This window comes from Marmota flaviventris, chromosome 3 (genome assembly GCF_047511675.1).
Source record: "Marmota flaviventris isolate mMarFla1 chromosome 3, mMarFla1.hap1, whole genome shotgun sequence".
Classification (NCBI taxonomy): Eukaryota; Metazoa; Chordata; class Mammalia; order Rodentia; family Sciuridae; genus Marmota; species Marmota flaviventris.
In genome coordinates this window covers 22081753-22210460 of record NC_092500.1, presented here as the reverse complement: position 1 = coordinate 22210460, position 128708 = coordinate 22081753, and the positions used below count along the sequence as shown (strand labels likewise).

Below are 128708 nucleotides of genomic sequence, written 5' to 3'. Positions count from 1 at the left end.
CTTGCTCCTCTGCTTTCAGACATTTGTCAATGTGGCCTGAGGCCCTCACCAGATGCAGTCACCTGATTGTGGACTTCACAGCCACAGTGTGGACCAAAGTAAACTACTTTCTTTTAGAAATTACTCAGTCTCAAGTATTCAGTTATAGAAACAGGAAATGGACTAATATGGTCAGTGTGGCCACTAGAAGTAATGGATTGTCACTTCTGAGATTAGGATATAAAGGGGACTTGGCAGCTCTCTGTCTTGATATATTCACTCGGAGGAAGCAATATCATGAGATTTTCTACCCAGAGGATCACATGTCCAGCAACTAATTTCCTGCCAATAGCCAAATCTAAGAGCTTGAAAGAAGATTCTCCAGCCCCAGTCAAGTCTTTCATGAATGCAGTCCCAGCCCACAGCCAGACTGCAGTCTCCTAGGAGATCCTGAGCCAGAACCACCCACAGCAGCCATATCCAGGTTCCTGAACCTCAGAAAACGGTGAGGTAATACATGTCTTTTGTGTCAGTAAATTTTGGAGTAATTTGATACGCAGCAGTAGCTAAAGTAGAACAGAAGAAATATAACAGCAAATCAAGCCAAATGTATTGATATGGGTACAGTAAATTAACAGAGTGTTTCAATTTACTATTTTAGCTTAAATGGCTGGGAGTCACTAATAGTTTGGCTGAAATTTAAATTCAACAGTAGCCTATACTGAATGAAATTAAAATCAAACTTCCTAGGTATGCCAAATAAGAAGGTACACTGTATTAATGAAGATTCTCCTATATCAGATTTTAGTCAGGCTTATCTGAACCCTTTATCAACTATGCACCATCTTTGAGGGTGCTCTCCAAAAGCTCACTCAAAAATAAGAAACTTGTCAAATTTATCCAGAATCCCTCACTCTCAGTCTCTGATCAGCCCCCATATTTGATCAGATTCCTCATCTCCCATCCTCTCCCAGTGATATCTGATCTCTCTGGCCTGCCTTCAGCAAAAATCCTGTTTATCCCTCTTATCTGATGCTTTCCTTTCTATGTTTTCAGTTACCAGTGGTCAATGTGGCATCGTAACCATCTCACACTACCACAAGAACAGTACAAGAGATATTTTGAGAAAGAGAGAGGTCACATTCACTTTTTTTTTTAGTATTGGGGATTGAACTCAGGGGCACTCGACCACTGAGCCACATCGCCAGCCCTATTTTGTATTTTACTTAGAGACAGGGTCTCACTGAGTTGTTTATTGCCTCACCATTGCTGAGGCTGGCTTTAAACTCATGATCTTCCTGTCTCAGCCTCCCCAGCTGATGGGATTACAGGTGTTCGCCAAGGTACTGGGCCACATTCACATTTTATTATGGTACATTGTTATTATATGTTGCATAGTACATTAATAGTTATTAATTACTTTATTTTATTATTAATTATTGTTAATCTCTTGCTGAACTTAATTTATAAGTGAAGCTTTATCATAGGTTTGTATGTATAGGAAAAAGTTTTATAAAACCTGGTAGGATCCATTTTTAGCATCCATGGGGGGTTTAGAACAGATCCCCAGTGGATAGGAAGAATGCTGTAAATTACTTTAGCAAGATATACCCTGTCCTATTAGTAACCTATTCATCAACCTCTCAACCCTGTTTCTTTCCCCAGTTTTCTTTGTTGTTTTTGGAGTTGAGCCCAATCTCTCTTTCCTACTGCAAAGACTTTTTTTGCAGTAGTTCCACATTTATTTTTATAACATTAAATAAAGTCAGAATCATTTTTCTTTAATAGCTGATAGAGAATAGAATGCTACAGTAGATTTCCTGTTTTTTCCCAATTTGTTTTTTCAATAGTGTGTTACATTTATACATACTATTGGGGCCCATTTTGACATAACTGTACAAGCATGGAATGTAATTTGCTCCAATTCTGTCCCCAGTACTTCTCCTTTCCCTCCCCTCCTCCTTTCCCCTGTTCCCTTTCTTCTACTCTACTTGTCTTTCTTCTATTTATTTGCATTTTTTTATTAGTGCTTTATAGATATCCATAAAGGTGAAATACACTTGGTATATTCATATACATCCATAGCATAATTTGGTTGATTTCATCCCACAATTCTTCCCTTTTCCTGTACCTTCTCCCTTCCTCTTAATCCTTTTCCTCTACTCCATTGGTCTCTCTTCTATTTTCATGGGGTCCCCCTCCTTGTACTGCCCCCTTTTATTTTAGTTTAGCTTCCACATATGAGAGAGAATAGTTGACCCTTGACTTTCTGGGTCTGGCCTATTTCACTTAGAATGATTTTCTCCAGTTCTATCCATTTACCAGAAAATTCCATAATTTCATTCTTCTTTATGACTAATATTCCATTGTGTATACGACTAATATTCCATTGTGTATATTTACCATATTTTTTTAATCCGATCATCTGTTGATGGGCACCTGAGCTGGTTTCATAAGTTGGTTGTTGTGAATTACACTGCTATAAACACTGATGTGTTGGTATCACTAAAGAATGCTAAACTTTGTTGTTGTTTTTTTTTTGGTGTGTGGGGGGGGTAAATACCAAGAAGTGAGATAGCTGGGTCATATGATAACTCCATTTCTAGATTTTGTTTTGTTTTGATTTTCTGTGAGGAGTCTCCATATTGCTTTCCAGAGTGGTTATATTAATTTGCAGTCCCACCAACAATGTACGAGAGTTCCTTTCCCCCAACATCCTTGCCAGCATTTATTATTATTTGTATTCTTTATAATTGCCATTCTGACTGAAGTGAGATCAAATCTCAATGTAGTTTTTTTTTTTTTTTTTTTGGTACCAGGGATTGAATTCAGGGGCACTCAACCACTGAGCCACATCTCCAGTCCTATTTTGTATTTTATTTAGCAACAGGGTTTCACTGAGTTGTATAGTACCTCATCATTGCTGAGGCTGGCTTTGACTCACAATCCTCCTGGCTCAGCCTCCTGAGCTGCTGGAATTACAGGCCTGTGCCACCATGCCCAGCTTCAAAGCAGTTTTGATTTGCATTTCCCTGATTGCTAGAGATGTTGAAGATTTTTTCATGCGTTTGTCGGTCATTTGTATTTTTTTGAGAAGTGTCTGGTTAGTTCTTTCACCCATTTTTTAATTGGGTTATTTGTTTTTGGGGGGTATTAAGTTTTTTGAGTTCTTTATAGATTCTGAATATTAATTGGAGGAACAGCTAGCAAAGATCATCTCTCATTCTGTAGGCTCTCTCTTCTTGCTCGTTTCCTTTGTGTACAGACCTTTTTAATTTGATATTGTCCCACTTATTGGTTCTTGGTTTTATTTCTGTGCTTTTTGGAGTCATGTTAAGGAAGTTGATTCCTGTGCCAATACATTATAGTGTTGGGCCTACATTTTCCTCTAGCAGTTGCAGAGTTTCTTTCTGATCTTTGATCCACTTTGAGTTGACATTTGTGCAGAGTGAGAGATAGTAATTTAGTTTCATTCTTCTAACATGGATATTCAGGGTTATTTATTTATTTATTTGTTTAGCATAATTTGTTTAAAAAAAGGCTTAAATTTTCCATTTTAAGATGTACTTGCAGGGGCTGGAGATATAGCTCAGATGGTAGAGTGCTTGCCTTGCATGCATAAGGCCCTGGGTTCAATCCCCAGCACCACACACACAAAAAAGTAAAAATTATGGGCTGGAGTTGTGGCTCAGTGGTAGAGTGCTTGCCTAGCATGCATGAAGCACTGAGTTTGATCCTCAGCACCACAAAAGATGTACTTTTGCATACTGCTGCATCCCTATAATCCCAGTGACTTGGGAGGCTGAATTAGGAAGATTCCAAGTTTGAAATCAACCTCAACAACTTAGCAAGACCCTGTCTCAATAAAATAAAAAGGATTGGGGATATGGGTTAATGGTAAAGCAACCGTGGGTTCAATCCCCAGTACAGTACAATGCCCACTCCCAACTATTTTCCTTAAAAGAATCTAGAGGACAATTCTTTATCAGGGATGTTAAAAATAGATTTATAGGAGAAGTCCAGCATTCCTAAAGAGATAGATGTTTAAGCCATTTTCTGTAGGCCAAGAATGATATTCGGAATCCCTGTTGTCGAATTGGAGCCCTCTAAATTCAATGGGATCCTGGGGTGAATGGTTCAAGTAGTATCACATAATCAGAGGAGACCAGGCAGCCATGGTTACTGTAATGGGCAACAGAAATAATAATCATAATGATTTGATCTGCACAGATTTTTGGCATTGGCTCATTGATTATGGTGCCCTGAGAGCTAAAATAGATGAACAGCCTACTAAATTTAGTTTTTCTATATAAGTGAAAAGACTTCAGACCTGGTGAACAGAAGTCTGGAGAACAGAAGTCAGAATCTCCACAACGGAGATTCCAATAAAGTGGGCATTGTACTGTACTGGGGATTGAACCCAGGGTTGCTTTACCACTAAGCCATATCTCCAATCCTTTTCATTTTATTGATCCCTAAAGCAATTTCTATTCCTCTCTCTGGTCAGAGATCTAGAGCCCTTTGAATGTAAAGGAGGCTAACCCCTTGTCTTAGTTTGAACTTATACCATAACAAAATTTCACAGACTGGGTAATTCTAAATAATGGAAATGTGTTTCTCATAGTTCTTGAGGCTGGGAAATCAGCAGATTTGATGTTTGGTAAAAGGCTTGTTCTCTTGCTGGGCACAGTGGTGCACACCTGTAATTCCAGCAGTTCTGGAGGCTGAGACAGGAGGATTTCGAGTTTAAAGCCTGCCTCAGCAACAGGGAGGTACTAAGCAACTCATTGAAACACTGACTCTGAATAAAATAGGGCTGGGGATGTGGCTCAGTGGTTGAGTGCCTCTGAGTTCAATCCCCAGTGCCCGTCACCAAAAGTAGGCTTGCTGTCTGCTTTCAAGGTGGTGGCCTCTGGTTTAATCTTCACATAGCAAAAGAGATGGAAAGGCAGAGGGGACAAACTGGCTCCCCCAAACCCTTTTATAAGTGCACTAATCCCATCCATGAGGACTTAATTGTCTCTTAAAGTACCTGACCCTAATTCCATCATCTTGAGAGTAAATTCTAATGTGAATTTTGGAGGAGTATATATATTCAATCTAGGCATGGTGGTGCACCCCTGTAATCCCAGTAGATTGGGAGGCTCAGGCAGGAAGATTGTGAATTCAAAGCCAGCCTCAGCAATTTAGCAAGGCCCTAAATAACTTGGTGAGACCCTTTCTCTAAATAAAATATAAAATGGCTGGGGATGTGGCTCAGTGGTTAAGTGCCCCTGAGTAAAACAAAACAAACTGTGCTATTCGATCAGAATTTTATATTGTTGAGCTGGGGCTGTAGCTGAGTTGGTGGAGTGCTTGCCTAGCATGTGTGAGATACTGGGTTTGATCCTCAACACCGCATATAAATAAAATAAAATAAAGGTATTGTGTCCATCTACTATAAAAAATATTTAAAAAAATTTTATATTGTAAAGTTTCCTCCTAATCTTCCCCAAAGTGGCCTACATTCATTCACTAGTTTGACTGTAGAATAAATAAGGAGAAAAAGATAAACTTTTTAGATATTTCTGAATGCTGGCTGTGAATTGACCTTAATTCCTGGAGATCCCAAAGGCTGCTATAGGCCATCAATCTAAACAGAGATTTATGGAGGTCAAGTAATCAGTGGAGTGTAGCTCAAATCTGGTCCAGTGGGTTTCTAAACTTACCTTACGGTACTCCCTGAGTTCTGAAATGCACAGTTGGAATATATACATTCAAAAATTTGCAGATGGGGCTGGGGTTGTAGCTCAGTGGTAGAGCATGTATGAGGCACTGAGTTCAATTCTCAGCACCACATATAAATAAATAAAAATAAAGTTCTATCAACAACTTAAAAATATATTTTTAAAAAATTGTGGCAGAGTACCTATATTGGTTTCCTGGTCTGTGGAATGAGGGCTATTATGATACAAAATGCCAAGAGGAAAACAAGTTACCTACCAAAATATTAAACCAAATCAATGCCACATTCCTGCAGAGATTACAGAGATTAATGCCACTATCAACTTACAAGATTCAGGAATGATGATTCCTACCACATCCCCATTCAATTGGCCTGTTTAACCTGTGTAGAAGACAGATAACATACTGGAGAATAACAGGGGATTATCATACCTGTAATCATGTATGATTGCAGCTGCTGTTTCAGGTGTACTCTTGGTGCTAGAGAAAATCAATATATTCCCTGGCACCTAGTAAGTAGCTATTGCGCCGGTGAATGCTTTTTTTTTTTTTGGTACTCATTAGTAAGGAAGAGTATACTGTCACCTAGTAGAGCAGTCATACATCTTCACTGTCTCCCCTCAGAGCTGTATTAACTCTCCAGCACTGTATCATAATCCTCAAGAAATTTGTCCATGGGGCTATGGTGGTAGCTCAATGGTAGAGTGCTTGCCTAGCATATGTGAGGCACTGGGTTCGATCCTCAGCACCATATAAAAAAATAAAGATATTATTTAAAAAACAAAAAAAGAAATTTGTTCATCCCTCTGTGACTATTTCAGTGGTATGGGGCATGTCAATTTACCCCTTTCAAAGGAAAGGTCAAGTCCTTCTATTCCTAAGATAGTGACACAATGCTTATTTGATATGAATACGACTGTGCATCTAGTAACCTTTTTTTCTTTTCTTTACTTCTTGCATTTGAACATAAAATGTGTTACTAGAATTCAATCTGATTACCTTGGCATTTATGTTACAGGTTATAAAAGGAGCAGTGTGATTTGGCTGGACTGAACATCACCTAAAGATGGATTTTGTATTTTTTCAGGGTCAGGGAGAGGGTTAGCCTGCTTACTATTGTACAGGGACAGCTGCATTATGTTAGGTGGAAATCTGACTTTACTATTTAGTCTTTATTTAGAAATTAAATATGACTTAAAGAGGTGTGATGCCAGTTTAACAAGAGATGAACTATTGTGCTTGTCTACTGTGCCAATTTAGCTAAGCTGGAGCTCTATTTCCCAGATTTTTTTTTTTTTAGTACTATGCTTGAATCCAGGAATGTTCTACCACTGAGCTACAACCTAGCCCTTTTCAGTTTTTTATTTTAAGACAGGGTCTCTCTAAGTTGTCTTGAACTAGTAATCCTTTTGCCTCAGCCCAGGGGATTACAGGCCTGTGCCACTGTGCCCTACCCTGTATAGTTTTGAGCTGGAGTTAACTACAAGAGAAGTTTGTGTAGCACTGGGAAAGCAGAGGTGAGAAAGCAGCTTTTACACTCTGAAGGTCACCTTGTTGACACAGGGAAGGAGCTGGGCTGGCAGTTCCTTCAGCTATCATTGGCTCTCCATTAACTTCCCTGACTCCTGGGCCAGGTGTACCTGCAGACCACGGTGAAGGGCACCCACTACTCCAGCAGAAACATTTGCAGAAAACTTTAACAGTATTGTCTGCTGCTAGTGAAGGGGACTAGGAGTAAAAGTAATTACTATAGGGCTGGGGTTGTGGCTCAGTGGTAGAGTGCTTGCTGAACATAGGTGGACACACAATATCTTTATTTCATGTAAAAATGAAATAAAGATATTGTGTGTCCACCTACAACTAAAAAACAAGTATATATTTTTTTAAAAGGTAATTACTAGGCTGCAGTTGTGGTTCAGTAGCAGAGTGCTTGCCTAACATGTGTGAGGCACTGGGTTCGTTCCTCAGCACCACATAAAAAGAAATAAATAAAATAAATGGAAAAAAAAAAGGTAATTACTATATACTGGGAATCACTTAAATGTCAATCTCTAGTAATGTCTTCTGTCTACATAAGATCAAATTCCTCATTCCTGGTGTGTGGGGCCCTGGAGAAGTGGGTGTTTGTGCACTTTTCCACCTTTGTCTGCCACTATTTCCCTTCCTGCACCTTCTACTCCTGAATTCTTCCTGGGCCTTTTGCTATGCAGGAAGGGCAGTGTTGGGGTGGGGCATGGAGGATGGGAAGGGGCGGGACAGGGTTGCTAGAATGGGATGATGCTGGTGATAACTATAAATTAGCATGCCTGTAAATTAGAACCATATTCTTGGCAAACCCACCTTCATCCTACACATACTTCCTAAATGTCCCAATCCTACATGTGTGACAGAACTCAGGTCAGGTTTCTGCCAAGTCTTTGGATGGACTGAGATCACACACTACTTAGTGGTAAAGCCAAGTTGAAAAGCAGTCCACCCTACTTGAGGAAATGGGCTCTTCTGAGAGGCTTTTTGATAAAGAAGTAATTGAAAATTTAATCTGTGCCTCCTTTTGAGGGGGGTTTACTCGGGTTTGAATCCAGGGGTGCTTTCCCCATGAGCTACATTTCTAGTCCTTTTTATTTTGAGGCATGGTCTTGCTAAGTTGCAGAGCCTAGCCTCATACTTGGCATCCTCCTGCCTCCGCCTTCCAAATCACTGGAATTATAGGTGTGTGGCATTGCAGCCAGCTTGTGACTCTTTAAGTATATTGTCTTTCTCATTCTTATAACTTTATAAATTGCATTGGGCCTTACTTAGGATTCTGCCTATTTGTACCCCCAGTTATAATTTTAGGTGGCAGTCTCCCTTCTTGAAGCAGGTGAAATTAGAGAGTTTTAAAATCTTGCCTAATTTTTTTTTTCAGTGCTGGGGATTGAACCCAGGGACTTGCTCAGGTACGGCAAGCACTCTACTATCTGAGCTATACCCCCAGTCCATGCCAGAAATTTTGTATAACTTGAACCTACTGCCTTCTGCATCACTGAGCTATATCCCCAACCCAGCTAAGATTTTATAGAGCATGTTTTGTAGATTGTTAGATATCATCTCACTGATTCTCATAATCTTCAATATGTGTTATTTCCATCCAGAAACAGAAAATTTACAAGGCCTAATACAAAATGAAAAATTCAGAGTTCTTTTTTTGGGGGGGCAGGGGCAGGGGTGGTAACCAGGGATTGAACTCAGGGGTACTTGGCCACTGAATCACATCCCCAGCCCTATTTTGTATTTTTTTTAAAAATATATATATTTTTAAATTGTAGATAGAACAATAACTTCATTTTATTTTTATGTGGTGCTGAGGACTGAACTCAGTGCCTCATGCTAGATGAGGATGCTACCACTGAGCCACAACCCCAGCCCCCGCTATTTTGTATTTTATTTAGGGACAGGTTCTCACCAAGTTGCTTAGTGCCTCACTTTTGCTGAGTCTGGCTTTGAACTCATGATCCTCTTTTCTCAGGCTCCCTAGACACTGGGATTACAGGCATGTGCTACTGCACCCAGTTCAGACTTCTTTGTTCATAAATTTATTAAAACTTATTTATTTATTTGGTACTGGGGATTGAACCCAGGGCCTTGTGCATGCAAGGCAAACATTCTACCAACTGAGCTATATCCCCAGCCCAAAAAGTTTTTAAATGGCATCTTGAACCAAGCATCAGAGCCTGTGTAATTGCACAGGTAATGAGCCAATGAGACCAGCTCTGCCCCTCTCTTACATTTAAGAAACAGGTTTAGTAAAGATGAAGTAAATTCCCAATATAACTGCATCAGAGCTAAGAAAATGTTAAGGGCAAGATTTCTTTTTTTTTTTTTTTTAAACATATTTATTTATTTAGTTAGTTATTGACAGACACAACATCTTTGTTGGTATGTGGTGCTGAGGATGGAACCCGGGCCACACGCATGCCAAAAGAGCGTGCTACCGCTTGAGCCACATCCCCAGCCCCTAAGGGCAAGATTTCTAACAGGTGTTGCTGTAGAATAAAAACTTTGCTTTAAAGGAAATAAGAAAATAGTTTATCTGAGTCAAATATGAGTGACATGGCCTGTGAACACAAATTTATGTTACCCTGAGCAACATATTCAGGGTAACTGAAATTGTAGCAGAAGTGGTTACATGAAGTTTGATAGTCACAGACAACAAGAAAGTCATAAATGAACACGTTTACCAATTATATTGGCTGCATACAACAAAGAGAAAAGTGAGAATCTCTTCTATTAGTTTTAGATGTTATCTTTTAGCATTCTTAGCTAGATGTAATCTTTTATTTTTTTAAGGGCTAGGGACTAAACCCAGGGCCTTGTGCATGTGAGGCAAGCACTCTTACCAACTGAGCTATATCCCCAGCCCTATCTCTTGTTATTCTTAGCTCCAGAGTTGGTGGAACCTAGGAAGCTAAAGACACTTAGGTTTAACAATACTGGAATGTAGTCACTGGGGAGGCTGGCAGACCAGATACAGTGGTTGGTAGTAAATAGGTAGTATAAGAGACTAAAAACAGCCAAAGTCAATTTGGGATCTGAATCTGTAACATTCTTCCTCTCCACACTGAGATGTTATAGTCATTCAAAAACAGTTCGCAGGATTTTTAACACAGATTGGCCTCTTTAGAGAATAGATTTAGCCCCTACTAAACTCTCAACTAAACTAGGTTCCTCCTTACTGAACTGAGTCTAATGAAGATTTTATAAATGTATTTTACACACACACACACAAATCAGCTGTCACTTTCACTCTAGCACAGTTCTGTTCTCCCATGTGTTAAGCATTTATTGGGTATTTTAATATGCTTTGTAGACTCCTGTGATAAAGCAACAAGCTATCTTTGTCTCTTTTTAGAGTTCCTGCTGCACATTTCCTTTCAAACTATTCTCCCTTAGTCTAATGAAATATGAGGCAGGCCTATGTTTAATATCAGTGAATTAAACTTTAAAAAAGGAAATACCAGAATGGCAGAAGTTGTAATGTCCCAACTGCAACACCTAAATAATATACAGTCAAGCATTTATTCTATTTTATTTTATTTTAGGTGATCACCATATAATGGAAACCAAACGTAAAGAACCGAACTCCTGGAGTCAAGGAGAGACACCTGAAGGTGAAGGGACAAAGAGTAGATCACGAGTCCTAGTTAAGCACAACTCAAAAACCCAGCCCGGAATGCGCGCCTGCGCAGTACGAATCCTCCTGCGCACAAGCTGGGCCGGAAGGGCTGAGGCGGGCGGGGGCGGGGATAGAGTTGCTAGGAGAACGCGATGACGCTATGGGCCCCCGTGCTCTTTTCTACCAATAGGCGACGCGTGCCGCAGTGACGCGCTGAGTGCGTCATGCTGACGACGCGCGAAGGGCACGGATCTGAGGACCCGGAGGACATTCGGCCTCTATGAGCCGCAGCCTTTCCGAGGGAGCGGTCTGGTGTTCGCCATCTTAAGGAGTGAGTGTGGTTCGGCCTTCCCCGCGGTGGGTGTTGGGAGCGGAGCCTGGAGCCCCTGTGGGGCAGCTGCTTGGCAGTAGGCCCGGTTGGGCACGGCCTCTTAGGGGAGGCGCCGTGACCTCCTCAAGGGCGCGGAGGCGGGAAGGAAGAAGGCCCCTCTTTGGGTCCCAATGACATTGACGGGCCCCTTGCCTTTCCTTTAACCGCCGCTTCCTCCTCTTTTAGGAAGATGTACTCGTCCGTGGTGCACCTGGCGCGGGCGAACCCCTTCAACGCGCCACACCTGCAGCTGGTGCACGATGGCCTCTCGGGGCCCAGCAGCAGCCCCACCGGGCCCCCAGGTCCTCCCCGACGTTCCCGCAACCTGGCAGCCGCCGCTGTGGAAGGTGAGATCAGACAGCCCCGATGCAGTTGTCAAGGCCACTGTTGCCCCGCTCTGCCTTTGAAGCCTGGGCCTGGCTGGAGGACAGGGAAGGCGCCAGCCCGTTGCACCGCAGTGTATGGCACCACAGTTGCTTGCCCTGGGATGTTACCCTTTTGCCCCGTAGGCTGGTGTCGGATCCTTGGCCCTCCCTCAAGGGCGTGGAAGGGCCTAGGCCCAGCGTCCCTCCGTGACCTCTCTGTCCCCAAGGGAATAGAGGCAGACAAGGCTTCAATAGCATCTTTTCTTCTTTGAGTCTGCCTGGTCAGCAGACTTTGGGTAAAGTCTCCTTCCTAATCGCTGCCCACCTATTGTTCTAACTGTATCACCTGTTCTTTAATTTGCCTTTAATTTTCTTAAAAATATTCTTCCCTAACTCATATTTCCCAAGCTTTAGTTAATGCAAGGTAAATGATCTTTTTTTGTTTTAATGCTACTGGTGGATAAGGTGACTTATGACCCCAGGTAGACAGAGGAGATAATTGGTGGGCATCCCTTTGGGCTTATCTCTTGGGATTCAGGGTGGTTGGGCCCAGCTCTAATTTAATTGTGTGTGTTTTAAATCCCAGTGGAGCGTATATACAGAGAAAACCTGAAAACGGAATTGTAGGAGTCCTGAGAATGTTACCTCCATTGTGCCTGTAAAATGGAAAGTTGTTTTTTACCCCCAGTGATTCATGTGCTTCTGTTGTGTCTTTAGTGTGGATTAAAAGTCCTTACACTCTCATTCTCTTTCAATGTAATAAGTTAAAGCTAACATTTGTATATGACATGTATTTGTAGGAATTGTGTATGCTTATATTGTAGGAGTTCATTAAGGAGGGGTTAGTAATTGATAGTTGCTGGGGTAAACTTTTGAAATTTTCGCAAGCTTGTTACATGTCAGGTGCTCTTTCTGAGTTCCGTTTGTATTCTGAAGCTGCTATTTGATGTTTATTTTAATTGAGGGATCCATTAATGTAGAGGATTTTTAAAAATTAATATGGCAAAATAAGAGACAACTAGTATCTCAGACACAAAATCCTAATAATTTTTAAATGATCTGATTTTGACAGTGGATTTCTTGTAATTTGCAATAGACGGAAAGCCACTTAATTTTAAATGTTGGCCAAAACTGTTTAGTACTATTTCACAGGGAAGCAGTTTTCTTTCATCACCATGGCCTTTATCATCTCTAAAGAAGTTCTTACTTTTTTTTTTTTCCCCCCAATCAGAACAGTATAGCTGTGACTATGGATCTGGCAGATTCTTTATCCTTTGTGGACTTGGAGGAATTATTAGTTGTGGCACAACACATACAGCATTGGTTCCTCTAGATCTGGTTAAATGCAGAATGCAGGTTTGTCTTGCATGCTGGACTAAAATATTGTTGAAGCATGGCTGTTGTAAGATGTAGATATCTACTAACAGGCTGTGTGGAAACCTAACTGTCCAGGAGGTAAGTTGATGACCAGTAACAAAAGAGTTTTTTTATTAAAATGCATGGTGTGTCTTATCTTATTACAGAGTACAGTTGTGAATATGGCTCCATGAAGTTTTATGCACTGTGTGGCTTTGGTGGGGTCTTAAGTTGTGGGCTGACACACACTGCTGTCGTTCCCCTGGATTTAGTGAAATGTCGTATGCAGGTTTGTATTGAGATGATGACATTCAGCATATCTTTTCTATGTGATTTAATTCTAAGTAATCTTCAAGGGTTTCCCAAATGAAAAGAATTTGAAGGTATTACAACTTGCTAGAAGCTTCAGTAGGAAACCAAACCCTATTTTTTTTTTTTAAAAAAAAACTATGTGGTGTTTATATTTTTAGTGTTTTAAATCCATGGAATGCCTCTTTCTAGAAAGCATGGGTAGATTATTCACTCTCCGAGATAAATGACTCTTTGCTACTGGTTTTCAGTTCTGACTAGAGTAGCCTTTCAAGGCCTCCTGGTTCTTTATGCCCCAAATAATCACCCTTCAAGCAGTTATATTAATGCAGGTAATCAGTCTTTGTATGCTAATGTGAAGTGACTTTTAAGTCCCTAAATATTGATAAGACCAAGGCATAGAGTTCATGTGAGTTTTTTTTTTTTTTAACATTTTTTTAGTTGTAGATGAACACAATATCCTTATTTATTTTTATATGGTGCTGAAGTTCAAAGCCAGTGCCTCACATGTGCTAGGTAAGCGCTCTACCACTGAGCCACAACCCCAGCCCCTAATTTTTAAAAAATGATCTTGATTATCTTAGTATGAAAAGTTTGTGGGCTTAGTTATTTGTATATCTATTTGTTTTCTTAAGATTTGAATATATTTTAATTAAGATTATTGAAACAAAAATAATCAAACATCAAAAATGTATTTGTCCCAAACAGGATTAGAAGTCTACTTACCTAAAAGAGAAAGGAGGTGAAATATTAGGAAGGAGAGAGAGGAAGGTGATGTAAACCAGCCCTTGTAGTACTGGCAGAAATAGTGAGATAAGCTTTTTCCCGTTTGTTAACAGAATGGATATGAAATGTGCCTTTGCTAAAACTTATTGAATGTCTCTGGAAGTGAATTTAATTTTTTAAGTCAAAGAGGTTCTTATTGCATTGATGTATCTTCTAAAATCGTTTATTGTCTAATTCATAATACTTTATAATCTGCTTAGAGGACTTAGCATATCAGGAATACAGACTTACCTATTATTAAGACAGTAGCTTCAAAACTAGTTTTTTAAAAATAATGGGAATTATGCCAGGAATGGTGGCATATGCCTGTAATCCCAGTAGCTTGGGAGACTGAAGCAGGAGGATTGAGAGTTCAAAGCCAGCCTCAGCAAAAGTGAGGCGCTAAGAAACTCAGTGAGACCCTGTCTCTAAATAAAATATAAAATAAGGCTGGGGATGTGACTCAGTGGTTGAATGCCCCTGAGTTCAATCCCCAGTACCAAAAGAAAAAGAAAAAAGTAATAATGGGAATTAGATGGTAAGAAACCATCAGTTTTTTTTTGTTGTTGTTGGAATTTTACCCTCTTAACTATCCCTCCAAGATTTATGACTCAGCTTAATGTATAAAAAGTTTCCATTTATAAAAGACATAGATATTAACCTGATAGTGTGTTAGAACTCTTATTTCCCTTGTGTAGTTACTGAAATTTTATTTTAGAACCAAAAGGGAAAAAACTATATGAGAAGTGTTAAATCTTTGTTGCATTTAATTTTTTTTTCCTTCTTTTACATAAAGGTGGACCCCCAGAAGTACAAAGGCATATTTAATGGATTCTCAGTTACACTTAAGGAAGATGGTGTTCGTGGTTTGGCTAAAGGATGGGCTCCAACTTTCATTGGCTACTCTATGCAAGGGCTTTGCAAGTTTGGCTTTTATGAAGTCTTCAAAGTCTTGTATAGCAACATGCTTGGTGAGGTATGTGATTTAACTTTTAAACTGAAAGTCTTAAATAATTTCTTAGCTTTTGGTTGACTCAACTTATTTTACAACTGAAGAAATGGTCCTCCAAAGAGTAAGCAATCTATTTCAAGTCATAGGCTGTTTTAGCAGAGACAGGATGAGAAACAAAAGCATTTCATAAAATTTCAGTGCTCTTTTCCTTTTGTAGTGTTGCTTTCTAAATAATTTGGATTGAGGTTCACTTTTTTTAAAAAGGAGGATTCTGGGATTCCTTTGTGTAGGGCTAACTATACCTTGCAACCAGATATTCAAAAAATGTTCACATTTGGTTCATGAAGTTACAACTTATGAGATACAACATATATTAAGTCTCATATTGTGTGTTATCTAGGGACTGACTGTGTGATAAATACAAAGGTCTGAAATTATCACTTAAATTGAAAATAGCCAATGCTCCAGCAATTTACATGCCTCCTTATGTTTTGTTTTTTAGGAGAATGCCTATCTCTGGCGCACATCACTGTATTTGGCTGCTTCTGCCAGTGCTGAATTCTTTGCTGACATTGCCCTGGCTCCTATGGAAGCTACTAAAGTTCGGATTCAAACCCAACCAGGTTATGCCAACACTTTGAGGGATGCAGCTCCCAAAATGTATAAGGAAGAAGGCTTAAAAGCGTAAGTAAACACTTGGCTAAAATTACTTTCATTGCTTAGCATTAAGCCCAGCAGACTTACTGTCTCTATTATGTTATTTAATGTTATCTTTTTTTAAAATATTTAATTTTTTTTTAGTTGTAGTTGGACCAATACCTATATTTTCACTTATTTATTTTTATGTGGTGCTGAGGATCGAACCCAGCATCCCACACATGTGAGATGAGCGCTCTACTGCTGAGCCACAACACCAGTCCTTAATGTCTTCTTTACCCATGTCTAGAACCTAAATTCTAGGGGCAAAAGTTCTGTTAGTACATGGTTTGAGCCCTGAATTAAGCCCAGACATTTACTGTTTGGCCCAAATATTTACTATTTGCTTTTGAGAGAACTTGTTAGATCTCATGTGATCCATTCATAGTTAAGAATTTGCCTGTAGTCAGGCCACAACATGCTTCCTTAGATCCACCTTTGTGGATGAGTCTTGAGCTGAGTTCTACTTGTAAACTTTTGTTTCTTGTAGTTTCCAGTCAAAGAACATCCGGCAACTTTTTTGGTTGTATAGTCAAAGGTGCTTGAGTCATTGGCATGTGAAATCAATATACCTGCATGCTAGTCTAAGGTTCTGATAGAAATGGCATGCAGTTATGCTGTCATTTTTTACTATCAGGACTCGATTGGTATGCGGACACTTAAGTTAATGATGAAAATATCAGCTAGATTAACATATGCAAATGTATAAATAAGTCTCCTAATTTCCTAGATTCTACAAAGGAGTTGCTCCTCTCTGGATGAGACAGATACCATACACCATGATGAAGTTTGCCTGCTTTGAACGTACTGTTGAAGCATTGTACAAGTTTGTGGTTCCTAAGCCCCGAAGTGAATGTACAAAGGCAGAACAGCTGGTTGTAACGTTTGTGGCAGGTTACATAGGTACGAGTTATTTGGAACACATTTTTCTGTGAAATTAGGGGCTAATAATTGTTTTCATTATTGACCTCTTTTGTGGGGAAAAAGTATTCCAAAGGTTACAAAGCGGCTTTATCTTCCCATAATGTTTGTTTTTTTTTTTTTTTTTTTGATACACGGTTGAAATCAGGGGCACTTAATCACTGAGGCACATCCCCAGCCCTTTTTTAGAGATAGGGTCTCACTGAGTTGCTTAGGACCTCCTCAAGTTCCTGAGGCTGGCTTTGTAATCATGATCCTCTTGCTTCAGCCTCTAGAGCCACTGGGATTACAGGCATGCACCATTGTGCCCATTTTCCCATAACATTTTATATGTCCTTTTGGATTCATAAGTATTTTCTAACTAATCTAAAAGGATTGTTTTATGGTTAGGCTTGGGAATATATGTATTGATCTGCACCATTTTACAAAAAATTTATCAAAAACTGTTTTTTGGGTACCTGGGATTGAACCCAGGTACTCAAAAGGGGCGCTTTACCACTGGGTCACATTCCATCCGTTTTCACTTTTTATTTTGAGATATGGGATCTTGATAAGTTGCCATGATTACAACAGATTTTTTTTTTTTTTTTTAAAGAGAGAGAATTTTATTTATTTATTTATTTTTTATTGGTTGTTCAAAACATTACAAAGCTCATGACATATCATCTTTCATACATTTGACTCAATTGGGTTATGAACTCCCACTTTTACCCCAAATACAAATTGCAGAATCACATCGGTTACACACTCACATTTTTACATAATGGCATATTAGTGACTGTTGTATTCTGCTACCTTTCCTATCCCCTACTATCCCCCCTCCCCTCCCCTCCCATCTTCCCTCTCTACCTCATCTGCTGTTGTTCAATTCTCTCTCTCTCGAGAGAGAATTTTAATATTTATTTTTTAGTTATCGGCGGACACAACATCTTTGTTTGTATGTGGTGCTGAGGATCGAACCCGGGCTGCACGCATGCCAGGCGAGCGCGCTACCGCTTGAGCCACATCCCCAGCGACAACAGATTTTTTTTTTTAAGATATTTATTTTTTAGTTGTAGTTGGACACAATACCTTTATTTCACTTATTTTTATGTGGTGCTGAAGATCGAACCCAGGGTCTCACACATGCGAGGCGAGCGCTCTACCGCTGAGCCACAACTCCAGCCCACAACAAATTTTTAATAAAGAGAAGTATTGACTAAAATCTGAATAATAAAAACTGAAAGAATTGTTCAGTTTTATATAGAATAGACTGCTTTATAATCTACCAGTCTCACCTGAATTCTTTATCTCTTTCTCCTTTTTTTTTTTTTTTAAATAATGAGGTCTTACTATGTTGCCAACGTCTTGAACTCCTAGGCTAAAGAGAACCTCCTTCCTCAACCTCCCGAGTAGTGGGCCTATAGGCCTATGCCACCATGTCCAGCTAAAATCTGGTTTTCTCAATAAAATTATAAGTTTATTCTCAGAGGCATGGAAAAGGGAGGCTGACTATGATTTGAATTTTTTTTAACTGATTCATATTGAATCATTTATCTTAACTTTTTTTTCAGCTGGAGTCTTTTGTGCAATTGTTTCTCACCCTGCTGATTCTGTAGTGTCTGTGCTGAATAAAGAGAAAGGTAGCAGTGCTTCTCAAGTCCTTCAGAGACTTGGATTTAAAGGTAAGGTGAATTTTTTTCCTCCTGATTAGAGAAAGAACAACACTTGGGTATATTGCATTTTTTTTCATTCATATTTCCTGTTTGAACCAGGTGTGTGGAAGGGACTCTTTGCCCGTATCATCATGATTGGTACTCTTACTGCACTACAGTGGTTCATCTATGACTCTGTGAAGGTCTACTTCAGGCTCCCTCGCCCTCCTCCACCTGAGATGCCAGAGTCTCTGAAGAAGAAGCTTGGGTTAACTCAGTAAATAGAATCAAAGTAAATGGACTGAATCTGCTTGTTGATCAGTGTTGAAGAAAGTGCAAAAGGAACTTTTATATATTTGACAGTGTAGGAAATTCCTGATATATAATCACTGTAGGACCCTTGCATAAGGCAAGAGTTTCAAACTTAACTGCTGAAATAAACCCATCTGTTCGTGATTTATCTGTTGAGAGTTTTTTTTGTTGTTGTGTTGTACTAAGGAGTGAATCCAGGAGTGTGCTGCCTCTCAGCTACTACCCCTGGCCCTTTTTAATTTTACTTTGAGACAGGGTCTTGCTAAATTGTCTGGTCTGGCTTTGAACTTGCAATCTTTTGCTTCTGCTTCGGCCTCTGAATTTGCTGGGATTATAGGCATGTGCTACTGTGCCCAACATGTTAATAATTATTTTAAAACTATAGTGTTTTTAAAGATTTAACCCTGAAATAGTTGGAAAGAATTAAGTATGAATTAAGACCGCCTGGGGGAAAAAAGCAAACTAATTATTGGTGGTTGACTAGTCTGTATTTATAAAGTGTCGCGTCTCAGTTTTTAATTTTTTTTTTTTGTAGTTGTAGATGGGGACAGCATGCCTTCATTTTATTTGCTTATTTTTTTTATGTGGTGCTGAGGATTGAACCCAGTGTCTCACACATACTAGGCAAATGCTCTGCCACTGAGTCACAACCTCAGCCCATGTCTCCAGTTTTCTCATTCAAAAAGTTCCATTTTAAGAGACATTCTAAATCTTCAAAAATGTGATTTAGTAGTTAGATATGGCTATTCATTTTTGGTTTTATTTTGACTAACTAATTTCAGCATGAAATCAAATTTTCACAGCCTGTACTATTTAAAAAATTTTTTTTTAGTTGTTATGAATCTTCTTTAATTATTTATTTATATGCAATGCTGAGACTCGAACCCAGGGCCTCACACATGTGAGGCAGACCCCCTACCACTGAGCCACAACCCAGGCCAGCCTGGAGTTTTGAATTTGGGGGCACTCAACCACTGAGCCCAAATTTGTATTTTATTTAGAGACGTGGTCTCACTGAGTTGCTTAGACCCTCGCTAATGCTGAGGCTGGCTTTGAACTCATGATTCTCCTGTCTCAGCCTCCTGAGCTGCTGGGATTACAGGTGTGTGCCACCATACCTAGCAGTCTATACTACTTTTTTTTTAATCTTTTAATTTTTTTTTTTGTAGATGTTGATGGACCTTTATTTTTTTTCTTTCTTTATTTATATGTGGTATTAAGAATTGAACCTAGTACCTCACATGTTAGGCAAGTGCTCTACCACTGAGTCACAGACCCAGCCCCAACCTGTACTATTTTTAATGCTAATATATTTGTTGATCCTTTTTTAGTAAAAGAAGGTAATCCAAATTAGGCTAATTCCCAGAATGATAGTAAAGGACCAAAACAATTGATATTTGATAACCTAATTCTCTTCACACAAATCTGAGTTTATAAATTACAGGAAATTTAATTTTGGTTTTGGTTTTCAAAAAAAGTTGCTGCTTGAAAACCGAACTAGGTGAATGCATTTTACCTTGAGGTTGTTAGGTATAGTATCTGGGTAGTTTTAAACAAGCTCTAATACAGATGGTGACTTCAGATAAGAAATTTCTAAGTTTTCAAGTGAGAAAAAGAAATGTTCTTCCATATCCTAAGGTTAGTGAACTAAATTTAGAAGCCAGATACATCTAGTTGCATGTTAACTTTATATCATGACCTTATCTCATCGATGCAACAGAGAGAAAAGGAAGAATTGCAGGTGCAAAATTGGACCAAAGTATTAAAAGGTAGAGTAAGGGGTCTTATTAGCCCAACCATGTGGTGGCTATGGTACTTTACAGTATTAACAGTGTGTTAGTTATTGTTGTAGAACAGTGCTCACATTTAATGGTATAATATCTCAAACTTCCTTTGGGTTTGAAATTCAGGAGTATCTGCTGGATTCTTCTGGCTGTGGGTCTTATGAAGGTCTTAAGCTTTTCACTTTTCTGGGCTGGAAAGGTGCTCTTAACCTTGTTAGTGCCTCAGCCTTTCCATAGCATCTAAGCTCAGAAGCCTCAGAACACCGTGCCTTGGTGGGCCTTTCAGGGCTCTGGTGGAATGAAGTTGAAGCTGACATTTTTAGGACTTGACCTTCAAGGTCACCTTAACACAACTTCCATCATACTCTAGGTTATTAAGAATCCAGATTTAAGGGAAAATAAGGGTAGACTCTGTTGCTGGGAGGAATGTCAGCCACAAGTTGGAATTAAAAATAACATTGAGGGCTGGGGATGTGGCTCAAGCGGTAGGGCGCCTGGCATGCGTGCGGCCCGGGTTCGATCCTCAGCACCACATACAAACAAAGATGTTGTGTCCGCCGATAACTAAAAAAATAAATATTAAAATTCTCTCTCTCACTTTAAAAAAAAAATAATAATAATAACATTGATGTAGCAACCCCAAAATGAATGGTGGACCTAAAAACTATTCCAGTTACAGTTCAGCTACCTTCCCCACCATGAGGAATTTCCACTGCCAGAATTGCAGGATTCAAGTATTGTTTTCAAGAGATAACAGGTTTTATTTGTGGATATTTGCTTGCTCTCTATAATTAGATGTATTTTCAAGTCATGAATGATAAGTATAAGCCATTTCATCCTCAAAATCCAAGTAAAATTTTGCGAGTTCCCATTCATTTCAGATTTAAATTTAATTTATTAATTATAAAAATACACATTCTAATAAGGAACTTTTAATAGCATACATATTGGTGGTTTTTTTTAACATTTAATAAAATTTCTAATATCAATTCCATGAAGTAAAACCCAGGAGAATGGTAGTTTAGTTGAATTGTGTTGTAATTTAGGGAAAAGGTAGCATTTCATTGAATTGTCTTTTTCAGAGCAATTCAAACCAGGTTTTGCTAAATTATTCCCGCTGAATGACAGGTACAACAAAATTGAACAGAAAATGGAGTAGCAGCTTAATTAAATCACTATTGTGTGAAAGCTTTGTGAAGTGTTTTGGCCATATTTTAAAGTGAATTTAATATTTTTGTGATAGGATTTTTGGAATAGAGAGATCCATAATATTACTGAAGTGTTTGATGCCTGACAAATCTTGTTGAACCCTAAGGTGCTTTACCATGAACTGCATCCCTCGCTCTTTTAATTTTTTTATTTGGAGTCGGGTCTTGCTAAATTGTTGAGGCTGGCCTTGAACTTATGATCTTACTGCCTCAGCCTTTCAAGATGCTTGGATTACATGCATTTTTTTTTAAAAAAAAAGTATAATTGTTTACTGTTTCTTAAAACCAGAGCATTAACTAAACCCCCTTTTAGCTGACAATTCTGTGAGATCAGGAACACTTAATAATAACCAATAGTTACCTAGCTGTGTGTCTGAAGCACCAGTCCGGTTGTTCTGGATATATTGTTTCATAAATGTTTTCAAACGAATGAAACAACTAAAGGAAAATGTATCTGTTTCCTATCTAGAGGAAGAGCTATAGTCCTGGATCCATTAGTTGATCTAAGAGCTAAACTTGAATAGAGAAGGAATAGTCAACCTGTTCTGGAGCTATACCTGTGGCCTAAGAGTCTGAATAATAGACAGAGGTGGAACAGACACATGTCAGAGGTAGATAACTGGTTTACTAATAAGCTAAATCTCATAGCCTTCCTTAAAAGGGAGAGTGTGTGTTGAGATGTGATAATTAACTTTGTCTCAACCTGATGGGACCATGGTACCAAGATATTCGCTCCAGTAATTCTGGATATTTTTTAATGTTTTTTGGCTGAGATTAACATTTAAATCAGTACAGCAGATTGCCCTTCATAATGTGGGTGGCGATACACATTCAATCAGTTGAAGGCCTGAATAGAACAAAGACTGACCTCCTTCTTGAGCAAGAAGGAATTCTGCCAGCAGCTGGCCTTCAGACTTCAACATCAGCTCTTGCCAAGGTCTCCAGCTAATGAGTCACCCTGCAAATTTGGGACTTGCTATCATCCATAATCATGTGAGCCATTTGCTTATAAAAAAATCTATGTACATAAACATTCCTATTGTTTCTATTTTTTTGGAGAAACCTCATTAATACAGAAGGTTCTGGTAATGATGACTCAATTTTTCATAAAAGGATACATAAAACATTTTCTGGTTAGTAGTTTGAAGGAAAGTTGGAGTCTATGTTTAACCTCTTCTATGGCAAAATCCAAGGCTTAGAGATGAGCTGCTCTGGTATGGTAATTAATACTCCTTTTTAGGTACCTAACTCTGCATCTAGACATCCTTTATATTTGGCATTTGAAACTGGGGCTAATATTGTGTGGATTTTTTTTAAAAAGATCTTTTTATATTTTTTCTTTTATAATTTTATTGAAGAGTGATTGATTTCCTCTAAACTGCACATTTTTATTTATCTTGGGGGGGGGATACTGGGGGTTTAACTCAGGGACACTCAACCACTGAGCCACATCCCCAGCCCTATTTTTTTATATTTTATTTATCATTGAGTTGCTTAACACCTCACTTTTGCTGAGGCTGGCTTTGAACTCCCAATCCTCCTATCTCAGCCTCCCCAGATGCTGGGATTATAGGTGTGCACAACCATGCCCTGATAAACTGCAATTTTTTAAAAAAAAAATATTTTTTTAGTTGTAGATGGACACAATCTCTTTATTTTTATGTGGTGCTGAGGTTTGAATGCAGTGCCTCACATGTGCAAGGCTGTACCACTGAGCTACAGCCCCAGTCCTAAACTGCACATTTGTTGTTGTTGATAGACCTTTATTTTATTTATTTATATGTGGTGCTGAGAACCAAATCCAGTTCCTCACACATGCCAGGCAAGTGGGCTACCACTGAGCCCCAGCCCTAAACTGCACATTTTTAAATTGTACAATCTGGTGAGTTTTGATGCATGTATCTACCAATAAAACCATCATAATGATGAGGATGATAAACATTCAAAATTTCTTTGTACCTCTTTGTAATCTTAACCTCCCTTCAACTCTATCCCAGGTGCAATGGTTATTTTTTGTGTGTGTCAATTTGACTGAGCTAAGGGGGATGCCCAGGAAACTGGTGAATGTTATTTCTGGATATATCTCTGAGGGTGTTTCCAGAAGAGATTAGCATTTCAATTGGCCTATTGAATAAAGATGACTCTCACTAATGTGGGTGGGCATGATCTCATCTATTAAGGTCCTGAGTGGAATGGAAAGGCAGAGGGTGAATTTTCCTGGGATATCCATTTTCTCCTACTCTTGAGCATAGACACCATCAGCTCTCTCAGTTCTCAGTCCTTTGAACTCAGATCCAATAACACAACTGGCTTTCCTGGTTCTCCAGCTTACAGGTGGCAGGTCAGGTTATGGGACAACTTGATCTCTATTTGTGTGAGCCAATTCCAAAAATGTATCTCTCTACGCATATATCATCTCCTATTGGTTTTGTTTCTCTGGAGAATCCTAGTAAACTAGACAACCACTTTCTGTTACTAGATTTTCATTTTCTAGAATTTATGATTGGAATTGCCTATGATGTATGAAATGTTAGAACTTCCTTCTCTAGAGGCTTTAGCTACTCCTGTTCACATCATTACTACATATCAGCTGTGTTGCCTTGAGGCAGTCTTTGTCCAGGCTTGGCAAGGCCCCTGTGATCCACACCCATCCCTTCCCTGACCCCTCCTAGATGCCATCTTCTACCCTCTCTTTTTTTTAAAGAGAGAATTTTTTAATATTTATTTTTTAGTGTTCAGTGGACACAACATCTTTATTTTATATTTATGTGGTGCTGAGGATCGAACCCAGGGCCTCACACATGCTAGGTGAGCGCTCTACGGCTTAGCCCCTTCTATCCTTTTTAGGTAACCTATTTGCTGTGTTGTGAATGTATCTATCCAAAATCCATGATGTATCTATCCAAAACCTATTTAACCAACAGCAAGGTATTAAGAGGAGAGGCATTTGGGAATTGATTATGATGAAAAAGCCCTCATGAGTGAGGTAAGTGCCCTTATACAATTGGCCTCAAAGAACTGCCATGTAAGTACATAACTAGGAGAACTGTATGAACCAAAAAGCCCTCACCAGATGGAGAATCTGCCAGTGAGGAGTAACTTAACATTGTTTATAGGCTGTCCAATTTTTTTTTTTAAAAGCATTCTTTATTGTTTAGACATGGCTAATTTTCACATCATCATATACTTATTGCTACAATGAATTCAAATATGTAGTTTCTTTTATACTAGACCAAACTAGGAAATCAAAACACAATTGCCATCATTAAATTTTAATCTTCAGAGAACAGCATCACCACAAGGTTGGCCTGAAAACACTCAGATTATAACAGTTTTTGAAGGTTCCACATTTAAGTAGTGTAGGCACTGCAGTTACTTTCAGTTGTTTTCTTAAGTCATTATTTGGATCTTTCCAATAAGATTTTTTCTCCTACTTGGCAGTGGATGAACACATATTCTACACTAATATGCTTCAGCCCCTCTCAAATGACTGGTTCTGCCTGCACACATTTGGGACACCAGCTTTTCCCTTCGGTGTCCTTACAACCTGTAAAGTAGGCAAAATGGTCTTGCCGAGGTGTGCTGTTCCACAGCCTGATTGAACTCCTCAAAGCCCAACATGCTCACCTCCTCGCAGATAGCCATGGGTACTGCGTACTGCGGTGCTGGAGGAGCACTTGTTCTGCTGCTACAGGGAGGGACCCCCTCGGGGCAGAAAGCATCTGTCCAATTTTTGCTGTGTATTATATAGCAGCCCAAATAGACTGACACTACTGTTTCTTTCCATAGTTTCTCAAAGCCATGAAAGACCCAGAAAGATTTACTTATCTGGGGCCAGGACTGTGGCTCAGTGGCAAAGCGCTTGCCTAGCATGTGTGTGGCACTGGGTTTGATCCTCGGCAACACATACAAAAATAAAATAAATAAAATAAAGGTATTAGGTCCATCTACAACTAAAAAAAATTAACAGAAAAAAAAAAAAAAGATTTACTTAGCTGATTCTTTTCCTGTAGCTCCTTGGCTATTCCTTTGAGTTTCTCTAACTGGATAATGAATGCTACAGTCCTGAACCCTGAGTAGTAGTCCCCTCCCCTATCCCATAACCCCCATACTGGGACTCAACCCAGGGCTGCTGTACCACTGAGCTATTTTTTTTTTTTTGAGACAGGGTTACTACATTGCCCAGGCTTTCCTTCAAACTTATGATCCTCCTGCCTCAGCCTCTCCAGTCACTGGGATTATAGGTGTGGGCCACTATACCTTGCTGGGATAGTTATTCAGTTAGGGTCCCAACCACACTATTTTAGTCAGTTTTTTTTTTCTCCTTTTTGTGGTGCTAGGGATTGAACCCATGGCCTTTTGCATGCATTCTACCAACTGAGTTATATCCCCAGCCCTTTAATTCAGCTTTTCTGTTGCTGTGACCAAAACACCCGACAAGAACAATTTTAGAGAGAAAATTTATTTAGGGCTCATGGTTTCCAAGATCATAGTCCAAAGAAGGCGAACTCCATTGGTCTGGGCGAGGTGAGGCAAAATAACCTGGTGGAACAGTATGGCATAGGAAAGCTCAGGATGTGACAATCTAGAAGCAAATAAAGACAGCTTTCCTCACCAGGAATAAAATACACACCTGCCCCTGGTGACCCACCTCCTCTAGCCACACCCTATCTTCCTATAGTTAACATCCAATTACTACCTAGCAGTGAGTTAAAACCGTTTCACCTCTGAATGTTCTAGTAATGTCTCACATGATTGAGGGACACCTCATATTTAAACTAACACACTGTGTTTCCTATCAGTCAATGAGATAAGTAGGGATTCAGATTCTGCCTTGCCCAGATTTCCCAGTGCTAGACCAGCTGATTCTCCTTTTCCCCACTAGTATAAGGGCATGTTTGTTTAAGAGTATGTAGGCCAGGGTGATGGATAAGGTTGTTGCTATATAAAGGTGCAAGTTTATGTTTCAGCATGTTTGGGAAATTCAAATGTTCAGTCTGTTTAAAAAATTAGGCTGGGTGTGGTGGCGCATGCCTATAATCCTGTTGGTTCTGTAGGCTGAGGCAGGAGGATTTCAAAGTTCAAAGTTCAAAGCCAGCCTCAGCAATTTAAAGAAGTGCTAAGCAATTCAGTGAGACACTGTCTCTAATAAAACACAAAATAGGGCTAGAGATAAGGCTCAGTGGAGGAATGCCCCTGAATTCAATCTTGGGAACCCCCCCTCAAAAAAACACTTTTTACTGGGAAAAATAGAATAAAATACAAACTGGTTTTCATCCCAACATAACAGAGGTCCCATTTTTAAAAAATGTATACCTCAGTCTAAGCTAAACAATGTTAAACATCCATATCAGAAATATGTGTTATTTCATCTTTAATATCCTTAATCTCAGCTTGGACCATAGTTAAGTTAGATATTTTTTCATTTAAAAAAGCAATTTCTTTTTCTCTCTGTAATAAGTCAGTAACCAATCTCCCAATGCGTACTGTTAAATCATTTACCAATGGCTCCAACCGGGAAAAGTCCTTCTTTAGGTTATATACCTTTGGTTTTAGATCATTTGCAAAAGTCACTGTCTTCATAACTTTAGCTCTGTCACTTTCTAAGCTTAAAAATCTATCTGTGTGCTTGTTGAAATCACTCTTTAGCTCAGTTAACGTCTTCTTAACTGAGTTAATTCTTTGTGAATTTTCAGATGCTGTCTTTCGAAGTGTTGCTGTTCTATCAATACTACTTGAGAGAAGATCACCTATGTTTTTCACTGTATTTTTGTCTACTTTTTCTAATTTAGCTTCCAGTTCTTGCATAGACTCTGTCAAGGATGTTACATCAGTTACTAAACCTGAAATACGTCGTATATCTGTTTTTACAGTTGTAATCTTGAGACCAACATCTTTTGCCATGGAAGTTGTACTTTGGTCTAGTTTTGTAATTTCTTGAGAAAGAGTTGTCAAATTGTTATTCAGTATATCCTGTTTTTCAGTCATCTTGCTGGACCAAGATTTCACTGCATAAATTTCTTCCTCTAGATGCTTTAGATGTACAATTATTTGAAACGACTTCAGTTTTTCCACAAGAGCTTCACATTTCTGACACTATAAGAAAATATAACACCACAATGATTAAATTCATTAAAGCCTCAAAATTTAAAATTCAACTTAATTTTACGTGCTATATTTATAATTTTTCTGCTCTTTGGGAAAGCATTTGGTAAAAGATGGCTTCAAAAGTAAGAGCTTTTAGAACAATTTATTACTAATGAATAAGAAGGAAAACATTCAGGAAATTTCATAAAATGTTACTGGATGTTACATTTTCTGAGTTACTACTTTCATACCATTGATTCTCTATATAGCAACAAAATACTCTAAATGAGATAGTGAAGTATTTACTATTTCTAGAGAAGGGAAAAAATCTCTTTCAGATGAAATTTGGTATATTTGTGGGGTGAGAAAAGGCAAAAGAGCTTCTCTTTTTATCCAAGTTTTTTTTTGGATGTGTGTCTGTGTGTGTTTTGTTTTTAAAACTTTCTACTTTTTAAATTTTTAACTGACAACATAAAAGGTGTACAATTAATGAGGTACCATGTAATGCTTGATACATATATGTATTACATAATGTTTAAATTGGGTTAAAGGAAATTATTTTACTTTATTTATTTATTGGTACCAGGGATTGAACTCTGGGGCGCTTGACCACTAAGCCACATTTCCAGCCCTATTTAGTATTTTTATTTAGAGACAGGGTCTCATTGAGTTGCTTAAAATGCCTTGCTTTTCCTGAGGCTGGCTTTGAACTCACAATCCTCCTGCCTCAGCCACCCATGCTGCTGGGATTACAGGCATGCACTGTTTTATTTTTGAGATGAGGTTTCATTATGTTGCCAAGGTTGGTCTCAAATTCTTGGGACCAAGGGATCCTACTGCTTTAGATTCCCAAGTAGCTGGGACTATAGGTGCCTGCCACTAGGCTAAGCCCTTTTTTCTGCTTTACTAAGGTTTAATTGATAAAATTAAAATTGTATATATTTATGGAGTACAATGTGATGTCTTGATATATGTAAACACTGAAATGATTAATCATGTTAATGATCATATTCCTCACTTCACTTTTTCCCTCCACTTGTGGTGAGAACATTTGAGATATACTCTACTAGCCATTTTCAAGTAAATAATACATTATTTATTAAGTATAGTCACCATGCTATACCATGTAGTATTTGTTTTTCTGTGCCTAGTTTATTTTTTTCAACATAATGCCTTCCAGGTTTATTTATGCTGTTGCAAATGACAATGATCTTCTTTTTAAAGTCTGAATAGTATTGCATTGTGTATATATACATTTTGTTTATTGTTCATCCATTGACGGACACTTATTTTGATTCCATAAATTGGCTATTGAAAATGCTGCTGCAAAGAACATGGGGATGCATGTATCTCTTCTACTTCTGGCTTCATTTTCTTTGGATACATACCTAGAAGTGAATGTTTCCATCACATGGCAGTTTTATTTTTTAATTTTTTGAGGAACTTCCATAATGTTTTTCCTATAGGTGTACTAATTCAAATTCTCACTGAGAGTCTAAAAGTGTTTCTTTTTCTCCACATTTTGCCAACACCTTTTTTTCTTTTTGATAGTAAACATTTTTATAGGTATGAGATGTTATCTCATTGTAGCTTTAATTTTTCATTTTCCTGGTATTAGTGATGTTGAAAATTTTTTTATTATACCTGTTGATCATTTATGTCTTGATAGATCTTTATTTAGGACCATTGCCCATTTTTAAAAAGAGTTGTTTTCTGCTACTGAGTTGCTTGAGTTCCTTATATATTTTGGATATTAATCCCTTATCAGACATTTGGTTTTCAAATATTCTCTTTCATTCTTCAGGTTGTCTCTTCATTCTGTTGATTGGTGTCTTTGCTGGCTGTAGATTTTTAGTTTGATATAATCTCTTTGTGTCTAAATGTGTCTCTACAGCACTTTTGGGGAAGTTGAATATTTTACTGTACTTTGAATATTTTAAATTTTATTGCACTGTGCTATCAGTTTATAAAATGAAGAGAAAGAAAATTAAATTTTGATCATAAGATAGGTAGTTCTCATAAGTATACAAAGCTGAAATTAAAGCAAGGATGTGAATTGTCAGGTGAGACTATAATGGCATCAATTAGAAGATTAACTAAGCCTGTAGACTATGTACTGAACTATGAAGTAAAGAACAAATGCAATGCTAGAAATAGATCATCAATTTTGATGCCCAAAGACAGATATATACACTGTGATTACTCTGGAAAGGGAACCTCATTTGTCATGTATATCAATTGTTTGACTTTTCATTTAATTGACAGCTTGTTCTATGAAAGCATTATATTTTAAAGTAGGAGACTATTGATAGCAATCTACTAATAGTAAAGTAGTTGGATTCAACAATGTTACCGTTATAGGATGTGGTGGTATAATCAAGGACAAACTCTGTTTTGGGGAGTTTGTAGTTTAGTTTGGGAAGCAGAATGTCAATAAATAGATTATTGAAAACTCAAAAGAAAACAAAGAATAGAAAAGCAAATATTCAGGCTGAAAAACATTTTTACAAAGTAAGATGCAGTTTAAAGATATAAAAATTTTTTTTTTAAATGTGTATTTCTTCAATGTGTTTTTTAATAGGTTATCTTCCTTAAATTGTATTTGGCTTACTCTGCAAACTCTTTTTGAAATTATTTTGGTTAATATAGTTTTATTTAATGGAAATAAAACCACAATATATATGTTCAGACAGTATTTTGATGGCATCTTTAAAAAGAAGCAGTTATATAGCTGTAAAAGAATTGTAATGGGGCTGGGGATGTGGCTCAAGCGGTAGCGCGCTCGCCTGGCATGCGTGCGACCCAGGTTCGAGCCTCAGCACCACATACAAACAAAGATGTTGTGCCTGCCAAAAAACTAAAAAATAAAATGTTAAAAAATTCTCTCTCAAAAAAAAAAAAAAAAAAAAAGAATTGTAATGAACTGATGAAATGGAGCAGAGAATTAATTCAAGGTAGCAACTCTCCCTCCTTGTCCCATCAAGTATGTTTTGGTTCAAAATGTATTTTAGAAATTTTCTCAATAGCTTTATACTACATTAACTATAGGTGGTGAAGGTAGCCTAAAGTGTTAATTTTTAAATTTTTTTAAGTAGAGAAGTTAGTTTGTGAAAATATTATTGTGGGTATATAAGAAGTAGCCACAGGCAGGAAAGAAATCAAGTAGTGGTTGCAAAACTGTTTTTGCTAAACAGTGTATTTGCTAAAACAGTCTCCCAAGGGTAAAAGGAGTAGCTGACTTACTTTCATTTGTTTTATTACTAGGTTATCATTTACTAACATATTTACTCTGGTAGAGTAAATGTAGCTTACTAGCATTACTCAAATTAAGATACCTCCTTCTTATGCCTGAAGTCCAAACAATTGTTAGAGCTTTTGAAGAGCTTATAGTCTAGTTAATGGCAACATAGTAGAGAACAAACATGTTTGTCTGAATTACTGCTTTTTTATAATTCTACTGACAGTAGTTTTCTTGTGATTTTTTTTTTCCTTCCCTAGTTGTATCATATGATAGGAGGTCCTCAGCCTCTGGAGTTGGACAGAACTTGCAGTGATAATCTAATCTTGCTGATCCTCAATTTCCTTATTTGTAAATGGGTGTAATAGTTACAAACCTATAGTGAGGAAAAGTGGTAATACGTGTAAAGTTCTTAGCACAGCACATCATAGCAGGCACTCAATATAATTCTGATGATGATGATGTATATGAATCTCCTAAAAATGTTTGGCACACAAAATGTTAATTTTATCCTTTTCTCTTAGCTGGGAGAGAATTAAATTAATCAATTAAATTAATCAATAGTTGATTTAATTAACTATTAATAGCTCATAGCTGAATTGAAACAAATAGACCCTGGGAAAATTTGCAGAGCTTTTGTCACCTGAATAAGATAAGCTTGTAAAGAAATAAGAGTTGTTTTTAGTGTTTATGGTGAATTTATAGTATCATTACTGTATAATGACATAAGATCAAACTTTGATCAAGATTATAGGTTATTCAGAGGACTCCAATTAGGCTGAGATTAAACCAACATTTTTCATTATAAAATATAAAAGTACACCTAGTCAACAGTTTGTCATTAGGCAAAATTTAAGAAAACATTTATAAAAATGTATTTTTAAACTTTATACTCAAAAGATAACAAAAAAAAATTAGGTATTTTTTTAAAGCTTTGGTTTGTGCTAAAAATTTAAAAAATGGACTCATGAATATAATAAGTTAATTGATAATAAAGTTTATTATCCATTACAAATATACAAAAATGTATCTTCAAATATTGGCAATTTTCCTTTAAGGAAGGATTGAATTTAATGTTTGGTAAATGTGAGTTTAAGAAATTTCAAATATTTGTGTTAACTACATGAACAAAAGAAACAAAGATAAATTAGGTATATCTAAATCCAATAGCAATATTTTAAATAGGAAAATCTTCGGAAAGGAACACACACACTTCAATAGGTTTTTAAATTTAAAAAAAAATTTTTTAGTTGTAGATGGACACAATACCTTTATTTTTTTTTATTTATATGTGGTGCTGAGGATTGAACCTAGGGCCTCACACATGCCAGGCAAGTGCTCTACCACTGAGCCACAACCCCAGCCCCACTTTAGTTTTTTTTTTTTTAATATTTATTTTTTAGTTGAAGTTGGACATGATACCTTTATTTGTTTGTATGTGGTACTGAGGATCGAACCCAGGGTTCACGCTTGCTAGGTGAGCGCGCTACCACTGAGCCACCATGCCAGCCCCCCCACTTTAGTTTTTTTTTTTTTTTAATTTTTTTGTAGTTGTAGATGGACAGCATGCTTTTATTTGTTTATTTTCATGTGGTGCTGAGGTTTGAACCCAGTGCCTCATACATGCAAGGCAAGCACTCTGCCACTGAGCTACACCCCCAGCCCTTCAGTAGTTTTTTATGTAATGCTTGTAGAAGTGGTTTTCATTCCCCTTCTGTTATCATAGAGCATGGTGTCCACCTTAAGTTTCAGTAACTCTTACTATGGTATGTACAAGTACATAGTAAAGTTGAATCAAATCTGGTGATAGGCAAAAATTATTTTAAAATGAAGAGCACAAGAGAAGAGATCATCTGGAAGTGATGGCACACATACAATTATTTAAAAATGAAGAGCACAAGAGAAGAGATCAGCTGGAAGTGTTGGCAACTAGGAGGCTGAGGCAGGAGGACCGTGGATTCAAGGCCAGCCTCAGCAATTGAGTGAAACACTGACTCAAAAGAAGGCTGGGGATGAAGCTCAGTGGTAGACTGCCCCTGGGTTCAATACCAAGTGGCGGGGGGAGGGTGCGGGGGAATCGCATCTATCCCTAAAGTGTAGAGGTCAGAAACAATGATGTTCCAGCTAACTTTATAATCTTGTTTATTGGCATTTAAAAAAAAAAAGCATACAAACACAAATTTGTCAGTGCACACAGATGTTTGTTTATATAACTCAATGTCTGTCTACTACAGGCCTTCTTAACTCCAATGGAGAACTTGTTAGGTATTTTTCCAAAAACTTGCAAAATTACATAATAAAACTATCACAACTACCTTTAGGAACTGCTTTAAGTTTTTGATGAAAAAAGTTTGTGTCTAATTCCACTGAAACTGTACTATAAAACTGAGATAGTTACTGGCAAAAAGAAATAAGAACAGAACTTCCAATGCAAATATATGATATAATTGGCTACATTAAATAATTTTAGATAAAATAAAGTCAATATGTAAAATAAATTTAGTCCCAAAAGTTTGGGGAATCCTTAATGACATACTTTTAGTCATCATAATTATCACTATTTATCATTATGTTGCCACTTAAAATAAGCGACAGGCTTATTGGGTATTTTTATTGTAACTAGACCAATTTATTTGGAGATCAGGTATCTAGCAAACTCAAGAGTCTAACACAGAACCTTAAAAAAATCCAGTATACAAAGATATTCTGTAAGTTCATACTTTGAAGCATACACAAGTAATAAGAAAGGCCTTAAGTAAGAATTTACTCAATTTAAAAATTCTTGCAAGTATTTGTAACACAGTTTAGAACCTTAACAAAAAGTAAAATATTTCCTAGGTTTTATAGTTTTCAGAGAATGCATATTAATTCACAGAAAAGTCCCAGGCTCATCTTCAGGCACATTATCCTTTATTTTAGATAAAATTCCTCCTTTTCTTTTTGTGGTGCTGGGGTTTGAACCCAGGGCCTCATGTGAGGCAACCACTCTAGCAACTGAGCTTTATCCCCAGCCCCTACAAAATTCCTATGGACTTGACTGTCCGGACTCTTAGCCTGCAGTGAATTAACATAGGAAAGTGAAGAACTGACTGAGGCAGACTTGTTACTACCCAACCTGAGCAAGATCAGGTGATAGAAAAGATGTAAGGAAAACACAGGTTTGAAAAATAGCAAATTTGGGTCATTTAGTGAATTGCAAAAATGCTTCAATAGTATCCAGATATAGCAAAATATTTGGATCCAATATAATAGGTGAAATTCATATTGATGTTCATCAACTATTGGGAAAACATTTAAAAAACTGAGTATATCACCTTAAAGACAGATAAATATAAACTTTAGAATTAATTATATTTAAAATGGTTAAAGTGAGGTTTAGACCTTAAAAAGGTAAGCTTTGATTATGTGGATAAATCCATTGTGTGGACTTCTCATTTTTCCAATAAAGTGAGGCATAACACTATAACTCAAAAACCATGGAACTAATTGATTTATGCATAGTTGAATGATTCATCAGAATACATGCAGTGATTTTTTTTAAAAATCATCGATTCCTTTATTTTCTAGCTTATATTCTTCTAAAGTTCCCTTTTCTCTTGTACTGGAATATGTTATAATATCATGAACTTTTCCTTTCAGAACATTCAGTTCATTTTGCATCTTTAAGAGGCTATTATCATACTGAAGTCCTTCAAGGGTTTTCTGCATCTCCATTATTTCAGATACAGCTTTCAACATATCATCTTCCATATTAAACATCTGCATAGTGAGGTCTTCCATTTTCTTTTCTGTTCCTATCAGATCCTGAGAGACTCTGAGAACAGAGAGAACAGCACTTTCAATTGTTGGCAAATGAGTCTTGCATTCTTCAACTTTGGGTTCATAGCTGGAAAGTTTATCAGTCAGATCTTCATCTCTGGCAAGGAGAGCATGCTGTTCCTCTTCTAACTTCTCAACTGTTTTTGTATCAGAGCTAAGCTGCTCTTCTACTCTCAGAAGATCCTCTTCTTCTTGTCTTTTTACTGTTCTAATATTTCGTAGTGTGCTATCTTCCAAATCTTTTAGCCGTTCAGTGAGTAATTTTATTTCTTGCTCAGCTGAGTTAATTTGGACAGTAACTTGAGAATGTATATGTTTTGCTTCTGATTTGAAAATGTCTGTATTATCATTCATTTCTGCTAGGCTTCTCTTCCAGAAATCTGTAATATTTTGGAATTTCTCATTAAGCTTTTGCATCTTTTGAGTGAGCATCTCTTCACTGTTTTGAATGTCATGCATGAATCTTTGGAGGCCGGATACTTCCTGTTCAAACTGGGTCATCAAAGACATGGATGATGTAGCTTCCTGCAGGATACTTTCAGTAGACTCAAGCTGCATTTGTAACACAAAACAATTCCCAAGGCTACTTAATACTTTTTATATTAGAGACATATACTTTTAACAATTAGGAGCATAATAAATGCCAAGTTCAAATTCTGACTAAAATATTCATGACTAAAATACTCAAGTATGTCAGAATCAAACAGACAAACATTTATTACTTTCATGGTTGTTTTAACAAATAAATACAGATTAGCCCTTTGCCACAAAAATATAAACCTAAATTTATAATCCTACGTTTTTTGGTTTTTTGCTACTGGGGATTAAACCCAGGGGCACTTACCCACTGAGCCACATCCCCAGGCCTTTTTTGTGTTTTATTTAGAGACAGGGTCTCACTGAGTTGTTTAGGGCCTTGCTAAATTGCTGAAGTTGGCTTTGAACTTGTGATCTTCCTGCCTCAGCCTCCTGAGCTGCCACCATACTTGGTGCTATAATCCTAGATATTTGTGCTTTGCCATGGAAGCATATTCAAGAGAAACATAATGTAAAAAGAAAGTCTGAAGTGTATCACACTGTCCTCTTTTTCACTCAAATGGAGTTAGTTAAGATGTCATGTTAATGGTTATTTGACTTTAGAAATTGCAATTTAGTGTAAAAATATGTTATTTTCCCTAAAATCTATGATTCTGGAAGAGTTTCTGCTTGAAAAAAAATTTTCTTAAGCCAACCTTTTATGCATAAGGTACTAGAATCAGATCTCACAAAGCAAATATGAATTTAAAAAAAAAGTTTAGTGATAAAGAATCGTAATGCAAAAATAAATAAATAAAGTTTAGTGAGACAAGTCACAAATGATAAAGTGTTGTAAGTATCAGCAACTGATATTAAGCTCCTGCTACACCTCTTCATATATATCTGGACTATGAAGACCAGTCCTGGTCTTAATTAAGTCTATATTCACATAGATAATAACTTCATAGATTATAGAAATGCCTAGAAATGATCATTAATATATCAAATGTTTGTAGAATTGTGTTAAAGACATAACACAGTTATGCCTTTAAGCAGTTTAGTTTAACTGGGGAAAAATGCATTTATCTGCATTATAACAGTGATTTTCCATCTATGGAAGCACCTAGGTGGAGACTCAACCCAGACTTCAAAGATCAAGAAAAGATATATTATAAAAGAAGTATTATCTAAATATCTGCTTCCAGTCATTTCCTCTCTAAATAATCCAACACACTACTATCACTTAAATTTTTTAAAAAACTACTATGCACAGTATGGTAAAATAATACCTTTCTTTGTTGATGTTTCCTAATACTTTCTTTTTCTTTTTTTTTGGGGGGGGGGTAGTACTGAGATTGAACCCAGGGTGCTCTACTACTGAGTATGCCCTTTTATTTTGAGACAGGGCCTTGCTAAGTTTAAGTTGCCCAGGCTGGCCTTGAATTTGCAATACTCCTGCCTCGGCATTCCGAGTTGCTGGGATAAGAGGCTTCAGCCACCACACCTGGAATCCTAAGCTTCTAAAGAAACGTCCATAGCCATAAGCCTGAGAGTGGGAATTATTGTAGCATCTATTAATGTACTTTCCAAAGTATAGTTCAAAATTTTTGAATGTTCACTCTGTGCCAGAGCTAGTGCTAGACATTTTATAAAATATAAACACAGCATAGTTCCTGATTTCAAATTTGATAGGGGGAAGTATTATGGATCTTCTGTATTATATATTCTATAGTCTCAATAAGATCTATCCAGTGTCTTCTATGAGCTAGTTTCATTTCTAGGTGCTAAAAAAATAGCAATAAAAGATGTTTGCTCTACAAGGAGTAAGGAAGACAAAGAAATTAACAACAAATCAGAATGGGCTATGATTAGAGTCACTGTCACCAAATAGGGGTATGAGGAGGTCCTTCCAAGGGTGCAGTGAGACCTCAACTTGGCCCAGGTGGGCTCTTGACTTACTCCACTGAAAAGAATTGACGATGCATTTATAAAAGACAGTAAAGCAAAGATAGATACATCCCAAAGGCAGGGTGTGGATGCCCCTTGTCTTCATAGCTTTTTTCTTCTGGGGCATTATATGCTCATCTTTCTCATGAGGCAAGAAGAAGAGTAATACACCCAGAGTTGAGCTCTCTGACTATATGTAGTACTTTCTTGCAGATTCCCAGGTACGCTTTTGTGAAAATCAAATCCCATGTCAATCATTTGATATTTGGCATTCAGAATGTTTTTTCCAATTTAAGCAGTCTAGCCATAAATCATTTGTGGGTACATTGTATAGGTCCTTGAATCTAGTGATATTTAAAATTTAAATTGATTATGCTTTTGTTCTAATTGATCTGGTGCAATCATACGCTGGAAGTTTTGTTCATCTCACCAGACACAAGTATAGCTGGTCATGCTCCTAGATTTGGGTCTCTAATCTAGTAAAGGTTTCTTTTTTTCTTTGCCTGAGAGCTCACCTATCTCACTGTGACAGAAGTAACCCAAGGAGCAAAAGATTGTAGAGGAGAAATAAGTCAGGAGTACAATAAAGAAAGGTTTAAAAGTGACTCTGAAGTCTGACTCATTAGCAGACTGATAAATTAGATAAAGAAGATCTGAAAGCTTCTAAAGACCTTTCAGGAAGAGATACATGTCTTGTGTTTTTTTGTAGTCCCCATTTCTCAGAGAACAAAAAACACATTTGTTGATGCCTAGGAAGAAGGGCAGACATAAAAGCCTTTTGGGCTCATCCCATTCAAGACCTATAGTAGTTCCAAGTGACAGGTGGGAACAATGTGCAATAATAATACTAACTAATAAGATAAGACCACTCTGAAATGTTTTTTAAAAACTATTTTAATGCACACATGTAGCCATAATACAAATTCCTTTAAAAACCAATTCTGAGATATACTTGTATGTTGGTAATTAGCAGTATTTTGAAGAACTGAGCATCTTAATCTAAGATGATTTCCTGTGTAAGCTGTTCATCAGAACATCACTGTAAACTTGAGGCAATATAGCCCAAGTAAACAATCTATTTTTCAGTATAATAATCTCAAGCTTTAATTGCAAATTATTAAATGACTGATACACTACAATGGTATAGTTTGGCTCATGTGTTAAAGGCTTGCAGCAATGTTCAGAGGTGGGACTTTTGGAAAGTGATTGGATCATGAGGGCTCTGATATTATCAGAGGATTAATCACTGATGAATTCATAACTTAACAGGCTATTGGGAGGTGGTGGAAACTGCAGGAGGTGGAACCAGTTAGAGGGAGTGGGTCTTTGCGGGCAGCAAGTCCTGGGTGACTATATATTGTTCTTAGCCCCTTCCTCACTCTTCCTCTTTCTCCTTCCCAGATGCTCAGATGTGAGCAGCTTTGCTCCTTCCACACCTTCCACCACAATGAACTACAACATTACCACTGGCTTAGAAACAATGGAGTCAGTCCACCATGGACTGAAACCTTCAAAGTCATGAGTCAAAATAAATCTTTCTTCTTGTAAGTTGATTTTCTCAGGTATTTTGTCACAGCAATTGAAAACTAATACATCACAGTAACTAGCATTTATGGCTGCCAATATATTCTAATAGTTTTTCACTTTTTTTGAAAACAGCCAATACCTTACCATTATTAGTAGCTGAAAGTTTTTAAACAGTTTGCATATATATCTCATCCTGTTATTTCTCACTTAATGAATGTTGAATAGAGACCAAGGGAAGTTCAAGTAATTTGTTCCAAGTAACCGAATTGTGATGAGAGCCTACTTCTAATTGTTTTTCCCTCCTACTGCATTACGCTGACTTTTAGGGCCAGCTTTGGGAAAAGGCAGCTATTATTAAACTACTCCTAGAAAAGAACTATAAAAAGACTGAATACTTCTTGGATTCAATGATGATATTTTAAAAATGTTTCAAAAATTTTTTATGTCACCCAAATATTTTATTTAAAAAGGAAATCTGGCTTTGTTCAAAATTTATTTTCAATAGCTTTTAGTTAAATATATGAATTCTAGTACCTGAAATTTTTCTTTCAGTATTCCAGAGTGCTTATAACCAGATTCCAATTTGAGCCCTATGTCAAAATACCAAGTCCTTTTCAGTTTCTTCCCAGAAGCCCATTATGCTCACCTTTTCTATGGAATCCTCTGGCATGCATAAATCACTCAATTTTCATTCATGACTTTTTTCTTCTGAGGCATTATGTGCTCATCTTTCTCATGAGGCAATAGGGAATTAGACCCTCCATCATGTCTGTCTATATTAACATCTTTACCACCCTGGTGCCAACCACACGCTGATAACATGAGTAAAGGTTTAGTGATGGATAGATGAACAAATGTGTTTCCCAGTGATAGCTTGGTCACTGCTAGCCAGATACAGCCCACATGATCACAGTGGATCCTCTTCTGAGAGATGTGGGAGTGACAAGATGGTTTCATATTTCTAATAATCACAGTAAATAATGTATCTGCTGGAAATCATTTGCAATTTGAAGAAACATGTCATATACATGGTGTTATTTTTATTTATTTATTTATTTTTAGTTATAGATGGATACAATCCCCTTATTTTATTTATTTATCTTTTTGTGGTGCTCAGGATTGAACCCAGGGCCCCACACATGCCAGGCAAGCACTCTACCACTGAGCTACAGCCCCAGCCCCTACAAGGTGTTATTTTAATTTTCATTAGAACTCCGGCTATAGAATCAAAACTTATGTTTAGGCTAGTTATTTTTTTTCTGACATACCTGTTATTTTTATATGCATATACATACATTCTTAAAATGTGGAAAGAAAATGATAGATTATCTATAAGTGCTATTCATATTCTAATTTTATATGTAAAGCTCAACCATGTTTTCATTGCTTGGGTAACCTGACACTTAAAAAAAAATTAACATCATATCAATATGAACCTATCAGTCTTTTACTTTTTTTAAGTTTTAAATTTTTTAAATTTATTTTTTTGCAGTGGTGATGATCGAACCCAGGGCTTTGCAAATGCATACTGGTCTTTTTCAACAGTAGACATTGTTATATACAAAAATCCATGTCCTTTTAAGGTGCAATATAAATCCAAATTGGATCAGAGGAAGAATGTCAAGAGGTAGGAAGATCAGTGAGTTGAAATAGTAACAGTTAAACAGGCAGGAAGAAAGAAGTTCTGAGCTGGCATAAAGGAAGGCTAGAGGAGAAGTAAAATGGGAAAGTCTCCCCAAATAAATTAATAATTACCTTTTCTGAAATTAAACTGATTTCACTTTGAAGTCCTTGGAACTCCTTGCTTTCCATTTTCAGTAACTGGTATTTGTTTTCTACCTCTGCAAATTTTTCTGACTGTTGGAATACAAACCTGGGAAAGATTAAAAGAAAAAAAGTCACTATGGCCCTATTCATATTCATTTAAATTTGAATTTCAAAGAAGTATTATACCCACTTCTGGTAAGAACATAAATTCTGGTAGCAAGCTGTATTTTTTGTCAGTGTATTTCATTTATAACATGCAGATAAATACTATGTGATAGGTACTGCTTTAACTCTTGACAAGAGTAAACTCTGTCCTTGTTTACATTTCACAGCACAGTAAGACAGTGTGATATCTGTAATAGATGTATGTACAAACAGGAAACATTTTGGAGAAAGTCATGGTAAACTATTTAGAACAAGCTCTTTGATCTAAACTATTTTTCTCAAAGCCATATTAGGACACTTACCTAGAAAGTGTTTTTACAGGAGAAACAAAAAATGTAGGAAAAACAAAGATTATCTATAAAAAGTACTTAAAAGCTAAAATGTAGAAGAATAGACTCATGAAAAGCAAAAATCATGATTTGGAAGAGAGAGAGGTGATTGTGATTAGAAGGTGCAAAATACAGGCTGGGGATGTGGCTCAAGCAGTAGCGCGCTCGCCTGGCATGCGTGCAGCCCGGGTTGGATCTTCAGCACCACATACAAAGAAAGATGTTGTGTCTGCCGAAAACTAAAAAATAAATATTAAAAAAAAAAAAAACCCTACAATTGATTATACTCTACAATACAACTTATGTAGAGCAGTTCAGATGTCATTTTAAAATAGAACTGAAGTGGGCCTAGTGGCACATACCTGTAATAGTTTTTATTTGAAAAAATAAAAATGACTGGGAATGTAGCTCAGAGGTAAAGCTCCTCTGGGTTTAATCCATGGTAACAACAGAAAAGATGAAAATAATAGGACTTAGAGGTGTAGTTCAGTGGTAGATAGTTTGCCTGGCATGTGAGAGGCCCTGAGTTTGATCATAAGATTAAAACAATAATGAGCCTGGCACAGTGGTGTATGCCTGAAATCACAGTGACTCAGGAGGCTGAGGCAAGAGGATTGTAAGTTCAATGCTAGCCTCAGCAACTTAATGAGGCCCTGACTCAAAAAGTAAGAAGGGCTGGGGAAGTGACTCAGTGGTAAAGCACCCCTGGGTTAAATCCCCAATACCCAAACCAAACCAAAATAAAAACAATAATAAAGTTGGAATATATTCTTCATAAAACAAAGGTAGAAGAATAAAAAAGGTATCCCAATCTTTAGGGGTTAAGCACCCTAAGTTCAATCTCTGGTACCAAGAGAGGGAGAAAAAAAAAAAAAAGCAATGGAGCAGAACCAAGTGAAGCACCTAAGTAACATTACCTAGAAGAGTGGTTCAAAAGCTCCCCTGTATCTTGGAATCACCTGGCAGCTTTAACAAATCTTATACCTGGGCCTCACCCTCAGAGATTCTGATTTAATTGGTCTAGTATATGATGTGAACATTGAAAATTTAAACAGCTTCAGAGGTGATCTGAATGCACAGCATGAGGACTACTAATTGACCATGTTTTGTAAATTCATTTCCATTGAAATGAACTTAACTTAAAAACACTTAAAGATTTCAAAGACTTCAAAGAGAGGTAAAAGACTTTTTTTTTTTTTTTTAAAGTGTAGCTGACTTTTGTGTATTCTTACAAAGGCAATGGTGTTTTGAACTCATAAATGATATCTTTAGACTTCTCAGTTGCTAAAGCTAAAATGGATTCTTCTTTATTTTTTTTGGCTTTTTAAACCAACAGAATGTTGGATGAAATTTTTCTTTTTTTGGGGTACCAGGGATTGAACTCAGGGGCACTCAGCCACTGAGCCATATCCCCAGCCCTATTTTGTATTTTATTTAGAGACAGAGTCTCATTGAGTTGCTTAGTGCCTCACTTTTGCTGAGGCTAGCTTTGAACTCGAAATCCTCCTCCCTCAGTCTTGAGAGCACCTAGGATTACAGCATGCACTACCATGCCCCATTGAAATTTCTTTTGATGGTACAGATTAATGTCTGTCAAGAGATACTTAGTATAATTTCAGGTTATATAATTAGCACAGATTCTCCTGTGTATCAACATGAATTTTAAACAAAACTTCTGGCTATTAGAAAGCCTTCATTTCCTAATTTCTTTTCTTTTTTTTTTGGTACTGGGTATTGAATCCAGGGGTACCCTATGAATAAGCTACATCCTCAAGCCTTTTTGTTTTTTTTTAAACAGTCCACTAAGTTGCCAAGGTTGGGGTTGAATTTGTGATTTTCCTGGCTCAGCTTCCCAAGCAGTTGGGATTATAGGTATGCAACACCAGGCCTGGCTAGGTTCATACTTTTCAAAGATGGATGGGTAGACAAATTTTTTTAAAAAATATATATATAGTGTAGATGGACACAATGCCTTTATTTTATTTATTTATTTTCATGTGGTACTGAGGATTGAACTTCAGTACCACATGAAAATAAACATGTGCCTCACATGTGCTAGGCAAGCACTCCACCACTGAGCTATAACTCCAGCCCCAGACGAAATTTTTTATCCACTTCTCATTCTTGAATCTTAAGATACCCACCCAACCCTCAGTATAGGTTTGGTTGAGGTCAGCCTAAAGAAGTAAAAGCTAATTTTAGGGGCTAGTTTTATCATCCATACTCCATAGTATTACTTCATGGATTGATTGTATAGATCAGTGAGTTTATTCAGAGTAAAATCATTATAAAAAAGACTGAATCAAAGTTGACTCACTATAAAAATGCATTACAGGATTTTCAATTTTATTAAATATTTTAATGTTGTCTGTCTCTGGACTTTTCAAATTCAAGCATTAAGTAAAAACTTGAAGAAAACTGTCACATCAGTAGAGATATCATTTCTGATGTTAACTTGTAAGGTTTTTCTCCTCTTACGTTTAACCTTTCACAAAAGTAAAAAAGTACAAGATTCAACCTTGCTACATATGAATAGTGCATATAAAAACATGCACAAAGTTGACTTATTGATACTAATGAAAAAATGAAAAGTGGTCTGCATGGTGTTGATAAGGCATAATACATTATAATACATTTTATTTCCATTTAAATGTGCCACACTATTCTAAATGCTTGATCAACATTAATTCACTTAAAATTAAGGAAGAGAATGACTGATTTTCTAGTCAAGAAAGTACCCTAAGAGAGGGATGCTTCAGTTTTGAAAAACCAAGTTTTTTCAATCTGGCATCCAGATTTGAGCCCAAGATGCTTCATTTTCTTTTCATGAGTCAGAGGCATATTCTAACAGAACCGTTTCTAATCTTTTAGGTGAGTGTGAAAGACCAACAATTAGGGTCTGCTGAATGGTAGAGCTTCTAGTGAAAGGAAGAAAATGACTAATTCTGGATTTGGGGGATCTCTATTTCTAGAGTCTGGTCTTATTTTGTATTAGTATCAAAGGAAGGGTACATATACTGGTTAAGTATGTAGCTGGACCATCTTGGCTCTACCACTTATTAGCTGTAGTAACCACCTTGGACAAATTAAACAACTTTTGCTCATTTCTTCATCTATAAAGCAAGGGTAATACCTCAAAGGGTTGTTACAGGGATTAAACAGGTTCATATTTATAAAAGTTCATAGAATAATACCTAGAGTTTAACACATCAGCTATTCTATTTAAGTACATTGGCCCTTTCTTTTTGACTATTTTGTACAACTGTTTTTCCATCCTGCCTATGTGCCTATGGTTTATAAAGGAGCAGATTACCTTCTGTTTACCTGTACTTGTCAGCTAGTCCTATCCCTGTCTCCTTTGAACATTAAGCATAATTGGGGTTGGAGTTATGGTAAATGAAGTATAGAACAGATGGATTAGACCACTTACAGGTTACTAAAGGAGCAGCATTCTCTTATCCTACTTTGGGATCTCTTCTTGCTATCACATAGGTAAGGCCCTGAAAATGTTAAATGTAGGACAAAGGTTAATTGGCTAAATTTAGTGTAGGCCTTCCAAAAGGAATCTTCTTCATTCTATCATAAACCATCGCAATATACAGAGACCTCATACAGATTTAGGGCTCTGTAGCCCTAATGGTCTACTGCCTCTGTATGGCTCCTTCAGAATTGTAGAAGGTGGAGACAGTTGATTGAAGACGTAAATACAGGATTTCCTTTGGCTCTTATTTCTACTTAATAATGACACAGGCAAATGACTAAAGGAAGGTATTATAAACCTTCTGCAAAAAATTTCTAGTGTCACTAGCAGGGTTGGTACATACTTAACCCTATATTTCATACCATCTACAGCTTCATTTTTAGTACAGAACCCAATATTTAGAAAAACACTGAAAATATTTCATGTTTAAAGTACAATCCTGTTTTAAAGATAAAACTCTAATAACAATAATAGCAAAAGATCTAGAAAAAGTTAGCCAAGATTATATAGACAAAGTTATACTGGACGATAAAGGAAGAAAACCCTAAATATTGTTTAGAGAGCTTTTGAATTCTTCTACACAATTATAATGTCATGAAAATCTTTTATAAAAGCAACTTATAATTTGTTGAAATTTCCAGAAGAAAATTATAATCTTCACAATGGAATTAAAAAAATTATTTTTTGTACTGGTGATTAAAACTTTACCACTGCACTATGTCCACAGCCCTTTTTCTTTCTTTTTTAAAAATTGGAAGCCAGGAATGATGGAGCACGCCTGTGGCTCAGAAGGCTGAGGAAGGAGGATCATGAGTTCAAAGCCAACCTCAGCAAAGGTGAGGTGCAAAGCAACTCAGTGAGACCTTGTGTCTAAATAAAATACAAAATAGGGCTGGGGATGTGCCTCAGTGGTCAAGTGTCCCTGAGTTTAAACCCGGTACCAAAAAAAAAAAAAAAAAAATTGAGACAGTGTCTTGCTAAGTTGCTGAGGCTGCCCTCAAACTTGTGATCCTCCTGCCTTATCTTTGTAAATTGCTAGGATTATAGCTCTAGTTGACTGAATTTCTAGGTAACTAAATATCCTTGTGTAAAAGGTTTTGTCTTGTTTAGTAACTTCCTTTTTAATTTTCTGAAAGCAGAATCTCTTCAATTATTTTATCTGAAAATTTTCTTTTAGAAATGAGATATGCAAACTGATACTGAATTCATGTCTTGGGCCACTCCAGTATTTATTATCAAGTTGATGTATGATGATGTATCAGGATTTTATTTAGCAGAGAGAAGATAGGAAAACAACACACTTTTAAGTTTGTTATGTGTTATTTCTGTTTATTTTTCAAACAAGGACCCAAAGACTAAGATCTGAAGATACTCATATATTGTGATGCCTTGAAATCCTCCTGGGGCACAAGGGTTCAGACTTTCTCAGTGAGACAAAGTGTGAGAGGATGCATAAGCAGTGTTTATAGGTACACATATTCACTGTTATATTTTAACAACTGAATAGTGTCAGTAAAGTTACCATTTAATAAGGATTTGGTGGATTGAGTTTTTGAAGCTAAAGTATGTGTTCTAATGGTAAAGATTTCAACTACTTTGTTATAATTCTGTGCTTTGAAAGTATTTAAGAAATGGCAAATGTTTGCTCTTTTATTTGGAAAATGTTTGCAAATGTCTTACCAGGATAAAATTTTATCCCCAAATTTACCACGAATATTTTGCTATAAATAGCAAACTAAATGTATATACTCAATTCTTGTGGCAAAAGATTTCTCAGGAGCAACTTAGAGTCAACTATTTTAGTACAGTTGTAGATTCTGTCCATTTAAAAAAAACCTTTTTTTTTTTTTCTTTTAATGGTGCTAGGCATGGAACTCAGGGCCTCAAACATGCTGACAAGTGCTCTATCACTGAGATACACCTCTAATCCTAAAAATAATTGATTCAGTACTAAAAAAAATTATTTTTCAAAGTCATAGCTCAGATGAAATCTTTCAAATGAATGTAACATGTTTTTGTCTTTCTACAATAAAAACAAAAATCCCTCATAGCAAATTCCTTAGTTGAAGCATCAGCTTTTCAAGTTTTAAAGTTTAGTTTTCTATTAAGTTTTCCCCCTGGACATAATCAAATTATTGAATGGCAGCCAGGCATGGTGGCGCAGGCCTGTAATCCCAGTGACTTGGGAGGCTGAGGCAGGAGGACTGCAGGTTTGAAGCTAGCCTCAGCAACTTAGGGAGGCCCTAAGCAATTTACAGAGACCGTGTCTCAAAATAAAACATGATGGATGGCGGGGCTGAGGATATAACTCAGTTGGTAGAGTGCTTGCCTTGCATGCACAAGGCCCTGGGTTCAATCCCCAGCACCCGTTCCCCCTCCACACACACACACACACACACACACACACAAAAAAAAAAAAACATGATGGGGGTGGGGGAGGAATAGAAGTTCCCTGGATTAGACAAACAGGGACAAAGGGAATGGAGAGGATATGGGATATAGAAGCAACTTATAATTTGTTGACAGTAGACTTAATCGGACATAACTTTCCTATGTTCATATATGAATACACAACCAGTGTGTCCACATCATTTACAACTACCAGAATGTAGTTGTAAAACTAAAAAGAATAAAAAAGTAAAACATAAAAAAAGAGTTGGGGATGTAGCTCAGTAGTTAAGCACCCTGGGTTCAAACCCCAGTACCAAAAAAAAAAAAAAGTCTAGATTAAAGATCTGGGGTTTCTTCTAGACTTCTATCACTTTGGAAGGTTGTGAAAAATGGAGGAAAATTCTATTAAAGTGTCAGTATTGTTATAAAATGAAACAGATTATCTCAGGAAAATAAAACAACTAGTTTAAAGGTTATTTCTATTTTCCCCAATGACACCAGTATATCATTATTTGTTTGGCTTAAAAACTACAAATGTTTACACCTAAGTAAACACAAGTTCTACACAGAAATTTTGCAGCTTCACAGTTACGGTCAAATCTGTAACTTAGGTTTTATATTCAAACGTATGTACATTGATGGAAATGAGAAACCCTCCAAATTTTGCCATTAGCATTAATGTCTGTTGAACTTTCTTTAAAGTTGCAAACGTTTCCATCAGGTATTTTAGGGACAGCTGGGGTGGGGTAAATCTGTCGCGGATAACGGTTTATAAAAACGTGAAAGCTTCTGACGTGTAGCAGAAGCTTGGCCGAACCTGCAACGCTTAACAAATGGCTGATTGGTTCCCAAACTTTAGGCTCAATTCCAGTTGAGCGAAGAGGGGCACGTTTCTAGCCCGGAAGAAAAATGAGTTACAAGGAATGAGCGAAAGAAAGAACAAAGTTGGGCCGTATCCTTCCTCTGCGATGGAGGCAGAGAACAGAAGCCGCAGGCCGGGGGATGCAAGGTTAGCGGGATGTGAAGCCAGGCGAGGCAGGACGGGACCGTGACCTGGAAGAGCCGGGCGACGCTGGTTGGGCGCCAGCGGCCCGCGACCACTTACCAGGCCAGGCCTAGGCACGTCCCCAGCGACAGCAGGCTCAGGCCGGTCCTCGGGTCCGCCCAGCCGCCCCCTTGGGCCTCGGGGCTCTTCCTGCCCTCACCCCGTTTCACGGGCTCTGCAGGGGCTCCCTTAGGCCCCGGCTTCTTCCTACTCTTCACCTCGGACATGTCTGGACGCTCTGAGGACCGCAACGGCGGGGCGGCTGTTCACCCACGCGAGCGGGACGTGGCCGGCTTCCACTTCTTGGGAAGCCTCGCCCCCTTACAGACCGGGCAACGCCCAGAAGCCAGCTCCATCCCTCTCCCGGCCATCCTCGCTCCCTCGTCGCGCCTCCCCGCCTCCGGGTTCCTCCAGCTGAGGAGCGCCGCGGCCACACCTCCCGCTTCCTCTGCGTAATTGCCGCAAACGCGAGGAAATCGAAGCTCGCGGGCGCGCGCAGGCTGCCGGGACTCCTGGGCGCGGGGCGGGGCCGCACGCGCCACGTCGAGCCCTCTGCTCCGAAGAACGCGGCGCGCCCTGGTAGCGTAACCACGCCCCCACCGCGGGATGGGAGGGTACGTCCCTCTGCGCGCGCGGAAACGCGCTGCGACGGGGGCGCGCGCGGCGGCCGCCCCGCGGACATTAGGGTGTGTGCATTTGCACGCGCGGGCACACTATTTGGACTGGTCGGGCCGGGCGGGGTTTGACTGCTCAGCGGTCCTGAGGCGGAGAGGAGGCGGTAACTAGTGGACCCTAATGCGTTAGCCCTGGACACAAGGGATAGGGAGCCAGAGCGAGGGGCAGGGCTGCAGGCGACCTGCAAGGATTTGAAGTAGTTGCGGCAAACGGCGCCAGGGTCCCGAAAGGTGCGACTCCAGCTGGAGGGAAGAGCGACAGCTCTAGTGGCCCTCCTCCCTTTGTGTCTCCGGGCAGGGTCCGCCCGCAGGCGGGGCTTGCGGGGGTCGGGCCACGGGGTGACACCCCCGCCGAGGGCCCTCGGATCTTCCTCACTCCGGGTTGCGGAGGCTCTGGTGAGGACCTGCCCGGGCTTAGGTCGCGGGGAAACTGCGCCCCGCGCCCCCATTCCCCGTCGGAAGTCGGGGTTACAGTACTCCGCCACTGACCTGCACTCGTGCAGTCTGACCCGGCAGGGCTGCTCCTCCCGGTAAGACCTCTGCACAAAGGTTTGGCTAAGTTTACCTCCCTGCTTTTCTCCCGGAACTAGGTTCTTTGGAGGTTCACTAGGCGATTTCCAGGGACTGAGGATTTGGGGACATGGAATATTCGATAACAGTTCTGCTTCTGTACCAGGAAGAGAAATTATCTAACGAGGAAGTAGTAAACTATTAGCATTTTCCTGGGTGAATTTAGCATTTACTTTGTATTTTACATCTATGAAGATTTTTGGCTTTTGCATTTTGATGTGTTTACAAAAGGTGGGACACTTTGAGAATTTGTTCATATTTCAATTTGTGCAAAGTTTTAAGAAGTATTTAAAACTCATATCTGTAAGTTTAATAGGGCTGGGTAAAACTGGAAGTTAGTTTGAAATTGCTAAGAGTATTTATGAACCTGAAAGTTCACTTTTGTTCTGTGATATCAATTTTTATTACTATAAATTGGAAAAGTATTTTACGTTTAACAAAATAGAAACGTTAACATTTTGAAAATATGACAGTCTTGATTGTGATCCTAACTTTTTTTTTAATCAGTAAGTTTCATGCCAGTTCTGGGCATTTTGTGAACAAACATGGGCAAATGCTCTGTTTCCCTATTTTTTGCAAGTACTACATTTGGTGACTTTTCAAGAAATATGATCATTTTCAAAGCTTAATAGTTTTTGTTCCTCTTCTGTGCTCTCCAAATTACTTGTGTTTATATCTAGTCTCACATTTAGGACATTCACATTCTAATTATCTCTTTTTCTTCTACTAGATTGTGAATTCCTTCAGGTACATGACTTAATCTTCTCTGTAGTCTCAGTGTTTGGCACATGGGAGAGGCCATAAATGTGTATTGAATGATTAATGTCCCCATTTTGACATTCTCAATGTAATACATTGGATGTTTTAAAAACTTTCACACTTTCTGAACTGGGTTTTATTCTCGTGGAAAAAAAATTGCATTGAATTTAAAATGAAGTTGGTATAATCGATCAAAGTATGTTTCTGTAAAGAACATTCTTTCCTTGTTACCTCTTAATCCAAGCAATGATATCAGAGAGTATTTCCTGATGCTTTGTGAGAAGTGTGTTTACTAATGAAGATCTAGAGCTGACAACAACTTTGAGAACTAATACTCAGTTCCAACAATGCTGTGTTCAGTCTTACGTTGGATAAAGAAAACAAAAAACTTTTAAGCATTAAGGACCTCAGTATAATCACTGTTTTATAAAATCTTAATTATTTGTTTATTTAATTAAAAAAAGTTTTTTGAGACAGGGTCTTGTTAGTTGTTGAGACTGGACTTGAACTTTTTTTTTTTTATTGGTTGTTCATAACATTACAAAGCTCATGACATATCATCTTTCATACATTTGATTCAAGTGGGTTATGAACTCCCATTTTTACCCCAAATACAAGTTGCCGAATCACATCGGTTACACATCCACATTTTTACATAATGCCATATTAGTGACTGTTGTATTCTGCTACCTTTCCTATCCCCTACTATCCCCCCTCCCCTTCCCTCTCATCTTCCCTCTCTACCCCATCTGCTGTTATTCAATTCTCTCCCTTGTTTTTTTTTTCCCCTTTCCCCTCACAAACTCTTATATGTAATTTTGTGTAACAATGAGGGTCTCCTTCCATTTCCATACAGTTTCCCTTCTCTCTCCCTTTCTCTCCCCCCACTCGTCTCTGTTTAATGTTAATCTTTTCCTCATGCTCTTCCTCCCTGTTCTGTTCTTAGTTGCTCTCTTTATATCAAAGAAGACATTTGGCATTTGTTTTTTAAGGATTGGCTAGCTTCATTTAGCATAATCTGCTCTAATGCCATCCATTTCCCTGCAAATTTGGACTTGAACTTTTGATCTTCCTGTCTCAAGTCTTCCAAGTAACTGGTATTACAGGCATGTTCCACCATGCCCAGTGCCAATATCTTAATTAAAAAAAAAAAAAGTATTGTAGAAATGATTTGTATTGAAAAAAAATTTAGACAATATAGAAGAATACAAAAAAGAAAAGGAGGAAAATCCCTAATCTTGCTATTCAATAGCCCAAACATTTGGATGAAAAACTTCTAAACATCTCCCTGTATAATTATATTATCCCAATACATGTTTTGTGTTTTTTGGGATTATATTTCTATTTTTCAATCAGCGGTGTATCAGGAATATCATTCCATGTCAATACACAGTGATAATGTGTTTTATAATTTGAAATGGCTGTATCATATACTTCTTTATATGCACCTTAATTTTCTTAAAAAAAATCTGCATTCAGAATGATGGACATTGAGGTTGTGCTCACTTTTTTCCCCCTCACCTAAACATTCTCCACTAAATTAAAAAAATTTTTTTTGTAGTTGTAGCTGGATACAATACCTTTATTTTATTTATTTATCTTTATGTGGTGCTGAGGATTGAACCCAGGTGCTCACACATGCTAGGCAAGTGTTCTACCAGTGAGCTACAACCCAACCCTATCTCCATTAAATCTTTTTTTTTTTTTTTAAATATTTATTTTTTAGTTTTAGGTGGACACAACATCTTTATTTTATTTTTATGTGGTGCTGAGAGTCGAACCCAGTGCCTCACGCATGCTAGGCAAGCACGCTACCACTTGAGCCACATCCTCAGCTCCTCCATTAAATCTTTTTTTTTAAATGATCAACTGACTTTTTTTTTTTTTTGAGAGAGAGAGAGAGAGAATTTTTATTTATTTTTTTTTAGTTTTCGGCGGACACAACATCTTTGTTTATATGTGGTGCTAAGGATCGAACCCGGGCCGCACGCATGCCAGGCGAGCACACTACTGCTTGAGCCAATCCCCAGCCCATCCATTAAATCTTTTTGTGGATATTTTTTGCATAAATTTGTGTGACCATCTCTTTGAAGTAGAAGTAGGATTTCCAGGTTAAAGAGAATGCCTATTTTAAACATTTTTAGTATACATGCTGATAAAGCGAGCACTCTTTAAAACATTTTTTATTTTATTTTGCTACCTTCCAGAAAAGTTACATCATTTGTACTCTCCTCAAGTAGTAAGAATGCTTATTTTTCTCAAACCTTTCAAAGCATTGGCTTTTGTTCATTTTCAAAAGTCTCAGCCAAAAAAAAAAAAAAGCAAAAGATGAAGAAAAAAGAAAAAGAAAACAATCTTGCTTTCTTTACATTTCTTGGTTATTTCTGGAGTTTATGTATCTTTTCTATATTTATTGTCTTGACAAATATTTTGGTATTTTGCCTGTAGCTCATGGTTGACAGTGCAGAGAGAAAGAACTTTGAGGGACAATGGATGCAAAAGCTCGAAATTGTCTACTTCAACATAGAGAAGCTCTGGAAAAGGACATTAAAACATCCTACATCATGGATCACATGATTAGTGATGGAGTTTTAACAGTGTCAGAAGAGGAAAAAGTAAAAAATCAGGTAAAGCCCTTTGAAGCAATCTGTGCTTTCTTAAAAATTTTTAGAATTTAAGAAATTTTGGAACTTTTCATGGGTCTTTCCATTCATTTATGTTGCAGACATATTCATTGCTATATACTAAACTACTTATTTTTTTTTTTAGCCCACACAACATCAACGAGCAGCTATGCTAATTAAATTGATACTTAAAAAAGACAGTTATTCCTATATATCATTCTACAATGCTCTACTACATGAAGGATATAAAGATCTTGCTGCCCTTCTTCATAGTGGCATTCCTGTGCTTTCATCTTCCAGTGGCAAAGATTCAAATGGTGGAATAACTTCATATGGTTTGTACCTTTGAATACCTTCTGTCATATTTCTATGATGATGGCTACTACATTTCTTCAGGTTTATCTGTAATCTGAAAAATATGATCAGTTCACTGAAAAATGCATATGAAAAAATTGTGATATTTTCAATTTAGATATTTCGATGTTAACACGTTTTCTTCTCAGGGAGCTATTTGTTGCTTAGATCATATGCAGGCCCTAATTTTTAGAGTTAACCAGACTTTCTAGAGGCCCTTTTTTAAGTTCTTTTTTACTTCTCTGTGTTTGTAGAGTTTACAGGAAAGAATAAAAAGATCTATATTCTTGAAAGGAGTTTCATAAACGTTTTCTCCTTTACACTTTTTTTTTTTTTTTGCAATGCTGGAGATCAAGCTTAGGACCTTGCACATGCTAGGCAAACATTCCACCTTTCCCAGTCTCTAGTATGAGACACAGACTGGAGAGTCAGAGAGTCATAGGGTGTATTAAGCAGGTATTGATAGACAATTCCATTGTTTGTAGTCATCTTGAAGGATACATGTTTGCTTTTTTTTCTCCATGTTCTGAGAAATCAGAAAGTTGAAGTTAATATGCTAGTCATTTTCTTTTGAAAATTCTGAGGCTAAGACCTTGGTTTGTTCTTGTTATTTTTTGTGGTATTATGTAAGTAGCCACTTCAAAGTTATATTCATGCATACTTGTTTTGGATTTCAGTAAGGACAGTGCTGTGTGAAGGTGGAGTACCACAAAGGCCAGTTGTTTTTGTTACTAGAAAGAAGCTGGTGAATGCAATTCAACAGAAACTCTTCAAATTGAATGGCGACCCAGGATGGGTCACCATATATGGAATGGCAGGCTGTGGGAAGTCTGTATTAGCTGCAGAAGCTGTTCGAGATCATTCACTCTTAGAAGGTAAGTTTTGACCTCTGTGTTGGTGGCTAAGAAGATAATTCTTTAGGCATTCTATTAGTTTTCTGTTGCTCTGGTAATAAATTACCATAAATTTAGTGGCTTAAAACAAAATTTATTATCTTATAGTTCTGGAGTTTTTTTTACTAGGCTATAATCAAAGTGTCAACAGGGGGGCCTTCCTTCTTTCATTTGAAGGCTCTTGGAGAGAATTTTTTTCCTTGCAATTTTCCCCTTGTAGAGGAGTCTTGCATTCCTTGACTCACAATCTTTTCCTTAAGACCAGAAGTGCATACATAGTATCTTCATACTCCTCCGCATCTTTTTGTCTCACACTTTCTTTTCTGATGTGACACCACATAAAAAATATTAAAATATTAAAAATAAATAAATAAATAAATAAAAATTCTTAGTATCTTTTCTGTCTGTGTGTAAGCCCCAAGAAGAAAACCTGGGACTTGACTGTAGCAGTCAATGGGTGTTCACAGGTGGGCTGAGATTGGCAGTTTTAGGCACAGGTCATCCAAAAAGAAGGTATAGTCTGTATAACTGAGGAATTCACTCATAGTCTAGTAGGATAACCAGACATACAATCAATTATGATTATGTGATAAATTAGAAGAAAATATAAGGTTTAAAGTTAGAACAAAGGAAGGGAACATTAACTCTCTGGGGGAAATAGGTAGATAGCACAGGTTTCCTCAACAAGGTGATATTTTAGCTGGAGTTTGGAGAAAAAAATAGAAGTTTACTAGGTAGATGAGCTAGGGATGGGAGAGTAGGGAAAGGAGGAAGGGTGGTTACTGGATGGGGAGGGCATCCTGGGCGGAGGAGGGTTATAGGCATGCTTGTAGATGTGAGTCTGGTAAGTTCTGAGGATATTCATCAGGAATAGTCCTGGAGCTTCCTCAGTGTTTGGTTGTGAACTCTTCTAGGGAAATTCAAAGATAGTTCCTGATTTATTATAGTTAAACTTTTTCTTTCTTTGCATATGAGACATAATTAGCAGTTAAGGCTGATAAATTGAATGGAATAAGAAGTATTTAAAAATCTGAATCTAAGAGATTTGAAAAGATGGATGTTAGGGCATATCTGTTGTACACATAAGACTTTAGTTTATAACTTCATAGGCTGCTTTGTTAGTAGCATTTATTATACTCTTGTCAGAAGAATGCCTAATTCCCAATCCTTGATTTTTTTCCTTCTGTCATTATAGAGAAATTTTCTGTGACTTAGCCCCTTGCAAATCTCAGATTCAAGTGTCTGTCTGTCTGTCTGTCTGTCTATCTATATGTTTTTGGTACTGGGGATTGAATCCAGGGCATTTAACCACTGAACCACATTTTTGATCCTGATCTTTTTTTTTTTTTTTGTACTAGGGATTGAATCCGGGGACACTTAACCACTGAGCCTTTTCCTCAGCCCCCCATGTCTTTTTCTTTGTATTTTATTTATAGACAGGGTCTCACTGAGTTGCTGAGGTTGGCTTTGAACTCGCAATTCTCCTGTCTCAGCTTCCCGAGCCACTGGGATTACAGGCATGCACCACTGCTCCCTCCCCATTTTATTTTTTATTTTGAGACAGAGTCTCACTAAGTTGCTTAGGGCCTCATTAAGTTGCTGAGGCTGGCCTTGAACTTGCAATCCTCTAGTTTCAGTTTCCTGAAGTGCTGGGATTTATAGATGTGTGCCACCATGCCTGGCTAGGAAATATTTTTTAACCTCTATTGCAAAGTTGATCACTGAGGATATTTCAGCATAAATTTGGCTTAAGTTCCTTTAGTGTGAAGAAATAAGTTTTTATTTCAATATTATGAACTTTTAAAAAATGTGTATTTATAATATACTAATTTATAGGATTAAAAGAATACCCCCATTTAAATTATATTGTGATGAATTTTCAATTTTAGGGATTAAAGTTGAACATAAGTTTATGGAATTAGATGACTTAGTAATCATATTGTATAAATTGTTATCTTAGAATAGAGATTAACCATTTTGTTGAGGAAATCCCAGATATATTAATAGCTGTCCAGTACATGTAAATTTAATTCATTTCCCTCATATTTTTGTGAGATCTCAAGTTCAGAGGACTGAGTTAATCATGTCCTTTAGTTCATGGTTCATTTTTTTTTTTTTTTTTATGTCTTTGCGACCTTAGCCTCTTACTGTATTTGTTTGTTTATTTCCTTTTCAAAATTCCCATTTTCATTTTTTTCCTGTCCCTTTTTGTATTAGAAATAATAGAATCCCAGTATATTTAATATATGTTTTTAATAAATACCTGTGTATTGTACATGCTTTTATAAAATGTCTATGTTGTTTGTATGTGGATATTTTAAATTTGCATAAATGTTATGGTGTTATTTTATTGTGTTTCTTATCTCCTATGACATTGTTGAGATTTATCCTTGTTGCTGAATATACAAGTTATTTATTACACCTGATTGCTATGAACATATTTTACTATCCATTCCCCTAATATAGTAATTTAATATGTACATTGTCTCCAACTCTCTGTTGCTCCAGCAAAGCTGGGTTGAATCTTTAAAAGAGTGTTTTTTTAGTGGATATTTCTAGAAGAGTTGCTAAATTAAATGATGGGATATACCAACATCAAATTTGGTTGTACCACAGTTTGTGTTTCCACCAGCAGGGTATGGGGGCTCCAAGAGCCTTACTTTCCCAGTGACAGTGTAGTCCAACTTTATAATTTTTATAAGGCTGGCTGATGTAAAGTTATATCTTTCAATTTGCATTTCTTTTATAACTCAGGTTTGAATATTTTTTTATAAGCTTGTTAGTGTTTCAGGTTTTCTTTTATAGATTTTATTTATATCAGTTGTGTACTTTTTTATTGGGATTTCCATCTGTTGCTTTTCAGGAGTTTCTTGTGTGTTCTCAATGTTAGACTTCTTGGTTTTTGACTTTGTAAATACCTTATTCTAATGTATTCTCTGTATTGACTTTGTCCTGGATGCTCTTAAAGAAGAGAAGTTTTTAATTCCCAAATAGTCAAATTAATAATTTTTTTTGCATTCTAATTTGTACTTCCCAAGTTTTGCTTATATCATCCTGTATAAGCCTCATGTGTCAGCCTCACCATTTATATTGAACTCTTCAATCTCTTGAGTTTGCTTTTGTATGTTTGCTAGTTCAGGAGTAGATGCTTTCTGGGGCTGTGTAGGTAGCTGAGAGCTTGTCTAGCCCATGCAAGGACATGGATTCAATCCCCAGCACCACAAATGAACAAAAAGAGATGCTTTCTCAAAGATAGATTTTACTCTCTTGAGATTACTTCCATTCTAAACTATAGGAATTTGGCTTTTTGCCATTAATTATAATGTAAAACCTTTTATTTTAAAAGTATAGATAATGGGAAAGGTTACATACTTTTTAAAACTGGTTTCTATAGAAATTTTGTTATCTTAGGTGATTGATATAAAAAATATTAAGTTCTTAGCTATTTATGCCTAGATATTTTTAAGTAACCCATTTTTTTTCACAGTTTAAACCCTGTATTTATTTTATTTGTAGAGAAATTGTTGACATATCTTTAGACCATTTACTCTAAGCTTTTCTTTTCTTTTTTTTTATTATTTATTTGTTTTAATTAGTTACACATGACAGTACAATGATCTAGACATATCATATATTTGTACTCCAAGCTTTTCATATAGGCTGCCTGCTTATTTGTTTCTGTCCTTCCCAGGATTTCCTTGATGCTATTAAATTGCTTACAGGAAAAACCTCATGTGAAAGTAGGATAGGATTTGTTTTCTTAGAATAAAGGCAGTTTTTCTCAGAATAAATTTCTCTGAGTGAATTATAAGTAAACCCTCATTCAAGGCTAAATTGCTCCCTCTTGTGCCCATAGTTAAGATGTTTAGGTTCTTTCTGAAATGTGGAAATAATAACTCAGTATTTATTTATTTATTTTTAATTATTTTTTAAAATTTATATATGACAGCAGAATGCATTACAATTCTTATTACATATATAGAGCACAATTTTTCATGTCTCTGGTTGTATACAAAGTATATTCACACCAGATTGTGTCTTTATACATGTACTTTGGATAATAATGACCATCACATTCCATCATCATTTCTAACCCCATGCCTCCTCCCTTCCCCTCTAACCTCTTTGTCCTATCTAGAGTTTGTCTATTCCTCCCATGCTCCCTCTCTGTACCTCACTATGAATCAGCCTCCTTATATCAGAGAAAACATTTGACATTTGTTTTTTGTGGATTGGCTAACTTCATTTAGCATTATCTTCTCTAACTTCATCCATTTACGTGCAAATGCCATGATTTTATTCTCTTATTGCTGGAGTAATATTCCATTGTGTATATATGCTGCATTTTTTTTATCCATTCATCTATTGAAGGGCATCTAGGTTAGTTCCCTAGCTATTGTGAATTATGCTGCTATAAACATTGATGTGGCTGTGTCCCTGTAATATGCTGATTTTACCTAGGAGAAGGATAGCTAGATCAAATGGTGGTTCCATTCCCAATTTTGCAAGAAATCTCCATACTACTTTCCATATTGGCTGCACCAATTTGCAGTCCCACCAGCAGTATATGAATATATCTTTTCCTCCACATCCTTGCCAACACTTACTGTTGCTTATCTTCATAATGGCTGCCATTCTGACTGGAGTGAGATGAAATCTTAGAGTGATTTTGATTTGCATTTCTTTGGAAATGTTGGTCACTTGATCTGTTTTTCTTTTTCACATAAGAAGTTTGAATTTTATTTTTAGTTCAGTAGCAAACAATTGAAAGGTTTTGAGCAGAGTATGTTTTAAAAGATCTTTCTGGTTTCTTTGAGGAAAGGAGAGAATTTAGGAAATAAGAACAGAGGCAGAAGAACCAGTTGGTTCAACTGAGAGAAGAAAGGGACTTGTACTCAGGTGTATGCAGTTGACTTGGAGCACAGTGATTGGATTGGGGATGCCTTAGATCCAGAAATGTTAGGGGTGATGATGGGGTGCTGAAGGAAGGCTGACAGGAAGTCCACGGCTGCAGGGAACGCAAGATGGCTTCAGGGGAGTGAGATTCTGTCTACCTTTCTTTGTAAAGCTTGTAGTGTTTTTTTGTTTTTGTTTTTATTTTTATTTGTGCATGTATTGATAATACCCTGTTTAGTTTTAAATTTAGGAGAGAAAGGCTTTTAACCTAAGCATTATTAAGTCCTTAAATTAAAATGTGAGTTTACTAGGTAGCTGCATCAACACGCTGAGATTTTAAAGCACAGAAGCTTTCTCCAAAGGTTTTTTGTATGATTACGTTTTTAGAATAGTGATTTATTTTTATACCTAATTGTTTGTGAATACCAATAAATAAATTGCCCTTGGATGTAATTTATGTTTTTGTTTTTTTCTTTTTCTTATATTTTTATGATCATGTAATAGAAATCTTTATGGTTAATGTCACTTATCAGTGATCTAATGCTACTGTTCACCATATTTTGGACATAGAGATTCCTTATATATACATATAATATATTTGTGTATTTTTATTTATTTATTTATTTAAATTTTAATATTTATTTTTTAGTTTTCGGCGGGCACAACATCTTTGTATGTGGTGCTGAGGATCGAACCTGGGCTGCGCGCATGCCAGGCGAGCGTGCTACCGCCTGAGCCGCATCCCCAGCCCATATTTTGTGTATTTTTAAAAAACATTTATTTTTTAGTTGTAGGTGAATACAATACCTTTATTTTATTTTTATGTGGTACTAAGGGTCGAACCCGGTGCCTCACATGCTAGATGAGCGCACTACCTCTGAGCTACAACCCCAGCCCTTATTTGTGTATTTTTTTAACCTGTGAGAAGCCAATTAAGTCTGAAGGCTACACTTTAGAGTCTTCATACATATGTATGAAAATACACATGTAAAGATACATATGTAAATAAAGATGTGGTTTAATTAACAATATTGATGGTAACAGTAATAATAATAATGACTATTCTTGTAAGTGCTTACTAGTTCAGAGCTTAATATTTATAAGGTACTCTCAGATTTATAACACCAGTAATCCTGTTTGTTATAATCTTTTACAATTAACAGCAGTTTCAAAGCTTTATGTTGTTAATTTCTCACAGCAACTCTGAAATAGCTGAACTAGAGTATAAGAAATGAGACTGAGTTAAGTGACTGTGGTTACTAAGGATTGCATAGCTAGTAAGCAGTAGAGCCATACTTGAACTTAACTTACTTTAAAAGTTTGTATAAGAGAACCATAATGAATAACTTATGTGTTCCTGGACTTCAGTGGTTTTTTTTTTTTTAATATTTATTTTTTTTAGTTATAGGTGGATGCAATATTTTTATTTTTAACTGGTGCTGAGGATCGAACCCAGTGCCTCATGCATGGTAGGCAAGAGCTCTACCTCTGAGCCACAACCCTAGCCCACATTAGTGGTTCTTAATCTGAGTGATTTTGTTGTCCAGGGAACATTTGACAGTGAGTGTTTGGAGGCAGTTTTGGCTCTTAGTACTTCTAAGGGGGAATTCTACTGGCACCCAAAGGGATAGAAACCAGGATGGCTGTTGATCTTCCTGTAATGCACATGAATGTCCCTTACAACAAAGAATTATTCAGCCCCAAACATCAAGAGTGTGGAGGCTGAAAAATGGTGTTATACCGTGATTACTGATGATATAGACCAAAGATAGCAAAATTTTGCTTGGTGAGATTTCCTGATAATCAGCACAAGATTTCCTCCAAGCCTCAGTTTATTTAGATCTTAAATTTCTTTTTAGATTCAAACTTTAAAACTCAATAATAGCCTATCAAAATTTATAGCCTGTAGCCAGCTATTCAGGAGGCTGAGGCAGGAGGGTCACAAGTTCAAGGCCACCTTGGGCAATTTAATGAGACCCTGTCTCAAAAAAATTAAAATCAAAAAAGGGCTGGGGATGTAGCTTACTGGTAGAACACTTGATTATCATGCACAAGTCCCTGGGTTCAATCCCCAGTACTGCAAAGAAAAAATAAAAAAACTGAATTAAGAGAAGGTAAAGATTCAAGATTGGAGAATGGAGTAAATCTGTTGCTTAATAGTAAAGCTATTCAAAGGGGGATTGCTGTTCAAAGGCCTTCAGTTTATTATTCTTTTCCTCATTAGGTTGTTTCCCAGGGGGTGTTCATTGGGTTTCAGTTGGAAAACAAGACAAATCTGGGCTTCTGATAAAACTACAGAATCTTTGCACACGGTTGGATCAGGATGAGAGTTTCCCCCAGAGGCTTCCACTTAACATTGAAGAGGCAAAAGACCGTCTCCGCATTCTAATGCTGCGCAAACACCCAAGGTACAGGTGGTCAAATGTAGTAGGTGTTTTAGATTTACCTGCTAACATCTTGAAGACATCATGCCTTTTTTTCAGTTGAGGGACTAAGAAAGAGCCATGGCTTTCTTGCTGTTCTCTTTCTTATTTTATTTTTGGTACCGGGGATTGAAACTGGGGTCGTTAGCCATTGAGACACATCCCAGCCCATTTTATATTTTATTTAGAGACAGAATCTTGCTAAATTGCTTAAGGCCTCACTAAATTGATGAAGCTGGCTTTGAATTTGTGATCCTCCTGTCTCAGCCTCCTGAGCTGCTGGGATTACAGGCATGCTACACTGCGCTCAATTTTTTCTTATTATTAAAAAAAAAAAAAGTAGCTGGTACTTGGCTTAAAATTGCCACTTTCCTCTTTTGCATCCTATTTAATCACATTATTTCATGTGTCCATTGTAGGTTCTTGAGAAATTTTATATAGATGAGTTAGTGAGTGGTCTTTGCTAGAAAGTCCTAGAAAGTACTTTGCTAGAAAGTACTTTGAATCAATTGTTTATAATGGATTGATAGAACAGGGTATGGACCCTGCTTTATTTAAAAAAAAAAAAAACAAGGGAGGGACAGTTTTTAAGGGATATTTTATTGGGTTGTCTTAGTTTTTGGAGGTGTTTGTTTTTTCAATAATGAATTTATTCAATAACTGTCATTATAGTTATAGAATGCAAGGCTCAGAATGAATAGTAGTAGCAGGGGCAGATGCCTGTAGTGTCTCTTGGCTTCATGGGAGCTAAGCCACACTAGTGGACCCAGATGAAGTGCTCATCAGTGTCTGAGGGATACAGGGTACCTTCTTGTGGTCTTGAGGGCTTGACTTGCTCAAAGGCTGCCCAGCCTCTTCTTAGGGCCATAGCAGGCTTAGCTGCTCAGGGAAATCTGTTTGGTTGCGTCTTACGTTAAGTTATGGGTAAGATAGTCTTAATATAGGCAGCAACAGAGCTGCTGACTCCTTTTTGGCTAATGAAAACTGTGAATAGTTCATAGCAGTGCCTAACACACCTGGATCTACTGGAGGAATTCCTGTGTTGCCCTTGGAAACTGACAGGTACCCAGCCTCGGCTGCAGTGCCAACTATACCTCATCTGTTTGGGCCTATCAGAGTGGCCCACCCCCAGGTAATGCATGGAAACTGATGAGCACCCCACACCCATACCTGGGCGTTCCATGCCATAGCTGCTGGTGAATCTGCCCCACTTAAAGCTGTATGCCAGCTGGTGGAGTAATCCCATAAATTCCTGCAGCCTAGGATCACTAAGATACCCTCAAGCATCACCTACATTGAGTAAAGCTGAAGCCACATAGACACTGTACTCTGTGTCCACATGGAACCAAAGACGACATAGCCTACGCAACTGACACTGTAGGACACACTTTTAGGAGAGTCTTTTACTATGAAAACCATTACAAGCAATTGATCCACCAGATGTATAAATATCAATATATAGACATAAGCATGAAAAAGCAAGGTAACATGCTGCCTCCAAAGGAACACCATAACTCTTTAGTAACAGATCCCAAAGAAAAGGAAATCAACCAATAAGTGAAAATGAATTCAGGATGGTTTTAAGAAAACTTATTGAGATATGAGAATACAGACAGAAAGTTCAGGGAAATTAAGAAGATAGTTCATGATCTGAGTGAGAAATGTAGCAAAGAGCTAGAAAACTTCAAGAACCAAACACAAGAAATCAAAGAGCTAAAGAACTTGATAAATTTTAAATTCTTAAAATAAAAAAATACAGGTGAAACCTTCAAAAGCAAACTATGTCAAGTAGAAGGAAGAATTTCAGACCTTGAAGGATTTTTTTTTTTTAGATGTTGTCTCACTAGTGCCTAGGCTGGTCTTGAATTCATGGGCACAAGGGATTCTTCCATCTCAGCCTCCTGAGTAGCTAGGACTACAAGCATGTATCCACCATACCTGGATAAAGCAGGTCTTTTGGACTAACTCAATCAAAGAAAAAAAAAATCCCCGTAAGACTTATGGGACACCATTAAGTGACATTAAATGAGCAAACATTCAAACGTTTTTAGTATGGAAGAAGAATAAAGGGGACATAGAAAACCCATTTAATGAAATAATTGGTGAAAACTTGTTAAAACCTGGGAAAGATATAAACATTCAAGTCCAGAAAGCTCAAAGGACCCCTAAATACTTCTTTGACCAAAAATGATTTGATCAAAAATGATCCTCTCTGAGGCATATTATAGTTAGACTATCAAAAACAGGGATTTTTTTCCCCCAGTGGTACTGAGAATTTGACTCAGGGTCTTGGGCATGCCAGGCAGGTACTCTACCATAGAGCTATACCATCAGCCCCACAAAGAATTCTTAAAGAAGCAAGAGAAAAGTGTGAATTCACATAGAAGGGAATCCTCATTAGACTAACAGCAAACTTCTGAGCTGAAACCTTACAGACCAGGAGAGATTGGAACTATATATTCAGAGTCCTGGGGAAAAGAAAAATCCTGTCAATCAAGAGTACTTTGCCCAGGAAACTTATCCTTCAGAAATTAAGAACAAATAGGGCTGGGGATGTGGCTCAAGTGGTAGCGCGCTCACCTGGCATGCGTGCGGCCCGGGTTTGATCCTCAGCACCACGTACAAACAAAGATGTTGTGTCCGCCGAAAACTAAAAAATAATAAATATTAAAAAAAAAAAGAACAAATAAAGTCTTAAGGTAAGCTGAGAAATTCATCAGCATTAGACTGGGCCTACAAGAAATGCTTAAGTGAGTCCTCCACTGTAGTAAAAAGTCTTCCAACAAAAAAAAGCTCAGGACTGGATGGGTTCACTGCTCAATATTAGCACATCTTTAAAGAAATAAGACCAATTATATTCTCAAACTATTTTAAAGAATTCAAAGGGAGGGAACCCTTCCAAATTCCTTCTGAGACTAGAATTACCTGGATACCAAAACTAGACAAGAACATATCCTTAAAGAAAACTACAGACCAGTATCCCTGATGAACATAGATGCAGAATTTCTCAACAAAATCCTAGCAAACAGAATCCCCCAACACATTAAAAAGATTATACACCATAATCAAATGGGATTCATCCTAGGAATGCAAGGATAATTCATACACAAATCAATAACTATAACATATTACATTAACAGAATGAAGGACAAAAACTATATGATCATCTCAATAGATACTTAAAGCATTAAATAAAACAGTATTACCTTCACTATCAAAATTCTCACCAAGGTAAGCATAGAAGGAACCTACATCAACACAATACAGCTTATATGAGACAAGTCCACAGTCAATATATTGAATGGGAAAATCTGCAATTTTTTCCATTAAGAATAGGAACATGACTAGGATGTCTATTTTCACTGCTTTTATTCAACATAGAGTTGGAAATATTAGCCAGAGCAATAAGGTAAGAGAAAGAAAACAAGGGCATTCAAATAGGAAAGACAACATTGTAGAAATCATTCACTTCCTTGGTTCAATTTATTCCTAGATTTATTTTTTATTTTCATTTAATGTGTATTTTTTTAGTTGTAGGTGGACACAATACCTTTATTTAATTAATTTATTTATTTTTTAAATATTTATTTTTTAGTTGTAGGTGGACACAATACCTTTGTTTTATTTATTTATACTGAGGATTGAACCCCAGTGCCTCGCATGCGCTAGTTGAGTGCTCTACTGCTGAGCCACAACCCCAGCCCTCCTTTATTTTTATGTGATGCTGAGGATCAAACCCAGTGCCTCACACATGTCAGGCAAGTGCTCTACCACTGGGCCAGCCACAGCCTCAGTCTCCTAGGTGTTTTTTTTATAGCTATTGTGAATGGAAATTCTATCTTGATTTCTCTCAGAAATTTTGTATATATTTGGTATGTAAAGTTGCTACTGATGAGCCAATTGTGTCTAATAAAGAAAATCCTAAGGATTCTACCTAAATGCTATTAGACTTGATATATGAATTCAGTAAGGCTTCAGGATACAGAATCAACATACAAAAATCAACTTTTTATTTTATTATTTTTTTCTTTTCTTCAATACTAAGGATTGAACTTATTGGCATCTATCATGGAGCTACATCCCCCGCCCTTTTTGATTTTTTTTTTGTTTTGAGACAGGGTCTCACTTCATTGCTCAGGCTGGCCTCAAACTTGTGATTTTCCTGCTTTAGTCTCCTGAGTAGTTGGGATTATAGGTGTGTACCACCACACCTGGCTAATCATTTATAAGTAAATTAAAAAGTTAATATTAAAGTATATTAAAGAATAGTGGTTACCAGAACCTGGGAAGGGTGTGTGTGTGTGTGTGTGTGTATCAATCAGTCTGGAGGAAGAGGATGGAGAGAGGATGTTTAAGGAGTACAGAAATACAATTGGATAGGACAATTAACTTCTAATACTCTATAGCATAGTAGAATAAGTATGGTTGATGACAATTCATTTTATCTTTCCAAATACCTAGTAGAGAAGATTTTGAATGTTCCCAACACAAAGAAATGATAAATGAGCTAATGGATATGCTAATTACTCTGATCTGATCATTATACATTATATATACATATTGAATTGTCACACCATACAATTATATTGTGTACAATTATTATATATCAGTTAAAATAAAAAAAATCAACATAACCTGAGATTCAGTAAACAATTTGCTTTCTGTGACCTAGCAGCCAGTTTTGAACAAGTTCACTTAACAAGCATTGAGTGTTGTGCCAGGTTCAGGTCAAATGCTCCAAGTGCAATGCTGAGCAAAACATGCCTTGGGAGTGGGATAGTATACTAGATGAGAATTAATAGTGGCTTTGAACTTTTCTTTCTTTCTTTATTTTTTTGTGGCATTGTGGATGGAACCCAGGCTGTTGCACATGTCAGGCAACCAGTAGTGCTGATGGATACCTCGGGCCCCCATGAATGTATTTTGGGAATGCAGTATATTTTCACATATGCTGAGTATGGCAGATTTTCAAATTGGTAGGGATTATAAGGTGAAAGGAGAATTTTTTGGAAAAGTCTGCTGCATGATTCTTATGCAACCCTACTAGAAAGGGAAGCCTCTCTTTTCTTCTTCCTCCCTTCACCTCAATATCCCTCTATCATCTTCTCACCTTGATAGTTATTAATCATCTACTTTCTAGGAGGAAGTAGGACTGAGATTACTAGCTACTCACACTTTAATTGTTTGGTAACTTTTTCCTTGTTCTGCTTCCCTTCTTTGCAAAACTAAAAGTGATCTCTGTTTAGGAAAGCATTTTAGCAACCATTGTCAGATGTATGAGACCATGGAAAGTTGATCATTTTCTTTTTCTCTGAGCATCGTTTGGTTTATGCTTTTGCAGTTTTCCAACTTATGTGTGTACCCTGTTTTTTTTTTTTTTTGTAGTTTATAGTAGTATGCTGTGCAGATAAAAATGCTAGTGTATAATTTTGTCATCAGGTTTTAGTTATATTTTTTTCCCCTATCTGTTCTTGTGAGTTTTAAAAAGGTTTTGGAGCTGAGTGTGATGGTGCACGCCTGTAATCCCAACAGTTTGGGAGGCTGAGGTGGGAGGATCATGAGTTCAAAGCCACCTTCAGCAACTTAGGGAGGCCCTAAGCAATTCAGTGAGACCCTTTCTCTAAAATAAAATATAAAAAAGGGATGTGGCTATGTGGTTGAGCATCCTGGGCTCAATCCCTGGTACCAAACAAACAAACAAAAAGTTTTTGGAGAGATCAGTCATGAATTGGCATAGAAGTTCTTTGTTATTCTAGATAAGCAAATTGATTTCTTTGAAAAAACTCACTAGTATGCCAAATGAAAAGTAATATTTTTGCTAGAGCTTTCTATTACCTTGGAACACATGAAATTGTGAGTGTTACGGGTAGAGTATGGTCACATAGTATCATTATTATGTAATTCATTCTGATGTTAACCTATTAGTTCTAGTTTGATTTTAAACTGTATACGTAAAGACCAAATTGGGAAAATCCTATTACTTGGATAGTTCTTTTTAGGCACTCAGTAAGAGATGACTGACTGAATGAATTGCTAATACTTTTATGGCATACAGTCTTCTTTTTGTAGGACATTGATTTTAATATGTTCTAATCTGAGGAAAGGGAAGCCTATTTTTTTTTCCTTATTTGAATTAGCATATTGAGAAAGGAACATAGCAAAGAATGGAAGAAGAATCATAAACTAGCCATCTATTCTTTTTTTTTTCTTTTTTAAATCAGTAGGTTTTAACACACTCGTGTGATTTTTTTTTTTTTTTAAGGAAGCTTAAAATAAGTGTTGTTAGTGATTCATTATGTTTATTTTTAATTTTTTAAAATTTAGGTCTCTGTTGATCTTGGATGACATTTGGGATTCTTGGGTTTTAAAAGCTTTTGACAATCAGTGTCAGATTCTTCTTACAACCAGAGACAAGAGTGTTACAGATTCAGTAATGGGTAAGGATTATTAACTTACTTTTAAATACCTTTATTAATAAAGGTACTAAATTAAAGGTATTCATTATTTAATTCAATTACACTGAAATATATGGCATACCAAATTACTTACTATGTCTTGCAATTTTGTTGCAGGTCCTAAATATGTAGTCCCTGTGGAGAGTGGCCTCGGAAAAGAAAAAGGACTTGAAATTTTATCCCTTTTTGTTAATATGAAAAAAGCAGATTTGCCAGAACAAGCTCATAGTATTATAAAAGAATGCAAAGGTATGGTTATTTATTTTGTGTATGAGGGTGATTATAGGGGTAATGATTCTCCTTTTGTAAATTAAGCTAATGAATGTGACAATTTAGCACATGAATATCCTTGAACTTTTCTAGAATATTTAGTATTTTAAGTCCTTCTCTGGATACACGATATGGTACTCCTTTAGTCATGAAAATAATATTTAACACTTTCCCACAATATCTTATGGAGACTGCATTAGTGAGAAAAATGAAATGAAGACATGACATTTACTGTCAAAGAGTTATAGTGAAAGTCAAATTTAAGAATTTCTTTGCTTGGGATTTTATAAAAATAAGTATTCAAATTTGATAAGTAAAAGCTGATATTGTCTTCTTAATTTGTACTTTCTTTTAATGAATTTAAACTTTTTGCTTGTTCCGATTCAATTTTTCCTCCTGTACTCTGATAAGAAAGATCACTTCTGACAACAGATGTATAGAGATTTTTCTCCATACACCAAGCAAGCAATCAAGTCTTCAGTATTCACCAGCTAGCTAGCCTCTAATGTAATTTAATCATGACACTGTCTCCCTGGAGACAGACTACCTCCTCTTTAGATGGCAGTTATAAGCTCCAAGATGTTTAACCTGTGTTTCTAACCCAGCGGCTATAAATCGAGGTTCTTGTCACCCCTCCTCAATCTCAGTTAATTTGCTTGAGCAGTTAACAGAACCCAAGGAAACATATTTATTGGTTTGTTACAAGGATACAGACAAAGAGATCCACTGGGCAAGTTTTGAGGAAGGGGTATAGAGCTTCCATGCCATCTCTAGTGTGCTGCCCTTAGGAACCTCCATGTGTTCAGCTACCTGGTATTTGTCCAAACTAGGTCCTTTTGTATTTTTAATGGAAACTCCATTGCATAGGAAGGATTGAAGAATGGACAGCTATGACTGGACAAAAAGGTGACTGGACAAAAAGAGTATGATCTAATGCTAATAAGTGGGGAAACCCAGCAAGGCCTATTGGTACAGATTCTTCTTGTTTTCTCTGTGAAGCATTCCTGCCTTCTAGTATAGGGCAGAACCCCTTCTGAAATGGGGGTCTTATGATCTGTAAGAGAAAGTAGATCAGATAATTTCTTTACAGCCAGCTCCAAGACAGAAAGGTAGAGATAGAGTTTCTAAGACCTACCTCAGGAAAGAGAAATTCTAGTTTCTGTGGCCTGTCTTTGGGAGAGAGTTAAGGAGCCAGGGACATTGGATAAAAACCAAAATATGTACATTATGATATCATACTTGTTTATTGGATATTTGCATTTTAAGAAATTATCCATGACTCACTTTTCTTTTTTGGTATATATTAACATTTATTTTAAAATTCCCTATTGAAGCTATTAGCACTTCATCATGTTTTTGCAAATTTTCCCTCCAGTTTTTTATGTGCCTTTTAATTTTATTGTACTGTCTTTTCACATATAGAACTGAAAAATTTTTATAGTCAAATCAAAATCAAGATTATAGCCGGGTGCAGTGGCACACACTTATGATCCCAGCAACTTAGGAGGCTGAGACAGGAGGATTGAGAGTTCAAAGCCAGCCTCAGCAAGAGTGAGGTGCTAAGCAACTCAGTGAGACTCTGTCTCTAAATGAAATACAAATTAGAGCTGGGGATGTGGCTCAGTGGTTGAGTGCCCCTGAGTTCAATAACTTGAAATCAAGATTATAATGGTTAACATAGTTTTTGCATTCTTTTTGTGTTGTGGGTGGACAGAATGCCTTTATTTTATTTGTTTATGTGGTGCTAAGGATTGAACCCATTGCCTCTCACATGCAAACACTACACCACTAAGCTACAGCCCTAGTCCTGGTTAACATAGTTTTGAATCTTGTCCTTTTTATACATCTTGAACATTTTCCCATGGTATTAAGTAGCTTTTGAAAAAATTTACCAGTGGCACAATATTGTGATATACCTTTATTTATTCAACTATTTCTCTATTATTGAACATTTTTTACATTTTTAAAGATTTGTCACTATTATAAATTATGATGTGATGAGTATCCTTCAGTGATATCTTCTTTATTTCTGATGATTTTCTTAAAACAAATACCTAGAAGTAAAAGAGGAGTTAGATATATCTTTAAGACTTGGCTAACATGCAGCAGGAATTGTTTCTTAAGACTAAGTTGTTCCTTAACTTAGTGGTGATTTTTAAAATAAGATGGTATTATTACAATTATGTTTTTTAGGTTCTCCTCTTGTGGTATCTTTAATTGGTGCACTTTTACGTGATTTTCCCAACCGGTGGGAATACTACCTCAGGCAACTACAGAACAAGCAGTTTAAGAGAATAAGGAAATCTTCATCTTATGATTATGAGGCTCTGGATGAAGCCATGTCTATAAGTGTTGAAATGCTCAGAGAAGACATTAAAGATTATTACACAGATCTTTCTATCCTTCAGAAGGATGTTAAGGTGCCTACAAAGGTAATACATAGACCAGCAATTCTCAGCATTGGATATTTATGATACAGTGCCAAGGACATTTGCAGGACATGTTGCAGAGGATAACGGAAGGGTATGATTTACAGGACCAAGGTAGTGGGTGGGGGGTACACAAGTCCTCTACTCTTAGTCTCCATTAAGGACTCTCTGTTGAGTGCATACCAGTCTGGTGAAGCTGGGGAAGCATCCAACATCTTTTTCTCTTTTCTATGTGGAGAATAGTTGGGCTTCTTATGAAATGGAGACATTCTTTTCTAGGGATATGAGATAACAGTTTTTTTTGTGTGTTAACACTTTTTCTTTTTTTCCCAACGCTTTTGTTTTATTTATTTATTTATATGTGGTGCTAAGGATTGAACCCAGGGCCTCACACGTGCTAGGCAAGCACTCTACCGCTGAGACCCAGCCCCAGCACCTGTTAACACTTTTCTAAAGTCCTATTAGATATACTTCTACAGCACATTAAATAATTAAAATAATTCACAGGTATTATGTATTCTCTGGGACATGGAAACTGAAGAAGTTGAAGACATATTGCAGGAGTTTGTTAATAAGTCTCTCCTATTCTGTGATCGGAATGGAAAGTCGTTTCGTTATTATTTACATGATCTTCAAATAGATTTTCTTACAGAGAAGAATCGCAGCCAACTTCAGGTACTTGTATCTCTGTAAATTTTCAATATATTTTTAATTTGAAATAATTTTAGACTTACAGAAAATTACAGAATAGTACTGAGAATTTCTATGTATTAAATCTTTCACCTATCTTCTCCTAATGTCAACATCTTATATAACCTTAACACTTTTTGTTGGGTACTGGAGATTGAACCTGTTGTGAAGGGCAAAAGGTGCGACTTATGCAGTCCAGGGGGAGAAATAAAGAATGTCTACACGCTTCTACCCTTTCCAATGTTTTATGCTCTGAAATCACTTAATACAATTTCACTGTATAGGTTCTGAATCAAGGAAATGACAATCCTTAATGCTAGGCACTGCAGTAGACATATATCAATTCACAACAAACAATTCTAGATTAATTCTAAGCACTGCAAACACACTTAATTATGACAGGCTCATGACAGACATTCCCTCTACATGCTAAGTTCAAGTGTCAGATCAAAAGTCTCAAGCTTTAAGCTTTAAGTCCAGCAGGTACACACTCACTCAGACACTGGTGATTAGATTAGGAACCAAGGCAGGCTTCTCCTGGGGTGAAGCTGATGGCCAGTTGAGGAGGGGGTCATAGGGAGAAGTTGTGGCTCTGACCAGGGTTAAGTTGTGGCTATAGAGTTTGAGAGCCATGAGGAAAATGCAGAGGACCAGGTCAACAAGGAAAGGTCTAGGTCCTCATTAGGCTGTCAGCTTGAGGGCATCATTGTCTGCTGGTTGAATGTCTGTTCATTTGCTCTATTATTTATACCAAATTTTGGGGCTTTGGACCCCCCTTTAATCCTTATCAGTTGCCAGCTGGTCTCTCAGTGACATCATTTACCCTGGGGTTAAAACACTGGTCTGGTTGTCTCCACTCTGATCTTTTTGCCTTTCCCTCTTATCTGGCACCTTTCCCTCTTATCAGCAGGACAGTCTTACAGTCCTCACTCAGAGTTTATCAGGGTGGGGAGAAGTGACTTGGTAGTGCCTGAGGGCCATACTGGAGGGTAAGAAGGTTAGTAGAATGAATCAGACATTATTACCCTATGTACATACAACTGGTGGGATTCTACAGCATGTATAACCAGAAGAATGAGAAATTATACTCCATTATGCCCCCAGAAATTACATTCTTAATAGTGTTAGAAGCTGGAGTTACTATGATGCTTAAGTTATTAAATTGCTTCTGTCCTCTGAAATGTGTACTTTTGTTTCAGGATCTACATAAGAAGATGATCACTCAGTTTCAGAGGTATCACCAGCTGCATACTCTTTCCCCAGATCAGGAGGACTGCATGTATTGGTACAACTTTCTGGCTTATCACATGGCTAGTGCCAATATGCACAAAGTAAGATGACATATTTGAAAATTCTTTTATCTTAATTTCCGTTCACTGTATGTGCTTCAAGTATTTTTTCTTCGTTTCTTTCTTTCTTTTTTAAAATTGTTTTTAGTTGCAAATGGACACTATTTTTTATTTTATTTATTTATTTTATGTGGTGCTGCAGATCGAACCCAGTACCCCACACATGTGAGGCAGGCAATCAATCACTGAGCCACAACCCCAGCCCCTGGTTTATTTATTTCTTAAAATATTGCTTTTTTTTTTCTTTTTGGTGTATGTGGAACTGAAGATGGCCTCACACCTACTAGGCAAGTTCTTTGCCACTGAACTACATGCCCAGATTGAGATTGGAATTTTTATGTAGTTAAATGTACCACTTTTTTCTTTTTTGTATTTTGCTTCAGTGTCATGTTTATAAATGTATTTTGTCCTATGATTAGACATTTGTTAGTAAAAATAAGGTCATAGCTTATGTAAGTTTTTTTTTTTTTTTTTCTATTTTTACCTGAACTGAAGTTATCTTACTTAGTAACTATAGTAAATGAACTACTTAAAAATTGATTTTCTTCTTCTTGGTAGTTTTCCTTTGTGGGCAGTAAGGATTTATTTTTAAGCTATAAGAAGCAGTGGAGGCTGGATGTGACAGTGCACACCTGTAATCCCGGTTACTCAGGAGACTGAAGCAGGAGGATTGCAAGTTCAAGGCTAGTCTGAGCAATTTAGGGAGAATCTGTCTGAAAATAAAAATGAAAGGGCTGGGGATGTAGTTGAGTGCCCCTCGGGTTTAATCCCTAGTACCAAAAACAAGCAAACAAATACCCCAAAAAACTTTTGAAATATATCAGTGTGGCAGGAATTAGTTTTTTTCTTATTAACCTTTTTTCTGCTCTTAAAGGTAATTATTTATTTTCATTGGGAAATTTTAGGAAAACATCTATAGAAAAGAAAGTTGAAGATTACTGTTAGACCAGGACGCAAGAAAAGACCACTGACTCCAATTAAAATCAAATTAAAGCAAGCTTATTATTTCGACCGGCCGGGCTGCCTCTCCCACCCAAAACCTCGGGAACAAGACAGCAGCCGCCGCTTTCCTGCAGACCAGCTTTATAGCCCAGAAAGTTACACAAAGGGGGGTTACAGATAACAAAACTCCGACGAGCACAACACTAATGGTAGTTTACATTTTTGCTGGCCCCGACATCAGAATTTATGAAGGTCATTAGAGCCTCACAGAGGGTCATTTTCTGGCCAGGGAAGGCCAAGATTTGTGAGGCATCACAAAAGTTTTAGAGAGGGCTGCTATCTGGTCAGAGAGCCAGGTATGGGTGAGTTCAAGGAACGGGCAGGCATTCCAAGCAGGTTCAGAATTTGCAGTAATTTATAGTAAAGCCAAAATTAGCTTTTCATGGCTTTGTGGTGAGATGGCTCCCAATTTTAAGAGAAAATCAGGTTGGGTCTATCAGTTACAACCATTGCTAATAATTCTGTGTATAGTTCATTTTGCTACTTAGATAAACACACTTGTTCTTTAAAACCAAAATGGGAATTGTAATAGAAATATCATAGTATATATTGAATTTTACTTCTTTTTTTTAATATATATATATTTTTGGTGTAGATGGACACAACACAATGCATTTATTTTTATGTGGTGCTGAAGATCGAATCTGGGTCCTGCCCATGCTAGGGGAGCGCTCTACCGCTGAGCGACAATCCCAGCCCCTGAATTTTACTTCTTAATTGTATTTAATAATTGTCTTTTCATCTTCTTTAAATAGAATGACATGATTTTTAAAATATTTATTTTTTAAATATTAATGGACACAATATCTACAGTATCTTTTTATTTTTTTATGTGGTGCTGAGGATCGAACCCAGGCCTGGCAAGTGCTAGGCGAGCGTTCTACCACTGATCCACAACCCCAACCCCTAGAACGACATGATTTTTAAAGCTGTATTCTATTTCATTATAGGTACACTATGATTAACCAGGTGGTTGATAGATGGAGTGTTAATTATACTCATCTGGTTGTTGTTTTTGGATACATTTCTGGGTTAAATGTTGTCTCAGGATACAATTTCTGGTTTAACTAGTGCATAGAGTTTAAATTTGAATCTAGATTGCCAAACTGCTGTTAAGAGGGGTGCTTTTATATTTTGAACAATAGATAAACATGTCTATTTTCTTTGATTTTTAGCTAATATTATTCCTTTAGTCTTTTAAAACCTATTTAAAATGGTAATTTCTGTGTTTCACTTTGATCACTGGTGAAATTTTGGCTACTGATATATTTTATTTTGTGAATTTACTTGTTTTTTTCCTTTACTGATTTTTTTTTCTTTTGGGATATTTTTAAATTGTTTTATTATAATTTTCTATGAAGGATAATTTATTAAGCCCTCTTCTGTTGTGTGTGTTGCAAATAAATATTTTTCCTGATTTTTTTCCCTAAATTTTGCTTGTATTGCTTTCTACTGTATTGAGGATTTGAATTTTTGGTTGTTTAAGGCACTTGGGTTGTTTTTTTTTTTTTTTTATATTTTGCTTTGGTGCATTCATTATAAAGGTTTCTTTCACCCCACGGTTACAAAATTATTTACCCATATTTTAGCATGGGTTTTTCTATTTTCTCTTTTAATCTTTAGTCCAACTGAAATTTATTTTGATTTTAAGATGGGAGGCTCATTTTATGTTTCTTTTTAACTATTGATGTATTCCTTTTTGCTAGCTTCCTTTTTGTCTTAAATTCTAGGTATCAGCTAAGTTTCTCTGAGTGGTGTTAGGATAGTGATGTTAAAATTCTTTGACCTTTGTTTTTGCCCCTTTAAATGCTTTATTCACTCAAATTACTCAATACAATTTCACTCTATAGGTTCTAAATCAAGAAAACCACAATTCTTAATGTTAGGCATTGCAATAGACATAATCAGTTCACAGCAAACAATTCTAGATTAATTCTAAGCACTGCAAACACACTTAATTGTGACGGGCTAATGACAGACATTCATTCAAGTTCAAGAGTATTAAGTCTTAGGCTTTATGTTCAGCAGATGCACACTCACTCAGGCCGCAGTGATCAGGTATGGAACCAAGGCAGGCTTTTCCTGGTGTGGAGTGGATGATTGGTTGAAGAGAGGGTCGTAGGGAGAAGTTGTGGCACTCACCAGGATCCAGGTGAGGCGGTTGAGTTTGAGAGTGGTGAGGATCACGCAGAGGATCAAGAAAGGATGACTAGTGATGGGATGTCAGTCCAGGTCCTCATCAGGCTCTCCAGCTCGAGTGCATCCTTGTTTCGGCTGGCTCTCTTTGACCTTTTTAACAGTACTGCCAACTTCACTTTTTTCCTTTTCTTTTTCTTAAGGAACTTTGTGCTTTAATGTTTTCCCTGGACTGGATTAAAGCCAAAACAGAACTTGTAGGCCCTGCTCATCTGATTCATGAATTTGTGGAATATAGGCATATATTGGATGAAAAGGTATGTATTAGTATGAAAAGTTTGTATTTAAAGTACATCTCATTTTTACATTTAATTCTAGGTTTAATGGTGGGGATGAGCAGAATAGAATAGTTGAAAATAGCTATTTTCCTTGCTTTGACCTTTTATCACTGTAAGTAATTTGCTTCCTTGCCTACTGGGAATGTAGGTAGGATTAAAATTTGAAAGTTGGGAAAGTAAAGTTTTCAGTATTAAAAAAAAATGTTAAGAAATGTGTCTGATAATGAGATTTTTTACTCTGTATTTAAAGGCAGAAGAGAATCACTATGTATTTGTTACCTAATGGTTGGCTGTTAAATTTTAGTTCATATAGAGAATATTTCATTTAAGTCTTTAAAATGACAAGATCAGAGAAGCAGAAAAATGTCAGATCTTGACTCTGGTTATGTTTCTAAGAGATTTCAGTTTATTCATAGGATTGTGCAGTCTGTGAGAATTTTCAAGAGTTTTTATCTTTAAATGGACACCTTCTTGGACGACAGCCATTTCCTAATATTGTACAACTGGGTCTCTGTGAACCAGAAACTTCAGAAGTTTATCAGCAAGCAAAGCTGCAGGCCAAGCAGGAGGTCGATAACGGGATGCTTTACCTGGAGTGGATGTAAGTAGGTTAGGGGAGAAACCCCAAAGAGTGTGGAGTGCTAACTATATCATTATTTTTCTGGTAGTGAATAAGTTCACTCCAGGAAGATGTAACTACTTTGGAAAGAACTGGAACTTTTAATAAGTATTCTTACTTAGTGAAAAGTTCCAGAGACATAAGAATAGGAGAAAATGATTATGAAGTACATAGAAATAGCTGCCCTTAAGGCATTTTGACAGGCCATCCTAACTATTAATACCTGATGCTTGACTTATCATAATCTAGTACAGTGATGAAGAGCATGGGCTCTGGAGCCACAGACTTGGGTTTGAGTCTTGGTGCGGAAATCTAGTAGTTTGTGATTTCAAACAAGTTACAGGTTATTTTCTCATATGCAAAATGGAGAGAACAATTCTTTGAGGTAAATGTTGTTTATTGTGAAAATTTAAATGAGATAATGGCTGTAAAGAAATTTGCACTTTGCCTCAAACACATAGCTCTTATTAAATGTCTACTGGATCCTGACTCTTCTACCTCTTAATCCATTGTGTCTCATTGTCATATTAATAGGACATTGGTAAAAACTTAAATTGAGCAGTTTTATAGATGTATTACAAAACTCTATAGGCTTTTATAAGTGTCTAATATATATGATGATGGGACATGATGGTTTAAAGAAGTCAATAACTTTTCATTTTATTTATTTAAACTTCCATCTATTTAATGTCTGTTATATTGTCTTCAGAATAACCTTGTAAGGTAAATATTCATTGTCCTGTTTGACAGATGAAAAAATTGAGGTACAGAGAGGTGAGACTTGATTAAGCTTTGTGGCATGCTGAGTGGGACGTAAGTCCTGGTCTGTCTAGCTTTATTTTCCATTCTCTTTCCATGTGCCATGCTTCTCTTACAGCTGGATATAATAAACATGAGTGGTTTTCTCTTCACATGTATAATTTATGTCTAAATTGAACTCCAGGTTGGTATCTGTGATTTTTATGGCCCTTACCTTCTTCAAATAAATTATAGCTGATTCCCTTGATTCAGGGTAATTTAGCAAACATATGACTTTCTCTGCTGTGCTAAGTACTCTTACTAAGGGTCCAGGCTTTCTCTAGTGAGTTCATAATCTAATAGTGAAGAAAGAAGCTTATTACAATATAATATGATAAATGCAGCAACAGAAGTATGTATTAAAATTGGGATAGAATTGATGAGTAATTAACTTGGATGAGAGAGTTAAAAAATTTTTTTAGTTAAAATTTAATTTTAAATTTAAATTTTGGTTGGTTTTTGAACTTGTATGTCTCCTGGTTAAAGTAAAAAAATTATAAATCTGTAAAACGAGAAGTCAAAGACTTCTTTTCCTCTCCTACCTTCCCACTTCCTAGAATTAATCATTCTTTAACATTTTCTTCACAAGAGGAGGTTTCACTTCCATCAAGAAGAAGTGAAAGAAGGGAAGCAGCCCTCCTAACTTACTGAAGCTACATCAGATCTGTTAGTATTCTAAAATACTCCTTTGTCACCCTTTATCGCGATGATATGCTTACTTGTTTTTCTCCCATACTAGTCCATATATTTTATATTGTAGAATAGTTAGGAGGTTAAAATCCAAACTCTGAAAAGAAGGAAGATCAATAGAGTAGAGGGAGGGAAGAGAAGAGGGAGAAGGGAAGCACTGGAAACTAAAATGGAGCACACCGTTATATGCATTTATGAATATGCCAGAATGAACCCTACTGTTATGCATTACTATAATGCACTAATAAAATCTTAAAAAAACTGGTTCTAGACTGCCTGGGTTTGAATTGCAGCTCTGGTAGTTATTAGTTGTATGTAATTAGGGGAAAGTTATTCAATTTCTCTTGCCTAAGAGTGCCATTTCATAGCATTTTGTGACAGAGGTTGTCATTAAGAATAGCAGTTAGCATTTTGCTTGGTTCACATAGTTGATGTTCAGTAGAGATTTGTATAAGATTGAATAAATTCCTGTTTGGTTAATGGCTAAAATGGAATCTTAATACTTTGTCTTATCAAACTGGCAGAGGTTTAGTTCTTGATCCTGTGGGAATTGTTGAATTTTTTTTTTTTTTTTGCTATTTCCTGCTATTTTTTTTTTTCCCATTGCACCAGCTGCATTTCAACCTGTGACATTCTGTCATATTTATTCATAGATTTATTTTATACCTGGGTTTAAACCGGCCATCATCAAAGAATGCTTAATTTCAGTACTAGAAACCTGTTTGTTTATTGTAGAAGGTGTGGATTATTCTAAACTTAAATTTAATTGAGTTTTAATTTTCAAAGCAATCATTTGTTATTTATCTAATATTTTTGGTCCTTTACTATATGCCTGTCATTGTAAAGGTCACACTCTAAGCTTTGGGGAATTGAGTAGACAGATCAAAGGGAAATACCATATTCTTAATCTAATTCTCATAACTTTTCAAATAACTTATCTTTCCCAGGTTCTCATCACTCTAGTTCTTATACTTGTTTTATCACTTCTAGTAAAATATAATACATAGTTTCTATGCAGAATCATAGACGGATTTACTTCTGTGTTCTTTTATCATTTGTTCTATATTGTACACGGTTCATTTTTTTGAAGAATGATAACAGTGGTATTTTGTGTCAGTTGTAGTTTATAGTGAATATTATTATTTCCTTTACATACAAGGAAATGGATCTTACATTGAGTTATTTGTCTAATTTCACACCCTATAAAGTAAGGTTGCCCTCTGGGTTTAACTCCTAATCTTTGACTCCAAATAAGCACAGTGCTTTTTAACATATTTACCTATATCCAAAGTGACTGGTGTGTATATAGATGAAATTCGGACACTACTCTAGTGCTTTCTGCTGCTTTAAGTACATATTCCATTCCATCATCCTTTACCTTGTGAGCAACAATATAATATCTATACTAATGGAATAGTTGGTATTCCTTAGATTAAGATACAAAGAAAATGACATTGCTGTGTCTTTTTTCTTCTGTGTCTGAGTAATTGTAGTTAGAAAAAATCATCACCATAATGGTGGGTGTAGTGTCATGCTTTAGTTAGGAAATGAACTTCATGTTGTAATCCTTTCTTGAATTTTAAGAGATGGAGATTTTTCAAAAGTATGCTTACATAATGTTTTAGCTGTGTGTTATAATTAATAGTATATCAAAAAAAAATAGAAAAAGACATTTGATAAACTAGATCTCCTTCAACTCAGTGACATTTGTGACACATGGCACTTTGCTTGATAGAGAGTAACATTTCTCTTAAAATGTTACTTTTCTTGAATTATGTCTTTTCTTTAGGTGAACTGTGTTTTTATTTGCAGTTAATAATTTAAGAATTTTATGTTTTACGAAATGTAACCATGTTACGAGATAGTTTCTATTATAAAAGAAATAGGCCTTTTACTGTCACTTACTAGATTTCTGTTCATTTTTCCTTGTATTTAGAAACAAAAAAACCATCAAGAATCTCTCCCGCTTAGTTGTCCGCCCCCATACAGATGCTGTTTACCATGCATGCTTTTCTGAGGATGGTCAGAGAATAGCTTCTTGTGGAGCTGATAAAACCTTACAGGTAAAACAATCTCTTTGAGACAAGTTGAAAAAGGCATATACCCAATCCTATGCAGAGTATAATATGTTTAACTGCCAAAATTAAAGAAAATTAAAACTTAGAAGTAGTGGAGAATCCCAATCTCTTGATTGGGATTGCAAAGGCTAGGCATGTGCTCTACCACAGAGCTTCATTCTCAGCCCTCTTTATTTTGAGACAAGGTTTCAGTTGCCCAGGCTGGCCAGAACTTGTGATCTTCCTGCCTTAGCCTTCCGAGTAGCAGGGATGATGGGCTCATGCCGTCACCATGCCTAGCTCTCTTGAATATTTTATGAAAGTTTTCTCTAGAGATTTTAAAGATATAGTTATGTGTTTTCATAATTCTAAATTTGCCACATGACAAAGAAGAATCTTCTTCCCTGTCAGTTATCTGCCACCCATTTGCTGCCTGTGGGTAATGATAAAATAATAATTGTTAAAAGACATAAGGACTTAATAGTGTAGTGGATAGGACTCTGATGAAAAAATAGTGATTCAATAACTATTTTATCAAAGGCTTAGAAATAGGTTTCTGGATGTAAATAGTAATTGAACTAAATTATTTCTGTTAGCATTTGTGCTCTACCTGTTAATTTTGAAGGAAATAGGGTCAAATTAATTAAACTTTTTATAATAATTTTGGCCTTTCTGAAGTAAGGACTACATGCCTTCTTTCTATAGTACCTGATTACTAATTTTGGTTTCTGAGCTCCAGAAAGAAAACATATTGCATTAAATATTTTGTGTTTGATTGTTAGGAATTTGCCAAAATGGTCACAAGAGTTGAAGCTATATCCAGCCGTTTCTTTTTATTGGTATTAATCAACATGTAACAATGGATAGTTCTCTGTTTATGTGAAGGCTTACAAATTCTGACAGAAATTCTGATTTTTTGAATGATTTTGCTAAGGTTCATTTCTGTTTTATAAATAACAGTGATTAAGATCTTTTAAAGAAAGATTTTTATTATGTGATGAGTTCAGTGATTTATAGTAAAGATTTTATTGTTGCTTGTATAGGTGTTCAAAGCTGAAACAGGAGAGAAACTTCTAGAAATCAAAGCTCATGAGGATGAAGTGCTTTGTTGTGCATTCTCTACAGATGACAGATTTATAGCAACCTGCTCAGTGGATAAAAAAGTGAAGGTAGGAAACTATTTTCCTCTTGGATTGTAATCATTAAAGAATTAATTTTTTCTGTAAAAGACTAACTAAAGGACTCATGCCTGTTGATCACTAACTTGAATCCTTATAAATTAACATTGTATGAAAATTCTTTATTTTTAAACATGAGCACAAATGCTTATGTTGATCAGCCTGAGGTATTTACCAGGCAGTGGGGAAAAGTAATTACAGATTAATGAATTTGCCTGCTATTAATAGACAGGTCTATGGGTTAAATGTCGGTTGAAATCTTCAAGTACATTGTGATTTAAAGTGTTATTGCACAGAATGATTGTCTGAGATCAGATTCCTGTCATAAAAGACATAATTTGTTAAATGCAACCCATTTTTTTTTTTTTTTTAAACGTGTATGAACTTAGGTATTCAGTGCAAAACCAGGTAGGTGGACAAACTTAACAGGTTGCTGGTCTAAAAACAAGAAAAAAAAGAGGATGATTTTTTATCTTGTTAATTATTCTTTTTTGTTTCTTGTCCCTAAATTTGGCTTTTAGCTAGAGTATTTATTTAATACAGAATTTAAGAGAAACTGAAGACTTAGGGGATGTTTTATCACTAAAATTTGGAAGAGAGACCTCACTTCAGACTTTTTTCAAAAGCGTTTTGGAATATGAATCTGGCTAGGTTGGAAGGACAAGAGAGTTGGCTTGGGAGTTTTCCTGGAGTTTTCACTGATATGAAGAGGTTGTCGAATGTCCTGATTAAAATTGAGGGACTGGGAATGTGGCTCAGTGGTAGAGTGCTCACCTGACATGCATGAGGCACTGGGTTCGATCCTCAGCACCACATAAAAATAAAATAAAGAGAAGTAAATGAAGGTAAAATAAGACTTTAAAAAAAAAAATTGAGACCTTGGAAAAACCTGCTTTTTTTTTTTTGGTACTGGGAATTGAACTCAAGGGTGCTTAACCACTGAGCCACGCACGTTTCCAGCCCTTTTTTATATTTTACTTAGAGACAGGGTCTCACTGAGTCACAAGTGCCTTGTTAAGTTGCTGAGGACAACTTTGAACTCATGCTCCTACTACCTCAGCTTCCCTAGTTGCTGGAATTATGGGCATGTGCCACCATGCCCTGTTAAAACCTGCTTCTTGATAGACTAGAATTGGTGGCTTTACAACCAGGAGTTAATTCACTCTTGAAACCTCCACTCTGAGTCAGACTTGGCCGCACTGAGCAGTTCCAAAGTCAGAACTATGTCGAGTAAAGGGAAATAATAAATAAACAAGAGGCAGGAATATTCTTTAAAGAGCTTCAAAATAAGATAAATTCTTTGGACCTCTGGGGATTCTAATAAATGCTTTGAGGGAATGCTATGGGAGGGAACATGAGTATCTCTAAAAAGTCAATGTCCTAGTGAAGATTTATTAGGACATTTATTTCTTTCGTTTGCTTAGTTGTCTTACACAGTAAGTAGAATGATGTTTACTCTTTACTGTTGGACTTACTACACTCTTCCTTATATCACCTTATCAGTTTTTCATTACAACTTGCAAAGTAAGTATTGATCTGACTTTACAGAGGAGAAAATAGTTTGAAATGAAGTTACTTGCCCAAGTTTGCATTAAGTAATAATAACAGGATTGATAGCTAGGTTTCTCTCAGACTCTCAATCAGACTCTCAAGCTGTTATTTATTTACTGAGGAATCTTTTTTTTTTTTTTGGTGATGCTGAGGGCTTTGTGCCTGTCTTAACTATTGATGTGGTTGGTACCTTGGAGTCGATACTTAGCATGTCCATGATCTGATTTGATATGTTGAATTGTGTAAAACATGTTTATGTATCCCCATTTGCTAAGTAGGGAGCTGAGATTCAGGTAAGGTAAGGGCTCAGTGGGCTACACAGAACCAATCTTGAACTTCACACGTCTGATCTGAAGTCTCTTATGCTATCCTCTTTATAGCACTTCTGTAGTGCTGTCATTCATATGAATGTGGGGAATCCTCTATTTTCATAAGATTCCATTTATGCTATAGAAAGATATGTGTAGTCTTATAAGTAAAAAAAAAAGCAAATATAAAAACCATCGAGACAGATATTGCCATGTTTTAGAGAAAGGGTAGTATTCATTAGTGTCATTCTGATGGGAAAATCTGTTATGACAAGCATCTGGAAAGTGCCTCATTTTGTTTTTTTTAATGTTATCCTTTGAAAATAAAGAATATCTGTAAATTTTAATTTTTAAATTCTCTTTAGATTTGGAATTCTGTGACTGGGGAACTAGTCCACACCTATGATGAGCACTCAGAGCAAGTCAATTGTTGCCATTTTACCAAGAAGAGTCATCTCTTAGCCACTGGGTCAAGTGATTTTTTCCTCAAAGTAAGTATGGCTATTGAGAATTATGTAGATAAATTTTATAGATACATTACAAAGGCTTTTATTTTCTCATGTATTATATTATTGGGGCTTTTATTATTGCAGTGATTAAAAAAAAGAAAGGTTGACGATGTAGCTCAGTGGTAGGGCACTTCCCAAGCATGTGTGAGGCCCTGGGTTAAATCCCAAATACTGCAAAAAAAAAAAAAAAAAAAAAAGTAAAATATAGATATATATGTATATATATTTCATATAGTTGTAACTCACTATTACTCAGAAAACTTTTGCTATATGGGAATAAATTACTCTCTAAAATGAAAATAAATCTATTATAATATGACCTATTTTTGGTGTTTATTTTTAATTTCTTGTAGGTTGAGGAAATTTACCTCATTTAAATATAGATAGAAGTCTCTACCATATGTAAGGGGATTTAATTAAGGAAAAGTTTAATTTAAGACATGACATGCCATACCTGCGTTACCATTCAGACTACCAGAAAGCATGTTCTGTGATTGCAAGCTGAGAAGCCATTGAAAATTTGTAAAACTAAGGCTGTCTCCATGTAACTTTTCTTACATGAAGAATTGGGTTTATCAGAACTAGGATTAAGGAGCCACGGAAGGAGGTGAACATGAGGAACAGGAATCTCACTTACTGATCATTTTCAAAGAATTTCTTTCAAGATTAACTTTTGGGATAAATTATTTCTTTCCCTGGGTTTAAATTAGTTGGTACAAATCACCAGAGGTGAATGTAGCCTTTTTCATATATATTTAAAAATATTTTTCAAACAAGGAGAAAATATAATAAGGAGTCTCTATGGTATTCATCATGTAGCTACAATTATAAACAAAATGAGGTTTTGCCAATCTTATTTTATATATGCCCTCTACCCTTCTTTTTGGCTAGAGCATTTTATAGCAAATCCTGGATATGTGATTTCCCCCAAAATATTTCAGCATGAGCCTTGGAGGTGTAAACACTAGTGCTATGCCATTATTAAACCTACTATAATAAACAGTAGTTTTGTAATGTACCTGATCTGTGTTCACTTTCCCCAGTAGTCTCAAACACGTCTTTCTACCTGTGGCTTGTTGGAATCAGACATGGAACAAACTTGGCACTTGACATTTATTTTGTCTGTTAGGCTTCTTTTATTCTAAAAAACCTCCCTTTCCCCTTTTCCCCTTTCTTGTGCTATTGGTTTGACAGAGGAATTGAGTTATTTGTCTTGTGGAATATATCACATTCTGGATTTGGTTGATTGCTTACTGGAGTTGTTATTTGATTTCTTTTTCTAAACCCTCTATTTACTGTATTATACTTAATACAGGTGCTTTGAATTTTTTGAATAATTTTTTAGAATATTCATAACTTTTAGCCTATTGACTAGTTTCAAGGTTTGGGAGATCTTAGAAATTATCATTTTTTTATAGCCTAGTATTTAAAAAATATGGGGGCAGTTATCTTAATATATTGTATCTTTTTATAGCCAAAGTAACTTTGATTCTAAACCATTCATTTTAAATAAGCAGTAAGTGTTTAATTATTTAAAGCTCAGACTAAAAGCCCAGGTCAGCTTTCAACTTCCTTAGTAGATTTAGATGTCAATCGAAAGGCTGCCTTGTTGTTTATCACAAGTTTAACTTTGACACCTTTGTGTTACTACGAATTGAGCATCATTCTTAAACATACTAAAGTAGAAGAATAGGAAGAAATTCATATGATTTCTGACTTTTACCCCATTCAGTACTAGTTTTAAAAATTTATCTTTTATCTTTCTCAAATAGCTTTGGGATTTGAATGAAAAAGAATGTCGAAATACCATGTTTGGCCATACAAATTCAGTCAATCACTGTAGATTTTCACCAGATGATGAGCTTTTGGCCAGTTGTTCAGCTGATGGAACATTAAAGGTAAGCTTTTGTACGTTATTAAAATGGGTAGTCAGGTTTTCATCACTGTAATAGAATACCCATAAAAAACAACTTATAATGAGGAAAGGTTTATTTTGGATCACGGTTTCTGAGGTTTCAGTCTGTGGTTGCTTGTCTTTGTTTGGACCTGTAGTGAGGTAGTATATAATGGCAGGGAGCCTGTAGGGGAGCAAAGTGGAGGTTCTTAATGTCCCCTTTAAGGATACACTCCCAATACCTTCTTTCCACTAGGCCCCACCTCTTACAGGTTCTATCACTTCTAACATCACCAGTGGCTGGGGACTAAGCCTTCAACTTGTGAGCTTTTGGGGGACGTTTAAGATTCAAACTATAGCTCTGTTTTTCATATTTCTACAGAAAGAGCTTCTTCCTTCAACTTCCAGGAACATGTTTAATATAACTAATTATTTGTCATAATAATTATTTATGAATGATTTCCTGTGTTTAAAATACATGTAATTGGAATTCTTAAATTTTAAGCATATATCCTTTTTTGGGGGGCGGGTACCAGAGATTGAACTCAGGGGCACTCAACCACTGAATCACACCCCCAGCCCTATTTTGTATTTTATTTAGAGACAGGGTCTCACTGAGTTTTTTAGTGTCTCACTTTCACTGAGGCTGCCTTTGAACTCGCAGTCCTCCTGCCTCAGCCTCCTGAGCCACTGGGATTATAGGTGTGCGCCAGCAAACCTGGCTAAGCATTATATCCCTAAAAAACATATTTATCCATTATTTTGAGATCTATAGGGTCAGGTTTATAAAGGGCTGCTTTTATTTGTCACTTATTTCTTCTACTTTTTGTGTTACCATTTTCCTGTTTTTGAGCAGTCATATAGGGGAATAACACAAGAGTTAGGGAAAACATCTCATTTAACCTCCTGAATTTTATATTCCTAAAAACCCCAAGTTTTTCTTCTTTAAATCATTTCCTTCTAAAATAAGACCCTAATTTCAGTATTTTATTTCTGTCTCCATTGTCACTTTGTCTCCTGATTATTGACTCTCCTTTCTCTGGTCTTAAATGAAGACCATTTTTGACCATTTTCGTGTCTATTTTCCTTTCTATTCTGTAGTGTTGGCTCTCGTTCAGGCGTTGTCCTCACCTGTCAGATTCTGGTTTCTACAATTTGTTATTTACAAATACCGAATATCTATTCCTTCTTTTGGCATAATCCATGTTGTAGGAAGTTTTCCAGAATACCCTTGGATGTGTTAAGGCAGCCATCTTCCAAGATATTCTTTCCATCATGTCAGTCTATTATTTCTTGATTTTTACTATGTGAGTGGCTTTAGAAGAAGGCATTTTATTTCTGAGTCCAAGTTTCTCTACCATCTTATCTCCATTGCTAATTCTAAGATTTTTTTTTAAAGAGAGAGAGAGAGAGAGAGAGAATTTTTAATATTTATTTTTTAGTTTTCGGCGGACACAACATCTTTGTTTGTATGTGGTGCTGAGGATCGAACCCGGGCCGCATGCATGCCAGGCAAGCGCGCTACCACTTGAGCCACATCCCCAGCCCCAATTCTAAGATTTGTGATGATATCATGATCTAAGCTGCTTTAACTGTCTTTTTTTTTTTTTCCCCAAAGATTGAACCCAGGAGCAATTAACCACTGGACCATATCTCCAGCCCTTTTTATTTTTTTATTTTGAGGCAGGGCCTCTATGAAGTTGGTGGGGCTGGCTTTGAATTTGCGATCTTCCTTCTTTAGCCTCCCAAGCCACCGGGATTAAGGGCATGTGCCACCATGCCTGGCTTTACTTCACTGTAGTGCCTATTCCAGTCCTTTCCTGCTGTTTGTAAGCCCCCAACCTTTTGATTCTATGGTAATTACCTTACCTCATTATAATTCAGAGGGTTAAAACCATCTACCCAGAGCTCCCCTCAGTGAGCCTCCTCAAACACTGCTGTAAAAGCTCCCTGCTCTCTCCTTTTTTTTTTTTCTTACAAGAAGTCCTCTGCTTGCCCAAAAGTCTACTACTTATTTCTGCTGTTTCTTTTTCTCCCTCCTTTATATGGTACTTTGCTTCATTGTTATTTCCTCTCTCTGTTGCTTTTTTCGGTTTTATGCTTTTTTGGGGATACTTTCCTACCATCTATAAATGTTCTTGGCCCTTCCTGGCCCTATAAAAACAAAAAAATTGAAAAACCTTGGATTTTTTTTTCTTGAGTGTATTTTTCTTTCAAATAGTCATTCTGTTTTTCTCTTTTTCTGTGACTAAACTTTGTTAGTTGGCTTTCTTTTACTGTAGCAAATAACTGAGATAAGTTATAAAGAGAAAAATGTTTTTTTGGGCTCATGGTTTCAGAGATTCTAGTCCCTGATAATTGGCCCTGTTGTTCTTTGGACCTGGGGGAGGCAGCATACCTTGACAGGGGGTACAGGGCAGAGCAGAACCACTCACCCCTAGGCCTGGAACAAAACAGAGAGGAGCCATGATTCTTTTTGAGGGTTTGCTCTCAATGACCTAAAGACCTTGCACTCCCACCTCCTGAAGGCTCCATGACCTCTCAGTTGTGCCACAGGCTGGGGACCAAGTTTTAATGTGGCCCTTTGGGGGACGTTCCAGATCCGTCCATCATCTGTGCTTTTCTCTGTTTCCTGACAACCTACTCACTGCTCAAGCCTTTTTTAACCTGCTTCTCTCTGACCTGTATGCTTTTGAAGAATGTCAAAATCAGTTTTAAGTTTCCATTTTTTGTTGTAAAGTCTGATACATTCTGGATTAGTGTGAAATTTTGCATTTTTATTTATCTGATCCTTATTCTTGTTGTATTTAAACCTCCATTGATAACCTAGTTAAGCGTTCTTCATTTGAATATAACAGTGTTTATTTTTTTCTTCTTCTTAACCTCTCCTATAAGTCTTTTCCATGCCCATGCTCATGCCCATGCCCATGCCTATGATCATTTAATGATATTTACTGTGTACCAGGTACTGTGCTAGTAGGCATTTGGATTTTAAATACTTAAAAAAAAAAAAAAAAGCACATTCCCTGGCCTTAAGTTATTCATGTTGGGGAGAAAGGTAAGTGATAGAGGAACATGAAATGCTAAAATTATATTGTTGTTTTGTTTTTAATGAGATAGCGCGTCACTATGTTGACCGAGTTGGCTTTGAATTCCTGGGCTCAAGTGATCCTACTGTCTCAGCCTCCCAAGTAGCTGGGACTACAAAGCATGTACCACCTGCCCAGCTATGTAGAGGATGTTCTAAAGAACAGATGAGGACTGTGTTGGTAAAGGGTTCAGGTACCTAAGGCTATAGCCAGATTGAACTTGTTCTCCCTTTTTGTTACCTTTGCTTTCCCATTTTGTACTTTAATGTATGCTGACCCCTGAGCTGAAGGCCTAGAGTATTCCCTCTGTCTTTTTGATGTTGAAATTCTTTTATAAGGTGGCATAAGGTAGGCTAATCTTTAGGTGGTAGAGTGAGTTGGTCACCTGCATACTGTGTTCCCTAAACCCACGGCTTGAATGCCGTGTTCCCACAGTGCTTTCTTTTCCTCTCAAATGATATATCGTATGTATCCAGGATTAGAGTTACTTATGTGCTCATCTTAGCCCTCTTGCTGACCTATAAACTCTTTGAGGGTAGTATCTATATCTGATTCATTTATATAATATCAAATATAATTTCAAAGTGACCAGCATAATATTTTAATAAATGCATTAAAAATCATAAGCCCTTGCTGTGTTCCTTCAGATCAAACTAAGACTTCTTCAAACTCATAAAGAAATTTTAAAGAGGCCTCAGTTTTCAGGGGCAGGTTTTGGTTCCTGTGTTCATGTGTGAGTATCACTAGCAGCAGGGGACAGACATTGCTGCAGTCTTGGGGACACCTGCCTGTGTCTGTGGTGGCTTTCCTACGGTGCTGTTAAGCCAGTACTGCTGGCTGGTTCACACTGATACAGTGACATGTAGTAAGCAGAGGTTCTGCAAAATGATTTTAGATAACAGCATTTCAAGGTCAAAGTCTTCTAAAGCTTTTACCATTTGAGAGGATGAGAACTATAAATTATTTTCTGCCTCAAATGGCTCTGTAATTTTCTAAGCTTTTTGTAGTATATCAAGTTGATAAGCGTGTGTTTTTTGGACTGTGATGATAAACTATTTCAAAAGGGAGTTTTATTTAAAAATTGTCTGAAAACATACAAGGGCACAGGGTAAACAGGAACCTTGGACAGAGTGCCATGGTGTCTTCAAAATGAAATGGTGATGTTAGTTTATATGATCCCCTAACATGTAGGATTTCACCACATTGGATAGGACTGTAGTCAGGTCCTTCTAAAAGCAGTTGTAGTTTAAGCAGGAGTAAAGAAATTGGATTATGCTAGTTTTCCTTTTCTTTTTTCTATATCAAAATTCTTTTTTTTTAAATTTTTATTTATTTATTTTATGGTAGAATGCATTTTGACAGATTGAACACAAATGGAGCACAACTTCTCATTCCACTGGCTGTACATGGTGCAGAGTCACTCCAGTAGTGTAATCATTCATGTATATAGGATAATAATGTCTGTCTCATTCTACTGTCCTTCCCATCTGCACAATCCTACCCCTCCCCTCACTCCCCTCTACACAAACCAAAGTTCCTTCATTCTTCTCTGTCCACCCGCCCCACTATGGATCAGCATCTGCTTATCAGAGAAAACATTCGGCTTTGGTTTTTTGGGATTGGCTTATTTCACTTAGCATGATATTCTCTAGTTTCATCCATTTACCCTCAAATGCCATAATTTCATTTTTCTTTAAGGCTGAGTAATATTTCATGTGTATATGTACCACATTTTCTTTATCCATTCATCTGTTGAATGGCATCTAGGTTAGTTCCATAGTTTAGTCACTCTGAATTGAGCTGCTATAAACATTGATGTGGTTGCGTCACTGTAGTATACTGATTTTAAGTCCTTTGGGTATTGCTGATGAGTGGGATAACTGGGTTAAATGGTGGGTCCATTCCAAGTTTTCTGAGGTATCTCCATACTACTTTTCATAGTGGTTGCACCAATTTGCAGTCCTACCAGCAATGTATGAGTGTACCTTTTCCCCCACATCCTTGCCAACACTTATTATTGCTTATATTCTTGATAATTGCCATTCTAACTGGAGTGAGATGAAATCTTAGAGTAGTTTTGATTTGCATTTCTGTAATTGCTAGAGATGATGAACATTTTTTCATATATTTGTTGATCGATTGTATATCTTCTTCTGAGAAGTGTCTGCTCAGCTCCTTAGCCCATTTATTGATTGGGTTATTTGGTTTTTTTGGTGTTAAGTTTTTTGAGTTCTTAATATATCCTGGAGGTTAGTGCTCTGTCTGAGGTGTGTGTGGTAAAAATTTTCTCCCATTCTGTAGGCTCTCTCTTCACATTATTGATTGTTTCCTTTGCTAAGAAGAAGCTTTTTAGTTGAATCCATCCCATTTATTGATTCTTCATTTTGCTTATTGCACTTTAGGAGTCTTGTTCAGGAAGTCAGGACCTAAGCCAACATGGTGAAGATTTGGGTCTACATTTTCTTTTTTTAGTCACAGGGTCTCTGTGTCTAAGTCTTTGATCCACTTTGAGTTGATTTTTGTGCATGGTGAGAGAGATTTAATTTTATTTTGCTACATATGGATTTCTAGTTTTTCTGGCACCATTTGTTGAAGTGGCTATCTTTTTTCCAATGTGTATTTTTGGCGTCTTTGTATAGTATAAGATAACCGTATTTATGTGGGTTTGTCTCTGTGTCTTCTATTTTGTACCATTGGTTTACATGTCTGTTTTGGTACCAATACCATGCTGTTTTTGTTATTATTGCTCTGTAGTACAGTTTAAGGTCTGGTATTGTGATGCCTCCTGCTTTACTCTTCCTACTAAGGACTACCTTTGCTATTCTGGGTCTCTTATTTTTCCAAATGAATTTCATGATTGCTTTTTCTAGTTCTCTGAAGACTGTCATTGGAATTTTAATAGGAATTGCATTAAATCTGTATAACAGTTTTGGTAGTATGGCCATTTTGACTATATTATTTCTGCCTATCCAAGAGCATGAGAGATGTTTCCATCTTCTGAGGTCTTCTTTAATTTCTTTCTTTAGTGTTCTATAGTTTTCATTGTAGAGGTCTTTTTTTTAATCAATCTAAAAAGATTGATTACCAAGTATTTTACTTTTTTTGAGGCTATTGGGAATGGAGTGGTTTTCCTAATTTTTCTTGCTGTGGATTCATTGCTTATTTATATAAATGCATTTGATTTATGGGTATTGATTTTATATCCTGCTACTTTGCTGAATTAATTTATTCTAGAAGTTTTCTGGTGGAATTTTTTGGATCTTCTAAATGTAGAGGCATGTCATCAGCAAATAATGATAGTTTGAATTCTTCTTTTCCTATGCATATCCCTTTAATTTCTTTTGTCTATCTGATTGCTCTAGCTAGTCCTTGACTTTCTTAAATCTACCAGTGGTTTCTTTGTCTTTCCTATGAATAGGGAAACAGTATGGTTTCTCATTATATTCTGGCTGATGTGACTGAAGCTTCTGGCATTTATTTTCTCTTAATATTAGAGAAGGGTAAATATTTAAGTCCCCAGTGTCTGTTTTGCTTTAGTTAGTTTATCCAAGGTTATTGCAAGTGGCAAGATTTTGGTTTTGGCCGTATTTCTTATTATATAGAATGCTTCTCTGAACTCAAGAAAGAATTAAAGATGTGCCTGGCCAGACAAATCAGGTTTTACTTGGGTGTTCCGCTTTGGAAGCTGAGTTCAAGTCTGAGAAGCATTGTTGTTTGTTTTTGTTTTTGGCCTTGACCAACCCTTGGTCCAGGCATGATAGCCTTTATCATTCTTTGAAGCTGGGACTGCTTGAGATCTAGAAGGAAGATGTATCTTTTCGAAGGCCTCTGTTTTGTACCATTCAGTGGCTTTGCTCTAGAGTGAGGTTCAGTGCACTTTTTACTTCATTTCTCAGGAGATAGTAGTTTTCATGCCTCTAGATTATCTGGCTCCACCAAGCCTCATTTTCTTTCAGTATCTCTGTTTCCTATTTTCAGGTCTCCTGTTGCTTTGTGGAGTGGTACCACACCACTGGGCTTGGTCTGGGCCCTGTTCAGTCCTCTTGCTGTGCTTACTGTAGATGTGGTGCACATGTCAAGGCGGACAGCAGAGGGCAGCAGCGGCAAGTCGCTGGCATCTTCATCCTCCTGCTTCCACATTCGTCCTGTCAACACCTCCTTTAGAGCCTCCTCCACGCCAGCAAGGCTCTGCTCACTTTTTGCTTAATTTTATGTTCTGCAGCCTGCATTTTGGGCAGTATTTTTATTTTTTTCCTTTTAGGAAGGTGGTCAATGAAACAGAAGTACTTAATGTAAAAGTTTTATAGAAAGTCCTGTATAGGTAAAAGTTGATTAGGTAAAGTGAGTAAGTTCGCATGGTATTTAATCCAGGTGGAATTCTAGAGGTGTGAGTTGAGAGTAAAAACAATTATTTTTTATTTTTTAAATTTGAAGCTTTGGGATGTGAGATCAGCAAACGAGAGGAAAAGCATTAATGTGAAGCAGTTCTTCCTAAATTCAGAGGACCCTCAAGACGAGATAGAAGTGATAGTGAAATGTTGTTCCTGGTCTGCTGATGGTGCTAGAATAATGGTGGCAGCAAAAAATAAAATCTTTGTAAGTATTCGTATTTTAAAAACCAAATTTAGCCTGATTTAAAGAAAATTAAAATTTTTATTAATTTTTTCATTTTACATTGTTTCTTGATATAAATAAAGTCTAGCTGTGTGATTCTGGGCAGGGTTTCCTAACCTTTCATTATTGTTTGGAATCATGCTCCTGGGGGATTTGGATGGCTTGTGACAAAAGGTGTGTATAGTCACATAGGTGTGGGAAATATCATGCACTGCTTTCTCCTCTGGGAGATAGACAGTGGGAACTAACATATTTAATGCCTTGGGTAACTCTACATTATAGAAGCAATTTGTGATGTTGAATCCACTGTTCCTCATGTGTAGTTAAAATGTGGAATAATTCTGCATCACTCTTCTCCTCCTCCTCCTCTTCCTTTTTTTCCCCATTAATTTCCAATACATTGATTTAGGTGATTTTTCAAAGAGCTATGTATCCCTAAAAAATTTATGATTTGGTGACTCTGATAGAAATACTCATCAACAACTGAACAAGATTGTAAGACTTTTATAAAGTAAATGAAAAGACAGTATTGTCCTCTTGTTTCCAATCTAATGAGTCTTTATATTTGTGCTGTTCAGAGTACTCACACATATAATTTCTTTTGATAGTAAATACCTAGGAGACAAAGCAGATTGCAATGACCCTATGATAATAATGAGGTAACTGAGGTTCAGAGCAGCCAAATAATTTGTCTAAGGTTGCACTGTGAATAGGATGGCCAAGTCTTCTGATTTACGGCTCACTGATATTCTTCTAACAGTAATTTTAAAAGACTTGAATAATAAAAATTATTTTTAAGAGCACAATTAAAATATAATATAGTTATATAAAAATTCACAGAAGGATCTGTGCATATGATTGTTATTGATCTGGTAACTGTGATGCTGGGATCTTGGTTGGTATTTATTTTTATTCCTCTGGTAGGAAATTAAGAGGAAAACGGTCTCCTTTTGTCTAAAGTTTGTCTTAAGTTTGCTAAAGTCTTTAAGAACAGAAAGGAACTACTGCATTTGCAAGTTTCAAAGATTTCAAATTTATTCTTATTAATAAGATATGTATAATGTAAAATTTGTCTTTTTTTATTTTGGTACTGGGGATTGAACCAAGAGTTACTTAACCACTGAGCTCTTTAAAAAAAAAATATTTTATTTAGTGACAGGGTCTTGCTAAGTTACTCACTGAGGCTGGCTTTGAATTTGCATTTCTCCTGCATCAGCCTCCTGAGTCACTGGGATCACAGGCCTGTGCCACTGATCCTGGCAAATTTATCATTTTGAAATGTACAATTCAGTGGTATTAATTATATTCATAATGTTGTATAACTTTTACCACTACATATTTCCAAATCTTTTTCATCACCCCAAACAGAAACTCCATAATCATTAATAACTCCCTGTTTGCCATTAGCTAACCCCTGATAACCTCTAACATAATCTATGAATTTACTTATTCTGGATATTTCATGTAAGTGGAATCATACAATATTGGTTTATTTGTTTCCGGCTCATTTCATTAAGCATATGTTTTCAGAGTTCATCTGCATTATAACATATATCAGAACTGCCTTCTTTTTTACAACTGAATAATATTTCATTATATATATGTATATGTGTTATACATTCATGAACTTATATATATATATGTATATGTATAATATATCTATATATTCCCCACATTTTATTCATACATTCATCTATGTATGGGCCCTGGGCTTTTCTCTACCTTAGGCTCTTATAAATAATGCTACAGTGAACATTGATGTACAAGTATCTGAGCCCCTGCTTGTTTTTTTTGGTACCGGGAATTGAATTCAGGGTCACTCAGCCACTGAGCCACATCCCCAGTCGAATTTTGTATTTTATTTAGACAGGGTCTCACTGAGTTCCTTAGTGCCTCGCTATTGCTGAGACTGGCTTTGAACTCTCTGATCCTCCTGTCTCAGCCTTCTGAGCCATTGGCATTACAGGTGTGCGCCACTGTGCCTGGCTCCATTGCTTTTGTGTGTATATCTTGGACTAGAATTGCTGGGTCATATAGGAATTCTGTACTTAGCTTTTTGAGGAACCACCAGGCTTTTCCACAGCAGCTGCATCATTTGACATTTCCACAGGCAACATACAAGGATTCCAAGTTCTCCATATCCTTGATAATACTTGTTATTTTCTTTTTTTTAAAAAAACTATAGCCATCCCGGTAGGTGTGAAGTGGTATCTCATTGTAATTTCAACTTGAATTTTCCTGATGACCGGTGATGTTGATCATTTTTTTAAAATGATCATTTTTTAAAAAAGATTTTAAAAGATCTAGTGAAAAAGGAAAATAACGTTACGTTGCATGAAATGCCTTCTTGTTTTAAAAACCTATAGATCTGTTTACCATGCTGAAAGAAAGCTACTGTACAATTACCCTTATGAGTATTTTGCATGTAGATCTCAAATTTTTTTTTAGTTGTCCCTTTCTCCTATTTCTTTCCCACTCTTTGGTATTGTTAATTCAACCCTGCTGTTAGGTTTTTCTTATTTTGTTCATGATTGGGACGTTTTCTATCCAGTTTGCAAAGTTCCTGTATCACTCTGGGCCACTAAGTTTTAAGAACAACCTGCTCTGGGAAACATTTAAATATGATTTCCTGTGCTTTGGCTTTGGCCCCCAAAGCTGTGCTGCTTACCGTCTTACCATCTGCGCATGCTTCCAGGGTTACATTCACTAAATCTCTTTTTCTTTTTCTATGTTTTGAAATGCTCACTGTGTGGCTCAGGCTGGCCTTGAGCTCATGATTTTCCTGTCTCAGCCTCCTGAGTAGCTGGGATTACAGGTGTACTCACTATCACTTCATTAAGCTTCTTTCTGGCTCCCACTGGGAACCTCTGTTTTCTTCCTGAGGACTGTGTTTTGGTCATGAATTCCTAGATTGTATCAACATATACTGTGTGTATGCATTAAGTATAAACCATCTTATCATTTGGCAAAAACTTTAAAAAGTATATTCAGCATTTAAAATTTTTCAAAAATTGAAATAAAGAAGGATAAATTACTCAAAAATAACTTTTTGGTTCAAAAATGGGAAAATGATGAATTGTAATGTAGTAATTTGTTAGCTCTGGAGAGAAATAGAAATAATGGAGTTAATTTCATTTAGCAAGACTGTGCTCTATATTTTGATCATCTTCATTTATGAATTGCATTTTCTCTTTTGAATAGATGAGCATTGGGGAGAACTACTCTCTGTTAATTTGACTAGTCCATTCATTTATTCACAAAGGTTTTTATTTCTCTTTAGCCCAGCTTGAGAGATCATCTGTGATGCATTTTCCTGTACAAAAACTGTTTCAAGATGAGCAGTGTTTTTAAAGTTGATGTATATTGATGTATTATCTTATTTATTATTGTTAGTAATTATGCCAGTTATTATAGTAATTATGCTAAATATAAAATGTATATCTACAATGTATTAGTAATTATAGTAGTTTTTCAGGACTTAGAATTTATAGTTGAAACAGGAGGAAATTCTTTTAAAAATAAATTTAGATTTAGTTTGGTATAGCTTATCTTTTAAATATTTTGCTTTCATAGATACTTCTATTTATGTTGACAGCTTTTTGATATTTATACCAGTGACCTGTTGGCAGAAATCCACACAGGCCATCATAGCACCATCCAGTACTGTGACTTCTCCCCTCAAAACCATTTGGCAGTGGTGGCTTTGTCCCAATACTGTGTGGAGGTAAGTCGTTGAATTTATTCAGTGACATCTGGGTCTCTAGAGATCCAAGGATAACAGGGAATGGGTTGCCTAAACCATTAGTTGTTCACAATGCTTTCTTGAAAAACTATAGAGTATTTTCTTCGTAGCCTAATAACCTGTAGCTTTGGAATATTGAACTATATAGCCAGCTTTAGTATTTCAACAGTGATTGGAGACTTGATTTGACAGTATAACAGGGAATGACAGTACCATTCATCAGGCATTTATTGAATCCCTAGCATTTTGGGGGGGTTGGGGAAACAATGAAATGACCACTAGTTTTCTAGGCTGAACTATGTCATCTCTTGAACAGTATAAGGATAGACAGACTTTTTTCTTCTTAAAAGAAATGAACTTTAAAAAAGTTCAGATTCTTAGATCATTGAGTAGGATAAGATGGAAGTTATATTTAGAATTGATTAAGATAAGATTTTTATTTTTATTGCCAAGCACTAAAGAGTAAAATGACTCTTATAAATTACTATTTATACATATAATTTTGTACTTTCCTAATAAATTATACATTCAGGGCCTGTACCTAACTAGTCTTGGAAGAATTCTATCAAGTGAGTTACTCTATTTTTTTTGAAGTTGTCAATGGACTTTTATTTTATTTTATTTATATGTGGTGCTAAGAATCGAACCCAGTGCTTCACATATGCTAGGCAAGTGCTCTACCACTGAGCTATAATCCCTGTCAGAGTTGCTCTATTAATTTACTCAAAAGACAATGAATTGTATTTTCCCTTCAAAGATGGATTAGTTTTTCAAAGCCTTAATACTCCCTATTCCTTGGTTTGGTCTCACCATCAGGTAGTTTGAGGGGATAGGGCTTTATCTGGAAAGTAGAGGTAACAGATGAAGGCATGAGTTCTGTAAGTGCCTTCTGATTCTTTTTTTTTAGTACCACGGATTGATCCCAGGGGTACTTAACCACTGAGCAACATCCCCAGCCCTTTTATTTTTTATTTTGAGATAGGGCCTCATGTAAGTTGCTGAAGCTGATCTTGAACTTGTGATTCTCCTTCTCAACCTCCGAGTTGAGGCATGCACCACTGCACCTGGCTGCCTCCTGATTCTTTTTTTCTTTTCTTTTCTTTCTTTCTTTTTTTTTTTTTTGTGGTACTGAGGATTGAATCCAGGCCAGGGCCTTGTGCATACAAGGCAAGCACTCTACGGACTGAGCTATATATCCCCAGCCCCTGATTCTTAAGTACAGCAATACAAGTAACACTGAAAGACTTTCCTCTGAGAACCTGCCTGTTGTAAGCCGAGGCAGTGAATTAAAGAACTCTAGTTCTCTAATAAATTTATTTCCAATAAATTTTCTTTTTATAGGTACCAGGGATTGAACTCAGGGGATTCAACCACTGAGCCACATCCCCAGCCCTGTTTTGTATTTTATTTAGAGACAGGGTCTCACTGAGTTGGTTAGCACCTCACTGTGCTGAGGCTGGCTTTGAACTTGGGATCCTGCCTCAGTCCCTGGAGCCTATAGGATTACAGGTGTGCACACTGTGCCCAGCTCAATAAATTTTAATTTTTATATTTGATGTTATTTATCAAAGTTTGCTATATATTTATGTTATTTTAGTCAAATGTATACGTATATTAATTTTCATGGTAGCTCAATCAGAATAAATTTTTAAATAGTTAAAAAAGAGAGAGAGAGAGAGAGAGAGCGTGCGCGCACTCCAGTTCTGTTCCAGACAGTAGGAAGAAGCGGGGTGGTATGGGCAGGGTACTTCTGGGCAGAGATCTTGAATTAGAAGAGTCAGATCTACCAGGGAACCTGAACTTTATCTGTAGATTCTCAAGGTAGATGTGGTTGGAATTTTCCCCTCTCCAAGTTTTGTCAGGATTTTTAGAGGGAGTAAAGGAGCAACCCCTCTTTCAACCTTCTAAGACCCTTACTCTCTTGCATACTTATCTTCTTCTCTCTAGAAAACAATAGCTTCCTTCTTGAAATATAGGGACTTGGCTCAGGAGGCTCTGAGTGACAAAGAAATGAGTGGGAAGAGATGGAGAAAACAAGGAAGGAGGAGAGGAAAAAGTTTCTTTTTTTAAATGTTTTTATTAGTGCATTGTAGTTATACATAATATTGGGGTTCATTTTGACATAATCATACATGCATGAAATATAATTTGTTCCACTTCAACCCCCAGTACTTCTTCTCTCTTTCTCTCTTCTCCCCCTTCCCTTATTCCCTTTCCTCTATTCTACTGGTCTTCAATTTATTTATAGTTTTGTAAAATTACTGCTTTATAAGTATACATATAGGTGAAATTCACTGTGATATACTCATATATGTACTTAGTATAATTTGGTCAATTCCATTCTCCCCCCCCCACACTTTTTTTTTGTTTTGGTCTCTGTTCCCTTCCTCTCAGTCTCCTTCCTCTGCTTCAGTGATCTCTCTCTGTTTTCATGAGACTCCCCCCCCCCCCCCCCCCTTAATTTTTGCCTAGCTTTCACATATGAGAGAAAACATTTGACCCTTGACTTTCTGAGTCTGGCTTATGTCACTTAACATAATGTTCTCCAGTTCCATCCATTTACCAGCAAATGCCATAATTTCATTCTTTATATCCATGCATCCATATCCATCAATGTGTTTACATATTTATGGCTGTGTAAAACTCCATTGTTACATATACCACATTTTCTTTATCTGTTCCATCTGTTGTCAGGCTTCCAGGTTAGTTCCATAACATGGCTGTTTTGAATTGCATTGCTGTAAATATTAAAGTGGCTGTATAGCTATAGTGTGCTGATTTTAATTATTTTGTATAAATACTAAGGAAGGAGATACTGGGTCATCTGGTGGTCCCATTCCTAGTTTTTTGAGGAATCTCCATACTTCTTTTCAGAGTGATTATACTGATTTGCAATCCCACCAACAATGCATGAGTGTACTTTTTCCCCCACATCCTTGCCAGCATTTATTATTGTTTGTATTCTCAATGATTGCCATTCTAACTGGAGTGAGATGAAATCTCAATGTATTTTTGATTTGTATTTCCATGATTGTTAGGATTGTTTAACATTTTTTCATATATTTGTTGGTCATTTGTATTTCTTCTTTGCAAAAAGTCTGTTTGGTTCTTTTTCCCATTTATTAATTGGGTTGTTATTATTATTGCTGTTAAGTTTTTTCAAGAGAGATTTTTCAGTTGTGGAATTGTTTTTGATTTCTGGCTTTAAGCTCCATATATCCCAGTTTGGACTCTAGAGATAAAGCAGAGGAAATTTCATATAATTAGTTTGTAACCATAGAACTAATTCACTGAATGAAAACCACTGGACGTGTGATGAAGTACTTATTTTATCCATGCTAGATCTGAAATCATAAAGTAGGTCTGTAATCAAAGTGTAATGAGAGGAACTCAGGCACATATGGTACTTCATTAGATTGGAATGTATTTAAGTAATTTATAGCAGAACCTAGGACAAAATATAGCTGGGCTGGTTGCAGACAAAGACAATTTGTAATAAGCATGAATAACAACAGAAATGTATACATGTTACAATTAGTGCATTCATTTATGGTTTTGCAAGCATTTGGGATGAAGTGGAAAATAGTCTGTATCTGGAAGCTGCTTATATTCATGCTATTATTTTTTTAGATTGATTTTTAAAAAATAGACAAACATTTATATTATTCCAAAATCAAAGTTTTATAAGAGAACTTTCACTATCATCCTTGATTCTTCTTCCCCATTATACTACCCTACCCCATGGATAACAATGTTTCTTTTTACATATAGAAGCAGATATCTGTGTGCATATATATCCATATCTGTATCCATATATTTCCATATTTATATTTCCAACTGTTTTTTTTATAAATGATAGTATGTGTACTCTTCTGCATTTTGCTTTTCTTCAGTTAACAATATATCCTACAGATTAGCCATTATCAGGGTGCTTTTCTCACTGCAGTTTGCATAGTATTCCATCATGCGATTAATGTAGTTTTATTCAGTTGGTTTCCTATGGACAAACGGTTAGATTGTTTTCAGTTTTTGCTATTAAAAATAGTCATACAATGAATAATCTTTAGCACAAGACATTTTGTATTATTATAGTTTGGGGGTTGTTTTCATGGAGGTGGTATTGCTGAGCCATACTTGCTATTTTAAGTTTTCTTTCTATATTCAAAATGTTTATGAATGTTATTTCCTATATTCTGTGTTTATTCTGTAGTTATGGAATGTAGACTCATGTGTAAAGGTAGCTGATTGCAGAGGACATTTAAGTTGGGTTCATGGTGTGATGTTTTCTCCTGATGGATCATCATTTTTGACATCTTCTGACGACCAAACAATCAGGGTGAGAAATTCTGAGATTTTCATTTTAAACATTTATGATGGTGAGTGAAACTTTCTACAACTAAGAAATTGATGGGCAATATTGGGAGAAGTAAAGTAGGAAGCTATGAGGTTCATATTCTTCCTGGAAAAGTGCTACTATGTGGACTTTAATGATCTCATTCATTCAGACACTCATTGAGTATTACCATGGGTCAGGTGCTATGGGAAGTCCAATGATTAAACTGTATTTTGGTTAATTTGCATATATTACACTTGATTCCTGAGAATAATTTTTGACTCTTTCTTCTAACTTGAATTCCATATTCTAATATATTCTGCCTTTCATTTTTCTCATCATTGTCTCAACTTTTCCATTCCTATTCCTAGGGTCTCATTACCTATTGCCTGTCTTACATTAGGCTCTCCCACAGTCTTTTTTCAAGCTTTCTACATGCTGCTTTCAGGATATTTTCCTTATGTGCAATATAGTCTTGTCTCTTTTGAGTGGGGAGGATGCTAGGGATTGAACCCAGGTCCTTGCATTTGCTCAAAACAAATACCCCCTCACCACTACCTAGGAAATACTTCTAACTTAACCTGCTGTTAAGCTTCACAGTATGATCTCATTCTGTTCCAATCTGTCTTTCATTTTACTCCTACAGGTAACCTACATTGGACTGCTCAGATTTTCCTAAAACCCTGTAGTTTCCTGCTTTCTGTACTTTTGCTTAAGTGATTTCTTATGCTTTGAATACCATATTTCCCTATATTTCTGCATTTGAAATCTTGACCATCCTATAGGTTCCCTCTAGCATTCCTTATTTGTGGGAATGTGTCTTATATCTCTTAATGCTATATAATTCTATGTCAGTTTCTAAGAACACTTATCAAATTCTGATTTTAAGAACAGATTTAAGGGGCTGAGGTTGTGACTCAGAGATAGAGCACTCTCCTAGCATGCATGAGGCACTGGGTTCAATCCTCAGCACCACATAAAAATAAAATAAAGATATGGTGTCCACCTATAACTAGAAAATAATATTAAAAAAATTTTAAAAAGATTAAAAAAAAAGATTTAATTTACTCTCCATCTCTAGTGTTCCTCTGCTCCATGATCTATTCACACATTTTAGCTTATAGATGGGTCTTTGTGTCCATGGATCCTGGTTGGCACTATGGCAGCTAATACAGTGTTTTATACATTTTGTATCTAAAACTTATTTAGTACTTACTGTATGCCAGATATTGTGAAAAGTACTATATGTGTATTAATTTCCTAACTCTCACAACAGTCCTTTTTGAAGCTGAGGAAATAGGCACAGGAAGGTTAGTTGGGCCCAGAAAGGTCACTGCTAGTTAATGTGTCAGTCTTATTGAGCTGGAGCTAGAATATAAGTCAACTTACTGCTTCCTCCATCAAGAAGGTCTTCTTTAAAAACAAAACAAAAAGCTGTGTTAAGAAACACACTGTTGCAGTATGTTTAGTGATATAATTAATTTATATTCTGGTATATTCTTGTGGTCTGGTATCAAACAGTTTGAGAAGCAGCAGGTGGTGTTTATCTTTGAGTAGCATGGGTTAATAGACTGCTCAAAGTTATAACATTATGTAAAACTAGAATTCATACTGAGGCATTTTGGCTCCAGAGCCCACAACTTCTAATACTAAATGCTTCTCACTATAGCATGTGTTAGTAAATATTTATTGTTGGGTTATAATACAACATTTGGAAGTTTTCTTGCATTATAGACATTTTAATTATGAAGCGTGGCTTGTGTTTTCCTTTAAGAATAAAACTTTATATTATCTTAGAGGATGAACTTATAATATATAGTCATTTTTGTTTCTTTATATCTTAATCAGGTCTGGGAGACAAAGAAGGTATGTAAGAACTCTGCTATAGTGTTAAAGCAAGAAGTAGATGTTGTGTTTCAAGAAAATGACGTGATGGTCCTTGCAGTTGACAATATGAAACATCTGCAAGTGAGTATTTTTTTGAGAAAATAATTTGAAAAATTATTTTGGTTGAACTCAAAATTATTGTTTGTTTTGGACTTGGGGTCAGGCATAATTGTATAGTTCTAACAGATGCTCCATAGGAATTAGTTGAATAAATATATGGGTCTTGAGCTATAGTTTAGATATGCCAGTATTTCGAATTAAATTAGATGCTACTTCACTGTACCACACTTCTTTTTGATTGATATCTATGATCACATTCCTTGATTGGCACGGAGTCTTTGGGATACCATGAGGACACAATTGAACTTGTTTACAGTAGTGATTTAGACATGTCTGATGGCATATATGGAGGGATGAGCATACTAATGGAAGTATTTTTGCAGAGGAAAGATAATAAGTTCTTTGAAATTAAAAATTACCTTAAGTGGGGAAGGAGTCTGAGTCATCAGAACTGAGGAAGGAGCTGGACTTTGTGTACTGAAGCATACCTTTTCATTCATTCATTCACTCATTCATTCGTGTATTTGTTCTGAATGCTTATTAATTCTCATGAAGGAAAAGATTGTGATGTACCACTGAAAGAACTATATTGCTCAGGGATCCCAAACAGTGTACTTTAGGGTGGGACCCATAAAGAGGAAGGCATTTTTCAACTGATTGATAAAGGCTCCCAGAGGCCCGTTGGCAGAGGAATGGTATTTAGAAGCTCTGAATGGTGGTTACAGAGAGAGCAGATGCCTTAAAGAACGTTAGCATTTAGCAGCAAGTTAGTGCCACTGGGTTGGTGTTAGGTTGGTGCCTTGAGTAAAGTTTCCTCCAAATAGAAGTCCAGTGCAGTGGGCACTGTGTTGGTAGAGAAGTCTGGAAGCGGGGGTAGCATTGTGAGCAGTAACATCAGGAAAAAGCAAATCCGACATGGAAGATCAACACAAGAGACTGCCTTGGTGGCCAGACCACGCAGAACAGCTGGGTAGTGGACCTAGGAGGAGTTAGTGTAACTGAGTGAGGGTTGAGTTGTGGCTGAGAGAGGTGGTAAGAGCAGCAGCCAGAGAAGAGCTGGGGGTAGGTAGTGAATTCCTTCTTGCCCTGCAGATTCTTTTTTCAAGATGCAACTTGAGTTCATCTTTTTTCCAGATGGATTATATTAGTGCCTTATATATTTTTTTGTTTTCTTTTTCATTTTTTAGTGGTGCTGAGGATTGAACCTAGTTGACCCTGTAATCTGTATAACTGAAACAAATTTGCTTGTTTCATTTTGAAAAATAATTCAAGAATTTTAAATTGTGACACTAAGGAAAAAAGGAATAACTGACAGTTGTAAGCTAGAGAAATAGTTTTCTAGATAGCATATCTTAGTTGAGTGATAAGGCAACTTTTTTGTGTGGGATTTCAAAAAGTAATTATTAGCATTTGATTATGAAATTGGGTAACCTTAGTTAAATATTACAGATTCAATCAATAAATTATGCTTATGGGTTCTTCTCCAATATCCCTTTACTTTGTGCCCCTCTCCCTTAAAAATTCTTAAAATTGCCATGCTATGTAAGTGATTTGGAGGAAAAAAGTCCTGTTTAAATTTAGATTTGTCTTTTTATGTATGTCTGTTTCAGTCCTGTTTCGCCAACCCTTTTGAAAAATATCAGAAAAATATATTTTAACAAATGATAACCCTATTAAAAATGAACTTTGTGAAAAAATGGAAAACAGGGTATGGAGCTAGCTGTGGGATTATGAATCAGACAGATGTGTCTCAGGTGGTGGGCATAGCAGCTGCTTTTAAACCTTTTAAGGTTTTTATTTTATGATGAAATGAAATGAAAGCATGAAGTGCTAAATACAGCTGCTGAGACAGGGATGTAGCTTCATTGTTCCCCAGGGAGCTGCAGTTAATTATTTTCTGTGTTTTATTTTATGTTTTTCAATTGAGGCCTGTGTTCTAAAGAAGAAAAACTGCTCCGACAACCTAATAACTGATGTGCCTTGTTTTTTAGCTCATTAATGGAAAAACAGGTCAAGTTGATTACCTGACTGAAGCTAAAGTTAGCTGCTGTTGCTTAAGCCCACATCTTCAGTATGTGGCATTTGGAGATGAAGATGGTGCCATTGAGGTATTCAGTTCTAGTCTTGTGTAACTGTGTAACTGTGCGGAAGAGTAATTTATTTAAAATTAAGCACATTTTTATTTATTTAAAATTAAGCACGTGCCATTGAGGTATTCAGTTCTAGTCTTGTGTAACTTGTGTAACTGTGCGGAAGAGTAATTTATTTAAAATTAAGCACATGCCTGGCATTCTACACGTGCATACTAGACAAGTCTCCCTGTGATCTGTTAGGCATTGTTCTGTGAGAGCCTTTTCCAGGTGTTTGTAAATTTTCAGATTGCCTTTACCTCATGCTTTTTGTATTTTTTATTTTCTACCTAGTATTTTTGTTGTTCTGCACACATTTCAAACACTGAGATTTAGCCAACTACACAAAAGCATTTTTTTCTCCTCCTCTTAGAAGCTCATAGGTGTGGAATGTAAATTGTTTCCATTTTGGTCCTGATAACTCCTTGGGAGTTTCAGTGCAGGGTGGGCTATGCTTGCCTGTTTTGCCACCCCTTGCTTTTTAGCATTTGGTGTTAGAAGTACATCTGCTCACCACCTGAAATCCTTATCTAATAAGACCAAGTAACTAAAAGTGGAATCAGGTTATAGGCAGAAAAGGTAGTATAATAAAAATAATTTGGGGGGCTTAGGTTATAGCTCAGTGGTAGAGCACTTGCCTTGCACATGTGAGGTACTGGGTTTGATCCTCAGCATTACATAAAAATAAAGATATATGTCCATCTTTAAAAAAATAATTTGGATAAAAATAGTATTTATTACAAGTGAAATTCATCACAGAAGAACACATTTTTGTATAATAATTTTTTGAGAACATTGGCTCCTTCTCTCAGTTTGTCTCACCTAGGCTCATTAGCCACATTTACTTTAATTTGGATTCATTTTCATAGGGAATTACACAGATATTTTCAAGTCTATATTGTTCCACAAAGAAGAGATTGAATACTAATACACAAAATGAAGAAAGAAATGACATCAATTTTATTATGTACTTCCTGTGGTCATTGTAGCATGGATTTGGAGTCAAGACTTCATTTTTTTCTTCATTATTATGAAAAATTCATTGTTAAGATGGGTGCTATAAGAGATGATTGTACATTTAGAGGTCAATCTTAGTCTTCCCTTTCCTTTGTGTGTGTGTGTATAATCTTTATATATTTGTATATAATAATATACAAATTGTTGTATATTATTATTTATTCTGAAAAGGTTCTTGTTTCTTCTTTTTCTTTTACCTGGTTGTTTGTTTGTGGTGCTGGGGATTGAACCCAGACCCTTGAGCATGCTAGGCAAGTGCTCTACCACTGAACTACATCCCAACCATGTTCCTTTTGTTTTTAACCATCAATGTATCTAGAAACAAGCCTACTACATCCTTAACCTCTTTAAAATCCTCAAACATTATATATACACACCCATTATATATATATATATATATATATATATATATATATATATATACACACACACACACACACACACACACACACAATGAACTGTGTGAAATTACCAATATCTGACTTTCTAAATCTAATTTTAACATATAAAATGGCAATTTCATTTGGTTCAGCCTAAATAATAGCAACTAGCATTTATTAGACATTTACTGTGTCAGATGCTCTCATTGAATTCTTAAAACATCCCAGGTGTTAGATACTGTTATTCTTGTTTTACAAACGTCTGAACGCTTCATTTCTACAACTTTCCTAATTAGTAGAACCAGTATTCAAAGGCAGGTCTCTGAGCCTTTGCGCTCCACTGTTATGCTACCCTGCCTTCCCTGGAAGAATTATGAAATTGTCTATCCTGCTCACTTAGGAAGGCTCCCATTCACACAGTTCTGTTTCAGCTTTTCATCTCTGGGACAAAAAAGTTCTGAGAGGAACTACTTAGCAGAGAAAAGATTTATTTTGATTAATGATTTCAGAATTTTCTGTCTATGCTCCACTGGCTTCATTGTTTTGGGGCCTGTAGCAAGACAGAAACATCATAGCAGAAGGGTGTGGCAGAGGAAAGCTGTTTACCTCTTGGCTGCCAGGAATCAGAGAGGAGGGGCTGGGGACAAGATGAAATCCCAAGGGCATGCCCCTAGGGACCCACTCCCTTTAACTAGGCTCCCTTTCTACACTGGGGACCAAGTCTTTAACACGTGAGCTTTGGGAGGACATTCCAGATCCAAACCATTACTTCTCTTTGTTTTCCAAGGGGCCAGTTTGTAGATATATGGGTTAGGTTTGAATTTAACTCCATTGTTATTTTCCTTCGGCTTTCTTGACTACATTTTATTTTATTTATTTATTTATTTATTTATTTATTTATTTATTTATTGCAACCTATGTTCTGTCCCTCAACAATGGTGCAGTGGAAAGAGCGATAATGTGAATATCCTGATTTACAACATAATTCTGCTGGGACTGTGGATCCAGTTTCCTCAACTGGAAAATGGACAGAATGATGTTTTGCCTTAGCCATGTAGGAAGTATATGGACACAGCCATGAAAGCTTGCCTCTCCTATCAACTCCCTATGCATGAACTCAAAAATAGAAAAAATGAGACTCTTTCCTGTGTACAAAAGTAAAACGCAAAACCATAGCAGAAAATTATCATCATTATTATTATTATTTTGCAGTGTTGGGGATCAGAGAGGAGAAAATTATAAAACGGACTGAATAGCAAAGAACTGACTATAATCTGAAGACATTAACTTATCTAATAGAAGCAGGCAGGTTTTAATATATCTAAAGAAAGACATCAGGTTCCACAACTTACTAGTTTTATTATCTTGGACAATTCATTTCATCAATTAGAACCTTACGTTCTTTCTTTGTATCAGAATTGGGATGCAGATTCAGAGAGATGATCTATGTGAAGTTTTAAGCTTAACACCTGACATAGAACCAGCACATAATATATATATATATATATATATATATATATATATATATATATATATATATATATATTTATTTTTTAATTTTTATTGTTGGTTGTTCAAAACATTACATTTTACTACATTTTAATTTGGGCGAAGAAACCATATTTACTTTTGTGAGGGTGTAAGTTCATTTGAGAGCATTTTTGACAGTCATTATTATTATTATTTTTTTTAGTTTCTATTACTAATATATGAATCTCTGTATTTGGCACATTAGTTCTTAGCCCTCTTAAGTCTTGTCATCCTTTATCTTTTCTCATCTCTGTTGTTTTGTGAAGAGCTTGCCTTGTCTTATCCAGGATATTTACTGTTCTTCTTTTTCATCCATCATAAATGTCTTTTTTTTTTTGGAGGCTAAGCCTGGACTGCCTCTTATTTGATGATTTGGGTAGTTGAGTATTCAGAGGGATCACTGGTTCCTCCTGCCATCTGGCCATTCCAGTGAATGTTTGATTTTACATGGTGTGTGCTAATGTGTATATATGCATATATGTGTATTTTTGTGTCCCATTCACTTGTGTATTTTTAGTTAACTGAAAGAACTATGAGAGGGGAATTCTGTACCCTTCTCTCATCCTATTTTCTTTTAGTATCTTTGTGGGCATAATGCCTAGGTATTGCTTAATTTCTTTGTATTAAGTTTTCTGTGTTTTTCTACTTTGAAGATTTTAGAACTTCTAAACAACAGAGTCTTCCAGCCCAGGGTTGGTCACAAGAAAGCTGTACGGCACATCCAGTTCACAGCTGATGAGAAGACTCTCATTTCAAGTTCAGATGATTCTTCAATTCAGGTGAGAGAACTAGTGAATTCCTAACACATATAATATTAGTGAGAAGAACAAAGGAACATTTCTCTAGCAAAAGAACATTTTGAATGTGCCTGAATTCTAGTGTGCATTTTAAGCATATCACTTCTGGAGTGCATTCAGATTATGCACATGGACTTAGATGAAACCCATTTGTGTTTCTTACCTTTCCTTGTGTGTGGTGAGCAGTTTGATTTAGAACTCCCCACTGGAAGGTTGTTTGTTTTGAAAATCCAAGATTCATTTGAATTCTTTTGTCAGCCTTGGTATTTATATTTGTATCAGTAAATAAAATTTTTGCCACATTTATGTAATTGCACTAATAAAATCTGATTAAAATAATTTCATTCTTATAAAGAATAACAGTTATTACAGAGATGAAATTCTATGAAAATTCTATGAAAAAAGGAGTGAAGATCGTGGATATGTTCTTTTAAAATTTACTTGGTTTTCATTAAAGTTTCATGAACATACTTTAAAAACTCAGATAGTAGTAAGAGGCTTATTATGAAAACGATACCTCTTCCAATTTCTAATTCTTCAGAATTACCACTTTTAGCTTTTAGAGTTTCTTTTGATATATTTACCTTCTTACCTCCATATGGCCTGCTGATAGTGCTATTTTGGATTTTCCCATCTGAGGAATTATCTACTGGCTTCCCTATAGTAAGGTGCAGATTTGGGTTTTCTTCTTCCTCCCCCCTGTTCTACCTCTAGCATATGTATGTCTACACATGCGCACACCCCATTGTCCTAATGCAGTATGACAAAATTTTCTTTAGGTCTTTAGTATTATTACTATGACTAAGTAGACTTTGTGTACTAAAGATACTATGAATACATTTATAATTCAGCCTTTCTCTAGTCATAGTTGGAAACTATTATTTTATCTTAAAACTTGAAGTTATTACTTCATTTTCCTCCAAATTCCAAAGTTGATGTTGAAAAGTCTGAAGCGATTCTGTTTCCTAATCTTTCTCTGTGGAAGATTTTAGGGTCTTAGTCTTCACAGAAATTTCATGTGTTTTGGTGTGTGTTTGATTTCATTCATTGTTTTGTATGTTTAGTATCTTAATTGGAAATGTATTGTTTTTAATTTAGGAAGTTCACTTTGAATTATTTCTTTTATATCTCTATATATCTACATGTATATTTTACATACATATATATTTAATTACATATATTTATATATATATTTGGTTTGAATCTGCCTTCTCTTTCTGTAACACCTCTCATTTAGATGTTGGCTCCTGGATCAGTCAGCTAGTTTTCATCTTCTATATTTCAGCTTTCTATACTGTGCTCCATTTCCTGGAAGTGTCCTTAGTTTTATCTTTCACCCTTTTTATCGAGTTTTAAATTTCTACCATTTTTCATTTTATTTCTGTTTTATTCTATTTTTTTCTTTTTATTTTAATGCCCAAGAGTCTATTCTTATTATTTAATCTTGGTAGGGTTCTTTTTTTTGTCATTTTTGGAACTGGGGGTCAAACCCAGGGCTTTGTAATGCAAGGCAGATGCTTTGCCACTGAGCTGCATCCCAGCCCTTATTGTTTATTTTTTTGGAAGAGCTTTATGTTCTTTTTTTTATAGATGGAATATCTTCTCTTTCCTCTATGAGGAGATACATACACACATATACAATGTATGTAGAAATTATATATTTTAAATATAAATATGCAGTTTACATATAAATATGTAAATTGCCTGCACACGTGCATACACATGGGTGTGGGAGCGTGTATACACACACACACTCACACTCACACTTTTTGCCCTCCAAGTTGTCTTTTTCTGTTTGGTTGCTTTGGCCTTTGTTTTGAAGGCTTCTTTAGCCATACAGTGATCATTGGGTACCTGAGATAGCTGTGAAAAGGCTCATTTAAAACTTTCTGTATTGACTGAGACCTTCTCTGAAAAGTAAACTGGATGGGAAACCTTTCTGTTAGTATTTCTGGGTCTTTTGTCTTTTTCTCCTCAGATTCCTAGAAAAGAATCTGGCAATTTTCTGCCTGGAGGATAAATCTGGCTGATGGGTTCTCAGAAATAGGTAGAAGAGAACTAGGAATAGATGCTAGAGGCCAGCATTTGTTCTGTATTTCACTTGCTCCCTCTGTTCTCCAAACTCCAGTTCTATCCTAGATGGTGCTGGTACCTTATAATTCAAGATTCTGGTGTGTTTTTATTGTCTGTAGCGCATTATTCTGCAATTTATTCCCCTTTTCTCATAACTTTGGGATTCAGCAGCAGTTTTTTCTAATGTTTTAACAGGTCAGAAAAATAGAGAACTAATGAATTCCTAACACATATAATATTAGGGAGAAGAACAAAGGAACATTTCTCTAGCAAAAGAACATTTTGAATGTGCCTGAATTCTAGTGTGCATTTTAAGCATATCACTTCTGGAGTGCATTCAGATTTATGCACATGGACTTAGATGAAACCCATTTGGGTTTCTTACCTTTCTAGCTTCTCGCCTCTAATCTTTCATTTTTATAAATGTTAAAAATGCATTCTTATTTTCATGAGATCTCTTCGCACCTTGCATTCCCCTCTTGTTTTTGGACCTTCTCTTTCCTTTGTTGTATCATCTTTGTTCTGCTTAGTTTAGATTCTGTTTCTACTCCTTGCAGGGTTTTCCTGGTGAATTCTGAGAGTTCATGGCCCAGGCTGGTCTACCTCTCCAGACGGTACCTACTCTTCCTGTACTCAGTTTCTGCTGTTCTTTTCTGGTTGGTCCAGGAAGTGTCGCTAGGCTTCTTTGGGATTCTCTGCTTCTTCCTATATAGATGTTAATCCCATGCAGGTCTTACGGCTCTATTTGTCTCCATCCGTTTGTATCTTGGGGTTTGTGGGGATACCTTGTCACTTAACATGGTCTTACAGATATTATTAGTGCAGTTTTGGTTGTGTTATTCTAGTTACTCTGACTGCTTTTATTAGATGGCTTCAGGGAGACTAATGAACGATGCCTGAGCCACTGCTGTTTTCCCAGGGGTCCTGGACTTCTGATCGTAGCCCATCCTCATGCCCACCTTTGGATATCCTTAGAGCCTCCAATTTCTGAGCATTTCAGGAGTTTGTAGCATCTGGTTTTTGTTTTTCTCTGTTGTTTTTAGGATTCTGTTTTCTTGGTTCTGCTGCGTTAGTCACCATTTTCCTGCTTTCCAGCTCCAACATTGTGTCACTGTCTCCTTTCCCATCCCCCCCCTTTTTTTTTTAAACATTTAGAATTTCTTTTATTTGTATATATGTATATATATGTGTGTGTGTGTATTTTAATTGTCAATGGACCTTTATTTATTTGTTTATATGTGGTGCTGAGAATTGAACCCAGTGCTTCGCACATGCTAAGCAAGCGCTCTACCATGGAGCCACAACCCCAGCCCTCCCTTTTCCATTCTCTTGACCTTGCCATTTTAACAGGGTTTTAGAAGGAAAGACATAAGTGCATATTCAGCTGAAGTCACTATATTCTTTTATTTAGTACATATATTTCTTTTTGTGGCAGTATTTAGTTAACTATACTATTAAAAATGGTTTTAGAAAAAAAGGTGGGTTTCTTTTTTTTTTTTGGTACCAGAGATTAAACCCAAGGGTGCTTGACAACTGAGCTACATCTGCAGCCCTTTTTTGTGGTTTATTTAGAGACAAGTTCTCACTGAGTTGCTTAGCGCCTCACTAAGTTGCTGAGGCTGGCTTTGAACTCCCGATCCTCCTGCCTCAGCCTCCTGAGCCACTAGGATTATAGACATGCACCACCACGACTGGCTAGGAAAAAGGTCTTTTTATGTTGTGTCTTTGTGGATCCTGTGAAGGTGTAGTGAAATTTGGCTTCAGTCTAGAAACTTTTTTATTTTAGGATTCCATGATGGTCCTTTATTAGCTGTGAAACTCTGTAATAGTCACATTTTTTTCCTCTCCAGATGTCTTTGAAATAGTAAAACTAAAGTGCATCTGATGAAATTCTGTTGAGACATCATATGGTATATAGTCTTTCTATTAGAAGTTTTAATTCCTAAGGTTTTATGACCTGCTTAAAGGTACCCTCAGCCAGAGGAAAAATACTTTCTAGAAATACTTTCAGAATGGGAGTTATTTTTAGAAATACAAGTTGTGTTTTATCTTCTTTTTCTGTTCTGCTCAGAATACTTTTTTACATTTACAGTGTCTTAATGAGTGTGCTTCCATGCAGCAGAGCTCTTGGTAGGTATTTCCAAACAATGACTGATTGAGTTTTGTTTTAGATTTTTTATGATTTAGTAAATGACTAAAAACATAGGTTTGTTTTGTTTATCATTGTATCCCCACTGCCTGGAATGTAGTAGAAATTCAGTAAATCTCTGTTGAGCTGAAGTTATTGCCAAAATTCAAAGAATCAAGTGACCTAGTTATAGCAGAGTTATGAAAATTGAGGTCCACTTTGGTAGTTTTGTGATTATTTACCTTGAGGTAAGTAAATAAAGTCCAAGTAGTAGCCATGCTCACCTGAGTCATTGTATAATTATTTATTGACTCTTGCAAGTACAGGAAAATTTTTTTAGCATTTTTAAATTTTAAGTTTTATTTATATAGTTGAAAAAATTCAGTAGTTTGTATACTCATAAAGGTTATAGCCAAATAGACATCCCTCAACTCAACTTCGATGCATTTGACTAATTTGGGGGGAAATGTAACTGTTACATCACGGTTGATTCAGATGGCAAGTTAAGTTTGAGCTCACAAAAAAAAAAAAAAAAAATATCACTGTCATCACTGCCTCATAGAAATCTTCTGTAATAAAGCTAGGAAGGCTATTCTTAATCTCCCTTCAGTGACTGTCACATTCTTTGTCACATCTGTGCAGGAAGGTGCCCTGGCTTCTTGATGTGGAGGGCAGCAGTAAGCACCTTAGTTGGGAATGGACACTGAATCAGACACAGATGAGACTGGTAGTGTCTGTCAACAAGGGCGAGCTGTACAAGTGGTGAGGCCCTGGGAGGGTAGGAGGGAGCTAGGAAGTTCCTAGTACAAGTGTTCGGGTGTTTCATGCTTAGATGCACAGGGTGTCCATCCTTTCTGGTATAGTCTGGGGAGCCAGGAAAGCTGTTCTCACCCCACCACCCAGCATATCTCATTGCATTCTTGAAATACTGAAATTTCTAATTCATTCTCATTAGAATACTCTTACTTCTAGTTCCTTGTCTAAAGCCCCAGTTTGCATACAGGATATAGTGCTCCTGGTGATCCTGTTTTTGAGAACATGCACCCTGAGCCAGAAAATAGGGAAAGATCTGAGAGCCAGGGCTTGGTGAGGAGGGTGACTTCCAAGAGCAGTGAAAAAAGGACTAAAGAAAGAGGAGTAAGAGATGTCATTTCTTTTTTTTTCTTTTTGTGGTGCTGGGAATTGACCCAGGGCCTTGTACATGCGAGGCAAGCACTCTACCAACTGAGCTATAGCCCCAGCCTGAGATGTTGTTTCTTCTATAGTTTTGCTTAACCCTGATAGGAAAAGGCTTAAGGACATTTTTACAGCTTGAACTTCACCAAAAACTAGACCCAGAATGTTTGTAATAGGCCTACCTCGGTTGGTGGCTGATTTTTCTTTATCTTTTTATCCTTTTGGAGCCCGCCTGATGGCCCACACCTTCAATGGGCACTTTGGGCTGACTCTTTGAATATCTTCCCAACCTTTTTTCTCTACTGTTCCTTCTGCTTCTCCTGCGTTCTAGCCAGATTGAACTATGAACGGTCCCTATACTCTTTTAACATTTTTGTACACCTATACTTTAAATCTAGATTTATTCCTTTTGTTTGAAAAGCCCCTCAATTTGTGAATCATACTTCCAGACCATTCCTTTAGCCTACTTTGAATGCACTATCTCCACCAAATCTTCTGTAAGGAATTGCTTTTTGATTTCCATATAATTTTTATCTCTACGATTAATATCATCTGTTTTAGTTACCTTTTTGTCACTGTTACCAAAATACCTGACAAGAACAGCTTAGAGGAGGAAAGATTTATTTTGGCTCATGGTTTTGGAGGATTGAGGTGATTGTTGGCCAACTCCATTGCTCTGGCTTAAAGTGAGGCACAATATCGTGATGGAAGGCCCTGCTGGAGGAAGCCAAGAGGGAGAGAGGGGAAGTGTCCACCTCCCAGTAGTCTGTTCAGCTACCAGGGAATTAATCCATCACACAGATTAATCCACTGATGAGATCAGGGCTCTCATGATCCAGTCATTGCTTAAAAAGCCCCACCTCTGAACCTTGCTATACTTTCACCACAAGACTTTGGGAGGACATTCTAGATTTAAACCATGACATCTATGTAGGAGTTTTTTTTTTTTTTTTTTTTTTTAGTATGTCTCAGTTTTTATGCTAGACTCAGGTTTCTTTTTTTTTTTTTTTAATTTATTTTTTAGTTTTAGGTGGACACAATATCTTTATTTTTATGTGGTGCTGAGGATTGAACCCAGTGCCCCATGCATGCTTGGCGAGCACTCTACCACTGGGCCACAACACTAGCCTCTCAGGTTTCTTTTTGATAGATCCTTGCTTGATTCACATTTGCCTCACATGTAGGTACTAAATAAACATTTGTTAAATGAGTTAATCTGAAGTCAAGAATTAACAAGGCTCTCAATACAGTTGCTTTGATTAGTAAATATGGGATGTTTTACACATGGACATGGCCTAGAAATAGTCTCTTCTGTTCACTCCTGTGTCTCAGATGTTCTTATGTGCTTATTTTGTGTTAGTTACTGACATTATTTTAATTCCTCGTCCGCTTGTATCTGAAGATCTCTTCCTGAAGCTCCATATGAAAAATAATGCCCTATTGCTTCTTCTTTCATTTTGAGGCTTGCATTAGGGGATGGCTAAGTCTCTGAAGCTTGGAGACCCTATGACCTGATTTTAAGCTGTTTGGGTCAGCTGACCTTGTTGGGCAATAGGTCTAGCTTCAGTGGAGCCAGAATCTACAGACGTGCCCAGCTTGTGGTTCAGAAATCTGTGAATATGTAATTGGGATAATTTTCTCTGGAAAATTTAATCAGATGGTGAGCTCACTGCCATATTGTGGCTTTTCTCCATCTTCTGGTATAATTAACTGTTCTCCAAGCAACTGAAGAAAACAAATTTTATTTAGGAGAAAAATATTTTATTTTGCCCCAAGTCAAGTTAATTAAACCCAGCTTTTCTCTTTGTAAAATGTGGATACCATATTCCTTGTTACTCCTCTCTGTTTGGAATGCTACAAGGATAAAGGACTTGAACTGAGAGTGCATACTCTCCCTGCCCATCCATGGGATATTATTGAGGGAGGTTATAACAAACTTATTTCTTTGATATTCAGATATGGAATTGGCAGTCAGAGGAATATGTTCTTCTGCAAGGCCACCAGGAAGCAGTGAAAGACTTCAGGCTTCTAAAACATTCAGGATTGCTTTCTTGGTCATTTGATGGAACAGTGAAGGTAATTTGAATCTCAGGTTTTTAATTTTTTTCAGTATTTTGCTATTGCAACAATTATATTTCAGTAGCCAAAAGCACATAGATGTTAAATGGTTCAGTTTCTAATTTTTATATTCCTGTTTTTTTTTCACTGTGGTCACTTATATCTGCTGTATATATGTGAGCATTTTATACCAAAGGGTACTTACTTAAAGAAGTCAGAATAACTAGTGTGCTAAAACCCATATTTTAGATCCGTCTTATAGATGATCATGCTCTTTAATACAAAATGTTCTTAAAAGTTTAACTTCTAAGTGTTTTGTTCTTAAGGTATGGAATACTATTACTGGAAAAATGGAAAAAGACTTTGTCTGTCACCAGGGTACAGTACTTTCTTGTGATATTTCTTCTGATGCTACCAAGTTTTCATCTACCTCTGCTGATAAGACTGCAAAGGTATGTCAATAAATTGAAGTGTCCATGCATAAAACTGTACTATTTTTTTCTTTTTCTTTTCTTTTCTTTTATTTTTTATTGGTTGTTCAAAACATTACAAAGCTCTTGACATATCATATTTCATACATTAGATTCAAGTGGGTTATGAACTCCCATTTTTACCCCAAATACAGATTGCAGAATCACATCGGTTACACATCCACATTTTTACATAATGCCATATTAGTAACTGTTGTATTCTGCTACCTTTCCTATCCTCTACTATCCCCCATAAAACTGTACTATTGATTATGTATTATGAGTCCAAATAATGTATAAAACAGGATAGCAACAATTTCTATCTAATGTCTGTTTCATATTTTAGGACAGCATAATGGCTAATCTTTAAAAAGGGTTTGCATATGGTGGACTATATTCTAAGAACTTCATTTCCTATAATAACACTTAATCTTCATACTATAGCTATCATTGTCCCCATTTTACAGATGTAGAAACTGAAGTTGGAGAAGCTTATATGAGTTACCCTTAGTCACAAGGAACCAGTAAAGAGTGGAGCCCAGTGGGCTGGGGTTGTGGCTCAGTGGTAGACTGCTCGCCTAGCACATATGAGGTGCTGAGTTTGATCCTCAGCACCACATAAAAATAAATAAATAATGCACTAGGCCCTGGGTTCAGTTTCTAGCACCATAACTAACTATAATTAACTAACTAACTAAAATAAAGGTATTGTGTCCAACATATATATATATATATATATATATATATATATATATATATATATTTATTTATTTATTTTTAATGGAGCCGGTACTCATACTCAGGTCTGTGTCACTCCACAGACTGTTCTTAACTGATTTGTGTTCTTCTAAGTCTAAAGATAAAGAAGGTATGACTTTTGTCCTTGAGTTGAATTTAACTTGAGTAATTAAAGGGAAATTCAGAAAAATTAATAGGGCTGCAAGTTGGAGTTTGGGCATCTCATTAAAGTATATGCACTGCCAAATGTTTCAAACTTCCATTGATGGAGTTTATGACTGAATAGTACTCAAGTCAAGGTTTGCAGATGCTTGTTTTTGAGTTTGTTTATCATTCCTAAACAATTGTAATTGCCTTCCAGATCTGGAGCTTTGAACTCCCTTCTCCTCTACACGAGTTGAAAGGCCACAATGGCTGTGTACGCTGCTCGGCCTTCTCTGTGGACAGTTCCCTGCTGGCAACTGGAGATGACAATGGAGAAATCAGGGTAGGCTGTTTGCTACATGAGAGCACTGCTCCTATTGGAGCTTGGGCCTGCACTCTTTACCTCTTGGGGACCTTTGATAATGGGACAGGGAGGCACAGGCCCTGGGGTTCTGATTGGATGAAGCATTCTTTGTATATTTTTGTGCGTTTGCCTTTACTGTAGGAAGAATTCATTTTGGAGTTAGACTGAGGCATTTCCTACATATGTGAGAAGGCAAATGCCCTAGTTATTTGCAGCTGGTTCTCTGCCATTAGTTTGAGAGTGATTCATCTTAATTTTTGGACTTGAACCAAAGGTTGCTTTTAGTGGCAAAATTTGAGGAAAGTAATTTTGTAAATCATTGTCTGGGTTATAAATGAATTGCAAATTCTGCTGGTTTTGATTGCTCAAAGAAAAGATCTCTTTAGTACTTTACCAATTAGTCAACATTTACAGTGTGGTTTGTTGCAGTCTTCTCTCTGCTTTGTTAACTGAATAGTGCAGAGGATCACATTTCTGTAATTGGGTGGGCATTGAAGGGCTTCTTACTGAGGTAGAGTCTGCAGGATAGGCCAGATTTTACCATCCTGCAGTGCTTAAGATACACATATAAACTGTGCCGATTTTACTTAGGAAAATGTCTTTTTTAATCTTCATGTCTATGGAAATACAGTGCAATTTGGAAAGTATTGCATGCTGTGAGATCAGAAATCACAGAAAAACAGTCAGAGCTGGTGGTGTTAAAGGATTGGACAGATATGGGGAATTGTGGATATTGGAATGGCTGCTTAGTGATCAATATACATGGAGGATTGAAACTCAAGGAGTAGGCATATAATGCACACCAACAGGAGAACATGGAATTTTTATGAATAGAGGTAATCAGAAAGGATGTCCAGTAAAATTAATATTCTCCTTAAGGACTAAGGAACAAACCTTCTATTCTATCCCATTCGCATAATGCTCTGCCAGCTGAAGTGGCAAGCCACTGTGGGATATTCCTTGTGCTTTGAGTTCTCATCTTTGGATGAAAGGGCTCCTTTACAAGTTGAGATAGTGTTCCATTTTTCAGAACCCCCTAAAGGAAAACTCTTAAAATTTCAAATGTGATTTAAAAAATTTTCCCTGGTACATTTTCTGAAGAAAATTTTGTTTTTCTACTTGATTATTCATAATGTAGGAACACGATTCATTTTTGTATATATAAATAAAAATAGCTATATATATTTATATCTAGCTATATGTATTATATCTACCTATATATATTATGTATAGCTGTCTTACTGAATTCTGTATGTTCTTTTCCATTAGTTTCTCTTGAATTTTCTAGGGAGACATTTGCTGATTTTTTTTTGGTGGGGAGGTGGGGTACCAAAGATTAAACTCAGGGACATTCAGTCACTGAGCCACATTCCCAGCCCCATTTTGTATTTTATTTAGAGACAGGGTCTCACTGAGTTGCTGCCTCACTGTTGCTGAGGCTGGCTTTGAACTCACTATCCTCTTGCCTCAGCCTCCTGAGCTGCTGGGATTACAGGTGTGTGCCATGGCGCCTGACTTCAGGGAGACATTTTCAAGTGATGATTTAACTATTTCCTTTTGTACGTATGCCTCTATTTCTTTTATTATTCTCTTGTGCATTTCACTATTGTGTATTAAGTATCACAGGAAATAAATGGACATCATCTGTAAATGACTGGGTTGTTGTTAAGACTCTAGTAAAGTAAAATAATCTTAGAATATAATATATGTATTTAGAACCTCACAGGGACTTACATACTTTAGATGTTTGAATAATATTTGTCAACATTTTTGATATTAACTTTTGGACTTTTTTTTTCTTCCCCACTTAGTTTATATGGCTTCTTTTGTATTTCTTGCATCTCCCTTCATTCATTTTTCTTTTCTTTTTTTATGTACTGTGCTGGAGATTGAATCCGGAACCTGCACATGCTAAGCACATGCTCTACTACCAAGCTATACTCCTAGCCCCCTCTTTTAATTAGAGTTAGCATTTGAATCAGTCACTCTATCCTTTTGCTTTGTAAGAATGATCTCCATATATCCCAAAGATATGTAAATATATATTTTAAAACTAGAGAAGCTTCCGGGTAACCCGTTAATGGACTGTGTGTTGTGTTTGCATAGATATGGAATGTCTCAAATGGCGAGCTTCTTCACTTGTGTGCTCCAGTTTCAGTAGAAGAAGGAGCTGCTACCCATGGAGGCTGGGTGACGGACCTTTGTTTTTCTCCAGATAGCAAAATGCTTGTCTCTGCTGGAGGATATCTTAAGGTAAGAGTTCCTGAAGGACTGTAAAAGAGAAGAACCACCTCTGCCTTTCTTTCCAAGCTGTTCCACTTCCTGTTTCTCAGTTGGCTCCCTATAGTGCAGCAGAGTGAAAGGGCAGTTGCCGTTACTGTTTTGCAGTGATGAGACTGAGGTCAGCAAGGGTGCTTTCCTCAGGTCTCTTGTAGGCTTTGGTGACAGCTCTCCTCTCAGTTCACCAAAATCTAGATGGTCAGAATGACTAGCAAGCAAGTGGGGTGTTCAACAATTTTACCCTCCATGTCACTCATTATTAAATATTTTTGTTGAAATTCTTTTAAAAATATTTGTGGAATTTATTTTCTTCAATAACAGTCACAACAACAACAATAATAAAAGCAGCATATTGCTCTATAATTTATAAAATGTGTTACTTCGTTATCTCACTAGCTAGTTTTCTGAAGCCTACATTTTATACCATCCTTGGTTATAGAAGAGCATACTGAATTTTGTGGACATTGTGACTTTCCTGAAATTATATAATTAGTGAGTAGAAGGGCCAGGACTCACACCCAGGTCTTCCTCCTCAGCTTTTTGTAGTGGGTTGGCTTCTGCAAACTTACTGGTGGCTCTTGGGGCCATGGTTTGAATATGTTGTAGTGCTTCAAAGTCATTTTTTTGGTGCTTGCATCTGTTAATCCCTCCATTCAGTAAGACTGCTCTCCATGCCTACTGTGTACTCAGGTACTACTGTGTGGCGCATTTGTTAAGTTTTGTTCCTGCCTAACAGCAGCTAATAGTCTGGGGAGGCAGGTGATAAATAAAGCCTCTAAAGTGCAGGAGGGGTCTGGCATATGGTTACATGAGGGAAGTGGATAGGCTGCTGGTGGGAATTACCAGAGGTTCACATGGAGAGGGAAGATTGAGGGTCTTTAGAATAGTGGTTTACTTCTTTTTTTAAAAAATATATTTTTAGTTGTAGTTGGACCCAATATCTTACATTATTTACTTATTTTTTTATGCGGAGCTGAGAATCGAACCCAGGACCTCACTCATGCTAGGCACGTGCTCTATCTCTGAGCCACATCCCCAGCCCAGCCTTTACTTCTTAAACGGGTAGAAGGTGATACTATATATTATACTGACCACTTGAAAATTCTATAAGCTTTTCATTTAGAATAGATCCCATATAAGATCTTATGATACTGGTATTTCTTACTGAAAACAGCCAACTGAAGCTGATTCTGATCATCTAGATGTTCCGAAATACTTGAATGAAGTTTTGGTTCTATGGGACCCATATCATTGCAATTATCTACAACATAAAATTCTAGCTTATAAAATAAGATAAATTAGGTAACAGTTTTTAGCTCTATGAAAAGATATGAATTATGATTCCTTTACAAGGTTGCATTGGAAATACAATTCTGTCAGTGTTAATGCTGCATTAACCTCTGTCTTTTTGGGTACAACTTCATTCAGTTATCAGGGGATCCCAAGTCATGATCATCACTTGTTTTCCTTTAAGGTAAAGGTAAACTGTAACTCTTGGTTGCCTCTGAGGATAATGATTAGAGGAGGGTCATTGCTGCCTTTGTCAGAAGCTGAGAGTTTTGAACTGTATTAGTTCCTGAAAACTGCTCAGTCTTCTGACACCAAGCTTCTAGATACCATGCCATTTGATTTCCTGAGCTCCATAAATGCTGTCACATAATTGTGAGTCTGGCTTTTAAGGTGTTACAAAGATCAATGACCAGATTTGTGGAGCTCTTGGAGAATTTTGAAATAAAGCAGCAGAATAGGTCTGTGTGCTCTAGGGGTTATGTCTTAAGGCTAAAAGAAACTGTAGCATGTATATTTAGTCTGTATATTTAAGTGATGATCAGGCTGCTTTTGCCTTCTGGTTTGATTACTGGCATGGTTAAACTAATTATGTTATAGCCCAGCCTGCATCTACCCAGCATGTTAATGAGACTATCCAAAAGCACAGAACAAATTAAAAGTAAAAAGGAACAGCTGCTGTAGTGGCCAAGAAATTAGGCCTTTTGAGTCTGCTCACTTTAAAAAGAATCCAAGCTATTTAAATTGAGTGCCAGTGAAATAAAGTAGGTATCCAGTTGCTAAAAAGATTTTAACTTTCAAAGTTACTTCTATTTGTACGTGAAAAAATAAGATAGCTTTTACCTGAATTAATGCCACAGAGTACATATTGTTATAATGCAAGAAATTCACATTAATTCATACTCCTGAGGAAAAAAGCTGATCTGAAAGGTGGAACACATGGTGGTAAGTGAAAGTGTACCATCATGTAGAGGCAGCAGTGTCATGGTTGGGAGAGTATTTATTAAATAAATACATAAAGAAACTGGGTCATATGTTCTTGAATCACGCCTGGTGGAAAGGAAGATTCTCTAGAGAGAACATTCTGGGTGTCTGTCTGAATTCCAGTCTGTGACTACAGAGGGGCACTGGAGTGAAAAGAGGGGCAGTCATCTACCAAGACGTGCAATCAGGAGAGCCCAGTCCTCCATGAGGAACTCTGTCGCCTGGTGCCTGCAGCTCTCAAGCAGCTGCTTGTTTCTCTAGAAGTGCTGGAGTGGGGATGGAGTGGGGATGGGTAGGGATACCTGCGTAGGTCTGAAGCCATCACCAGGGTTGATCAGCAAAGGCCAACCAGGTTGATACTGTCTTCAGCCGTAAATCTTGGGCCTCTTTCCTGCTGTTTGCTTGAGGGTAGGAGAGGGAAGGTGATAGGTTTGCTGGCACTACAAACTGTCAGGTAGTGTAATTACCAATCTAATGAGAATTTTATTTTTTTCTGAACAGTGGTGGAATGTCGAGACGGGGGAATCCTTACAGACCTTCTACACAAATGGAACTAATCTTAAGAAAATACATGTGTCCTCTGACTTCAAAACTTATGTGACTGTTGACAATCTTGGTATTTTATATATTTTACAGATTTTAGAGTAAAATGGTTTAGAATTAATGTAAGTTAAAGTATTTTAAATTTTGCATTGGAAAAAAATGATAAACTCTGTATTATCAACTTTTTGTAAAGCTGTGAATTGTTTTGCAGGTTTGCATACATTACAAGTGTTTGTGGTTGGATGAATAATATTAGTGTAGCTTTTTCCCATGTGAACACACCTTTAATCTTATTTTTTATCATTATCATTAATAATTTGTCCTTAAGATGCAAATGAAAATGTAAATATGTACCTTGTTGCACTGTTAGTAAAATTTGTTCGTGATGCATTCAAATTAGTTGTCATAATTAATGAGAATAATTTGAAGGATCTATATTTATTTAATATTGTCATTATGCAGGCTGTGCCTCAGGGTGACAGTGGCCTGTTTTCTGAACCACAGTTACCCCCAGGGGGTATAGTTCTCCCAAATACTATCTTGGAGGTTATTTGTACTCCTTAAATTTGCTTTAAAAATACTGTGTCTGTGTGCACACTCTGAAACACTTCCTTTAATTAACTCAATAAGTGAGTGTTGGATTTTATCAGTTCTTTCTATGAAGCAAAAATTATGTGTTAGAGAGTAGAGTTCATGGGTTTCCCTTTTTCTCCCCGTAGCTAAAGGCAGCTCGCCGTAACTGGACTCTAGTGGTCAGTATTGAGTGGGTGCTATCCTACTTTCTGTGGCTTTTTTACTTCTTAAGTGACTGAACTTGGCCTTTCTTGATCTTCACTTTATTCCTTTTAAAGCTGTTGTTCCCTAGTTAAATGTTAGTAAATCAGATTAATTGAGGATGGAGCAATTTTAATCACAAGTTTTAATAATACTTTCCTAAGAAATGTGAAATAGTAAAGAATAATTTTCTTCTAATTGCATTTTACTTTTAGGTAAATGGTGTTGTTAGAGCTGTTTTCTTTGTGAATTTCAAGAGACTTCTTTCTGATTTTCTGTGCAGTTCTAGAAGGGTCACTGTCAGTCACTTTGGAAGCTTTTACCTTTCAGCCAACCTTTCTCCTCCTGTCCCTCCTTCCCTCCCTGCCTTCCTTTACTTTCCATCCTCTCTTGTACCATCCCTTTCTCTCTCCCCCTTCTCTGTGAAGTTAATCAGGAAATGCAGGGATTTTTTTTTTTTTAGATGGGGCTTGCTATGTTACCTGGGCTGACTTTGAACTCCTTGGCTCAAGTAATAATCTTCCTGCCTCAGCAGAGTAGCTGAGAAAAATAGCTTTGGACATGGAGAAAGTTCACCAGCATCTATAGCTGGCTATTTTTTTTTAACCTCCTGATTAGGAACTTTAACTAAAGTTTAAATCTTTAATTTTTAGTTAAACTTTAACTAAAGTTTAAACGTTATTATGGGCATTGGACGAAAATTTATAACAGATGTGGTTTTCATATAAAAGTAATAAAAATTCAAAGATTTTTTTTTCTATTACAGAAATAATAAGTCAAATGAATATTAGTATATAATAGTAAAATTATATATAAGCAACAAACCCATTTCTGCTGGTGGTGCGTATTAATAGATGATGTGTGGATAGAAGGATGTGTTTTAGATTAGATATTCATATATAGCATTTGTGGAAACTGTAAATACAATACAGTAAATAAAATCTTTTACATTATTAAGGAAGTTTTTTGTGTTTGAATAGGTTGAGGAACTAGTTTATAGGCATACTATGATTTAAGCAAATGTGATAAGTGAAAAATCTTAATTTTATAAGAAATTTTGGTAAATAATGTTTTGCTTAGAATGTCCAAGTTTTAATTTGATTTTCATGTTTAAGGGCTCATCTCATCTATAGCTCAAAATATGAAGAATTGACTTTTGGAGTTAAAAGCCACTTGACTGCTAATGTATAACAGCAAACATCAACTTTTTATGTCTCAATTGAGCTTTGTCTTAATATTTAAAAGAAACTAAAAAGGAAAATGGGAAGATGAGATAATGTGAGGAAAGGAGACACCTGCGACGTACATTGCAGCTCGTGGAGTTGGTCATGAGGGGGATTCGGTTGTAGTTGCAGATGAACATTTTTAAACATTTTCCCTGATGTGTTTTTTGTATGTGAAATTACATTGGACTTTGCATATGTAAAGATGTTTTTATATTGAATGTTTTTATATTGAATGTGTATGTTTTGAAACCTGTTACATGATTTTCTTTCTTTTTTTTTTTTTTTGCCTTGAAATACATTTTAAAACATGAATTTTTTAAAAAAATTATAAAAATAAAATTCCTAGAATTTTTTGGAAAAACATTTTGGCCTATTCCAGACTCCTTGCTTATCTTTATCTGTTGATTAGAAGACTAATGTGAACGATAAAGCTAATCCATCAACCTTTCCATCTAAGCCTTATTAACTATATATAAATTCAGTTATATCAAATTTTCTGCATGTCTCTTCAGTGTGTGTCTATGATGGTTGCTGCTCAGTGAGCTGGCATGAAGAAGAACCTGTAAAAAAGAGAATTCATTTATTCACCTACTCATATCTTTCACTTATTCATTGAACAATATTCATTGAGATCTACCGTGTGCCTGGCATTGGTGTAGGTATTGGGGATACAGGAGTTAGCAAAACAAAATACTGCTGCAGTTGGGAACTTACATATAATATTACTATTATATACTAATCTACACTTAATTACATGGTATAAATTCAGTGGGAAGGGTTACGGTTTTCGATGGAGTTGCAGTGGTGACCCTGGAGTACAGACCTGAAAGAGGAGAGGAATTGTGAGCCATGCATGCATCTGGAGACAGTGCCACAGAGAGGATGCAGCACGTACAGGCTTTAAAGTGTTCCAGGAACAGCAAGGAGGCTGGTGTGGCTGGAGAAGAGTGGGAGGAATACAACAGGAGTGGCAGGCAGAGAGGAATCAGGGCAGCACTGAGGATTACCTCCCCGGCCCTGTAAGGACTTTTGCTTTGACTCTGAGATGGGAGCCAGTGTAGGAGTTTGAGCAATGGAGTGATCAGACTTAAACTTGAGCTTCGTCACTTGGGACTCAGTTGAGAGGGGGACAGGGAGACCACTGAGAAGCCTTTGTAATCACGTGGACAGAATGAAGTTGGGTCAGATGAGGATGCCAGTAGAGGTCGTAACAAGTGAATTCTGGATATATTTTGGGGGTAAGAGTCAATAGGAATTGCTGATGGCTTGGATAAAGGTTGAGGGAGAGGAATTGCTTCAGTTTGGAGTCGTATCCCAAAGGCCCGTGTATTAAATGGTGGTGCTATGGGAAGTGGTGGAAACTTTAGTAGGTGGGGCTCATTCAGGTCACTTGTGGCCTGCCCTTGAATAGAACATGGGGACGCCAACCCCTTCTTGTCTCTTTTACTGCCTAGCCATCCTATGATCCTCCTCTGCCACGTATTCCCACCATGATGTGCAGTGCTGCGCCAGGGCCAAGCAACCACAGGCTGTAGCCATGAGCCCAAATAAGCCTTTCCTCCTCTTGAGTCCATTTACCTCAGGTGTTTTTTTTTTTTTAATTAACAGCGATGGAAAGCTAACCTAGAAAGTTGATATCATGTGGGGTCATGGTCGTGACTGTGTTTGACAGTGTGGTTCAGGATTGTTTGGAACTCGTTTGCAGGAGTTTAAACTGGAAAAGTTTGGAGGAACTGGCTGGAGGAAACCCAGAATGCTGTAAGAAGAACTTACAGTGGACATTTCTGGTGAGGACTCAAAATGCTGATAAAAACGCAGACAGTAAAGGTCATTGATGATGCTCATGAGGTTTCAGATGGACAGGAGCCGGTTGGGAACTAGATTTAGAGACCACCCACATAATACTGGGGCAAAGAATTTGGCTTCCTTTTGCCCATGCCCTGAGACTGTAGGAGGTTGAGCTTAAAGGTGCCTATGTATCCCGTGGAGGAAATTTCATCATTCAGACAATGGTAGGGGTATTGCTGGCTGCTTTTCATCAGATTTTACACAGAGAATTGGGAGCAAGAAGTTGAACAGAAAAATGTGGAAAGCTTGTAATTTGGCCAGAAAAGAACCAAGCATAAAGTTCCGGCCAAGGAGAAAGAATATAGTTGCGGGAGAGATCAGCACAATATAAAGCAGCCAAGTGATTTGCACTGGGATCCTAGGAAAGGTACCCTGAGGGCATGTCAGGCATCAGCAAGGCTCCGCCCACCACAGGCTCAAAGGTGTGAAAGTATAAACTTCGAAAGATTTTCCTTTGAGAAGAGAGCCCTGGGGTGGTGTCCTCCATTGGACTGACTGGTGAATCGGCTGCCTGGAATTTACTTTCCTGTGCTCAGCTGTCAGGGCACTTAGAGGCTTCTGCCATGATTCAAATGGTCCCTGATGTAGCTCACACAGGTGACAGACCTTGGCATCATCCACGTGCTGCTGGCTTTGTGGGCATGCAGAATGTAGGAGTTAGAGGACGTGGGGTCTTCCCCTGAGATGCCACTGGAAAGCCTGAGAGGCCAGGCAGCTCGTGGCAGGCTCTGAGTCCCTCAGGCAGCCCTGACAGGGCCATGCACGAAGCTGTAAGAGTGAATCTGAATTTGCACTGGAGACCTCAGGTAGTTAGAGATGGCAGGAAGGTGGGCCATCTGCTAAGGGATGCTTTGGGCAGTGAGCAGAGCCAGCCCAAGACACCTCATGCTGCCAAGTGTCCTGGATGCCAGGTATGGAGTCTTAGGATTACCGTCTCCCCTCCTGGGATTCAGTCTTTCTTTGATCTGATCCTGCCTTTGGGAATGGGAGTGTTCACCCTGTGCCATTCTCTTAGAAGCACATAACTTGTTTTTTTTTTTTTTTTTAATCATTGCAGGATTACATCTGAATTTGCCTTGAGTATTGGAGACTCTGGGTTTGTCCTTTGGAGCATGCTGGAAGAGTTAGACTTTGGGGACTTTTAGAGATGGATTAAATGAAGGTTGCTTTATGAGATGGACATGAGCCTTTGGGGTCGAGGGGAAGTTTTTCCTCAAAGGCTCCTGTGTTAAAAGGCTTGATCACCAGCCTGTGGTACCATTGAGGGATGATGGAACTATTAGGGCCCGGTGAAGGGAGGTAGGATCACTGGGGGGGAGGACCCCTGAAATGGATGTTGGGACCTCAAGCCCTTCCTGTCTCTTACCTCCTGGCCACCATGAGTTAGTTGAACAGGCCCCTTCCTCCATATGTTCTTGACACAGTGTATTGTGCTACCACAGACCCAAAGTGACATGGCCAAGTCTGAAACAATAAATCAAAAGAAACCATTCCTTCCTTTAAGTTGATTTGTCTCAAGTTATTTACTTACTTATTTTCATACCAGGGATTGAATCCAGGGATGCTTAACCCCTGAGCCACATCCCCAGCCCTTTTCATTTTTTTATTTTGATAAGTTGCTTAGGGCCTTACTAAGTTGCTGAGGCTAGCCTCAACCTTGCAATCCTCCTGCTTCAGCCTCCTTGAGTCACTGGGATTACAGGTATTTGTCACCATGACCGGCCCTCAGGTT

At 36.8% G+C, this 128708-nt stretch overlaps 3 protein-coding genes, 1 non-coding gene and 1 pseudogene across 15 annotated transcripts; 3 read left to right on the top strand and 2 right to left on the bottom strand.

The window, feature by feature from the left end:
• The first annotated feature begins 11078 nt into the window (after positions 1-11078).
• On the top strand, positions 11079-18683 carry Slc25a3 (solute carrier family 25 member 3). 3 transcript variants are annotated; one of them, XM_027950549.3, is made up of 8 exons: positions 11079-11186; positions 11412-11572; positions 13114-13235; positions 14817-14996; positions 15475-15656; positions 16399-16571; positions 18143-18253; positions 18344-18683. In XM_027950549.3, the coding sequence occupies exons 2-8, from the start codon at positions 11416-11418 to the stop codon at positions 18502-18504; spliced, it is 1086 nt and encodes a 361-aa protein (XP_027806350.1). In that variant the 5' UTR covers positions 11079-11186; positions 11412-11415; the 3' UTR covers positions 18505-18683. The 3 variants fall into 3 exon arrangements, with proteins under 3 accessions (XP_027806350.1, XP_034491661.1, XP_071465718.1); XM_034635770.2 differs by lacking the exon at positions 13114-13235 and adding an exon at positions 12822-12946; XM_071609617.1 differs by lacking the exons at positions 11079-11186; positions 11412-11572 and adding an exon at positions 12834-12946.
• Positions 16084-16328, top strand: LOC114088875 (small nucleolar RNA SNORA53). Its single transcript, XR_003582078.1, has one exon. It is a non-coding gene; the product is annotated as a small nucleolar RNA SNORA53 (small nucleolar RNA).
• Positions 18684-24783: 6100 nt separating the features above from the next.
• LOC114088002 (thioredoxin domain-containing protein 17 pseudogene) lies at positions 24784-25400 on the bottom strand (annotated as a pseudogene).
• On the bottom strand, positions 24784-48261 carry Ikbip (IKBKB interacting protein). 2 transcript variants are annotated; one of them, XM_027950429.2, is made up of 3 exons: positions 47900-48261; positions 40417-40534; positions 24784-27623 (listed from the first exon to the last, which is right to left on the bottom strand). In XM_027950429.2, the coding sequence occupies exons 1-3, from the start codon at positions 48064-48066 to the stop codon at positions 26865-26867; spliced, it is 1044 nt and encodes a 347-aa protein (XP_027806230.2). In that variant the 5' UTR covers positions 48067-48261; the 3' UTR covers positions 24784-26864. The 2 variants fall into 2 exon arrangements, with proteins under 2 accessions (XP_027806230.2, XP_027806160.1); XM_027950359.2 differs by lacking the exon at positions 24784-27623 and adding an exon at positions 32978-35223 and having other exon boundaries at positions 47900-48260.
• Positions 48262-48515: 254 nt separating this feature from the next.
• Apaf1 (apoptotic peptidase activating factor 1) lies at positions 48516-125568 on the top strand. Of its 9 annotated transcripts, none has more exons than XM_071609610.1 (28): positions 48516-48744; positions 52291-52469; positions 52612-52801; positions 53498-53695; positions 60834-61017; positions 67357-67469; positions 67605-67736; positions 69951-70189; positions 70694-70861; positions 72076-72207; positions 75567-75680; positions 76118-76302; positions 79745-79871; positions 80909-81034; positions 83268-83393; positions 85184-85309; positions 92829-92990; positions 96604-96732; positions 100961-101086; positions 102932-103051; positions 105022-105138; positions 108740-108865; positions 116217-116336; positions 116645-116770; positions 117888-118013; positions 120141-120287; positions 123087-123201; positions 125018-125568. In XM_071609610.1, exons 2-28 carry the CDS (start codon positions 52332-52334, stop codon positions 125053-125055), a joined length of 3750 nt encoding a protein of 1249 aa, XP_071465711.1. In that variant the 5' UTR covers positions 48516-48744; positions 52291-52331; the 3' UTR covers positions 125056-125568. The 9 variants fall into 9 exon arrangements, with proteins under 9 accessions (XP_071465711.1, XP_071465710.1, XP_071465712.1 ...); XM_071609609.1 differs by having other exon boundaries at positions 48516-49043; XM_071609611.1 differs by lacking the exon at positions 125018-125568 and adding an exon at positions 119506-119593 and having other exon boundaries at positions 48516-49043; positions 123087-123175.
• Positions 125569-128708: the final 3140 nt, after the last annotated feature.

What these genes read in the sequence shown, in the direction of transcription:
- Slc25a3 (XM_034635770.2), top strand. Translation starts at nt 11,416, where the DNA reads ATGTACTCGTCCGTGGTGCACCTGGCGCGGGCGAACCCCTTCAACGCG. An exon ending in GGCAGCCGCCGCTGTGGAAG is followed by an intron (nt 11,573 to 12,821) that starts GTGAGATCAGAC and finishes CCCCCCAATCAG; the next exon opens with AACAGTATAGCTGTGACTAT. An exon ending in AAGGAAGAAGGCTTAAAAGC is followed by an intron (nt 15,657 to 16,398) that starts GTAAGTAAACAC and finishes CTAATTTCCTAG; the next exon opens with ATTCTACAAAGGAGTTGCTC.
- Ikbip (XM_027950359.2), bottom strand. Translation starts at nt 48,066, where the DNA reads ATGTCCGAGGTGAAGAGTAGGAAGAAGCCGGGGCCTAAGGGAGCCCCT. An exon ending in ACGTGCCTAGGCCTGGCCTG is followed by an intron (nt 40,535 to 47,899) that starts GTAAGTGGTCGC and finishes AATCTTTCCCAG; the next exon opens with GTTTGTATTCCAACAGTCAG. An exon ending in TCAGTTTAATTTCAGAAAAG is followed by an intron (nt 35,224 to 40,416) that starts GTAATTATTAAT and finishes TTACAAATGCAG; the next exon opens with CTTGAGTCTACTGAAAGTAT.
- Apaf1 (XM_071609610.1), top strand. Translation starts at nt 52,332, where the DNA reads ATGGATGCAAAAGCTCGAAATTGTCTACTTCAACATAGAGAAGCTCTG. An exon ending in TATTATAAAAGAATGCAAAG is followed by an intron (nt 67,737 to 69,950) that starts GTATGGTTATTT and finishes TATGTTTTTTAG; the next exon opens with GTTCTCCTCTTGTGGTATCT. An exon ending in ATGACAATGGAGAAATCAGG is followed by an intron (nt 118,014 to 120,140) that starts GTAGGCTGTTTG and finishes GTGTTTGCATAG; the next exon opens with ATATGGAATGTCTCAAATGG.